Genomic DNA, 144179 nt, shown 5'->3' on the forward strand with positions numbered 1-144179 from the left:
ACGTGTGCTTGCGTGCACTCTTGTGATTGAACGGGTGAAGTGAGGTGCAGACAGGGTGAAGAATGGGCAGACTCAGGATTTTCTCTGCGGTCTTCACCCTCCTCATGCCTGACAGCTCTGGAATGAAGTCCGTCCTTGTTAGTTAGAAGCAAGGGGATATATTTTGGAAAAATGTTGGTAAATATTTTCCAACGGTTTTGAGAGTCAACAGCCATCAGGACCTTCATTTGGCCCTTGCTGCAGTTTCATCATTACGGGTTTGTTTTTCACTTTCCTCTAGCAATGCAGCTCTTGAAGTATTAGAAGTAATAACACATAATTAGAAACATTCCCACTTTGTAACAACTATGAAAACATGACTCTTGAAACTAGAGCCATCAACTGGAACATTAAAATAATGGTTTTTAGAGACATTCCGTGTTGAATTGAAGGGTATAATACACTATATGTCCCAGCTGCATAAATAAACCCCTCACCGTAAAGTGGAGGTGTGAGGTTGGTCTGTGTGTGGTCGTCCTGCAACACTCCTCTCTAAATGTCTCTCTCTCATTCTAGAGATATAATAAGACATGTGAAATGTCTTTATTCTTTTGGAAATTCTGTGAGTGTAATGTTTACTGTAAATTTGTATTGTTTATTAAATACTTCACTTGCTTTGGCAATGTTAACATATGTTTCCCATGCCAATAAAGCCCTTAAATTGAATTTTGAGAGAGAGAGAGAGAGAGAGAGAGAGAGAGAGAGAGAGAGAGAGAGAGCGAGAGATTACTGCACTGTTACAAGATTGGCCTATCAGCAAGGGATAGCCTGGAGTAATGTTGCTACCAATCAGTGGAGGCTGCTGAGGGGAGGACGTCTCATAATAATTACGCTCCAGCCAATACCATGAGCCCGTCCTCACCAATTAAGATGCCACCAATCTCCTGTGCTACCAATACCTTCATAACAGCAACAATGACATAAATATTACAAAGGTTTGCCAATGGAACATGCAACAGATTTTTCTAGGAATGTATCTCTCACAGACCCAAACTGAGGCAACAGTTAAGCCCTCACCTTTCCTGAGACAGTGTGTATGGGTCTGGGTTAGCCCTGCCTCTGATCTGGTTAGGCTGTCAAAGACATGGCGTCCTGTTGGGTCCAGCAGCTCCTTCAGGAAAGGCTTCATACCCTTCACATGAAATGTCAATAAAGTATATTAATTCAAATTCTTCTCTCCATACAGACAGACATCCATGTCCTGCCAACGCCTCTTCTCCTGGTCAAACTTCTAGCCAAGCGCAAGCCTTCGATTTCATTAAGCTCCCCTGTTCAATTCTCTGTTGCCATGGTGATTGTACCAAACAAATAGTCCCACCTCGTCTCAGCACCACCGTTGGTCAGCCTTGTGTTCCAGTGTTTGTGAATGGCTGGCTAAACGGCTCATTAATCCCCCAGTGGCTGTGACCGCTGTCAGTCGCCTGGGGCCTGCTGCTTGGCAGAGTAAACGTTAGGGGTTAAGGATTAAACCAACAAATGGTTACAAAAGCTAATGAACCAACGCTGTAATTTTTCATACTTTGGTCATCATACTTTGACCTGGTTTTCTTGAAGGTAAACATACTGTGACTTACTACACAGAAAGTTAAATCAACACTGAGAGTACTAAATTAACACAGAGTGTGAAGACTGTTGCTACCCCATGTCAAACACATGGATTCATTATTAACCTCTACAGGATCGGTGTTTTCCTACGGGAAGGTTGAGCTAACGTAGGCTAATGTGATTAGCATGAGGTTGCAAGAAACAAGAAAAAAATCCCAGGTCATAGACATATCTGATATAGGGAGAAAGCTAAAAATCTTGTTCATCTAACTGCACTGTCCAATTTACATTAGCTATTACAGTGAAAGAATACCATGCTATTGTTTGAGGAGAGTGCACAGTTATGAACTTGAAAATAAACCAATATAAACCAATTAGACACATTTGGGCAGTCTTGATACAACATTTTGAACAGAAATGCAATGGTTCATTGGATTAGTCTATAGCTTTGCACATACACTGCTGCCATCTAGTGGCCAAAGTCTAAATTATGCCTGGGCTAGAATAATACATTATGGCCTTTCTCTTGCATTTCAAAGATGGTACAAAAAAATACAAAGAAACACATGTATTTTCTTTGTATTATCTTTTACCGGATCTAATGTGTTATATTCTCCTACATAAATTTCACATTTTCACAAATTTCAAAGTGTTTTCTTTCAAATGGTACCAAGAATATGCATATCCTTGGTTCAGGTCCTGAGCTACATTATTTAAGCCATATTTAAGGCAGCCATAGGCTTTAGCTGGTTGTGGGTAATTGTCTATGTGTAGTGTTTGTGTCAGCACTATTTATATGTATAGCTTCACGGTCGTCAGTTTGTTATTTTGTTAGTTTGTGTATTGTTGTTCGTTTCTTGTTTTTTCTCTCTTCTTTAATAAAAGAAGATGTATTTTGCACACGCTGCGCCTTGGTCCAATCTCTCACAGCAAGACGATCGTGACAGAATTACCCACCAATCTAGGACCAAGCGGCGTGTCAAGCGGCAACAGGACCCACCTACACAGGATTCATGGACATGGGAGGAGATACTGGATGGAAAGGGACCTTGGGCACAACCGGGAGAATATCGCCTCCCTCGTGAAGAGCTGGAGGCAGCTAAAGCCGAGAGGAGGCGATATGAGGAGGCAGCACGGAAGCAAGGCTGGAAGCCCGTGAGTACAACCCAAAAATTTCTTGGGGGGGGCCTTAAAGGGAGTGTGGCGAAGTCAGGTAGGAGACCTGTGCCTACTCCCTGTACTTACCGTGGAGAGCGAGAGTACGGGCAGACACCGTGTTACGCAGTAGAGCGCATGGTGTCTCCTGTACGCGTGCATAGCCCGGTTCGGTACATTCCAGCTCCACGTATCGGCCGGGCTAGATTGAGCGTTGAGCCGGATGTCATGAAGCCGGCCCAACGCATCTGGTCACCAGTGCGTCTCCTCGGGCCGGCTTATATGGCACCAGCCTTACGCATGGTGTCCCCGGTTCGCCTACATAGCCCGGTGCGGGTTATTCCACCTCCCCGCACTGGTCGGGCGACGGGGAGCATACAACCAGGTAAGGTTGGGCAGGCTCAGTGCTCAAGGGAGCCATTATAATGGTTGCTTTATTCGACAGAATAGAGTATTTTGTTAACTATTGTGTGTGTGTTCTACTGAGGATGGGCCTCTATGAGATAACCCTGACAGAGGAGATTTATGATGTCTTTGGGTGATAAAACCTAAAGAGCATTCCAGAGAACATGAGCTAATGGTTCTGTTCTATGCCGTACCAGGGAGAGACGGTTCCCTTTTGGAGTAAGGGGGCCAGACACTGGTCTTTACAATGAAAACTGTTGACACAGCAGTAACTGTCTGTTATGTTTTATAGATATCTTTCATACAAATCTTAACCTTTGTGAACTGTTCCTAAGATCTGTTGTTCGTCATGTAAGTTGAGAGGGGTGTATCTTGGCTATAAAAGATCTTTGTACTTTTCTGTAGTCACTTTCCAATGGTTCATTAGAGATAGCGCATCATTGAAAGTCAAAAATTGCTATTGCTGTAACGGTTTTCATCGTCTGAAGAAGAGTAGTTGGACCAAAGCGCAGCGTGGTAAGTGTTCATGTTTTTTATTTACACTGAACACTAAACAAAATAACAAGAGAATAAATGAAACCGAAACAGTCCTGTAAGGTGCAAAACACTAAACAGAAAATAACTACCCACAAAAACCATGTGGGAAAAAGCTACCTAAGTATGGTTCTCATTCAGAGACAACGATAGACAGCTGCCTCTGATTGAGAACCACACCCGGCCAAACACAAAGAAATACAAAACATAGAAAATGAACATAGAATGCCCACCCAAATCACACCCTGACCAAACCAAAATAGAGACATAAAAAGCTCTCTACGGTCAGGGTGTGACAATTGCAAAGCTCTTATTATTAAAGATGTAGTTTAAGTATAACTCTGACTGTTGTGTAAAGTTTGTAACTCTCCTCATTTGGTAAAGCAGAAATATGCCACCACATTAGTTCAAACGCATTAAGAAGGAAAGAAATTCTACAAATTAACTTTTAACAAGGCACACCTGTTATTTTAAATACATTCCAGGTGACTAACTCATGAAGCTGGTTGAGAAAATGCCAAGAGTGTGTAAAGCTGTCATCAAGGCAAAGGGTGGCTACTTTGAAGAATCTCAAATATAAAATGTATTTTGATTTGATTAACAATTGTTTGATTACTACATGATTCCATGTGTGTTATTTCATAGTTTTGATGTCTTCACTATTATTCTACAATGTAGAAAATAGTAAAATAAAGAAAAACCCTTGAATGAGTAAGTGTGTCCACACTTTTGTCACAAGCCGGCTCATAGCCTGTGACAAAAATGAGGGGACACGAACAACAGGTATAGGCCAATTTAAAAAGGTTCTTTATTCTACAACAAACTATTAACTTAAACTAAGAAACAGGAATGAGGTGTGGAAGTATCGTAATGTAAGGTGTATGTAAAGTGCAGGGATGCGTGAATATATGTGTGTGAACATGACTGAGTGAAAACTATGCAAAACTACAAAGGAACAAACAAAACATGAGCATACCTGGAGGAGCAGAGAGAGAGAGAGAGAGGTGATTAGTCAAACAGTTTATACCCTGAGCCCAGGTGGCTCCAATCACTAACGACCCTCCACCCTCCCTGCAAGGCAGAGGAGGAGCCGTGACACTTTTGACTGGTACTGTACATGGGTGGCAGAGTATGAGTCAGTTTGCCAAACTCACACACACGACTACCCAAATACACTACTACCACCCACCATACACACTACTAACCAAACACTACTACCACACACACGACTACGAAAACACACTACTACTACACACAATACTGTACAATACTGTAGTTCCATCAGCGGGGGGTCATTTAGGGTCATATAGCTATTTCATTTTGAATTTTAAGACCCCTTAAAAATACTATATTAAAAAATATATATTTTTAATATCCCATACAAACACATTGATTAACAGATTCACTACACGGAACAACAGATAATGAAAAATACAAAGTTTGTTCTGAAGTGTCTTTCCTTTAACTGAGAGGATATAAGAAAGATCAGGAAACTATTATTGTTAAAAATATATTTTTTACATGTGTTTAATGGAAAAAGATCGGTTTCAAATTCCAGGCTAGGCTATAACATTTTAATCGCATTGCTCAAGTGATGTTGCTTTAGTTGTGATGGAGGCTTCATGTAATGCGTGGGAGTGTGTGTGTGTGTGTGTGTGTGTGTGTGTGTGTGTGTGTGTGTGTGTGTGTGTGTGTGTGTGTGTGTGTGTGTGTGTGTGGATGCGTTTGTGTATGTTTACGTGTGCTTGCGTGCACTCTTGTGATTGAACGGGTGAAGTGAGGTGCAGACAGGGTGAAGAATGGGCAGACTCAGGATTTTCTCTGCGGTCTTCACCCTCCTCATGCCTGACAGCTCTGGAATGAAGTCCGTCCTTGTTAGTTAGAAGCAAGGGGATATATTTTGGAAAAATGTTGGTAAATATTTTCCAACGGTTTTGAGAGTCAACAGCCATCAGGACCTTCATTTGGCCCTTGCTGCAGTTTCATCATTACGGGTTTGTTTTTCACTTTCCTCTAGCAATGCAGCTCTTGAAGTATTAGAAGTAATAACACATAATTAGAAACATTCCCACTTTGTAACAACTATGAAAACATGACTCTTGAAACTAGAGCCATCAACTGGAACATTAAAATAATGGTTTTTAGAGACATTCCGTGTTGAATTGAAGGGTATAATACACTATATGTCCCAGCTGCATAAATAAACCCCTCACCGTAAAGTGGAGGTGTGAGGTTGGTCTGTGTGTGGTCGTCCTGCAACACTCCTCTCTAAATGTCTCTCTCTCATTCTAGAGATATAATAAGACATGTGAAATGTCTTTATTCTTTTGGAAATTCTGTGAGTGTAATGTTTACTGTAAATTTGTATTGTTTATTAAATACTTCACTTGCTTTGGCAATGTTAACATATGTTTCCCATGCCAATAAAGCCCTTAAATTGAATTTTGAGAGAGAGAGAGAGAGAGAGAGAGAGAGAGAGAGAGAGAGAGAGAGAGAGCGAGAGATTACTGCACTGTTACAAGATTGGCCTATCAGCAAGGGATAGCCTGGAGTAATGTTGCTACCAATCAGTGGAGGCTGCTGAGGGGAGGACGTCTCATAATAATTACGCTCCAGCCAATACCATGAGCCCGTCCTCACCAATTAAGATGCCACCAATCTCCTGTGCTACCAATACCTTCATAACAGCAACAATGACATAAATATTACAAAGGTTTGCCAATGGAACATGCAACAGATTTTTCTAGGAATGTATCTCTCACAGACCCAAACTGAGGCAACAGTTAAGCCCTCACCTTTCCTGAGACAGTGTGTATGGGTCTGGGTTAGCCCTGCCTCTGATCTGGTTAGGCTGTCAAAGACATGGCGTCCTGTTGGGTCCAGCAGCTCCTTCAGGAAAGGCTTCATACCCTTCACATGAAATGTCAATAAAGTATATTAATTCAAATTCTTCTCTCCATACAGACAGACATCCATGTCCTGCCAACGCCTCTTCTCCTGGTCAAACTTCTAGCCAAGCGCAAGCCTTCGATTTCATTAAGCTCCCCTGTTCAATTCTCTGTTGCCATGGTGATTGTACCAAACAAATAGTCCCACCTCGTCTCAGCACCACCGTTGGTCAGCCTTGTGTTCCAGTGTTTGTGAATGGCTGGCTAAACGGCTCATTAATCCCCCAGTGGCTGTGACCGCTGTCAGTCGCCTGGGGCCTGCTGCTTGGCAGAGTAAACGTTAGGGGTTAAGGATTAAACCAACAAATGGTTACAAAAGCTAATGAACCAACGCTGTAATTTTTCATACTTTGGTCATCATACTTTGACCTGGTTTTCTTGAAGGTAAACATACTGTGACTTACTACACAGAAAGTTAAATCAACACTGAGAGTACTAAATTAACACAGAGTGTGAAGACTGTTGCTACCCCATGTCAAACACATGGATTCATTATTAACCTCTACAGGATCGGTGTTTTCCTACGGGAAGGTTGAGCTAACGTAGGCTAATGTGATTAGCATGAGGTTGCAAGAAACAAGAAAAAAATCCCAGGTCATAGACATATCTGATATAGGGAGAAAGCTAAAAATCTTGTTCATCTAACTGCACTGTCCAATTTACATTAGCTATTACAGTGAAAGAATACCATGCTATTGTTTGAGGAGAGTGCACAGTTATGAACTTGAAAATAAACCAATATAAACCAATTAGACACATTTGGGCAGTCTTGATACAACATTTTGAACAGAAATGCAATGGTTCATTGGATTAGTCTATAGCTTTGCACATACACTGCTGCCATCTAGTGGCCAAAGTCTAAATTATGCCTGGGCTAGAATAATACATTATGGCCTTTCTCTTGCATTTCAAAGATGGTACAAAAAAATACAAAGAAACACATGTATTTTCTTTGTATTATCTTTTACCGGATCTAATGTGTTATATTCTCCTACATAAATTTCACATTTTCACAAATTTCAAAGTGTTTTCTTTCAAATGGTACCAAGAATATGCATATCCTTGGTTCAGGTCCTGAGCTACAGGCAGTTAGATTTGGGTATGTCATTTTAGGCGAAAATTGAAAAAAAGGGGCGGTTCCTTAATAGGTTTTTAAGGGGACACGGTGACATCACCTTAATACTCATTTTAATTCACCAATGGTAACATGATATTCTCTTACCTTGTAAACATCATTGGAGAAAGCGTGTTTGCAGAGGGGCGTGGTTTATATAGCTAGATAGCTACTGGCTGAAAACCTAGCAAGTATCTTTGCCAAAGATGAATAGGGTAACCTTTTAATTATGTATATTTGCTGATACGTTACAGTCAAATTTTGGCACCAGTAGAGTATCTATTTAGCACAGGAGGTTGGTGGCACCTTCATTAGGGAGGAAGGGTTGTAGTAATGGCTGGAGCGGAATAAGTGGAATGGTATCAAATACATCAAACACATGGTTTGTTGCCATTCCATTCACTCAGTTCCAGCCATTTACTATGAGCCTTCCTCCCCTCAGCAGCCTCCACTGCTATCTTGATATATAAACCACTCCTCTGCCAACCAGCTCTCCGATGTTGTTTACAAGGCAATATTTTTTTTAATTAGATGAGAGAATATCATGTTACCATTGGTGTATTAAAATGATAGTTAAGGTGACGTCGCCTTGTCTCCTTAGTAATGAATCCAATTGTTTGACATGGGGGAGGAGACCAGGTGATCAAACTTTATCAATGTAAAAGCAACATTCATTTTTCATACTTTGGTCATCATACTTTGATCTGGTTCAAATATCCTCAAATTTCAGGAAAAACATGATTTTGACTGTTCATAACCTTTAAATAATATAATTTCAACAATAACATATTCACTTAGGATCTCACTCTGTGAAGTTAATAGGACTATAGTTAATACGCAATACTTATGTCGCTGTTTACTAACAAATTCAGTAATTGGTGGTAACTCTACAATTCAGTCGAAAGGTAAGGCATTCTGTCACACCCTGGCCTTAGTTATCTTTGTTTTCATTATTATTTTAGTTAGGTCAGGGTGTGACATGGTGAAGTATGTGTTTTTGTATTGTCTAGGGTGTTGTATGGTTTAGGGGGTTAAGTAGAGTAGATGGTTTAGTGTTCAGTGTAGGTGTCTAGGAAAGTCTATGGTTGCCTGAATTGGTTCTCAATTAGAGACAGCTGGTTATTGTTGTCTCTGATTGGGAGCCATATTTAAGGCAGCCATAGGCTTTAGCTGGTTGTGGGTAATTGTCTATGTGTAGTGTTTGTGTCAGCACTATTTATATGTATAGCTTCACGGTCGTCAGTTTGTTATTTTGTTAGTTTGTGTATTGTTGTTCGTTTCTTGTTTTTTCTCTCTTCTTTAATAAAAGAAGATGTATTTTGCACACGCTGCGCCTTGGTCCAATCTCTCACAGCAAGACGATCGTGACAGAATTACCCACCAATCTAGGACCAAGCGGCGTGTCAAGCGGCAACAGGACCCACCTACACAGGATTCATGGACATGGGAGGAGATACTGGATGGAAAGGGACCTTGGGCACAACCGGGAGAATATCGCCTCCCTCGTGAAGAGCTGGAGGCAGCTAAAGCCGAGAGGAGGCGATATGAGGAGGCAGCACGGAAGCAAGGCTGGAAGCCCGTGAGTACAACCCAAAAATTTCTTGGGGGGGGCCTTAAAGGGAGTGTGGCGAAGTCAGGTAGGAGACCTGTGCCTACTCCCTGTACTTACCGTGGAGAGCGAGAGTACGGGCAGACACCGTGTTACGCAGTAGAGCGCATGGTGTCTCCTGTACGCGTGCATAGCCCGGTTCGGTACATTCCAGCTCCACGTATCGGCCGGGCTAGATTGAGCGTTGAGCCGGATGTCATGAAGCCGGCCCAACGCATCTGGTCACCAGTGCGTCTCCTCGGGCCGGCTTATATGGCACCAGCCTTACGCATGGTGTCCCCGGTTCGCCTACATAGCCCGGTGCGGGTTATTCCACCTCCCCGCACTGGTCGGGCGACGGGGAGCATACAACCAGGTAAGGTTGGGCAGGCTCAGTGCTCAAGGGAGCCAGTACGCCTGCACGGTCCGGTATTTCCGGCGCCACCTCCCCGCCCCAACCCAGTACCACCAGTGCCTCCTCCACGCACTAGCCCTATGGTGCGTGTCTCCAGCCCTTTACCACCAGTGCCTACACCACGCACCAAGCCTCCTGTGTGTCCCCAGAGTCCTGTGCGTCCTGTTGCTGCTCCCCGCACTAGCCCTGAGATGCGTGTCCTCAGCCCGGTACCACCAGTTCCGGCACCACGCACTAGGCCTAATGTGCGTCCCTAGGGTCCAGCATGCCCTGTTCCTTCTCCCCGCACTAGCCCTGAGATGCGTGTCCTCAGCCTGGTACCTCCAGTTCCGGCACCACGCACCAGGCCTACAGTGCGTCTCAGCCGGCCAGAGTCTGCCGTCTGCCCAACGGCGCCTGAACTGCCCGTCTGCCCAACGGCGCCTGAACTGCCCGTCTGCCCAACGGCGCCTGAACTGCCCGTCTGCCCAACGGCGCCTGAACTGCCCGTCTGCCCAACGGCGCCTGAACTGCCCGTCTGCCCAACGGCGCCTGAACTGCCCGTCTGCCCAACGCCGTCTGAACTGTCCGTCTGCCAAGCGCCGCATGAACTGCCCGTCTGTACTGAGCCTGCAAAGCCGCCCGTCTGCCATGAGCCTTCAGAGCCGCCCGCCAGACAGGAGCCGCTAGAGCCTTCCGCCAGACAGGAGCCGCTAGAGCCTTCCGCCAGACAGGGGCAGCCAAAGCCTTCCGCCAGACAGGGGCAGCCAAAGCCTTCCGCCAGACCGGATCAGCCAGAGCCTTCCGCCAGACCGGATCAGCCAGAGCCTTCCGCCAGACCGGATCAGCCAGAGCCTTCCGCCAGACCGGATCAGCCAGAGCCTTCCGCCAGACCGGATCAGCCAGAGCCTTCCGCCAAACCGGATCAGCCAGAGCCTTCCGCCAGCCATGAGCAGCCAGATCCGTCAGCCAGCCATGAGCAGCCAGATCCGTCAGCCAGCCATGAGCAGCCAGATCCGTCAGCCAGCCATGAGCAGCCAGATCCGTCAGCCAGCCATGAGCAGCCAGATCCGTCAGCCAGCCATGAGCAGCCAGATCCGTCAGCCAGCCATGAGCCGTCCAGCCAGGATCCGCCAGAGCCGTCCAGCCAGGATCCGCCAGAGCCGTCCAGCCAGGATCCGCCAGAGCCGTCCAGCCAGGATCCGCCAGAGCCGTCCAGCCAGGATCCGCCAGCCAGCCAGGATCCGCCAGAGCCAGCCAGCCAGGATCCGCCATTCAGTCCGGTGCTGCCCCTTAGTCCGGTGCTGCCCCTTAGTCCGGTGCTGCCCCTTAGTCCGGTGCTGCCCCTTAGTCCGGTGCTGCCCCTTAGTCCGGTGCTGCCCCTTAGTCCGGTGCTGCCCCTTATCCCGGTGCTGCCCCTTAGTCCGGTACTGCCCCTTAGTCCGGTGCTGCCACTTAGTCCGGTGCTGCCCCTTAATCCAGTGGGGTTAAGTTGGAGGGTGGTCATTTGGAGGAGGCTACGAAAGCGGGTAGTGACTATGGTGGGGACCACGACCATCACCAGAGCCGCCACCGTGGACAGACGCCCACCCAGACCCTCCCCTAGACTTTATGCTGGTGCGCCCGGAGTTCGCACCTTAAGGGGGGGGTTATGTCACACCCTGGCCTTAGTTATCTTTGTTTTCATTATTATTTTAGTTAGGTCAGGGTGTGACATGGTGAAGTATGTGTTTTTGTATTGTCTAGGGTGTTGTATGGTTTAGGGGGTTAAGTAGAGTAGATGGTTTAGTGTTCAGTGTAGGTGTCTAGGAAAGTCTATGGTTGCCTGAATTGGTTCTCAATTAGAGACAGCTGGTTATTGTTGTCTCTGATTGGGAGCCATATTTAAGGCAGCCATAGGCTTTAGCTGGTTGTGGGTAATTGTCTATGTGTAGTGTTTGTCAGCACTATTTATATGTATAGCTTCACGGTCGTCAGTTTGTTATTTTGTTAGTTTGTGTATTGTTGTTCGTTTCTTGTTTTTTCTCTCTTCTTTAATAAAAGAAGATGTATTTTGCACACGCTGCGCCTTGGTCCTCTCTCTCACCCAAAGACGATCGTGACACATTCAGGGAAATATGCAAATAAGTAGTTTGTTAATTCAACACTGTTCAGTGTCTATACTGTATCCAGGCTGTATCACAACCGGCCGTGATTGGGAGTCCCATAGGGCGGCGCACAATTGGCCCAGCGTTGTCCGGGTTTGGCCGGGGTAGGCCATCATTGTAAATAAGAATTTACAACTGACCTGCCTAGTTAAATAAAGATTAAATAAAAAATATGTATATATAAATACTGTGTATATATACAGTTCCACACTTTCAGTGTTAATTAAACACTGGGTAATTTGCTGTGTAGGGACTGATTGGATCAGGGAAACAGTTTGTTTTACAGAATAGGCTACTTCCTCTTCCTCTGTCTTTAGAAATACATAATAATTAGATAATATACTTAAATCCCACTTACAAACCCACTTGAAATTGTTCATTACTTAAAGAGATAATCCAGCGCCAGAAAAACAATCATGTTCTGTCAGTGGGTAAAATAAAAAATTTCCCCATGATTTAACTTCTAAGTAGTTTGTCTGTGAAAATGAGGGAATCGTGAAGGAACGCGTCATAGCTACATAATTCTCGTCACTGGAGATAGGGATAACACATTATCACATTTCATAATGGTTTTAATGACCTGCTCTCCAGATTGCCAAATCAGCCAATATATTGTATGGGCATACTTGTCTAGAACACATCCATTTGTTTTATATCCTCCAAATCCTCCATATCCCTCGAAATACACATCTGCTGTCTTCAACCAAGATCTCAGCGATCACTGCCTCATTGCCTGCATCCGTAATGGTCAAACAACCACCCCTCATCACTGTCAAACGCTCCCTAAAACACTTCTGCTAGCAGGCCTTTTTAATCAACCTAGCCATGGTATCCTGGAATGACATTGACCTCATCCTGTCAATAGAGGATGCCTGGTTATTCTTTAACAGTGCCTTCCTCACCATCTTAAATAAGCATGCTCCATTCAAAAAATTTAGAACCAGGAATAGATATAGCCCTTGGTTCACTCCAGACCTGTCTGCCCTTGACCAGCACAAAAACATCCTGTGGCGTTCTCCATTGAATCGAATAGCCCCTGTGATATGCAACTTTTCAGGAAAGTTAGGTTAGCTTTTTCAAACAGAAATTTGCATCCTGTAGTACAAACTCAAAAAAGTTCTGGGACATTGTAAAGTCCATGGAGAATAAGAGCACCTCCTCCCAGCTGCCCACTGCACTGAGGCAGTGGGCACTGTCACCACTGATAGTCACCACTGATAGTCACCACTGATAAATCAACAACAATTGAGAATTTCAATAAGCATTTTTCTATGGCTGGCCATGCTTTCCACCTGGCTACCCCTACCCCGGTCAACAGCCCTGCGCTCACCACATCAACTCGCCCAAACCTCCCCCACTTCTCCTTCACCCAAATCCAGATAGCTGATGTTCTGAAAGACTTGCAAAATCTGGACCCCTACAAATCAGCCGGACTAGACAATCTGGACCCTCTCTTTCTAAAATTATCTGCTGAAATTGTTGCAACCCCTATTACTAGCCTGTTCAACCTCTTTTTTGTATCGTCTGAGATTCCCATAGATTGGAAAGCTGCCGCGGTCATCCCCCTCTTCGAAGGGGGAGACACTCTAGACCCAAACTGCTACAGACCTATATCTATTCTACCCTGCCTTTCTAAGGTCTTTGAAAGCCAAGTTAACACATAGATTACTGACCATTTCGAATCTCACCTTACCTTCTCCGCTATGCAATCTGGTTTCAGAGCTGGTCATGGGTGCACCTCAACCACGCTCAAGGTCCTAACGATATCATAACCGCCATCGATAAGAGACATTACTGTGCAGCCGTATTCATCGACCTGGCTAAGGCTTTTGAATCTGTCAATCACAACATTCTTATTGGCAGACTCAACAGCCTTGGTTTTTCAAATGACGCCTCACTTGGTTCACCAACTACTTCTCCGATAGAGTTCAGTATGTCAAATCGGAGTGCCTGTTGTCCGGACCTCTGGCAGTCTCTATGGGGGTGCCACAGGGTTCAATTCTCGGGCCGACTCTCTTCTCTGTATACATAAATGATGTTGCTCTAGCTGCTGGTGATTCTTTGATCCACCTTTACGCAGACGACACCATTCTGTATACCTCTGGCCCTTCTTTGGACACTGTGTTAACTAACCTTCATATGAGCTTCAATGCCATACAACTCTCCTTCTGTGGCCTCCAACTGCTCTTAAATGCAAGTAAAACTAAATGCATGCTCTTCAACCGATCGCTGCCCGCACCTGCCCGCCCGTCCAGCATCATTACTCTGGACGGTTCTGACTTAGAATATGTGGACAACTACAAATACCTGGGTGTCTGGTTAGACTGTAAACTCTCCTTCCAGACTCACATTAAACATCTCCAATCCAAAATTAAATCTAGAATCGGCTTCCTAATTCGCAAACAAAGCTTCCTTCACTCATGCTGCCAAACATACCCTCGTAAAACTGACCATCCTACCGATCTTCGGCGATGTCATTTACAAAATAGCCTCCAACACTCTACTCAGCAAATTGGATGCAGTCTATCACAGTGCCATCCGTTTTGTCACCAAAGCCCCATATACTACCCACCACTGCGACCTGTATGCTCTCATTGGCTGGCCCTCGCTTCATATTCGTCGCCAAACCCACTGGCTCCAGATCATCTACAAGTCTCTGCTAGGTAAAGCCCCGCCTTATCTCAGCTCACTGGTCACCATAGCAGCACCCACCGGTAGCACGCGCTCCAGCAGGTATATCTCACTGGTCACCCCCAAAGCCAATTCTTCCTTTGGCCGCCTCCTTCCAGTTCTCTGCTGCCAATGACTGGAACGAACTGCAAAAATCACTGAAGCTGGAGACTCTTACCTCCCTCACTAGCTTTAAGCACCAGCTGTCCGAGCAGCTCACAGATCACTGCACATGTACATAGCTCATCTGTAAATAGCCCATCCAATCTACCTCATCCCCATACTGTATTTATTTATTTATTTATTTATCTTGCTCCTTTGCACCCCAGTATCTCAACTTGCACATTCATCCTCTGCATATCCTACCATTCCAGTGTTTAATTGCAATATTGTAATTACTTTGCCACCATGGCCTATTTGTCTATACTGGATACAGTATAGACACCGAGCTGCCTCTCGGGCTTCCATGACCGGTTCTTGTCCCCTGCCATTCTCTCCTCCCCGGTCCAGCTCGTACTCCAGGTTGGCGCACGCTGCTTGATCCCTTGGTGGTGGGTAGTTCTGTCACGGCCGATGCTGGAAGAAGACCAAGGTGCAGCGTGGTAAGCGTTCATTTTCCCTTTATTTAAAATGACGCCAACAAAATGAGCGTGAAGCTTAAGGGCTATAGTGCCACAAACAAAGACAACTAAAGATATTACAGAAAGGAGGAGATAAGAATCCCATTGGGCAATGAATGGAGAAACGACCCACTCAACTGACTGTCGACTAATCCCATTCACATTGTCATGCTCCGTCACGTGGTTGCTCAGCTAATCGTCATGCTCCGTCATGCTAATCGCCTTCTGAAAGTCATGGTATGAGTCGGGAACCGTGCCTATTTTCCTCAAAAGTACATAATGTCACGATTCCAAAGCTATACAATATAACAGAGAACAAGTTACTTACATTATCTCACATCTTGGAAAATATTTACAATGTTGTACTTCTCGTTCACAAAATAAATGCTAATGTTCGGTTTTTGAGCTTGCGCCCAATTGACTCCCATTCTCTCCTTGTCCCAGAATCACCTAGAATGTACTACGCTGCCCATTGACGACTTATGGACGATGTACACAATGGGCGTTAACCTTTTGCCACTATAGGGGGTGCTGTTTTGCATTAGCATAATTTGCTCTACAGATTAAACTGCCTAGTACTCAATTCTTGCTCGTACAATATGCATATTATTGTTATTATTGGATAGAAAACACTCTCTAGTTTCTATAGCCGTTTGAATTATGTCTCTGAGTGGAACAGAACTCATTCTACAGCACTTTTCCTGATATGGAGTGAGATTTCAGAAATCTTGGCCTCTGGTTCCAGGTCAGTTTTAAAGTCCCTGTAAATCCTATGAGGATACAAACACTGCCCACGCCTTCCTCTAGATGTCAGTAAGAGGTGACAATTTGAATGGAGTCGATTGCGCAATCAGGGCCTGTATAAAACAGCACAAGGCGGAAGTGGATTTCTTTTCCTGCTGCGCCTGACGCACGAAGGACGTTGGACTGGCTCTCTTTCCAAGCTTTGGTTTAGCCACTTATATATCGCCGGTCATGTTTTTACTCGTTATAGGTGTTAAAGACATCATAAGGTAGTTAATTTAAACCGTTTTATAGCAATTTATATCCGTTTAGTGCGATTTTGAGGCAATTCTTAGTGATGCACTTTGAAGCGCCGGGCACGTTTCCAGTACCGGTCGAACGTTAGTGGGCATTTCGACGGACAAGAGGACATCTTTCGACCAAAAGAAGATTAGACCCAAGAAAGGATACATTGCCCAAGATTCTGATGGAAGATCACCTCATAGTAAGAAATATTTAAGATGATAAATCGTTGTTCTGTCGAAAAATTTTAAACGCATATTCCGCCATTTTCTTTGGTATAGCTTCGCTTGGCGAACCCTGTATTGCACAATAAGGATAATTTTAGAAATGTAATTCAGCGATTGCATTAAGAACTAATTTGTCTTTCGATAGCTGTCCAACTTATATTTTTTTAGTCAAGTTTATGAATAGTTAATCATGAGACAAGATCACTGTCAAATATGGCGCCTGACATTTTCAGGCTAGTTTTGCTAGTATTGTCATTGTATAACCACGTTTTTTTGTGGCTAAATATGCACATTTTCGAACAAACTCTATATGTATGTTGTAATATGATGTTACAGGAGTGTCATCGGAAGAATTCTGAGAAGGTTAGTGAAAAAATTAATATATTTTGGCGATGATTACGTTATCGCTCTCTTTGGCTTGAATCAATACTCTGGTAACGTTTGCACATGTGGTATGCTAATATAACGATTTATTGTGTTTTCGCTGTAAAACACTTAGAACATCTGAAATATTGTCTGAATTCACAAGATCTGTGTCTTTCCATTGCTGTGAGCTGTGTATTTTTAAGAAATGTTTTATGATTAGTAATTAGGTAATTCTCGTTGCTCTCTGTATTTATTCTAGTCGAGTTGTGATGGTGGGTGCAATTGTAAACTATGATTTATACCTGAAATATGCAAATTTTTCTAACAAAACCTATCCTATACAATAAATATGTTATCAGACTGTCATCTGATGAGGTTTTTTCTTGGTTAGTGGCTATCAATATCTTTATTTGGCCGAATTGGTGATAGCACCTGATGGAGTAAGAAACTGATGGAGTTAGAAAAGTGGTGTCTTTTGCTAACGTGGTTAGCTAATAGATTTACATATTTTGTCTTCCCTGTAAAACATTTTAAAAATCTGAAATGGTGGCTTTATTCACAAGATCTGTATCTTTCATTTGGTGTCTTGGACTTGTGATTTAATGATATTTAGATGCTACTATTTAATTGTGACGCTATGCTAGCGATGCTAATCAGTGTGGGGGGGGTGGGGGGTGATCCCGGATACGGGGTTGAGAGGCGGTAAAAGTTAAGAGTTTCCTCAAAAGTATCTCTGTGGGAAAGCAACGTCACTCTGCTCTTGTTCTGGCAGTAAGACTCCCAAATTGGTAGTGCAGTTTGTTTAAGCTATTTTACAGCTAGCTAGCTACTTTACATGATGATAATGACTTTGGTATTATTTTGTGTAACTATGCTTTCTAGCTAGCTATGTAGCTAGCCAGCCAACCAGCCCAGATAGAGTATTGCATAGTTTCTTTTGTAGATTTGAGCTGCAGCAGACTTCCAAAAACTATTTTCACGTTTCTACCAACCTTGTTACAATGACAAAATGAAACATTGTTCACAATTGTTTTTCACATATTAGTGTTATTTAACACCTTTTAACACTGTTAATCATAGGAATTAGTGGTTTGTTGTCAATTATCCCTTTTAAAAGTTTCATCATTGGGTTCAGAGATACTCTGAATGATCGGCTATGAAAAGCCAACTGACATTTACTCCTGAGGTGCTGACCTGTTGCACCCTCAACAACCACTGTGATTATTATTTGACCCTGCTGGTCATCTGTGAACATTTGAACATCTTGGCCATGTTCTGTTATAATCTTCACCCAGCACAGCCAGAAGAGGACTGGCCATCCCTCATAGCCTGCTTCCTCTCTAGGTTTCTTCCTAGGTTCTGGCCTTTCTAGGGAGTTTTTCCTAGCCACCGTGCTTCTACACCTGCATTGCTTGCTGTTTGGGGTTTTAGGCTGGGTTTCTGTACAGCACTTTGTGACATCAGCTGATGTAAAAAGGGCTTTATAAATACATTTGATAGATTGATTGATTCACTATGTGGTGTTGTACTCGGTACTCTTCATATTGAAGTAAAGCTGACACAACGACTTTTCCAATGCAGACATACTGAAAAAGTTAACACATATCGAATTGGTGGGGAGAAAAAGAAAACATGAAATGAAACATAGGCCTTGTCAACCACACTTGATGGCAATCCAGCCCTTAGATGGAATGACTGTTGGAGCTAACCCAAACACTATAGCCCCTCTAGAACGCTGCATCTCGTGGAAACTCTGTATGCAGGGAGATGAGGACCCGAAGCCCAGGCCGCATTCTGAATGTTGGAGGCAGGTCACATGTGCTCGATTAACCAGGAAGGCTAAGGCATCGGGGTGTGTGTGTGTTTGTGCTTGTGTGGGTGTCCGTGTGTGTATGCCCGTGTGTGTATGCCTGTCTGTCTTTTGGTATAATTTTCCAGTATTGGGAAAATGGGATGTGGACCATAGAGCAGGCTAGACTGATTGATAGAATGGGAACTAACTGCCTCTGCAGGCCTGGGGAGAGAACTAAAGGTCCCCAGTCTTTGTGGCCTGAAGCCTCAGCCAAAGCCATGGCACTTACTTAGGAAAGTTACACACTCTCTCACACACACACACACACACACACACACACACACACACACACACACACACACACACACACACACACACACACACACACACATTCACTCAGGAAATAAACACATTAGAGGAAAGGGAGGAGCAGATGATGGAGTGGCAAGGTATCTGTCCATTTCCTCCTCTTGCTCTGTGTTTTTTGTTTTACAATCTATCTCCAACCCACCTCTCCTCGCAGAAGGACAGAATGTGCAGGCCAGGTCCGGGACAGTTGTTTTCTGTAAACAATGTGTGGTCCCTACTACAACACCACCACCACCACCACCACCCTCCCCAGACTGCGATAGCTCCCAGAAACAGCCGTGTATCCTTTCCCTCCGTCCTTCCATCCTGCCATTGCTCCCTAAACAAGGAAAGAGGCTAACCCCCTCCACCCTGCTGGGGCCAAAACCTTTAGGGGGGTGGGGTGAGGAGAGGGTGCCTTGCACCCGGACTGAACCCGTCCACTGACAGCAGGAAAGCCAGGGAGGTCAAATGAAGGGAATGGTGGGTCTGCTTCTCCATGGCAACTGACAGGATTTGTAGTGTCAAGAGTGTTGTACCGGATGCTTGGCCTTGCCAGGGGCTCATTACTCGCTGCTTTCCTCAAAACAACCATGTCATATTCTGTCCACACGGTATCTCTGTTGTGTTGATTAACAACTTGGTTTCTAACAACACACCGTAAACATTTCCTGTCATTCGTACAGTAGATTACTGGCAGCACAGTAGCCAGTAGGTTACTGTAAATGTACTGTAAATTACTGTCAGCACAGAAGCCAGTAAATTACTGTAGATTTACAGGACCTTTACTGTAACACACATTTACAGCATATTACTGGAACACCTGACTACAGTAACATTCTGTATTTCTGGAATGTACAGTGCATTACTGGAAGCACAGTGGTCAGATTTACAGTGCAAGTAGCTAGTGCCAATGACAGGCAATATTTCTGTTACATGTATTTGATATAGGTATTTCAATACCTATTTTGTCATTAGTATTTCACTGGCCTTAACTACAATTCATGCAGCCTATTTTGTAATAGTTTAATTAGAATACATGTATTTTGTATTTTCTGATACGTACAAGTAACTCGCTTAACTACTACATTCTCGGTAACGGTAACTTAATCGTTTTACTTGCTATGACTGTGGTATATTCTTGTTTACCTTAGTGTATTAAACTGACTAAAGTCGCTCTGGATAAGAGCATCTGCTAAATTACCAAAATGTAAAAATGAACACTTGCAAAGCACACTGCTGGGTATTATTCTAATGGCCCCCAAACAAGACCAAATGTGTTAAAAAAAATACAAAATAGTTTAAAGTTACTGGTCCCCCACGTCAAACACTTGGATTCATTATTAAGGGAACACGGTGACGTCACCTTAACACTCATTTAAATACACCAATGGTAACTAAATAAGTACTGCCTTGTAAACAACAATGGAGAAGGCGTGTTTGCAGAGGGGGGTGGTTTATGTAGCTAGATGGTGTAACGTCTGCTTCCAGCTCACACTCTCAAACACATAGATCCCCTGAACGCAGCTCACTCTCCAGATCCCAATCACCTGAATTCTGATCACCTGTTCACACACCATTATCACACACTATTTAGTTAAGTTTTTTGCACCCCATCATTGTGAGGTATTGTTTGTTTTGTGACACACTTCTATTTGGAGTGCTGTTGTTCCCCTGTAATTTAATCCTCCCGTGTATGATAGTTTATGCCTGCCTCAGTAACGACGCATTTTGCTTATTCCCTGCCTGTACTTTAGTCTGGCAGGGAATAAGGATTTCCTGTTATCAACCTATTGCCTGATCTCCCGGACGACGTTACTAGCCTTTTCCCTGCCTGTACTGTTGCCTTTTTGGACACCATGTGTATGACCTTCTGCCTGCCCCTGGACCCAGCTACCTGCCTCCTCCTGTAGTCCTTTACAAATAAACACCTGCTGCGCCCTGCGCTTGAAACCAGCTCTCTGTCTCCCATCGTGTTCGTTACAGATAGCTACTCTACTGGTGCCAAAATCTGACAATTATAAGTTTACCCTATTAATCTAGGGCAAAGATACTTATGTTTCCCCTTTCATTTTGTCTGGTGTTAGCTAGTTACTGGCTAGCTAGGTCTTCAGCCAACATGGAACAAATGGGGGAGCAAGGGTTGTTCAAAACTCCAACGCAGTTGTCAATTCAACACGTCTGTCAGTGCTGCTGTAAACCGCATCATAAGAGGTATGCAAAATAGGAGAAGTTTATATACAGTGCATTTGGAAAGTATTCAGACTCCTTGACCTTTTCAACATTTTGTTACTTTACAGCCTTATTCTAAAATGAATGAAATAGAAAAAAGTTCCTCATCAATCTACACACAAGACCCCATAATGACAATGCGAAAACAGGTTTCTAGAAATCTTAACAAATTTATAAAGAATAAAAAACAGAAATACATGTTTTGTATAGGAGACTCGAAATTGAGCTCAGGTGCATTCTGTTTCCATTGATCATCCTTGAAATGTTTCTACAACTTGATTGGAGTCCACCTGTGGTGAACTCAATTGATTGGACATGATTTGGAAAGGCACACACCTGGGTATATAAGGTCCCACAGTTGACAGTGCATGTCAGAGCAAAAACCAAGCCATGAGGTTGAATTAATTGTCCGTAGAGCACTGAGACATGATTGTGTCGAGGCACAGATCTGGAGAAGGGTACCAAAAAATGTCTGCAACATTGAATGTCACCAAAAACACAGTGGCCTCCATCGTTCTTAAATGGAAGACGTTAAGAACCACCAAGACTCTTAGAGCTGGTCAAGAACCAGATGGTCACTCTGACAGAGCTCCAGAGTTCTTCTCTGGAGATGGGAGAACCTTCTAGAAGGACAACCATCTCTGCAGCACTCCACCAATCAGGCCTTTATGGTAGAGTGGCCAGACGGAAGCCACTCTTCAGTAAAAGACACATGACAGCCCACTTGGAGTTGTCAAATGGCACCTAAAGACTCTCAAACCATGAGAAACAAGATTATCTGTTCTGATGAAACCAAGATGGAACTCTTTGGCCTGAATGCCAATCGTCACGTCTGGAGGAAACCTGGCACCATCCCTACGGTGAAGCATGGTGGTGGCAGCATCCTGCTGTGGGGTTATTTTTCAGCGGCAAGGACTGGTAGACTAGTCAGGATCGAGGCAAAGATGAATGGAGCAAAGTACAGAGATGATGAAAACCTGCTCCAGAGCGCTCAGGACTTTAGACCGGGGCAAAGGTTTACCTTCCAACAGGACAATGACCCTAAGCACACAGCCAAGACAATGCAGGATTGGCTTCGGGACAAGTCTCTGATTGTCCTTGAGTGGCCTGGCCAGAGCCCGGACTTGAACCCGATCGAACATCTCTGGAGAGACCATGAATAGCTATGCAGCAACGCTCCCCATCCAACCTGACAGAGCTTGAGAGGTTCTGCAAAGAAGAATGGGAGCAACTCCCCAAATACAGGTGTGCCAAGCTTGTAATGTCATACTCAAGAAGACTCGATGCTGTAATCGCTGCAAAAGGTGCTTCAACAAAGTACTGAGTAGTAAAGTGTCTGAATACTAATGTAACTGTGATATTTCAGTTTTGCATTTTTAATAAATCAGCAAAAACTTATAAAAACCTGGTTTTGCTTTATTACTTTGGGGTATTGTATATAGATTGATGATTGAAACAAAGCTATTTAATCAATTTTTGAATAAAGCTGTAACTTAACAAAATATGGAGAAAAGAAATTGCCGTAGAATTTTACCCCCCTTTTTCTCCCCAGTTTTCGATGTTGTCTCATCGCTGCAACGGGCTTGGGTGGAACGTAATGTGTCCTCCGAAACATGACTCGCCTAACCGCTTTCCTTAACCTGGAAGCCAGCCGCAGCAATGTGTCTGAGGAAACACAGTTCAACTGGCGACCGGAGTCAGCCTGCAAGCACCCGGTCTGCCACAAGGAGTTGCTAGAGCGCGATGAGCCAAGTAAAGCCTCACCGGCCAAACCCTCCCCTTACCCAGATGACACTAGGCCAATTGTGCGCTGTCCTATGAGACTCCCGGCTACGGCGGTTACATTTACGTTTTGGTCATTTAGCAGACGCTCTTGTCCAGAACGACTTAGTCAGTGTCTAAGTTTGATAAAAAAAAACACGTATCAAAGTCATAGCAAGTATAACGTTTCTGTAACTGTTACTGGGAATGTTTTTGTAGTTAAGCATACATTGATCTTCAAAATATCCTTTATTTGTAACAAGATAACCTTTGAATATATCTTTGCCCAGCTCTGGTAAGTGCAACATACATTACTGAGTAAATCAAAATCAAATCAAATCACATTTTATTTGTCACATGCGCCGAATACAACAGTGAAATGGTTACTTACAAGCCCAATCAAATAATTAAAGAGCAGCAGTAATATAACAATAGAGAGGCTATATACAAGGGGTACCGGTACAGAGTCATTGTGTGGGGGCACCGGTTAGTCGAGGTAATTGAGATAATATATATATATATGGGTAGAGCTATTAAAGTGACTTATGCATAGACTATAACAGAGAGCAGCAGCAGCGTAAAAGAGAGGGGGGGGGAAATGCAAGTAGTCTGGGTAGCCCTTTGATTAGATGTTCATGAGTCTTATGGCTTGGGGCTAGAAGCTGTTTAGAAGCCTTTTGGACCTAGACTTGGCGCTCCGGTACCGCTTACCGTGTGGTAGCAGAGAGAACAGTCTATGACTAGGGTGGCTGGAGTCTTTGACAATTTGTAGGGCCTTCCTCTGACACCGCCTGATATAGAGGTCCTGGATGGCAGGAAGCTTGGCCCCAGTGATGTACTGGGCCGTACTAACTGCCCTCTGTAGTGCCTTGCGGTCGGAGGCCGAGCAGTTGCCATACCAGGCAGTGATGCAACAAGTCGGGATGCTCTCGATGGTGCAGCTGCAGAACTTTTGGGGATCTGAGGACCCATGCCTTTTCAGTCTCCTGATGGGGGAATAGGTTTTGTCGTGCCCTCTTCACGACTGTGTTGGTGTGCTTGGACCAAGTTAGTTTGTTGGTGATTTGGATACCAAGGAACTTGAAGCTCTCATCCTGCTCCCCTACAGCCCTGTCGATGAGAATGGGGGCGTGCTCGGTCCTCCTTTTCCTGTAGTCCACAATCATCTCCTTAGTCTTGATCACGTTGAGGGAGAGGTTGTTGTCCTGGCACCACACAGCCAGGTCTCTGACCTCCTCCCTATATGCTGTCTCGTCATTGTTGATGATCAGGCCTACCACTGTTGTGTCATCGGCAAACTTAATGATGGTGTTGGAGTCGTGCAGTCATGAGTGAACAGGGAGTACAGGAGGGGACTGAGCACGCACACCTGAGGGGATCAGCGTGGCGGATGTGTTGTTACCTACCCTTACCACCTGGGGGCGGCCCGTCAGGAAGTCCAGGATCCAGTTGCAGAGGGAGGGCAAAACATAAAAAGGATACAGCTTAATATTCAACCATTTAAGACTGAGATTTATGACTGTCACTCTGATTTGTCTCCTATATACATTAAATTGTTTGGAAACAACTATCACATATCACTTAAATTGGTACAGCACTCTCACTAATGGGTGCAACAAGTACATATAGACTCTTTCAAGGCACGCCTCAAAATGTGTTAATGGGTCACAATAATACCATGCACCCACAAAAGGCTTTTGCAACTCCTAAATTACAGTATGGTAGTGTATTCTGTGGTACTGAATACAGTAATTTACTGGCAGTACAGTAGCCAGTACTTTTCTGTAGGTTTCCAAAAATACAGTATTGTACTGTATTCTGTGTGGTGATACCAAATTACAGAAAATTACTGGCAGCACAGTAGTTAGTAAGTACTGCAGATTTACAGAACAATTATACTGCCATCTTGTGGCGATATGATGTAAATACATATACAAAATTATGCCCAAGTACCTTGGCGTTATAGCTAAAGTTCACTAGCTAACACTGCAGCCATGTGGTGAGATCTGAGTATGACAAGTGAATGCTTGTCTATCAGGGCCTGTATTCATAAAGCTGCTCAGAATAGTGAGCCTGACCTATGATCTGTTTTGATCCTAGATCAGCACTCATTCTCTAAGATTCTTGATGCATACTGCCTCAGAAATCCATCTCAGTCAAATTCATTTTGATCCCAAAAGGGGGCTGGAGGGTCTAAATATACAAATAAATCTCTCCCCACACCTTCACTGAGTGATCACTTTGTCTTATTGAACTATGTAAGGGGTCATTAACTGTCTGTGTGCCATGCGATCATTAGGCTTTATTTCTATCACAGCTTGTTTGCGAGAACGGAAAGAAACCCCACAGTAATTTACATGCATTGTGTGTGTGTGTGTGTGTGTGTGTAGCTGGGTTGCTTGCCGTGCTAAAGAACATTAATGTGTCCAGGGTTTTGTCTGTGTTTCTGCTCTCCATTACCATTCAATCAAATGAATGAATGATCCTCCTCTATTGTCCCATTATAAAGCTTTATGGAGGTTTTATGGCACAGCAGATTATCATTGACTAGTCAGTAATAGGAGGGCTCATGGTGACAAGACAAATGGGATGCAATTTTGGCAACATTTGGGACATTTAATATTGCCTTTTCCTTTGTTGGGAGGTTCCTTAGGGTGTTCTCTGTGTTGTTATGTTAGGATGTTTAGGACCTAAATTATGAAACCTTAGGCCTAGTGGATCAGTTGTGAAGTATTCTGTAGGATAAGCATAGAGGACAACATGAGGACAAAATAGGTAAAAGGGGGATCTGGTGAATTGAAGCAACACGGGGACCCCCAAAACAAGTATCCCCATGTCTTCCTCACTCTGGGGGGTGATTGACGCCAGTAGCAGGGGTGCAGGGGTGACCCCCAAATTTCACTCCTGTCACTGTAATCTGATCTGCTACGCCTCTCCCCTTCCACCCCCTTAACCCCTACCCCCCTCCACAATCTGGGGGTGATTTTATTGAGTGAACCTCCAACCCCAACACCCACTCACACAATTACATGCACACATCCACCCGGTCCCCAGGCCTTCCATTGCTCAAGCCCCAGGATACAGATTATTACAGATGTGTATGAGGACAGATGAGACAGAGATTAGACAGATTTATCATTTCATAATAAACTAACACTTTGTTGGGGGTTGCCCAAATCAGATACATGGCCTTCACATGAAGCATATGGTTCTGTTGAAATCAGTAGATTTATCCTCTTTCCAACACTATGCTGGTTCAATAGCCTCATTTTTTTGTTTAAAAAAATGACCTTTTCCCAGTCCCCTCGATAACGTCTAAACACTTGTTTATCTTTCTAATATCCTACTCTTGAACAGTCATTATTTCTGAACATTAACACATTGATTTGTAAAGAAAATCATTACACTGAGGCCAGTGATACTCATGTTATTGATTGAGAATATTTTTTCAACACTTGTGCTACACTGGAGTGTCCAACAACACTCCCTTTTGGACCTCAACTAGTCTAGTTGTCTCATTCATGGGTTCAAGGACAAGACTGTGAAGTAATCACTTTTTTCCATTCATTGTCCACAAACCTCCCCAAACCTCCCTAACCAACCCCCTTTCCATGCTACCCTGTCCAATATCATTATTCCCCTGCCGCCCCCTTTAGCTTAGGGTCTATGGGGAGATCATATTTTTTAATTTTTGAAACACAATGAGAGTAGATGCAAGCAGAAGGTCCACCTTAATCTATCAACACTCCTTCAGAGGATGCCTGGGTGCAGAGTGACAGGCATCTCATCGTGTGTGTGTGTGCTGTGTGTGTGTGTGTGTGTGACAGGCTCAAAATCGGTGGGCCGGTGGGCCGGGTGGGGTAGAGGACAACAGACGCAATTAATGCTCATGAAATGCAAATGGAGTTTTATATCACGTGTGGGAGGGGGGGTCATCTGGCCCTGTCACCATCTGCTACTGCTATCGCCACAGTAAGGGCTTTTCGGAACAGGGATAATTTGCAGCTTTAATCATTTTCTCTCTTAATTAAAAAATTGGGAAGGAGAGGGCTGAAGGGTAGAAGAGGTCATAGACGTGCCAACCAGGTCTCACGGTCTCACTTCAGTACTCAACATTTGTCCGGTGGGAGGGGATAAACTTACAATTTAAATGGTAGAGTTGTGGCAATATTTACGACTGGTTAAGGTAAGGGTTAAGGTTTGGGATAGATTTAAAACAAGTGCCTAACACTGGGATTGAACCTGCGACCCTTGGAGCTGGAATGCACAGTTTCAGGATTTCCTCTATCCCCATCCACAGTGCCCTACTAACATGCTGACCACACGGCCCGTTGCAAAATAAATGTACACATACATGTTATTCAATCATTGCACCCACACTACTCGCGCGTGTCAACGAGCGTCTGCTCAGCCAGGCGCTAAAATAGAACTTGGTTCTATTTGTGACGCTTGACACGCTGCAAGTCCTGCCTCTCCCATCTCCTGATAGTTTTTTTGAGCATATACCCACGTGGGTGATTGAAAGATGAACTGAGGTCCACACTCCAGTCCAGTTGGTGGTGGGAATGCACCTTAAAGTTGGTGGCCAACCGCCATATAAAGTCCAAAGAAGAAGAAGAAGCCTGAAGGAGGAGAGATTACTAGAAACAAACTCTATTTACCCTTTTATCTGTGGATTAATTGTTGGAGTAGAGGACCTTGTGCATCTCAGGTAAAATAACAACCCAATGTTTATATCCCATGACAAATTAGCTAACAACAGCAAGATACCTAGCTAAATTGGCATAATTTATTTATGCTTTTCGACCTGCCCCCAAATTATATAGTTGGTTCAGAGTTAATTAGATTTTTCAACCTGCGTGTCCTGATCGGGTCTGGTGTGGGTGGACAAAATTAACACACGCGAGCAGTGTGTCAGCATGTAAGTCACGAGCCTACTAGATGGTACGGTAATAGATGCTCATGTTGCCGCTGGTGGACAGTATTGAAGTCATTTCCTGACGTCCTGGGGATCTGAACAAAGAGTTGAATACTGTAGTTGATCTGGTGTGACCTGGCTGGGTGAGATTAAAACAATGGCTCTGTAATCAGAGATCTGACCTGGCTCGCTATACACACACACACACACACACACACACACACACACACACACACACACACACACACACACACACACACACACACACACACACACACACACATGTACATTTGAAGTCGGAAGTTTACATACACCTTAGCCAAATACATTTAAACTCAGTTTTTCACAATTCCTGACATTTAATCCTAGTAATAATTCCCTGTCTTAGGTCAGTTAGGATCACCACTTTATTTTAACAATGTGAATTGTCAGAATAATAGTAGAGAGAATGATTTATTTCACCTTTTATTTCTTTCATCACATTCCAACTGTGTCAGAAGTTTACATATACTCAATAAGTATTTGGTAGCATTGCCTTTAAATTGTTGAACTTGGGTCAAACGTTTTGGGTAGCCTTCCACAAGCTTTCCACAATAAGTTGGGTGAATTTTGGCCCATTCCTCCTGACAGAGCTGGTGTAACTGAGTCAGGTTTGTAGGCCTCCTTGCTCGCACATGCTTTTTCAGTTCTGGCCACACATTTTCTATGGGATTGAGGTCAAGGCTTTGTGATGGCCACTCCAATACCTTGACTTTGTTGTCCTTAAGCCATTTTGCCATAATTTTGGAAGTATGCTTGGCTCACTGTCCATTTGGAAGACCCATTGTCGACCAAGCTTTAATTTCCTGACTGATGTCTTGAGATGTTGCTTCAATATATCCACATCATTTTCCTGCCTCATGATGCCATCTATTTTGTGAAGTGCACCAGTCCCTCCTGCAGCAAAGCTCCCCCAAAACATAATGCTGCCACCCCTGTGCTTCACGGTTGGGATGGTGTTCTTCGGCTTGCAAGCCTCACCCCTTTTTTCTCCAAACATAACGATGGTCATTATGGCCAAACAGTTCTATTTTTGTTTCATCAGACCAGAGGACATTTCTCTAAAAAGTACGATCTTCGTCCCCATGTGCAGTTGCAAACCATAGTCTGGCTTTTTTATGGTGGTTTTAGAGCGGTGCGTCTTCCTTGCTGAGCGGCCTTTCAGGTTATGTCGATATAGGACTCGTTTTACTGTGGATATAGATACTTTTGTACCTGTTTCCTCCAGCATCTTCACAAGGTCCTTTGCTGTTGTTCTGGGATTGATTTGCACTTTTCGCACCAAAGTATATTCATCTCTAGGAGACAGAACGCGTCTCCTTCCTGAGCAGTATGACGGCTGCGTGGTCCTATGGTGTTTATACTTGCGTACTATTGTTTGTACAGATGAACGTGGTACCGTCAGCCGTTTGGATATTTCTCCGAAGGATGAACCAGACTTGTGGAGGTCGACAATTTTTTTTCTGATGTCTTGGCTGATTTCTTTTGATTTTCCCATCATGTCAAGCAAAGAGGCACTGAGCTTGAAGGTAGGCCTTGAAATACATCCACAGGTACACCTCCAATTGACTCAAATGATGTCAATTAGCCTATCAGAAGCTTCTAAAGCCATGACATAATTTTCTGGAATTTTCCAAGCTGTTTAAAGGCACAGTCAATTTAGTGTATGTAAACGTCTGACCCACTGGAATTGTGACACACAGTGAATTATAAGTGAAATAATCTGTCTGTAAACAATTGTTGGAAAAATTACTTGTCATGCACAAAGTAGATGTCGTAACCGACTTGCCAAAATTATAGTTTGTTCACAAGAAATGTGTGGAGTGGTTGAAAAATTAGTTTTAATGACTCCAACCTAAGTGTATGTAAACTTCCAACTTCAACTGTACACAGTTGTTGTGCTTTCACATCACCGCCCTCTTCAAAGGTGACCCTGGCTCAAGGTGCACCTCTTTCCTAAAGGGTCTATAAATCCCTATGGGCGGGCGTCTGAGGGCGATGGTTGTTTAAGAACATGATCCCGGTCCGCTGTGGCTCTAGTCATAACCTGTAACTGAGAAAACAGGTTACTAGCCTGGGCCCTGATCGAACTAACCCTGCCTGCTTCTCCCCTGAGCGCTGTTCTAAGAGGTCAAAGTGGACAAGCTGTGTTTTTTCCCCCTCTCCCCAGTGGCAGAGACATTCATTCATCATGAGGGGGAAAGGCCCAGTGGCCCACGCCTTATTGAACACCCCTGGACATTGAACCCCTCAGGCTCTCCAGACCGTCCCCAAGGTTCCCCAAGGTCAAGACTGAGCCCGTCATCGTCACACATATCTGAACTCTACCCTTTAGGGCGTTCATCATGTAAAGGAATAAAGGAAACTCAGGGCTGATGCAATCCTCGAACTAAACCAACTCTAACCCCTTCTCCTCCTTCATCCATCAACTTCACTTATGCAAACACACATTCACTCTGAAGTTCTAATACTTTTATTGGCAGTGAAAGAGGAAGACAAGGGACTGAATGGTTTACAACACAATTGGAAAGATAGATGGAGAGCAGCTTTTAGCCGGATTTTGATTGTGTGTAGTGGTGCAGAAATATAGGCCTCTCAATACTTAATCTAAATATACGGTCAACATGGCTTCAACATACCTCAAAACAGATGGGGAACATCAGTGTTTACATGATATCTAACAAATGGGTACTGTCCTTCTAGTGAAAAATAAAGCAGACCCTTGTAGCACTAATATTGACATGCAGCAGGGCCAAGCACATACTTACCATCGGGGTCATTATAAAGATCAATGCTTCTAAAGCTGAAACCCCTCCCTTTGACACCAGAACATCTGTAGTGCTGTCTGAGTGATCTTACGTGTTGTCGTGTAAACGATGACAAATCCTATTAGAAGAGAAACGCAGAGGCAAGCGCATGCCAGCGAACAGCCATTTTTAGATTTCAATGGAGACCGGTGTTGAGCAAGGACTGGTAGGAATCTGTCCGGGTCCATATGAAGCAAATAATGCTGGCATTTTGCCAATGTAATTATAGACAGAAACACACACATGCATGCCTGAGATACACACACACACGCAAACATGCTCACGAGCACTCATACACATGATAGATTTGACCATTTGGAGAGTTGCATTCTTGAGATGAACAAGTCTGGGGAAAATATGAATTCATTAATAGCAGACATTTATATTATCAGACTAGGGTTGTGTCTCAAATGGCACCCTATTCCCTATATAGTGCACTACTTTTGATCAGGATCCATAGGGCTCTGATCAAAGGTACTATATAGGGAATCGGGTGCCATTTGAGACACATCCCTAGTCCTCTCTGGGCCCAGTAAAAGCCTGATACACACCCCCCCCCCCCCCCCCCCCCCCCCGCCGGACGGACAGACAGACGCTCGGCAGTAAAACCCACTGAAAGCCAATGAAGCCTCATAAACTCCCTGGGCAGTAATACATACAGCCTTCGATAGGAAATAGATACTAAGCAGCTTTTATGATATAGGCATATACCATCCCCTCACTCTGAAGATACACACAGGCGAGACACGCAAGCATGGAAGCACGCACATGCACGCACGCACACACTGTAAATAAATCAAATTGATACTCATCTGAGTGTGTCTGTCTTTTACTCCCCATTGATTTTGAACATTGGGCTCTTTGTTTTGGAGCTAAGCGAGTGTTTGAAATCACAACAACAACAACAACAACAACAACAACATAGATGTGTTGTGGTTTCACCAACTGGCCAGATAGTGGCAGTATAACCCACATGATTGCAATGCTGTCTTTAATGTGTCGTGTTCACAATTTCCCTCTTTATTCTCCCCTGGGCTTTAGCTCAAAGGATCAAGAGTCTGATGTGGCATGCTGACAACCTAGGTTAAAACCCAGACGGTCACACTTGCTTTGATTGGATTTTAAAGAGGCAAGCTCGTGAGGCACTACAAGTTATATTCTTCAAGAATCAATCAATATATCGTTAACCTAAAAGTAAAAAAATGGATGTGCCAAACCCAGATTGCCCCTTTAAGTTAGCTTACATGTGACATTTACACAAGTTTTGCACATGTGAAATCATGTGAAACCATGTGTTTTTGGAATACTTCACGTGATGATATTTAACATGAAGTTTCACAGGTGATGCCTGCAAAGAAAAAAGCCATGAGGTGACTCACAATTGTCCGGGTTAGGGGAGTTTTTGGCCAGCAGGGATTTTCTTGTTTCATTGTGCTCTAGCGACTCCTTGTGGTGGGCCGGGTGCCTGCAAGCTGACTCGGTCGTCAGTTGGACGGTGTTTCCTCTGACACATTGGTGCGGCTGGCTTCTGGGTTAAGGGAGCTGGGTTGTGTTTCGGAGAACGCAAGGCTCTCTCCCGAGTCTGTAGGGGAATTGCAGCGATGAGACAAGACTGTAACTACCAATTGTGGAGAAAAGGGGTAAAAAAGTTGCCAAGAATCAAATCAATAATTGAGCGATTAGCTGATTAGCTGACAACACCAAAAGTAGTAGTGCTCAGGGACACTTGACATAAAGGCCTAGATTCACGCGATAGCCGACACCCTCATAGGTGGTGTTATGGCGGTGGGGCGATACTGATGATTTGTCGCTACATATGGTTTGTTTACAAAGCTGGTTAGGATAACTATTGTGGCACGTTAGGATGATTATTGTGGCATGCTAGGATAACTAACGTGGGGCACTAGGATAATTAACGTGGCACGTTAGGATAACTAATGTGGCATGTTGGGATAATTAACCTGACACGTTAGGATAATTAGGTAGCTAGGAACCAAGTAGCTAAGAGGTTGTGAGTTCAAATCCCAAGTGGGGTTAAGTCCAAAGTAATCAACATACTGTCCATTAACACCTTAATTTAGCTGTAAAAATACAGTAACTAGTTGTAGTTTTACTGTATTTTCACCACAACTAGACAAAAACCTCCAGGAGACCATGACACAATGTTCAATAGAACTTCCTAAAAACTTCCTTGGGGACATCCCTGCACAGCACAGATTAATTTACACTGAGAGTGTTAAATCAACAGTGAAAGAGTTGAGTCTCTAGACCCATAAAGATATCGTAATAGCGTTAAATTAACACACTGTCTTATTGTAAAGCCTTATTCAAATATTTCCCAGAGTGCTTTTCAAATAAATTGTAGAGTTACCGCCCATGACTGGATTTATTAGTGACACAGACATGTTTGTTGCATTCAATTATTTTCGGTCCTACGGACTTCACCAAGTGAGATCAAACGTTTGGGCACACATATTCATTCAAGGGTTTTTCTTAATTTTTTTATTTTCTACATTCTACATCTGGCTACCCGGACTATTTGCATTGTGTGTCTACCTATCTTTACCTACCTATTGTTTACCTAATACCTTTTTTGCACTATTGGTTAGAGCCTGTTAGTAAGCATGTCACTGTAAGGTCTACAACCTGTTGTATTCGGCGCACATGACAAATAAACTTGGATTTGATTTACATTGTAGAACAACAGTGAAGACATCAGAACTATGAAAAAACACATATGGAAACATAAAGTAACCAAAAAAGTGTCAAAATCTAAATGTATTAAATATTTTACATTCCTCAAATAGCAAATCTTTGCTTGATGACAGCTTTGCACACTCTTAGCATTCTCTCAACAAGCTTCATGAGGTAGTCACCTGGAATGCGTTTCTATTAACAGGTATGCATTGTTAAAAGTTAATTTGGGGAATTTCTTTCCTTTTGAATGCGTTTGAGCCAATCAGTTGTGTTGTGACAAGGCAGGGTTGGTATACAGAAGATTGCCCTATTTCGTAAAATACCAAGTCCATATTATGGCAAGAACAGCTCAAATAAGCAAAGATAAATGACAGTCCATCATTACTTTAAAACTTCTTATGGCTAGGGGTTCCAACATCCCGCTGAAAAGGCAGAGCGCGAAATTCAAAAATATTTTTTAGAAATATGTAACTTTCATACATTCACAAGTGCAATACACCAAATTAAAGCTTAACTTCTTGTTAATCTACCCATCGTGTCCAATTTCCAAAAGGCTTTACAGCGAAAGCACACCATATGATTATGTTAGGTCGGAGCCTAGTCACAAAAACAAAATTCAGCCATTTTCCAGCCAAAGAGAGGAGTGACAAAAAGCAGAAATAGAGATAAAATTAATCACTAACCTTTGATGATCTTCATCAGATGGCACTCATAGGACTTCATGGTACACAATACATTTATGTTTGGTTCGATAAAGTTCATATTTATATCCAAAAATCGCAGTTTACATTGGCACGTTATGGTCAGTAATGTTGTGCCTCGAAACCATCCGGCGAATTTTCAGAGAGTCACATCAATTTACAGAAATACTCATCATAAACTTTGATAAAAGATACAACTGTTTTGCACAGAATTAAAGATATACTTCTCCTTAATGCAACCGCTGTGTTAGATTTCAAAAAAACTTTACGGAAAAAGCACACCATGCAATAATCTGAGTACGGCGCTCAGACACAAAAACAAGCTATACAGGTACCCGCCATGTTGTGGAGTCAACAGAAGTCAGAAATAGCATTATAAATATTCACTTACCTTTGATGATCCTCATCAGAATGCACTCCCAGGAATCCCAGTTCCACAATAAATGTTTGTTTTGTTCGATAAAGTCCATCATTTATGTCCAAATACCTCCTTTTTGCGCGTTCAGTTCACAATCCAAACTCACGAGGCGCGGGCAAGTACAGGCGAAAGTTCAGACGAAAAGTCAAAAAAGTTCCGTTACAGTTCGTAGAAACATGTCAAACGATGTATAGAATCAATCTTTAGGATGTTTTTAACATAAATCTTCAATAATGTGTCAACCGGATAATTTCTTTGTCTTTAGAAATGCAATGGAATGCAGGTCGCTCCCACGGCTATGCGCGTGACCAGCTCATGGCATTCTGCCAGACACCTGGTTGAAACAGCTCTCATTCCCCCCTCCTTCACAGTAGAAGCCATAAACAAGGTTCTAAAGACTGTTGACATCTAGTAGAAGCCTTAGGAAGTGCAGTATGACCCCATAGACACTGTATATTAGAAAGGCAATGAGTCGAAAAACTACAAACCTCAGATTTCCCACTTCCTGGTTGGATTTTTCTCAGGTTTTCGCCTGCCATATGAGTTATGTTATACTCACAGACATCATTCAAACTGTTTTAGAAACTTCAGAGTGTTTTCTATACAGATATACTAATAATATGCATATATTAGCTTCTGGGCCTGAGTAGCAGGAAGTTTACTCTGGGCACGTTTTTCATCCAAACATGAAAATGCTGCCCCCTATCCCAAACAGGAGACATGAAAGTCAGTCAATCTGGAATATTTCAATAACTTTTCTTCAAGTGCAGTCGCAAAAACCATCAAGCGCTATGATGAAACTGTCTCTCTCTATTTGCACCAGTAGCATGAGGAGGGATCCTACTGTACCTGGAAGTATAGATGGAATCTTCTACTACATATATCCCAATGCAACACGGCTAGCTGATCCACAGGTATTATCTGTAGTGTAAGTCTATAGGCCAGTTTCCCGGACAGAGATACAGTCTAGGCCTGGACTAAAAAGGATTTTAAATTGAGAATTTCCATTGAACATCCTTTCTAAGTCCAGGGGTATGCTTGATCGGTGTCAAGGAAACTGTCCCTCTGAGTCCTCCAGTCTCACCACATCTTACCTCATCATATGCTTGGGATACCTGAATGTTCAGTTTATGACTCTTATTTGTCTTCATTGTCTTCAATGGATTGTTTTCGTACACCATATGCTTGGATACCTGATTTCTCTCAGAAGCTACAACAAATACAACAACAACTGTTATAAGTGAGTCTTCAGTATTAGGGTGTGGGTTTGATTTAGAATTCTCAGTATTGATTTGGCACAGTGAAGATCTTGCATAGTTGGCTCATTCAGCTATGCCAGGAAGATTTATGACATGGAATGTTGTATTACCTCAATTGCCCTGAACGTTAAGCAACTGTATTTAAATCTTATTAGACCCTTGCCAATGACAACAATAATGTGTGTGAAAGAGGATGGTGACCTAATATGTTGAAAACTTGTTCTGCGATTTTGTGCCTTTCTGTCTGTGCTTGTTGAACAGTGGTACCAACTTTGTGTCTGGTTTTACCATCTTCTCAATACTGGGTTATATGGCTGGAGAACAGGGTATGGACATCTTCGTAGTTGCTGAGTCAGGTGACACTCTAAAGCAGTGGTATCCAAACCTCTCTTTGGGGACACCCAGACATTTCACTATTTTGTTGTAGCCCTGAACTAGCTCATTGATTTACCTAAACTGAGAGAGCGGAAAGCTGAGAGAGAAAAATACACTGCTCAAAAAAATAAAGGGAACAATTAAACAACACAATGTAACTCCAAGTCAATCACACTTCTGTGAAATCAAACTGTCCACTTAGGAAGCAACACTGATTGACAATAAATTTCACATGCTGTTGTGCAAATGGAATAGACAACAGGTAGAAATTATAGGCAATTAGCAAGACACCCCCAATAAATGAGTGGTTCTGCAGGTGATGACCACAGACCACTTTGCAGTTCCTATGCTTCCTGGCTGATGTTTTGGTCACTTTTGAATGCTGGCGGTGCTTTCACTCTAGTGGTAGCATGAGACGGAGTCTACAACCCACACAAGTGGCTCAGGTAGTGCAGCTCATCCAGGATGGCACATCAATGCGAGCTGTGGCAAGAAGGTTTGCTGTGTCTGTCAGCGTAGTGTCCAGAGCATGGAGGCGCTACCAGGAGACAGGCCAGTACATCAGGAGACGTGGAGGAGGCCGTAGGAGGGCAACAACCCAGCAGCAGGACCGCTACCTCCGCCTTTGTGCAAGGAGGAGCACTGCCAGAGCCCTGCAAACTGACCTCCAGCAGGCCACAAATGTGCATGTGTCTGCTCAAACGGTCAGAAACAGACTCCATGAGAGTGGTATGAGGGCCCGACATCCACAGGTGGGGGTTGTGCTTACAGCCCAACACCGTGCAGGACGTTTGGCATTTGCCAGAGAACACCAAGATTGGCAAATTCGCCACTGGCGCCCTGTGCTCTTCACAGATGAAAGCAGGTTCACACTGAGCACATGAGCACATGTGACAGACGTGACAGAGTCTGGAGACGCCGTGGAGAACGTTCTGCTGCCTGCAACATCCTCCAGCATGACCGGTTTGGCGGTGGGTCAGTCATGGTGTGGGGTGGCATTTCTTTGGGGGGCCGCACAGCCCTCCATGTGCTCGCCAGAGATAGCCTGACTGCCATTAGGTACCGAGATGAGATCCTCAGACCCCTTGTGAGACCATATGCTGGTGCGGTTGGCCCTGGGTTCCTCCTAATGCAAGACAATGCTAGACCTCATGTGGCTGGAGTGTGTCAGCAGTTCCTGCAAGAGGAAGGCATTGATGCTATGGACTGGCCCGTCCGTTCCCCAGACTTGAATCCAATTGAGCACATCTGGGACATCATGTCTCGCTCCATACACCAACGCCACGTTGCACCACAGACTGTCCGGGAGTTGGCGGATGCTTTAGTCCAGGTCTGGGAGGAGATCCCTCAGGAGACCATCCGCCACCACATCAGGAGCATGCCCAGGCGTTGTAGGGAGGTCATACAGGCACGTGGAGGCCACACACACTACCTAGCCTCATTTTGACTTGTTTTAAGGACATTACATCAAAGTTGGATCAGCCTGTAGTGTGGTTTTCCACTTTAATTTTGATAAATTCGATTTCCATTGATCATGTTTGTGTGATTTTGTTGTCAGCACATTCAACTATGTAAAGAAAAAAGTATTTAATAAGAATATTTCATTCATTCAGATCTAGGATGTGTTATTTTAGTGTTCCCTTTATTTTTTTGAGCAGTGTAATATTTAAGACGAACAGTATCTGGTTTTCTATGTTATCCTCAGCCTCCACTTTAACCATCAGCAATTGCCCATCTGCTTTAGCTGGGTAAAGTAGTCACAGCTCACACTTCCCTCAACTGAAATTTTTTTCAATACACCTTCACCTTGTTTGCCTCATGGAATCATCAACTTTGCTGACATACACGTAACAGAATATACACGTAACATAATATTTCATTTAATTAGTTCAATTGAATTACATTTGGTACAGAGGTACAGATATACTGTAACGATTTGTCTTGTTGTTGCCCTACTGCAGGTCCTGGCCTGGTGTTCATAGTGTACTCCCAGGCAGTGTCCCTGCTCCCCTGCCGTCAGTTCTGGGCTGTGTGTTTCTTCTCCATGATCATCCTGTTAGGATTGGACAGCCAGGTAAGATTTCAACACCCACCACACCCTCCATCTAGGTGTCCTGTCCCTGCTGTGTCCCTCCCTCTCCCTTCCCATGTACATTACCCTCTTTCTCAAGTTCTCCAGTTTGTCGGCCTTGAGAGCCTTATGGCCTCGGTAACGGACATCTACCTCAACGTTCTCAGAAAGGGCTACCGGAGGGAGCTGCTGCTGCTGCTGCTGCCTGGTCAGACTCATCATGGTCACAGAGGTGAGAGGTCACAGACACAGGTCACCGCTGCAAAAAAAGCTCTCAAACCATTGTTGTTGTGTGATGACAGGTAAAAGTGGTTCTCTGATAGAAGAACAAATGAGATGGCGACCTATTTCTAGCTCCTTGCCAACTTTACAATAATTCGTTTTTTTGTGTGTTATTTTTTACCTTATTCGTGTTTCTAGTTTTTTATTTCTATTTGTGTACTTGATTTTACATTTTTACTGCACTGTTCTGAGCTAGTAACACTAGCATTTTGCTGCACCTGCTACAACATCTGCTAAACTGTGCACGTGACCAATAAACTTTGATTTGAGGTAAGTAGAGGTAAAATAACTTTAAAACAATCAGCGATGAAAGGGTGGGGATGAAAGGGTGTCTAAGCAAGGCTTTTTGTCAAACTAAATATCTCAAATTAGTTGTAATGAATGTCTATTTCGCTGCAGTGTGGCCTCTACATCATCCAGCTGTTTGATCATTATGTGTGCAGTGGTGCAACTCTGCTAGTCCTCTCCATATGCCGTCACTCAGTGTTGGATGGATATATGGTAATACACCAATATGGAAAACTAGCTTCATCACCATATTTATTCTCATTCTCAAGTATTTTGTTATAGTTCATAGTTATAGTTCCTTTAACTATCCCTTTAAAAACAAGGAAACTGTTCATGAGTACACCTGTCTGTCTCTGTCCAAGGTGCTAAACGTTTCTGTGTCAACATTGAGGATATGATTGGCTACAGGCCCAAGTCTCTGGTGAAGTACTGTTGGCTATACCTCACCCCTACTATGTGCACAGTGACTTCAGGTCAAGTCCATTTCTATCATTATTTTGCTTACATTTATGGATATAATTTCACAATTGCAGTTGCTTACAATACCATATTCTATTAATATAAAATAAGACGAGATAAGAACGAAACAACATATTTTGGACATCTATTTCCTCTTCCAGGGAACCTTTGTGTTGTCGCTGCTGAAGTACAACCCTCTGAAGTTCAACAACACCTATGTGTACCCGTGGTGGGCCTACGGGCTGGGCTGGTTCCTGGCTATGTCCTCCCTCTCTCTCATCCCCATTACTATGGTCTACAAACTGTACCGAGGCAATGGGACATTTCTGGCAATGGCATTTTAGTTTTTCTCTTGAATATTTAGCACTTGAAAGAGAATTCTTATTGCTGCTAGATAAAATAAAATAAATTATGACAATCCGATCAATAAGGCTGGGACATTTCATCTGGGCCTGTCTCATATTTTTTTAACTATTCTGAGATACATTTTGAAGAATGCTTTCACTGCAAATTGATTATACTTATATTGATACCGCTTTACTTCTCCAGCGCCTCGAGGTGATCTGTCGGCCAGCAGATGATCTTCCCATGATGAAGAAGGATATGGCAGGTCTTTATGCTCTGAACCGTGTTACTGACGATGAGAAAACATTCAGCAATAATCTACGGACTGACTGACTGTTGCACTAATCATTTTAGGGTGGTTTCCCGAATATTAAGCCTAGTCCTGGACTAAAAATATTTTTCAGTGGAGATTCTCCATTGAGCTTGTTTTAAGTACAGGAAACCGGCCATTCATATTCTATTTTTATAACTTTAAAAAACGTTTTGTTTTATGATGTTGTTTTTATTTAGCGTAAAATAGCTTCGAATAGACCACCTAAACATTTTGTGTATACAGTTGAAGTCGGAAGTTTACATACACCTTAGCCAAATACATTTAAACTCAGTTTTTCACAATTCCTGACATTTAATCCTTGTAAGAATTCCCTGTCTTAAGTCAGTTAGGATCACCACTTTATTTTAACAATGTGAAATGTCAGAATAATAGTAGAAAGAATGATTTATTTCAGCTTTTATTTCTTTCATCACATTCCCAGTGGGTCAGAAGTTTACATACACTCAATTAGTATTTGGTAGCATTGCCTTTAAATTGTTGAATTTGTGTCAAACGTTTTGGGTAGCCTTCCACAAGCTTCCCACAATAAGTTGGGTGAATTTTGGCCCATTCCTCCTGACAGAGCTGGTGTAACTGAGTCAGGTTTGTAGGCCTCCTTGCTCGCACATGCTTTTCAAGTTCTGCACACATATTTTCTATAGGATTGAGGTCAGGGCTTTGTGATGGCCACTCCAATACCTTGACTTTGTTGTCCTTAAGCCATTTTGCCACAACTTTGGAAGTATGCTTGGGGTCATTGTCCATTTGGAAGACCCATTTGCGACCAAGTTTTCTTTAACTTCCTGACTGATGTCTTGAGATGTTGCTTCAATATATCCACATAATTTTCCTGCCTCATGATGCCATCTATTTTGTGAAGTGCACCAGTCCCTCCTGCAGCAAAGCACCCCCACAACATGATGGTGCCACCCCTGTGCTTCACGGTTGGGATGGTGTTCTTTGGCTTGCAAGCCTCACCCCTTTTCCCTCCAAACATAACGATGGTCATTATGGCCAAACTTTTGTTTCATCAGACCAGAGGACATTTCTCCAAAAAGTACGATCTTTGTCCCCTTGTGCAGTTGCAAACCGTATGCAAATTAATTACTTAAAAATCATACAATGTGATTTTCTGGATTTTTGTTTTAGATTCCGTCTCTCACAGTTGAAGTGTACCTATGATAAAAATTACAGACCTCTACATGCTTTGTAAGTGGGAAACCTGCAAAATCGGCAGTGTATCAAATACTTGTTCTCCCCACTTAATATTTCACCTTTTTTTAACCAGGTAGGCCAGTTGAGAACAAATTGTCATTTACAACTGCGACCTGGCCAAGATAAAGCAAAGCAGTGCGACACAAACAACAACAACACAGAGTTTCACATGGAATAAACAAACATACAGTCAATAACACATTAGGGGAAAAAATTATATATACAGTGTGTGCAAATGAGGTAAGATAAGGGAGGTAAGGCAATAAATAGGCCATAGAAGTGAAATAATTACAATTTAGCATTAATCCCGGAGTGATAGACGTGCAGATGATGATGTGCAAGTAGAGATACTGGGGTGCAAAAGAGCAAGAGGGTAAGTAATAATATGGTGATGAAGTAGTTGGGTGTGCTATTTACAGATGGGCTGTGTACAGGTGCAGTGATCGGTAAACTGCTCTGACAGCTGATGCTTAAAGTTAGAGAGGAAGATATAAGACTCCAGCGTCAGAGATTTTTGCAATTCGTTCCAGTCATTGGCAGCAGAGAACTGTAAGGAAAGGCGCTCAAAGGGACCAGTGCAATATACCTGCTGGAGCGCGTGCTATGGGTGGATGTTGCTATGGTGACCAGTGAGCTGAGATACGGCGAGGCTTTACCTAGCAAAGACTTAAAGATGACCTGGAGCCAGTGGGTTTAGCGAAATTATATGTAGTGAGGGCCAGCCAATGAGAGCATACAGTTCGCAGTGGTGGATAGTATATGGGTCTTTGGTGACAAAAAAGAGGGCACTTTTTTAAATTTACCTAGGCAAGTCAGTTAAGAACAAATTCTAATTTTCAATGAGGGTCCATGAACATTGGGTTAACTGCCTTTTTCAGGGGCAGAAGGACAGATTTTTACCTTGTCAGCTCAGGGATTTGATCTTGCAACCTTCCGGGTACTAGACCAACTCTCTAACCACTAGGCTATCCGCCACCCCACTGTAATAGATTACTTCCAGTTTGCTGAATAGAGTGTTGGGGGCTATTTTGTAAATGACATCGCCGAAGTCATGGATCAGTAGGATAGTCAGTTTTACAAGGGTATGTTTGGCAGCATGAGTGAAGGAGGCTTTGTTGCGAAATAGGAAGCCGATTCTAGATTTAATTTTGGATTGGAGATGCTTAATAGTGTAGTCTGGAAGGAGAGTTTACAGTCTAACCAGACACCTAGGTATTTGTAGTTGTCCACATATTCTAGGTCAGAACCGCCCAGAGTAGTGATGCTAGTCAGGCGGGAGGATGCGGGCAGCAATCGGTTGAAGAGCATGCACTTAGTTTTACTAGCATTTAAAAGCATTTGGAGGCCACGGAAGGAGTGTTGTATGGCGTTGAAGCTCGTTTGGAGGTTTGTTAGCACAGTGTCCAAACAAGGGCCAGATATATACAGAATGGTGTCGTCTGATTAGGGATGGATCAGAGAATCACCAGCAGCAAGAGCAACATCATTGATATTTACAGAGAAAAGAGTCGGCCCAAGAATTGAACCCTGTGGCACCCCCATAGAGACTGCCAGAGGTCCGGACAACAGGCCCTCCGATTTGACACACTGAACTCTATCTGAGAAGTAGTTGGTGAACCAGGTGAGGCAGTCATTTGAGAAGCCAAGGCTATTAAGTCTGTCTATAAGAATGCTGTGATTGACAGAGTCGAAAGCCTTGGCCAGGTTGATGAAGACGGCTGTCTTTTATCGATGGCGGTTATGATATAGTTTAGGACCTTGAGTATGGCTGAGGTGCACCCATGACCAGCTCGGAAACCAGATTGCATAGTGGAGACAGTAAGGTGGGATTCTAAATGGTCGGTGATCTGTTTATTAACTTGGATTTGCTGCAGGGGGTGCTGAGTTGTTGGCCGGGGTAGGGGTAGCCAGGTGGAAAGCATGGCTAGCCGTAGATAAATGCTTCTTGAAATTATTGCTTCTTCTAATTATTTTCGATTTAGATTTATCGTTGGTGACAGTGTTTCCTATCCTGAGTGCAGTGGGCAGCTGGGAAGAGCTGCTCTTATTCTCCATGGACATTATAGTGTCCCAAAACTTTTTGGAATCAGTGCTACAGGAAGCAAATTTCTGTTTGAAAAAGATAGCCTTAGCTTTCCTAACGGACTTAGTATATTTGTGCTGGTCAAGGGCAGTCAAGTCTGGGGTGAACCAAGGTCTATATCTGTTCTTAGTTCTACATTTTTTGAATGGGGCATGCTTATTTAAGACAGAGAGGAAAGCACTTTTGAAGAGAAACCAGGCATCCTCTACTGACGGGATGAGGTCAATATCCTTCCAGGATACCCGGGCCAGGTCGATTAGAAAGGCCTGCTCGCTGAAGTGCTTTAGGGAGCGTTTGACAGTGATGAGGGGTGGTCGTTTGACGGTGGACCCATTACAGACGCAGGCAATGAGGCAGTGATCGCTGAGATCCTGGTTGAAGACAGCAGAGGTGTATTTAGAGGGCAGGTTGGTCAGGATGATATCTAAGAGGGTGCCCATGGTTACGGGTTTAGGGTTGTACCTGGTATGTTCCTTGAGAATTTGTGTGAGATTGAGAGCATCTAGCTTAGATTGTAGGACGGCCAGGGTGTTAAGCATGCCCCCGTTTAGGTCACCTAACAGTATGAACTCTGAAGATAGATGGGGGGGCGATCAATTCACATATGGTGTCCAGGACACAGCTGGGGGCTGAAGGGGGTTTATAACAAGCGGCAATGGTGAGAGACTTGTTTCTGGAAAGGTGGATTTTTTAAAGTAGAAACTTGAATTGTTTGGGAACAGACCTGGATAGTATGACAGAACTCTCTGCAGTAGATTGTGACTCTGGCCCCTTTGGCAGTTCTATCTTGTCAGAAAATGTTATAGTTAGGCTAGGACATCCAGGTTGGTGGAGTGTGCTAAAGCAGTGAATAAAACAAACTTAGGGAGGAGGCTTCTAATGTTAACATGCATGAAACCAATGCTTTTACGGTTACAGAAGTCAACAAATGAGAGCGCCTGGGAAATGGGAGTGGTGCTGAGGGCTGCAAGGCCTGGGTTAACCTCTACATCACCAGAGGAACAGAGGAGGAGTAGGATAAGAGTACGGCAAAAGGCTAAAAGAACTGATTGTCTAGTGTGTTCGGGAACAGAGAGTAAAAGCAGCAGATTTCTGGGCACGGAAGAATAGATTCAAGGCATAATGTACAGACAAGGGATGTGAGTACAGTGGAGGTAAGCCTAGGCATTGAGTGACGATGAGATAGGTTTTGTCTCTAGAGGCACCATTTAAGCCAGGTGATGTCACCGCATGTATGGGGGGGTGGAACAAAAGGGCTAGCTAAGTCATATTGAGCAGGGCTGGAGGCTTTACAGAGAAATAAGACAAACATCACTAACCAAAACAGCAATAGACAAGGCATATTGACATTAGGGAGATGCATGTGTAGCCGAGTGATCATAGGGTCCAGTGTGTAGCTAGGCGAGCTGGAGGCACAGCGATTCAGACAGCTAGCAGGCCAGGGCTAGCAGGCTAACAGATGGGCCTCAGGGGGACGTCGCAACGGGAGAGCCTGTTGAAACCACCTTGGACGGTTACGTCGGCAGACCAGTTGTGATGGATCGGCGGGGCTCCGTGTCGGCAGCAAAGGGTCCAGGCCAATTGACAAAATAGGTAATTGAAGCCCAGGAATTGTCTGAGAAAAGCAGTCCGATATGCTCTGGGTTGATATCGCGCCGTGCAGACTGGCAGGAATTGACCGGGCTGAGGCTGGCAGATGTCCGAGTTAACGGTGATGACCGCTAGCGTGGCTAACTGACTACTAGCCAGTAGCTAGTTAGCTGGCTAGCTTCTGAGGGGGGGTTCCGTTTCTAAAGTATAAACAATAGCAGATCCGTACCACATTGGGTGTTGCGGGTTGCAGGAGAGTATGTTCAGTCCATAGATGGAAATTGAGATTAAAAATGTAAAAAATATATACGAAGAAAAAGGATATTTACACGGGACGGGACAAGACGAACAAAACAGACATCCGACTGCTACACTATCTTGGATTTTTAGATAGCAACAATGACAATAAGCTGCCATGTGGGGAAAGCCTAGAAGAGAATAAAGGGGGAAATTTGTCAGCGTGCCACAAGAGTGTCAGTCCGCTGAGCTAAAGCCTAGAGGAGAATAAAGGGTGAAATTTGTCAGCGTGCTACAAGACTGTTAGACCGCTGCGCTAAAGCCAAGTGGAGAATACCGGGGAAATTGTATACAGTACACAGTAAAGACAGCATTGCAAGTACCCCAAATTATCATATGGGTTATACTGACACTATCTGGCCAGTTGGTGACACCACAACTAATGTGTAACATCTACTGTATGTTCTAGTTATAGTTTTTTTGGGGCGGCTGGCGAAGGCATTCTACCGTCATTTCCGGTCACAACATGTAGACTTTTTTTTTTTTTTTTTTTGTCATTTAGCAGACGCTCTTATCCAGAGCGACTTACAGTAGAGTGCATACATTTTATTACATTTTTACATTTCATTACATTTTACATACTGAGACAAGGATATCCCTACCGGCCAAACCCTCCCTAACCCGGACGACGCTATGCCAATTGTGCGTCGCCCCACGGACCTCCCGGTTGCGGCCGGCTGCTACAGAGCCTGGGCGCGAACCCAGCCCAGCCTGGGCACGAACCCAGAGACTCTGGTGGCGCAGCTAGCACTGCGATGCAGTGCCCTAGACCACTGCGCCACCCGGGAGGTCCCTGTGACTTGTTGTGTGCTGCTCTGAGGTTTGTTGCTAACGTTTCTTTGCTACCTGGCAACTTTACCGTTATATATATTATATTTTTATTTTTCCCTCGCTCAACTTGTTTCATTCAACTTTTTCACCCCGGACGGTTTATCTGGACATGGTTCTACAGGACCTCCACCAGCCGAAGCTAAGTAGTAACATTAACATTATGCCTTCTAATTGCAGTCGCTGTACTCATAATATACAGGAGAACGATCGCCTTATGGCGAGGATAGCCGTGCTGCAAGCCCAGCTTCAGACGCAATCGTCAGGCAAGGGTAATTTAAGTGTAGGAAAGGATGAAACAGCGTATGTGTCACCAATAAGTACAGATAGTAGTATAAATCCCCAAGCACAGTCCCCGCAGCCGGACAATTTTCTCATGGCTTCTGGAAGGAAATGTTGTAGGAATGCTCAACCGGTGTCGCTCATTCAGTTGACAGAAACTTTAAACAGGTTCTCCCCATTAAGCCACGAGTCGGAGTCAGAGGCCGAGTCTTCTCTGGTCTCTCCTCCACCCGTTACGGGGTCTGAGACGCCGAAGCCTCCCACCATTAGCTCTGACAAATTGAACACGCTAGTCATTGGCGACTCCATTACCCGTAGTATTAGACTTAAAAGAATCATCCAGCGATCATACACTGTTTACCAGGGGGAAGGACTTCAAACGTTAAGGCTAATCTGAAGATGGTGCTGGCTAAGGGTGAAACTGGCGAGTGTAGAGAGTATAGGGATATTGTTATCCACATCGGCATCACCAAGCGCAACATAGCTTCAGCGTGTAAATCAGCTAGAAAGATGTGTCGGCATTGAATAATTGTCTCTGGCCCCCTCCCAATTAGGGGGAGTGATGAGCTCTACAGCAGAGTCTCACAACTCAAGCGCTGGTTGAAAAGTGTTTTCTGCCCCTTCCAAAAGATAGAATTTGTAGATAATTGTCCCTCTTTCTGGGACTCACCCACAAACGGGACCAAGCCTGGCCTGCTGAGGAGTGACGGACTCCATCCTAGCTGGAGGGGTGCTCTCATCTTATCTATGAACGAGATAGGGTGCAGGCCAGGCAGCAGACTGTTAGCCAGCCTGCCAGCTTAGTGGAGTCTGCCACTAGCATAGTCAGTGTAGTCAGCTCAGCTATCCCTATTGAGACCGTGTCTGTGCCTCGATCTAGGTTGGGCAAAACTAAACATGGCGGTGTTCGCCTTAGCAATCTCACTGGAATAAAGACCTCCTCCATTTCTGTTATTATTGCAAGAGATTGTGATATCTCACATCTCAAAATAGGGCTACTTAATGTTAGATCCCTCACTTCCAAGGCTGTTATAGTCAATGAACTAATCACTGATCATAATCTTGATGTGATTGGCCTGACTGAAACATGGCTTAAGCCTGATGAATTTACTGTGTTAAATGAGGCCTCTCCTCCTGGTTACACCAGTGACCATATCCCCTGCGCATCCCGCAAAGGCAGAAGTGTTGCTAACATTTACGATAACATATTTCAAATAACAAAAAAATACTGTTTTTGTCTTCTGAGCTTCTTGTCATAAAATCTATGCAGCCTACTCAATCACTTTTTATAGCTATTGTTTACAGGCCTCCTGGGCCGTATACAGCGTTCTACACTGAGTTCCCTGAATTCCTATCGGACCTTGTAGTCATGGCAGAAAATTTAATTTTTGGTGACTTTAATATTCACATGGAAAAGTCCACAGACCCACTCCAAAAGGCTTTCGGAGCCATCATCGACTCAGTGGGTTTTGTCCAACGTGTCTCCGGACCTACTCTCTGCCACGGTCATACTCTGGACCTAGTTTTGTCCCCTGGAATAAATATTGTGGATCTTAATGTTTTTCCTCATAATCCTGGACTATCGGACCACCATTTTATTACGTTTGCAATCGCAACAAATAATCTGCTCAGACCCCAACTAAGGATCATCAAAAGCGGTGCTGTAAATTCTCAGACTACCCAAAGATTCCTAGATGCCCTTCCAGACTCCCTCCACCTACCCAAGGACGTCTGAGTACAAAAATCAGTTAACCACCTAACTGAGGAACTAAATGTAAACTTGTGTAATACCCTAGATGCAGTCTCACCCCTAAAAACAAAAAACATTTGTCATAAAAAACTAGCTCCCTGGTATACAGAAAATACCCGAGCCATGAAGCAAGCTTTCAGAAAATTGGAACGGAAATGGCGCAACACCAAACTGGAAGTCTACCGACTAGCTTGGAAAGACAGTGCCGTGCAGTATCGAAGAGCCCTCACTGCTGCTCGATCATCCTATTTTTCCAACTTAATTGAGAAGAATAAGAACGATCCAAAATGTATTTTTGATACTGTCGCAAAGCTAACTAAAAAGCAGCATTCCCCAAGAGAGGATGGCTTTCACTTCAGCAGTGATACATTCATGACATTCTTTGACGAAAAGATCATGATCATTAGAAAGCAAATTACGGACTCCTCTTTAAGTCTGTGTATTTCTCCAAAGCTCAGTTGTCCTGAGTCTGGACAACACTGCCATGACCTAGGATCAAGGAAGAGACTCAAGTTTTTTAATACTATATCTCTTTATTTTTATTAATTTTTTATTTAACTTTTATTTAACTAGGCAAGTCAGTTAAGAACCAATTTTTATTTACAATGATGGCCTACCAAAAGGCAAAAGGCCTCCTGCGGGAACGGAGGCCTGGGATTAAAATAAATAAATACAATATAAATATAAAACACACATCACGACAAGAGAAACAACACAACACTACATAAAGAGAGACCTAAGTCAACAACATAGCAAGGCACAGCATGGTAGCAACACAACATAACAACATGGTAGCAACACTACATGGTAGCAGCACAAAACATGGTACAAACAGTATTGGGCACAGTCAACAGCACAAAGGTCAAGAAGGTAGAGACAACAATACATCACACAAAGCAGCCACAACTGTCAGTAAGTGTGTCCATGATTGAGTCTTTGAATGAAGAGATTGAGATAAAACTGTCCAGTTTGAGTGTTTGTTGCAGCTCGTTCCAGTCGCTAGCTGCAGCGAACTGAAAAGAGGAGCGACCCAGGGATGTGTGTACTTTGGGGACCTTTAACAGAATGTGACTGGCAGAACGGGTGTTGTATGTGGAGAATGAGGGCTGCAGTAGATATCTCAGATAGGGGGGAGTGAAGCCTAAGAGGGTTTTATATAACAAATTGATGAAAATAGTCTTGGCCTCTAAACCTTCAAGCTGCATACTGGACTCTTTTCCAACTAAACTACTGAAAGAGCTGCTTCCTGTGCTTGGCCCTCCTATGCTGAAAATAATACACGACTCCCTATCCACCGGATGTCTACCAAACTCACTAAAAGTGGCAGTAATAAAGCCTCTCTTGAAAAAGCCCAACCTTAACCCAGAAAATATTTTAAAAACTATTGGCCTAAATCAAATCTCCCATTCCTCTCAAAAACTCCCAAAAAAGCTATTGCGCAGCAACTCACTGCCTTCCTGAAGACAATCAATGTATATGAAACGCTTCAGTCTGGTTTTAGACCCCATCATAGCACTGAGACTGTACCCGTGAAGGTGGTAAATTACCATTTAATGGCATCAGACCAATGCTTTGCATCTGTCCTCGTGCTCCTAGACCTTAGTGCTGTTTTTGATACCATCGATCACCAAATTCTTTTGGAGAATTTGGAAACCCAAGTTCTGGCCTGGTTTAGATCTTATCTGTCGGAAAGATATCAGTTTGTCTCTGTGGATGGGTTGTCCTCTGACAAATCAACTGTACATTTCGGTGTTCCTCAAGGTTCTGTTTTAGGACCACTATTGTTTTCACTATATATTTTACCTCTTGGTGATGTCATTCGGAAACATAATGTTAACTTTCACTGCTATGCGGACGATACATAGCTGTACATTTCGATGAAACATGGTGAAGCCACAAAATTGCCCACCCTGGATGCCTGTGTTTCAGACAAAAGGAAGTGGATGGCTGCAAATGTTTAACTTTTAAACCCAGACAAAACAGAGATGCTAGTTCTAGGTCCCAAGAAACACAGATCTTCTGTTGGATCTGACAATTAATCTTGACGGTTGTACAGTCGTCTCAAATAAAACTGTTAAGGACCTTGGCTTTACTCTGGGTTTATATGTATGCTCCCCCTAATTCTCTTTCTTTCTCTTTCTTCTTTTCTCTCTCTTTCTCTCTCTCTTTCTCTCGGAGGACCTAAGCCCTAGGACCATGCCTCAGAACTACCTGGCCTGATGACTCCTTGCTGTCCCCAGTCCACCTTGTCGTGCTGCTGCTCCAGTTTCAATTGTTCTGCCTGTGGCTATGGAACCCTGGCCTGTTCACCGGACGTGCTACCTTGTCCCGGACCTGCTGTTTTGGACTCTCTCTCTACCCTACCTGCTCTCTCTATGAAAAGCCAACTGACATTTACTCCTGAGGTGTTGACCTGTTGCGCCCTCTACAACCACTGTGATTATTATTATCTGAGCCTGCTGGTCATCTATGAACGTTTGAACATCTTGGCCATGTACTGTTATAATCTCCACCCGGCACAGCCAGAAGAGGACTGGTCACCCCTCAGATTCTGGTTTCTTTCTAGGTTTCTTCCTAGGTTCCGGCCTTTCTAGGGAGATTTTCCTAGCCACCGTGCTTCTACATCTGCATTGCTTGCTGTTTGGGGTTTTAGGCTGGGTTTCTGTACAGCACTTTGTGACATCGGCTGATGTAAAAAGGGCTTTATAAATACATTTGATTGATTGATTGAAAACAAAGAGCCCAATGTCCTAGACCTCTGGAGAAGGTACTGTAGGACATACACACTCAGATGAGTATCCCTGTGATGTATTTACAGTGCTAAAATTCCCATACAGAACTCATAATTACCAGATCATTCTCCTTTGAACAACAAAGCTACAGTAAATCAGCTTGATAAGAGAAATGACAAACAGGCGCCATTACAGCCATACACAAAGTCAGATACAGAAAGAAGCTGGACCTAGGCGTGTCCCAGATTGCTCCCTATGTATTGAACTACTTTTGACCAAGGCCCATAGGGCTCTGAACTATATAGGGAATAGGGTGCTATTTGGATGCAACCCTAAAGGCTAATGAAACACTGATTAGTAAACCTAATTATATCCAGTATCTTCATTCAAAAGCCTTTTGCATTGGATGGTGGATGCCTCTGACTGAAAAAAAAATAGAAAAGCCAATCACCATTAATATACATGGCGTAGAGAGTGATTAGTGGAACAAAGACAAATGCTGTAATATCCTCTCAATGATTTTCTCTTATTCTCTCTCATGGCCATCAGGAGTTGGTAGGCAGGCTGGGACTACATCTCAAATGGCACCCTATTCCCTACATAGTGCACTACTTTTGACGAGAGCCCTATGGGTCTTGGTCAAAAGTAGTCCACTAGGGAAGAGGGTGCTATTTAGGACACCACCTGGGCTGATGGTAGGATAGCTTTGGCTCTAATGATTAGTATGACAAGGGTAATCAGCCTTCCCACTAGTACACTACCCTTCAGAGCCCACATAGCTGGCATGCTGTGGAATCCCTCCCTGGACCAAGAGCCCAGAATGGCAGAGGGGTTAGAGAGGGAGATGGCACACATGCATGCAGACATACTAAACATATCTGACACAAAGCACATGAGACACACACACACATACATTTTAAGTAAATTGTTTAAATCCATCAATTACATTTACATTAAAAAAGGATCCAAACATTTCAAGTCCCTGTATGTATGGACACACACACACACATGTTTATTTTACTATCCTTGTGGGGACCAAACAATTGATTCCCGTTCAAAATGCTATTTTCCCTAAAGTTTACTACAAGGTCTACGTAGACACAAGATTTCAAATGTTGCAATGTCGTTTTTCAAAAGGGGCAGCTCCTTGTAATGCGCTCCAGCATTCAAATTACTTTTTTTACTACCTGAAAATTGAGACATACTGTATCATTCCTTCTGCAGTCATGGGGGCAGTGTTGTCACTTGCTTCCTTGATCTGATCTATAGGCTATATAGGCTATTCATCAAAGTTGCCTATTTTGCATTGATAACCAAATATAATTTCAGCGACTGTTCAAACAGTAAACCAATTGCAAGAATCCACCCAAAAATGTATTTTGTTTAGGAGTACAGACTATTGTGAAATTGTAGAACCTGCTGTAGCAAACTAGCTAGCCATGTGCTTTTTTCTTTATGAACAAAACATGATGAAATTATATATTTAGCTGATTTGGCAATGAACACACAAGCAGCCTAACAAACTGGGATAATGTTTTAGGTTACACCGGCAAGTATAATAGTATTTGCCACGGCATGTTTTATAATTATACATCTGATTATTTCACATGGAGATGTGGAAATCTAAAAAGGCTAGCTAACTTGCTATGATTTTAGAAAGGCTAAAGCCAGCTAGCCAGGCTGCCAGCTAGCTACTACCAGATTTATTTTTCAAGTGCTATTACTAGCAAGGGAAGGCGATTTGTCCTTGTTATCACAAAAAGAAAAGACCAAAATAAAAATGTCTGCTATCGCTCCCTTGTCAATGGTAGTGGGACTGGCTATGATATCATGTTACCAAAAGGTGTCCGCTACTCACACTCCACCTAAGTACACACACATACAGAAGATCAACAGAGTGAAGCTTGTAGTAACCTTAACCCCTAACCCTTAACCTAACCCTAACTTTAACCCCAAATCCCTAACCCAAAAGCAGCCAACAAGTGCTCAGCATATGTGGGAACTCCTTCAAGATTGTTGGAAAAGCATTCCAGGTGAAGCTGGTTGAGAGAATGCCAAGAGTGTGCAAAGCTGTCATCAAGGCAAAGGGTGGCTACTTTGAAGAATCTCAAATCTCAAATATATTTTGATTTATTTAACACTTTTTCCATTACTACATGATTCCATGTGTGTTATTTCATAGTTTTGATGTCTTCACTATTATTCTACAATGTGGAAACTAGTAAAAATAAAGGAAAACCCTTGTGTGTGTCCACATTTTTGACTGGTACTGTATATTGCTAATAATGTGATAGTAGGGTGACTCCCCAAGCTTGTCTCAAACCCAAGACACCAGTACCAATGATGAATGCCCTAACCACTGTCCCAATAAGGGATATCTCTAGGGGAGTGGTCACCAACGAAGATCACTTTCTGAGTCAAAATGTAAGCCGAGATCTACCACTCAGATTTTTTTTTTAACATGACTTAAAAAACGTAAATCAGTGTTGTAAAGTACTACTTAAGTAGTTGTTTGGGGTATCTGTACTTTAGTATTCATATTTTTGACAACTTTTACTTTTACTCCACGATATTCCTAAAGAAAATAATGTACATTTTACTCCATACATTTTCCTTTACACCCAAAAGTACTTGTTCCATTGGCACTTTATTCTCAAAATATTGCCTCTTTATCTTCACTTGGCCCTAATACTCTTCAGTATGTTACTCCTATGACCAGAGAAAGTGAAATATTCATTGATATTGTAGCATGAGTGGAAGTAGGGAGAACGTTCATTTTATGACTTATAAACGTGTTGAACAAAGTGTTGACAGTGCTTAATGACAGCTTAAACATGAACTTACTCATAAAAACAGCAACTCTGCTATATTTGTTGAGTCTCTCTCTATTCATGGTTTTAAACGTTTTTAATTCTCACAGTATCACATTTTCTGTGCACTCAACGTTTCTTTTCAGTCTATGGCTCGAGTTATAAAATTCTTTGCTCTTATTTTCCCAGGCAAGTTGACTGAGAAAACATTCTCATTCACAGCAACGACCTGGAGAATAGTTACATGGGAGAGGAGGGGGGATGAATGAGCCAATTTGAATCTGGGATGATTAGGTGGCCTTGATTATTACAAGGAAACATGAACCTCCTGAACAGGTAATCAAATGGCTACCCGGACTATTTGCATTGTGTTCCCCACCCCCCCAACCCCTCTTTTACACTGCTGCTACTCTCTGTTTATCATATATGCATAGTCACTATAACTATACATTCCTGTACATACTACCTCAATTAGCCCGGCCAACTGGTGCACCCGACATTGGCTACCCGGGCTATCTGCATTGTGTCCCGCCACCCGCCACCCGCCAACCGCCAGCCGCCAACCCCTCTTTTATGCTACTGCTACTCTCTGTTTATCATATATGCATAGTCACTTTAACCATATCTACATGTACATACTACCTCAATCAGCACGACTAACTGGTGCCTGTATGTAGTCTCGCTACTGTTATAGCCTCACTTCTGTGTATAGCCTCGCTACTGTTATTTTTCACTGTCTTTTTACTGTTGTTTTTCTTTCTTTACTTACCTATTGTTCACCTAATACCTTTTTATTTATTTATTTTTAACTTAGAAATTGCACTGTTGGTTAGAGCCTGTAAGTAAGCATTTCACTGTAAGGTCTACACCTGTTGTGTTCAGTGCAAGTGACAAATAAACTTTGATTTGATTTGCAGACATGGTGATCTGAGCCATTTGATTGGCCAGCGGTGGCCTATAGGTGCACTTGATTTGATCTCTGGGCCTGCCGGGTAGGCAGAGTTTTACCTTCAGACACATGAAATGATTCAAAATGGGAACACTTTGCCTTCTCGGCACTAGGGATGCTGAATCAAGTGCACCTACTGCCAACAAAATAGGAACACAAGGCTTTAATCGTTGGGTTTTTTACAAAAATGTTTGGTGATCGACTAGGAATGCTTTGAGCATGTGCTTATTGGGCCAGTGTAGTTAGGCCCTGTCCAGATAAATCATAAACCCCCCTCCCTAGGCACTTGTGCAGATCTGAAACAACTTGATAGGTGTAAGCAATATAGTGAATGCACTTGGAAGTAAATCTCTGCTCTGTTAAAAGTACACTCAAAAAAATTATTTATTTGTCATAGTGATTCAGAAGTATCATTAAAACAGGTTAATATACCCCAACAACATTACACAACAAAAGAAAGCCCTTAAATTGCTGAAATAAGTAAATAAAATCAATGATAAGAGAATAGTCAGATTAACTGATAGCTGATACGAACATTGAAGATTGACATACCCTGAAACAAGCCCAAACCCCAGCTGAGGACATGTTGAATAATAATTATTGTATAATTGAACATGCACAATGTATTCATGTGTGTGTCAAATATGTAATTTAAAAACACTATGTTAAAAGCACTGTGTGTGTGTGTGTGTGTGTGTGTGTGTGATTATCCTTAACCTTGCCAACAGACAAAGAGCTATGCATGGATCAGTGGTTCACCAATCAGGGCCTCAATTGGCATGGCAACAGTAACATAACGTGACATGTAAAGATGTATTTTTTGGGACACAAATGTTCATGCAACTCTCCCATGAAACATGTCTAGAGCATTAATATCTTATATTCTGATAACATGGCAACCATGTTCTGTGTATATTTGGTGGGACGTTGATGGAATATTCTCCTAATATTCCCCTAATCTCCTTATCCCAGTTACTAATAATCATGAACCCATTAAAACTTTTTAGGGATAGGGGGCAGCATGTTCACTTTTGGATGAATTGGTGCCCATAGTGAACTCCCTCCTACTCTGTCCCAGATGATAATATATGCATAATATTATTACTATTGGATAGAAAACACTCTGAAGTTTCTAAAACTGTTTGAATTATGTCTGTGAGTATAACAGAACTCACATGGCAGGCAAACTTCCAAACAGGAAGTGAGAATTCTGAGAAGGGTCGATGTGAAAGTCATCGCCTATTCAATTCCCTGTAATATATGGATCTGTTTGCACTTCCTACGCCTTCCACTAGATATCAACAGTCAGTAGAACGTGGAATGAAGCCTCTAGTGTGATGTGGGGCCGGATGGGAGCTATTTGAGTCAGTGGTCTGGCAGAATGCTAGTTCCTGGTCATGCGCACTAGTCATGGAATGGCCATGTGTGCCATTACTTATACAGACATGAAGAAATGCTCCGGTTGGAACGTTATTGGATATATATGATAACAACATCCTGAAGATTGATTCTCTACTAAGTTTGACCAGTTTATTCGACTTGTAATATAACTTTTTGAAGTTTTCGTCCGACGTTTGCCTTCATCTGCGCCAGTATTTGGACACGTGTACTACACATGCTAGCTAAAGTTGCTTATTGACATAAGTAATGGACATTATCGAACAAAAAAACGATTTATTGTGGAAATAGGATTCCTGGCATTGCATTCTGATGAAGATAATCAAAGGTAAAGGAATATTTATGATGTAATTTCGTATTTCTGTTGACTCCAACATGGCGGAGAAATTTTGTTAAATCTGAGCGCCGTCTCAGATTATTGCATGGTGTGCTTTTTACTAAAGTTTTTTAAAAATCTGACACAGCGGTTGCATTATGTAACGGCATTCGTCGGTGGAAGGAGAGGACCAAAGCACAGCGTGGTTAGTGTTCATCTTAATTTAATAATTCCAAAACTGAACACTACAAATACAAAAACAACAAAGTGAAAACCGAAACAGTTCTATCTGGTGCAGACACACAAAGACTGAAAACAACCACCCACAAAACCCAACAGAAAACAGGCTACCTAAATATGGTTCCCAATCAGGGACAACGATTGACAGCTGCCTCTGATTGAGAACCATATCAGGCCAAACACAGAAAACCAACACAGAAATAGAAAACAGATTAACCACCCAACTCACGCCCTGACCAACTAAAACAAAAGACAAAACAAAGGAACTAAGGTCAGAACGTGACACATTAAGAACCAGTGTATCTTTAATTATATGTAAAACATGTATCTTTCATCAAAGTTTATGATGAGTATTTCTGTTATTTGACGTGGCTCTCTGTAATTACTTAGGATATTTTGGAGGCATTTCTGAACATGGCGCCAATGGAAACCGAGATTTGTGGATATAAATATGCACATTATCGAACAAAACATAAATGTATTGTGTAACATGATGTCCTATGAGTGTCATCTGATGAAGATTATCAAAGGTTAGTGATTCATTTTATCTCTATTTCTGCTTTTGTGTGACTATCTTTGGCTGGGAAAAATGGCTGTGTGTTTTTTGAATTTGGTGGTGATCTAACATAAATATATGTTGTGTTTTCGCTGTAAAACATTAAATAAATCGGACACGATGGGTAGATTAACAAGATGTTTATCTTTCATTTGCTGTATTGGACTTGTTAATGTGTGAAAGTTACATATTTCTAGAAAATATTTTTGAATTTCGCGCGCTGCCTTTTCAGCGGAACGTGTGTCCAAGAAAGGTTAAGAAAATGAATGTAAAAACTGTTAAAACCCTGTGGATTGATGACGCATTAAAAAATGGTATGGTTGAGAGGGATGAGGCAAAAGGATTGGAAAACAAGACTGTCTGCCAACGGATTGGCAAACATTTGGCAAATTGAGAAATCATGTGACTAACTTGATCAAAAAGTAGAAGAAACTACAATATGAAACAAAGATAAAGGACAAAAAATTATAGCAAAAATATTTGGAGCACCTTATATGAAATTATGGGCAAAAAGGCAAACTCAGCTCCATCATTCATTGAATCAGATGGCTCATTCATCACAGAACTCGCTGATATTGCCAACTACTTTAATTATTTTTTTATTGGCAAGATTAGTAAACTTAGGCATGACATGCCAGCAACAAATGCTGACACTACACACCCAAGTATAACTGATCAAATTATGAAAGACAAGCACTGTAATTTTGAAATCTGTAAAGTGAGTGTGGATGAAGTGAACAAATTATTGTTGTCTATCAACAATGACAAGCCACCGGGGTCTGACAACTTGGATGGAAAATTACTGAAGATAATAGCGGACGATATTGCCACTCCTATTTGCCAAAACTTCAACCTAAGCCTACTAGAAAGTGTGTGCCCTCAGGCTTGGAGGGAAGCAAAAGTAATTTTAAGAATTCCCCCTTTACTGGCTCAAATAACCAACCAATCAGCTTGTCACCAACCCTGAGTAAATTGTGTTTGACCAGATGCAATGCTATTTTACTGTAAACAAATTGACTACAGACGTTCAGCAAGCTTACAGGGAAGGACATTCAACACGCACAGCACTTACACAAATGACTGTTGACACAAATGACAAAAGAAATTGATGATAAAAAGATTGTGGGGGCTGTTTTGTTAGACTTCAGTGCGGATTTTGACATTATCGATCATAGTCTGCTGCTGGAAAAATGTATGTGTTAGGGCTTTACACCCCCTGCTATGTTGTGTATAAAGTGTTACCCGTCTAACATAACTAAGAGGGGGTTCTCTAATGGAAGGCTCTCCAACATAATCCAGGTAGAATCAGGAATTCCCCAGGGCAGCTGTTTATGCCCCTTCCTTTTTTCAATCTTTACTAACGACATGCCACTGGCCAAGCCAGTGTGTCTATGAATGCGGATCACTCAACAGTATACACGTCTGCTACTACAGTGACTGAAATGACTGCAACACTTAACCTCTCTGGGGCAGGTGGGACGCAATCGTCCCACCGGCCAATAGCCAGGGAAAATACAGCGCGCCATATTCAAATAAAATGATATAAAAATCAAACTTTCATTAAATCACACATGTAAGATACCAAGTTAAAGCTACACTCGTTGTGAATCCAGCCAACATGTCAGATTTCAAAAAGGCTTTTCGGCGAAAGCATAAGATGCTATTATCTGATGATAGCACAACAGTAAACAAACAGAGTAGCATATTTCAACACTGCAAGCATGACACAAAACGCAGAAATAAAATATAAATCATGCCTTACCTTTTTACGAAATTATTTTGTTGGCACTCCAATATGTCCCATAAACATCACAAATGGTCCTTTTGTTCGATTAATTCCGTCGATATATATCCAAAATGTCAATTTATTTGGACCGTTTCATCCAGAAAAACACAGCTTCCAACTTTCGCCACTTCACTACAAAATATATCAAAAGTTACATGTAAACTTTACCAAAACATTTCAAACTACTTTTGTAATACAACGTTAGGTATTTTTAAACATTAATAATCGATCAATTTGAAGACGGGATGATCTGTGTTCAATACAAAAAGAAAACAAACTGACACAACTTTTTTCGTAACGTGCCTCTCTCAAAAAATTTACTTCATGTGACCCTCATTTACGATAGCCCTACTTCTTCATTACACAAAGGAATAACCTCAACCGATTTCCAAGGACTGGTGACATCCAGTGGAAGCGGTAGGAACTGCCGCAAGTCCATTAGAAATCTGGTGTCTCTAAGAAAACTCATTGAAAAGACAGTGACATCAAAAAATAAAAATTCTGAATGGTTTGTCCTCAGGGTTTTGCCTGTTTTCTATCCAAATCTACTAATACTATGCATATCTTATATTCTGGGGATGAGTAGCAGGCAGTTGAAATTTGGCATACTATTTATCCGAAAGTGAAAATGCTGCCCCCTGCCCACAAGAAGTTAACAAAGAGCTGCAGTTAGTTTCAGAGTGGGTGGCAAAGAGTAAGTTAGTCCTAAATATTTCAAAAACTAAAAGCATTGTATTTGGGATAAATCATTCACTAAACTCTAAACCTCAATTAAATCTTGTAATGAATAATATGGAAGTTGAGCAAGTTGAAGTGACTAAACTGCTTGGAGAAACCCTGGATTGTAAACTGTCATGGTCGAAACATGTTTATACAACAGTAGCTAAGATGGGGGGAAAGTCTGTCCATAATAACGCACGTCTCTGTCTTGTTGACAACACTGTCAACAAGGCAGGTCCTACAGGCCCTAGTTTTGTCAAACTTAGATTACTGTTCAGTCGTGTGGTCAGGTGCCACAAATATTGATTTGGGAAAATTGCAATTGCCTCAGAACAGGGCAACGCAGCTGGCCCTTAAATGTACACGGAGAGCTAATACTAATGATATGCATGTCTATCTCTCATGGCTCAAATTGGAGGAGAGAGTGACTTCATCACTGCTTGTTTTTGTAAGAGATGTTGACAAGCTGAATTCAGCGAGTTGTCTGTTTAAACTACTAGCACTCAGCTCGGACACCCATGCATACCCCACAAGATATGCCACCAGAGGTCTCTTCACAATCCAGAACAAACTATGGGAGGCTCACAGTACTACATAGAGTCATGACTACATGGAACTCTATTCCACATAAAGTAACTGATGCAAGTAATAGAATCAGATTTAAAAAACAGATACAAATACACTTTATGGAACAGCAGGACTGTGAAGAGACACACACACGGGCGCTAGCACACGCACTCTACACACACGTACATTGTAATATTGTTGGTATCATACATTTTGTGTTGTGGATATGTGGTGGTGTGACAGTGTTATATGATGTACTGTTCCATATTTTGTTTTATGTGTATATAAGTGTCTTAATGTGTTTGGACCCCCTTGGCAGCAGTTAATGGGGTTCTTTAATAAATACAAATACAAACTGGACACATTCATGTTTTTGCAAAGTTCCCATAAAACCTGTCTAGAACATTAACATCTTATGTTCTGAGAACATGGCAGCCCTATTCTGTATATTTTTGGTGGGACATTGATGGAATATTCTCCTAACCCACAGAGAACTGGACACATGAATGTTCTTGCAATGTTCCCATGAAACGTGTCTTGAACATCTTATTTTCTGAGAACCTGGTAGAGTAACCATGTTCTCGGTAAGTTCTATTTGACATCAAGGGAATGGTCTCTTGGAAACATCCCTTGCACATCACCGGAACATTCCTATGAATGACCTAATGAGACTCTTAAGGGAACGTTCTCTAAAGTTGTTGTTAGCTGGGATGTCCCCACTTGTCAGAATGTTCCTTGTTTTTTGCTTGTGGTCCTCACAAGTATAGTAAAACCAAAAGAACACACACACACTTCTTACATGTACTTACAAACATGGGTATATGCGAACACACACCCACATACATAGCCTCATGTACTCAATGGTTAAATGTAGACCATATCTCAAAATCACAGATGTTGATAGGCAGCTGTTAGATGTGTGTCCCCCTTATGATTAGTCTGATTGGTTTAAACAATGGTGTTGTACAGAGCATAGAAATAGAATCACTAGAACTGGAATTCGGATTCAATAATACCATAATGGGTGGATTGTTTTTCTATGGTACTGAGCTATTGGTTTGTTTAACCCCCCGTTGGCTGAGCCCTCAGAGTCTACATAAAGAGATCTCTTCACAGGAACTGTTGCAGCTGCAGTTCACACACACACACACACACACACACACACACACACACACACACACACACACACACACACACACACACACACACACACAGACACACACACACACACTCCGTCCGTCCATCTGGATAATGTTCACACCGCTGCCATTTACAGGATCCCGGCATGGCCCCGGCAACAGGGGAATTCGGCCGCCCCAACCCCCCTACCTCCAGACCCCTTAATACCTTCTCTCTCCGTCTCTCCTTCTATTTCTCTGCTTAACAATCAAAGGCCATATGGCAAACATATTCCTATGGTTCATTGGCTTTTATAGCTGTTGCTTAGAAAATGGGCGCTGGCGGTGAAGGGGTGTTCCGGCAGGGGTCTGAAGAGGTAAATAGTATAGCCTGTCACTGTTGGCCATTAAACACACTTTATTCCTATTAGCCCTGTCATCCTCCGCTCGGGGACCATTGAAACCACGGTGGTTAATTACAAAAGAAAAACAGAACCACGTTACATGTCTTTAAACGAGCAGTCTGACTCGACTCGACGCTGCACCTTATACATTTATACAGCAGCACTTGTTCACTTGACAGATGGTATGGTCGCTTCTGCTACGTAGGCCAATTCATGGAGTAGAGTGTGTCCATTGGGAGAGTCAGCAGTATATTTGTATGGATTCACAATAACTGGATGGAGTCTGCTTTTGTTATGTTATGCAGGATAAAGGTGACACTGAGGTCCTTTTTGATGTCTGCATAAAGCCAATCCAATCTCCACTAGTCAATGGTTTGTAATCTGTTGTTTTTCCCAAGAGATGTGCTAGAACATGGCAATTGTTATTCACACTCATACCATACTAAAGTGCAGTGTTTTCTTGTTCTCTTTGGAACCTTTAGGAAACTCTAACCTGCCCCTCACTTCTTAACCATACATTGAGTAAGAACACCTTGTGACGTGGCTTGTCTCAGACTAACGTGTTGAGTTTACCATTGGTGACAACATAAAAAACAGACCAAGCATAACCTACGAAGCAAAGGCTGAACTTCGGAACTCTGGAATTCAATCTTTCGGCGATTTCATGCGGCTCATTCTGCTAGGTGGGGTCTAGAGTTCGGCTCTCTCCTTTCTTTCCGTTGAGAGTTTTTACGATGGGCCATAAGTCAGTTGGACAGAGGCCCACACCCCACCACTGACCTGCATCTGGACAGCATCTGGGGTCACAGGGTCACGCTGACAAGTGTTAAACCATCTGGAGACTTCCTGCTATCCCTGGATTGGACAGAGAGGAGAGAAGGATGGAGGGATAGAGGGGATTTATGATGGGTGTAGAAAATAACAGGGAAATACATAAATGTGAAAAGCGACAATAACAAATATAGGGTATTCATTCTGTCATCAATTCACCATATACACGTTTGTTTTGCTTGACAACATAATATACTGTACTCAACGCAGCCTTTCACATATGGGTTGGCTCCCTTGCTCTACCTCAGACTGCAACATGCAGCTGCTAACAGGGAAATGATTAGATCTAACTATTAGGCACCCACTGTCACTTGAAAAACATTCTCTCTCTCTCTCTCTCTCTAAGAACTGTGTGTGTGTGTGTGTGTGTTTGTGCATGTGTATTCCAGCAGAATCCAGCTTCAAAACATCTACAAAGCAAAGACTTTCACCCTCATGTTCGAGCTAAATATTTACATATTCAATATTTCTATTCATATTCATCTACGCACTGGACTTTGACAAATGACCAAAGCCCATTCTCAGATGCTGCCTGTCGTTGTCTTTGTCTCCCAGTCCCGACAATTGGATTATAATGACTTGTCTAATGGCCAGGCTGTCTGGAGATGGAACCCTGGCTTCTGTCCCGAAATGGCATCCTATTTCTTTACATACAGTTGTGCACTACTTTTGACCAGAACTTTATGTGCCCTGTTCAAAAGTAGTGTACTATATAGGGCATAGGGTACCATTTGGGATGCAGACTTGGAGTAACAAAGATCCCCAGTTAGGGCCTATGCTACCCATTGTGCAATTAGCTCAGGATTTCAACATCCTGGTGAGTAGCTCAGCTTGCACCTGAGACTAACGACTATGTAATCTGTTATCAATTATCTGTCCTTCAGCTTTCACATCCTCTCCACCCCTCCTTCTCCCTCCCCACTTCCTCCCCCTCCTCCCCCTCGTTCTTCCTCCACATTGCTCCGCCGAACTTCTTCATCATTTGATTAACGCCCCTCATCTCCCACAACCCTCCTCTTTTATCCATCCATCCATCCCATCCATCCTCCACTGACTTAAACACTTCCTTCTGTTTCCATGGCCTTGTTTACTTCCTGGACCAATGGCCCTCATCCTGAGTGGGGATTGGTTACCCCAGGGCTCCACCAGACAAAGCCTTTCAAGTGTCTGAAGCACTTTGGGGCACCGTGCTCTCTCTGCCCCTCGGAGAGCTTTCTCTCTCCTCTCCATTCTCTCTCTTCTCTTGTGTCCCTGGGATGTTTTCCCACTGTTTTCTTTTGCCGGACACCCGTTCACCCAAAGGCCTGTCATCTCAAAGGCACTTATTTTCTGTTTAGTCTAAAAAAGGAGGACTGTTACAGTATAATGTACTAAAAGTAAGTAAGTAGCCTTGGCTTGTTCAAGTCGGAATGGCTCATAGGAGCAGGAGCTTATCTCCTGTTGCTGTAGCGTGCAAGTACACCCCCTGGACAGGATGCTAGTATACCGCTGATTGGCGCTGGCCCAGGCCTTACCACCAATCAATTTCCTTAATGCTGAGTGCCAAGTGGAGAGGCATCAGGTCCCATTTTTACATTCTTTGGTATGACTCGGACAGGGATTGAACTCATAACCTTCCAATCTCAACCTTTATTTTAATGGCCCATAACAAACCATTTATAAAGCATATACAAACCGTTTGCTCACCATTTATTCGTCATTAATCCCACATTCGTAATGTTATTAAATTAAGCTATATATACAGTATTCCCTTAAACATCCCGTGCTGTGTGCTTGTTCTTTTACCAGGTACAGCGGGAATGTCTACCAATGGCATGCCCATCTTTTTGTGAGAAATTAAAATAGTCACTCAAAACATTTACAAAGTATTTATAAAGTATAAATATCACACACTTTAGATTAGGGACTGCAAAAACACTTGCTAATGATTAGTAAATGATTCATTAATGTGACAGTAATGATTTATAAATGGCAAACACCATTTCTAAATGCCTTATAAATGGTTTGTTACCAACCCTTAAAATAAAGTGTTACACATCCTAGCTGTTAAATAAACACAAATAGGGTGCTTTGGAGTTAAATGCCCCCCTCCTGTAATTGTCACAGAAAACGCTTTGTCACCAACATTTTTTTCCATGCTAAACTAAAAATGTAATCTGTCTAAACTCAAAGTTTTGAGTCACGCCAACAAAACTATTTTGAGGCCCATTAATCTAATATTTTGTCATTTAGAAAAAGTGATATATATATTCTAATGAAGTAATAATCTAATGAAGCTCTGAACATTTTTATATATACCAGTAGGGTGAATTTTGGCCCATTCCTCCTGACAGAGCTGGTGTAACTGAGTCAGGTTTGTAGGTCTCCTTGCTCACACACGCTTTTTCAGTTCTACCCACAAATGTTCTATAGGATTGAGATCAGGGCTTAGTGATGGCCACTCCAATACCTTGACTTTGTTGTCCTTAAGCCATTTTGACACAACTTTGGAAGTATGCTTGAGGTCATTGTCCATTTGGAAGACCCATTTGCGATCAAGCTTTAACTTCCTGACTGATGTCTTGAGACGTTGCTTCAATATATCCACATAATTTTCCATCCTCATGATGCCATCTATTTTGTGAAGTGCACCAGTCCCTCCTGCAGCAAAGCACCCCCACAACATGATGCTGCCACCCCCGTGCTTCACGGTTGAGATGGTGTTCTTTGGCTTGCAAGCATCCCCCTTTTTCCTCCAAGCATAATGATGGTCATTATGGCCAAACAGTTATATTTTTGTTTCATCAGACCAGAGGACATTTCTCCAAAAAGTACGATCTTTGTCCCCATGTGCAGTTGCAAACCGTAGTCCGGCTTTTTTATGGTGGTTTTGGAGCAGTGGCTTCTTCCTTAATGAGAGTCCTTCAGGTTATGTCGATATAGGACTCGTTTTACTGTGGATATAGATACTTTTGTACCTGTTTCCTCCAGCATCTTCACAAGGTCCTTTGCTGTTGTTCTGGGATTGATTTGCACTTTTCGCACCAAAGTACGCTCATCTCTAGGAGACAGAACGTGTCTCCTTCCTGAGCGGTATGACGGCTGCGGGGTCCTATGGTGTTTACTATTGTTTGTACAGATGAATTTGCTCCCAAGGATGAACCAGACTTGTGGAGGTCTACAATTGTTTTTCTGAGGTCTTGGCTGATTTCTTTTGATTTTCCCATGATGTCAAGCAAAGTGGCACTGAGTTTGAAGGTAGGCCTTGAAATACATCCACAGGTACACCTCCAATTGACTCAAATGATGTCAATTAGCCTATCAGAAGCTTCTAAAGCCATGACATCATTTTCTGCAATTTTCCAAGCTGTTTAAAGGCACAGTAAGCTTATTGTATGTTAACTTCTGACCCATTGGAATTGTGACATAGAGAATTATACGTGAAATAATCTGTCTGTAAACAATTGTTGGAAAATGTACGTGTGTCATGCACTATGTAGATGTCCTAACTGACTTGCCAAAACTATAGTTTGTTAACAAGAATTTTGTGGAGTGGTTGAAAAACGAGTTTTAATGACTCCAACCTCAGTGTATGTAAACTTCCGACTTCAACTGTATATTAGCCTTTTCCAAATCATGTCCAAATCATCTATGAGTAACTTTGAGTTATACAATACATTTTGAGATACTTAGAATGATTTGGACAGGAAAGATAAAAAGAGGATCTGTACATCAAATCCTTATCATAGTGATGATATTAATTGTAATGGTGGACAAAGTACTCAGAAGTCATACTTGAGTAAAAGTAAAGATACCTTAATAGAAAATGATTCAAGTAAAATAAAAGTCACCCAGTAAAATAGTTATTGAGTATAAGTCCAAAAGTATTTGCACTTAAGTATCACAAATAAATAAATTTCAAATTCTTTATATTATGCAAACCAGACAGCACATTTTGTTTAACTTTTTTAAATTTACGTATATAGCCAGGGGCACACTACAACACTCTGACATTAATTTACAAACAAAGCATTTGTGTTTTGTGTGTCCGCCAGATCAGAGCCAGTAGGGATGAACAGGGATGTTCTCTTGATAAGTGCGTGAATTGGACCATTTTCCTGTCCTGCTAAGCATTCAAAATGTAACAAGTACTTTTGGGTGTCAGGGAAAATGTATGGAGTAAAAAGTACATTATTTTCTTTAGGAATGTAGTGATGTAAAAGCAGAACTTGTCAAAAATATAAATAGTAAAGTAAAGTGTTTTACCTAAGTACTTTTACCACTGATTAATAGCGAGATGTGCAATGTCATTGTGTTCCGATATATGATTTAATTAAAATAAGATACCTAGACTTTAGCTTTTAATTACGAGTCAATTACAAAAAAAATATAAAAATAAAACATATAAAATGGATTTCAGCATCTTCAGGGGACATTTAGCCCCATAGAGGGGGGCGTTCCACTTCAATAAAGCGGCAAAACACCCCTGTCACGCCCTGACCTTAGAGATCCTTTTTATGTCTCTATTTCGGATGGTCAGGGGGTGAGTTGGGGTGGGCATTCTATGTCTGGTGTTCTATGTTGTCTATGTTTTGTATTTCTGTGTTTGGCCTGGTATGGTTCCCAATCAAAGGCAGCTGTCAATCATTGTCTCTGATTGAGAACCATACTTAGGTAGCCTGTTCCCACCTGTGTTTGTGGGTAGTTGTTTTCTGTTTTGTGTGTCGTCACCTTACAGAACTGTTTGTTTGTCGTTTTTGTTGTTTTGGAAGTGTTTCGTATTTTATTATAAAATATGAACACTTACCACGCTGCACCTTGGTCCTCTTCTCCTTCTCCCGACGACGTTCGTTACAACCCCCTTTCTAAAGTTTCTGTTTTTATTGACTAACAAAGAAACAAACACATTTCTGCAGGTTTATTTCCCTTCAAAATGTTTTTGCCTGAGGACAGCCACTATGCACATATCTAAATATATTTCCCCAAGTTACGCTATATTAGAAAAATTTGAAAATCACTGAATATATGCCATATAGATTAAGGTTTAGGTTTATATAATACCTTATAACAGCCTAACTACATATTTCTAATTAGTGAATTTCAAGTGCCCATTTTAGATACGTGTTTAAATATTAGGCCACATATATTTCAATTGAAGAAAACAGAGAGAGAGAAGGAGTGAGAGAGAGGCTGCAAGTTAGTTAATGTTTTGGCTGTAGCCAATGGCTACATTAATTAAGGAGCTGGCAGTCTCTCTCTCTCTCTCCTTCTCTCTGAATTCAATATACAACCTTCTGTGTTTGTCAAAGAATGATGTCGGGACTAGTTTATGTGGATGCGGATAGATTTCCAGCATTGTGCTTTATTTGACAGTGTATCTTTCTGCCAAGAACTGACAGGCCTTTCAGCAAATTGAATAAGTGGGAGATAGGCGGTACTTTCCAGCCTTCAGTGTGGTGACTATGTATTATAATCCGACACCAGAGTCACTTGTTACTACACCTCATAAACTCTCTCGCTGGGCTGAAGAGACTGAAATTCAGAAGCAAATAAACATGAATAAAACAATTAATATACACAGACAGTCCCTAATTGACCTTTATGGTAATACATGATGACTTGTGTTTAGTATTAATAACTGTATATATGTCTACTAGATGGCTATTGCCTTACCTAACCCAATGGGCGTACAACGTAATAAAGACCGGATGAAATCTGGTCGGGACGTCTTATAACTAGATCACAACCAGATTAAGAAGTCTTTTCCATTATGTCTTTTTGACGTCATGAAAAATATGTCTTATTTTGGTTGATGTCTGTTTTTTGGTTAAAATCTATTTGAACTACCTACCAGTTATCTTAATGCTACTCAATTAATAGACACCTATCTATATAAACATGTGCATAGTGTCTGTGGGGCATGCACTTATTACATATAAGACACAAGAACCATTACAATTCATAAAATTGGACTAATGCCTTCTGGCTCGGACAAGGCTATAATTGATCATGTTAGACCTCATCAGATTAAATCAATATTGACAGGATTGTTCTGATGTTCTTTACGCTGAAAACCAGCGTTTTTTGGGGGAGAAGAACGTCAAGGAAAGATTTTCTAACGTTAGCTAACTTAGCTGGCTAATTTTAGCTAGCTAACATTAGCACTCTGGCTAATTCTCTATGGGCATGGTAAGTTTACATTTTTATCTGTTGTAGCTAGTTAGCTAATGTTTTGACATGTTGATATCTGTTTAGTTAATGACAGTAAATGTGTGTGTGTTCTCTCTATATGTGTGTGTGTTTGTGTGTGTGAGAGAGAGAGAGACAGACAGAGAAGATGTCATGTTAGCTGTGTGTATGTTCTGTGTGAGAGAGAGGGGGGAGAGAGATGATGATGATCATGTTTATGTGTGTGTGTGTGTGTGTGTGTGTGTGTGTGTGTGTGTGTGTGTGTGTGTGTGTGTGTGTGTGTGTGTGTGTGTGTGTGTGTGTGTGTGTGTGTGTGTGTGTGTGTGTGTGTGTGAGAGAGAGTGAGATATGGTCAATGAATACACATAGGAAACATTGTGTGTGTGTGTGTGTGTGTGTGAGAGAGAGAGAGAGCGAGATATGGTCAATGAATACACATAGGAAACAGTGTGTGTGTGTGTGTGTGTGTGTGTGTGTGTGTGTGTGTGTGTGTGTGTGTGTGTGTGTGTGTGTGTGTGTGTGTGTGTGTGTGTGTGTGTGTGTGTGTGTGTGTGTGTGTGTGTGTGAGAGAGAGTAAGCTAGCCTAAAACCTGTACCTTCCAAAATGGAATTGAAGTTTTTCTTGTTTCATCAGGGATTTTATATTTGAAAACACGATACATTTTTCCTATCCCTGCTTTGGGATGGGTAATCATGATTCATCTCTCTCTTTACAGTTCCTGAAAAATGCAAATGACCTGATGCATGGCTTCTACAACAGTGCTTGGCCACCCACTCAGTTACCAGTGATCTATTCTGCCACATCCCAGGGAAAGGAGAGAGCAGAACCCCTCCTCCTTAAATCCATAGTCAATGACTGTAAGTAGTATGTGCAAAATGTCATTTTTTTCTGTTTGATACTCTGAGCTTCAATGTGAATTGATTCCTACTAAGCAGCTTTGTAAGAGCTAGGTTTGTACTAGCTTTGCTGATGATCAGTAACATTTTTTCTCTGCATCAGGTCTCACAGAGACTGGATTTCCCAAGAGACATGCTATTCAGCTTCCCATGATTGCATGATATTACACTCTTAGAAATAAAGGTGTTATCTAGAACCTGTAAGGGTTAATTGGCTTTCCCTATAGGAGAACCCTTTGAAGAACCGTTTCTGGTTCCATGCAGAACCCGTTTGGTTCCAAGTAGAACTTGGAACCCAAAACGTGGACGCTCATACTGACGGCTTTTCAACCAGATTTTGCCCAATGGGTAGGTGCTATAAAAGCCAATCTAACGACTTGTGAGGCTATATTGCAAGTAGCCTAGTGTTTAAATGTTCCCCCAAATCCCCTTTCTCTAATTAGCCTACTATAGTAGGTATGACATCTTTTCATTCAATATACAGCCAAAATATTAGGCCTAACTGGCAGCAGTAGGCTACATGATCTATGTCAGTGTGCGTGATCCTCTTTCTCAGTGTTATTCCTACCTCGACTGCACCTCATTTCTCACAGACACATTTCTCACAGACACAGCGCTCGGACCAGCAGAACCAGAACTTTGAGCAAAAAAGTCGGTTAATTTCACACATTTAGCAGCATCGACCTAAAGAGGCCTTTTTTGGTCTCACTAACTTTTTCGGCACTACCATTCCATTTTTCTGTTTTTACTGAGTGGCTGACAGAGTCAGAACGGGTCTTATTCTTTCTGATGATGCACGTTTGACTTTGAATGTGACATTTGCGCCACCTCAGCTCAGCCAATCAGAAAATGAGGCCGGGCCCATCTTGGTGGGTGGGGGGGGGGGGGGGGGGGGGGCTGTTGCCCATTGGTCAGCCAAATGATCAATATAGACGATCATGACAACAGGGAAATAGTGCAAAAGTCACACAAAAAAACTGGCTCATGGGCATCTGGCTGTGTCCATTCTATTTTTACATATAATTGTTGTCCATTTCAACCAGCCTACCCTAATAAAAGATGGTCCAATACTTCTGGCATTTGCCAGAATTGCCAGGCGGTGAATCCACCACACATGTCCGAACCCTCTGGATCAATAATAATTGGCCATCAGATTCACATAGAGCAAATGTATTGAGCTGGCTTTAAACATACTGGGACCTTGGGATGTACATCTCATTAACACAAGCAGCCTTTTAACGATGTCTGTTCTCATTGAAACTCATTATAAGAATTGATCTAGTGGATGTACAGGGGAATGTATTGATTGAATGTTGTTTAACCTCAGGTTGCTCGGTTACAGTGGTTAAACTGTAAGCGTGCCTTACATGTGGCTAATGACCTTAGATACATTTTCAGGATATTAGCTACCATACAAGGATGGTGGTGACGATGATGGTGATGATGATGATGATGATGATGAGGATGAGGATGATGAAGAGCATGATGAAGCTAGGGTTAGGATAAAGCAGACATGATTAACTCTATTATGTATCTTTCTATGCTAAAAGAAAAACTCCCTAGTTCTTGCCGATGACAAGTATACCCATAACATGATGCAGCAACCACCATGCTTGAAAATATGGTGGTCCTTAGTGATGTGTTGTGTTGGATTTGCCCTAAAAATAAAGCTTTGTATTCCGGACATAAATTTAATTTCTTTACCATTTTTTTTCAGTTTTACTTTAGTGCCTTATTACAAACAGGATGCATGTTGTAGAATATTTGTATTTTGTACAGGCTTCCTTCTTTTTACTCTGCCATTTAGGTTATTATTGTGAAGTACTGTAACTACACAACCTTTGACAGCTTTAAAGTCTGGAACTGTTATAAATTAACAATCGGCCTCATAGTGAATTCCATGAGAGATTTCTTTCCTCTCCGGCAACTGAGTTAGGAAGGACGCTTGTATCTTTGTAGTGACTGGGTGTGTTGATACACCATCCAAAGTTTAATGAATAAATTCACCATGCTCAAAGGCATATTAAATGTCTGCTTTTTTCCTTTTTATCCATCTACCAATAGGTGCCCTTCTTTGCGAGGCATTGGAAAACCTCTCTGGTCTTTGTGGTTGAATATGTGTTTGAAATTCACTGCTCGACTGAGGGACCTTATAGATAATTGTATGTGTGTGGCACAGAGATGAGGTAGTCATTCATAAATCATGTAAAAAAATATTATTGCACACAGTGAGTTCATGCAACTTATTATGTGATTTGATAAGCAACATTTTACTCCTGAACTTTAGGCTTGCCATGACAAAGGGGTTGAATTCTTATTGACTCAAGACATTTACATGTTTTATTTTATATTTAAAACATCTAAAAACAGATTTCCTTCTTGACATTATGGGGTATCGCATGTCGGGCAGTGACACAAAATGTACATTTACAGTGCATTCGGAAAGTATTCAGACCTCTTCCCTTTTTCCGCATTTTGTTACGTTACAGTCATATTCTGAAATGGATTAAATAAAAAAAATCCTCACTGATTTAAACAAAACACCACATCATGGCAAAGTGAAAACAGGTATAGAAATGTTGGCAAATGTATAAAAAAAATAGAAATACCTCATTTACATAAGTATTCAGACCATTTGCGATGAGACTCAAAATTGAGCTAAGGTGCATCCTGTTTTTATTTATTTTATATATTTTTTATTTAACTTTTATTTAACTAGGCAAGTCAGATAATAACAAATTCAAATTTTCAATGACTGCCTACTTGTAAAGCCCCCCCGGACAATCCCTCCCCTAACCCGGACGATGCTGGGCCAATTGTGCGCCGCCCTATAGGCATTTCCATTGATCATCCTTGAGATGTTTCTACAACTTGCTTGGAGTCGACCTGTGATAAATTCAATTGATTGGACATGACATGGACATAAATAAGGTCCCAAAGTTGGCAGTGCATGTCAGAGCAAAAACCAAGCAATGAGGTTGAAGGAATTGTCCGTAGAGCTCCAAGACTGGATTGTGTCGAGGCACAGATATGGGGAATGTTAGCAAAACCTTTCTGCATTGCAGGTCCCCAAGAACACAATGGCCTCCATCGTTCTTAAATGGAAGTTTGGAACCACCAAGAATCTTCCTAGAGCTGGCCACCCAGCCAAACGAGTAATCGGGGGATGGTCACTCTGACAGAGCTCCAGAGTTCCTCTGAGGAGATGGGAGAAGCTTCCAGAAGGACAACCATCTCTGCAGCACTCCACCAATCATGCCTTTATGGTAGAGTGGCCAGACGGAAGCCACTCCTCAGTAAAAGGCAGATGAAAGACCACAAGGAAGTTTTTCAAAAGGTGAAAAAAGGACTCTCAGACCATGAGAAACAAGATTCTCTGGTCTGAAACCACAATTGAACACTTTGGGCTGAATGTTCATGGGTGAACAGGGAGTAAAGGAGGGGCCTAAGCACGCATCCCTGAGGGGCCCCTGTATTGAGGGTCAGCGTGGTCGATGTGTTGTTGCCTACCCTCACCACCTGGGAGTGATCCGTCAGGAGGTCCAGGATCCAGTTGCAGAGGGAGGTGTTCAGTCACAGGTTCCTGAGGTTAGTCAGGAAAAAGAGGACCGAGCACGCCCCCATTCTCATCGACGGGGCTGTATTGGAACAGGTTGAGAGCTTCATGTTCCTTGGTGTCCACATCACCAACAAACTATCATGGTCCAAACACACTAAGACAGTCGTGAAGAGGGCACGACAAAGCCTATTCCCCTCAGTAGACAGAAAAGATTTGGCATGGGGTCCTCAGATCCTCAAAAGGTTCTACAGCTGCACCATCAAGAGCACCTTGACTGGTTGCATCACTGCCTGGTATGGCAACTGCTCGGCCTCCGACCGCAAGGCACTACAGAGGGTAGTGCATACTGCCCAGTACATTACTGTGGCCAAGCTTCCTGCCATCCAGGACCTCTATACCAGGTGGTGTCAGAGGAAGGCTCTAAAAATTGTGAAAGACTCCATGCAGCCACCCTAGTCATAGACTGTTCTCTCTGCTACCGCACGGCAAGCGTTACCGGAGCGCCAAGTCTAGGTCCAAAAGGCTTATTAACAGCTTCTACCCCCAAGCCATAAGACTCCTGAACAGATAATTAAAGGGCTACCTAGAACCCTCTTTTACGCTGCTGCTACTCTCTGTGTATAATCTATGCATATTCACTTTAACTCTACCTACATATACATATTACCTCAATTACCTCGACTCACCGGTGACCCTGCACATTGACTCTATACTGGTACCCCCTGTATATAGACTTGCTTGTTATTTTACTGCTGCTGTTTAATTATTTATTACTTTTATTTTCAATTTTTTTACTTATCTATTTTTTACTTAACACTTAACACAAACGTTGTTGGTTAAGGGCTTGTAAGTAAGCATTTCACTGTAAGGTCGACACCTGTTTTATTCTGCGCATGTGACAAATAACATTTGATCTGATTTTGATTTGATAGTCGTGAACTTGAACGCTTAGCTATACTGTAGTCAATAAAAAGCATTCTCAAATAGGTTTTCCTCTTCTCCAGGTGGGAGAGGGCAGTGTGGCGTGCAATAGAAATTCCACCGGTGGATCTGTTGGGGAGGTATGTGAATTGGAGTGGGTCCAGGGTGTCTGTGATGATAGTGTTGATATGCGCCACGACAATCAAACAGGCAAAACGTCAGTACACATACAACGTGGTGTCGCAATTCAACAGCTCTAACACGAGACATATGTCGCAGGGTCTCCAGACAATCACAGATTACAAAGGGAAAACCAGCCACGTCGCGGACACTGACGTCTTGCTCCCAGACAAGCTAAACACCTGTACCCAAGAAAGCAAAGGTAACTGAACTAAACGACTATCGCCCCGTAGCACTCATTTCTGTCATCATGAAGTGGTTTGAGAAGCTAGATCATATCACCTCTACCTTACCTGACACCCTAGACCCACTTCAATTTGCTTACCGCCCCAATAGATCTGCCTTATCCCACCTGGACAAGAGGAATACCTATGTAAGAATGCTGTTCATTGACTATAGCTCAGCCTTCAACACCATAGTACCCTCCAAGCTCATTATCAAGCTTGGGCCCTAAGTCTGAACCACGCCCTGTGCAACTGGGTCCTGGACTTCCTGTCGGGCTGCCTCCAGGTGGTGAAGGGGAAGCAGCACCTCCACTTCACTGAAGGAGCAAATCGTGTATTTCAGGAAAAAGCATAGGGAGCACGCCCCTATCCACATTGACGGGACTGCAGTGGAGAATGTGGAAAGTTTCAAGTTCCTCGGCGTACACGTCACTGACGATCTGAAATGGTCCCCCAACACAGATAGTGTGGTGACGAAGGCGCAACAGCTAAATATGTGTATGTGACCAATAACATTTGATTTGACATGACAACCCTTTCAATGTGAGATGTGAGTGCTTTGGGGCGATAGTCATTTAGACAGGTTACAGGGACTATGGTGGTCTGCTTGAAACCTGAGGTATTACAGACTGCGTCAGGGAGAGTTTGAAAATGTCAGTGAAGACACTCTCAAGCTCTCCAGCGCATGCTCTGAGTACGAGTTCTGGTAATCTGTCTGGCCCTGCGGCCTTGTGAATGTTAATCTGTTTAAAGATCTTACTCACATCAGCTACAAAGAGCGAGATCACACAGTCGTCCAGAACAGCTGGTGGTCTCATGCATGGTTCAGTGTTGCTTGCCTTGAAGCGAGCATAGAAGTAGTTTAGCTCATCTGGTAGGCTCGCGTCACTGGGCAGCTCACGGATGGGTTTTCCTTTGCAATACATGATAGTTAACAAGCCCTGCCACATCTGACGAGCATAAGAGCCTGCGTGGTAGGATTCGATCTTAGTCCTGTATTGACGTTTTGAATGTTTGATGGCTCGTCTGAGGTCGTAGTGGGATTTCTAATAAGCGTCTGGATAAGTGTCCCACTCCTTGAAAAGGATGTATGTAATCCATGTTTTCTGGTTGGAATATGTATGCACGGTCACTGTGGGGACGACGTCGTCGATGCATTTTCTAATGAAGCCCTTTACTGATGTGGTCAACTCCTCAATGTTATCGGATGAATCAAGGAACATATTCCAGTCTGTGCTAGCGAAGCAGTACTGTAGCTTAGCATCTGCTAAGCGCGTCACTGGTACTTCCTGTTTTAGTTTTTTCTTGTAAGCAGGAATCAGGAGAATAGAGTTATGGTCAGATTTGTCAAATGGAGGACTAGGGAGAGTTTTGTATGTTTGTGTGTGTGGAGTAAAGGTAATCTAGAGTTGTATCCCTTCTAGTTGCCCTGGTGACATGCTAGTAGAAATGAGGTAAGACGTATTTCAGTTTCCCTGCATTAAAATCACCGGCCACTAGGAGCTCCGCCTCTGGATGTACATTTTCTTTTTTGCTAATGGCCTTATACACCTCGTTGAGTGCGGTCTTAGTACGAAAAATATATAAAACTATCTTGGTAAATAGTTAGGTCTGCAGCTTATCATGAGGTATTCTAACTCAGGCAAGCAAAACCTTGAGACTTCCTAAACATCAGAGATTGCGCACCAGAAATACCAACTAGATGTATATTATCCATGTCTTTGTTCAGCCACGACTCTGAGTGATATAGGATTTTGCAGTTCTTCATGTCCCGTTGATAGGATAGTCTCGAACGGAGCGCATCCAGTTTGTTCTCCAGTGATTGTACTTTCACCAATAGAAAGGACGATAGAGGCGGTTTCTTAACTCGACAACGTAGTCTCGTCAAGGAGCCCACTCATTTGCCTCTCTTAAGCCGTCTCTTTCTCTTTCAAATCCCGAGGATTAGGACCTGGTTCAGAATGAGCAGTACGTCCATAGCTGCCGACTTTTTGAAGTAGAAATCTTCACCCAAATCAAGGTTAATGATAAATGTTATACTGTCCAGAAGCTGTTTTCTGTCATAGGAAATGGCGGCGGAAACATTGTAAAAAAATGTAAATGTAAATGTAAAAAAAAAGATCAGCGTAAAAGAAAACATAAAATAGCATAATTGGTCAGCAGCCCGTAAGACATATCCACTTATCCACTGCAGCACCATCTTCTATCTTCCAAGCAAGGGTTATTCTTATGGTTAGGTTTAGGGTTTTGGTTAGGCTCACTGTTGAACAGGGATGTGGACATGAATCTAGGGTTATTGCTATGGCTGGGGTTAGGGTTGACCTGAGATGCACCATATCTGGCCTAGGGCAGTGTCTCCCAGCTGTGGCCCCTGTCATTGCCTCACTACTCACCCTCCTTCCAATAGCCTGCAGGTAGACTGATAAACGACTGTGAGGACAGAGTCTGGTGTGGGCACCTTGTGGCTGCCTGTGTGTGTTCAGGGACCTTGGTGGGCCCTCAGCGATCATTACAAAAGGCCTAAGGGAACTTTAGGATGTCCCCAAATGATCTCCCTTCTCCCCTCTGTGCCCTCCGCTCATCTCTTTATATGCTAATGACTGTGTTTATGAAGCTGTCTAATGTGTAATTTGTAACAGCTTGGCCAATCAATAGTAGGTTATTTGGTTGCCATGGTGTTTCTCAGCAGGAAGTCTCTGGTATTAGGGTGGTTCTAGAGGAGATGGGTTCTAGAGGTGGCAGGTGGATGGAGAGATGGCAGAGGCAGGGTCATTTGGGTTTGTGTCTGTCATGTGTTCTTCTCTTTCCTTCCTCCTATACCATGTGGAGCTACCGGCTGTGCCTCACCAAGCAAAAGTTGTAACCGCCTCAGAGAGGTCACTGCACGCACGTTCACCTTACTCATTTGGAGACAGCCTTCATTTCTAGCAAAGAAAAGTGAGTAAGTAAATAAGTCAATTGTTTTGCCCCACGGTTAGCCAAGATGGTTTCCCATACAAACAAAAATTACATTTCAGTATATTTACCGTTACGTAAATACATTTGCATCATTGCTAAAATGCATGTAATGCCTTAAATGTATTTCAGACATGCATGTAGGTGCCTAGTTAAATAGAGGTTAAATAAGAAAATGAAAAACATTATGTACAGTGACTTTTTCCACATTTTGTTACATTACAGCCCTATTCTAAAATGGATTAAATGAACAATAAAAAAACGCAGCAATCTACACACAATACCCCGCACAAGTGAAAACAGATTTTTGGAAATGTTAGCAGATTTATTACAAAACCCCCCCAGAAATAACTTATTTACATAAGCATTCAGACCCTTTGCTATGAGACTCGAAATTGAGCTCAGGTACATCCTGTTTCCATTGATCGTCCTTGAGATGTTTCTACAACTTGATTGGAGTCCATCCTCTGGTAAACTCAATTGAATAGACATGATTTGGAAAGGCACACAACTGTCTATTAAAGGTCCCACAGTTGACAGTGCATGTCACAGCAAAAACCAAGCCATGAGGTCGAAGGAATTGTGCGTGAGTTCCGAGACAGGATTGTGTCGAGGCACAGATCTGGGGAAGGGTACCCCAAAGACATTTCAGCATTGAAGATCCCGAAGAACACAGTGGCCTCCATCAATCTTAAATGGAAGAAGTGTGGAACCTCCAAGACTCTTCCTAGACCTGGCCAAACTGAGCAAATTGGGGAAATAGCCTTGGTCAGGGAGATGACCAAGAACCCGATGGTCACTCTGACAGAGCTCTAGAGTTCCCCTGTGGAGATGGGAGAACCTTCCAGAAGGACAACCATCTCTGTGGGTCTGAATACTTCCCGAAGGCACTGTACATTTGCATCTTTGATCAAATGCATGTAATGCCTGACAATATATGAAATGCATGGCTATGATATCTAGTCTACAGGGTGGCCAAAGTGGTTCCGAATTCAACTTCTTAAATTACTCTTTACGTATTGATCAATGGAGATAAAACATGTTGGGCCACCAACCAAATCTTTGGTTGGTGATATAATTTAAATTGTGATAGTGAGTAAAAAAAAAGTATAATAATAATGTTATAATGTATGCTATTCATCTGTAGCTATATACAGCAACCCAATTGCTGTGTAACATGTTACAACATGACAACAGTTTACGAATACAGAATACTGTATAAATCTGTACTGTAGTTGTGTGCCTTCGTTTCAAAATTCTCCAGTACACATTCATTTCGGTATAAAGTGTTGAATGTAAAAAAAGAAGAAAAACAACAATCCATGCAAATGCAAATAACACATCCTTCCATAAGACAACTGAGTTAAATAACTAAGACACATTTGAATGAGAATGTGAGAAAAGCAGAATAAAAGAGGGGAATCCTCTTTCCGCCTTTGCTCATGAGAGGCCACAAGTACCCTAATCCCTACCGACCTCTTGAGAGCTAAACCAACTGAACTCACTACTCTTTTTCCACCAAGGCCCGACAATGACGTTACACCTCTTTTCACAGGCCCATCAAATCAGTCATTAACCCTGTAATTACTTGTTGTAAAAACACATTGTCTTTAAGAAAGGGATAAAGGGAAGTGGGAGCAGCAGGGTTGGGGGAAGAGAGAACGGTGGGAGTGGGGAAGGGTGGGTGGGAGCATTCATCTCAATAGAAAGTTTCAGGGTGTAGTGAATTACCTTCATTTGGCCAGAAAGGATATAGGAATTCTCCTTCCGTCTTTCCCCAGGCCTACACTTCCACCGCAAACCTGGGCCTCAATTACATGTATAACGGAGAGAGAGGAGGGGGTGGGGGGAAATTGGGCTGAGAGGGGGGAACAATTGGTCCGGTCCCTATTAACAGATGAAAGGGCTATTCTCTATTTCATCCTCTGGTCCTTGTGGTGTTTTTGAAGCCCTATAGGCCCTGGTCAAAAGTAATGCACTACATAGGGAATAGGGTGCCATTTGGGATACAGAGGGGTGGAAAATGAGGGTGGAAGAGAGACAGTGGGTCTAAGTCCTAGAGGGCCCTTTGGTCTGATAAATTACAAGTAAAGGGGAGGTAATGGGAGATTGATTTTGGTCTAACAGACTTATTCTATAGCTAATATTATTCACCTGCCATTTTTTCTCTTTCGGATTTTCCCTGCGTACTCGATAGGAGGACAAGTATTTTCACATGCTATAATTCAAACATTGTGGAGAACATTGGCTATTTGAGAGTCTCTCTGTCTCTCACAAGGATACAGGGTTCACAATATACTTTTGTTCCAGAGAAACTACTGAAATGTTGGAACCCCCGTTACAACAAAACAATACATTGATGGTCAAATCCAAAATCTCCTTAACCCTAGGGACAAGGCACAGATGTTCCTAAAAATAAGCGAGGTGCTCTGTATACTGTAATGCGTTTGATAGATTTTGTATTCAGAATGTTTGTCGTCTTTACCCCAAACCACAGAATGTAACAGCCGTCTAGGGACCCCACTTAGAATGCTGTGGTGTTCCAGTGGTTCTACAGCCTCATCAATCAATCCTCCTTGCCATGGCTTGCTGTGACGAGTCAGTCCAAACACTGGAAAGTTGGCACCATCATAAAACTATCATAAAAAGCCGCAAACAATTTGCACTTATGAGAAATGAAAGGGAGCAGTAGTTAAATGTTAAACGTCATGGGAATGAAGTGCTCTGTGGGTGATAGATGTAGGAATGAAAGAAAATGAAATGAGCATCATTAAACGAAAATAAAAGCTACACAGGCAGGTACATGCCATACAAAGGAGGCACTTCTTTCTGGCTCGTTCCATAGTGTGTGTGAGTTATTACTCCAGACTGAGTCAAATAAGGTCCTAAACATGTAGGCTTGTTTGAGAGGACCATGACGCATAGACCGAGGGGTCCTCAATTACTCAGTCTCACCTCACCTCGGCCTAAACCTCCCCCCTACCTGGCGCAAACCCAACCACCCCATGCCACTCATGATTTGTAGATGTCAAATTAAGAGCCAATTAGACGCAATGGGCCTTGCAGTGTAACATTTATTACCATCAGGATTTGATTAAGCACCAACAAAATTTTTACTCTGATTGTTCTGTCAGAGGGTATAGCCTAGCTCTGATGGTTGTTCACAGTTTCTACACACAACAGAAACCTTTAGTAATCAGCCAGTGTGACCAACATAAAAAATACTATATTATACTATGGTCTAAATACTGTAGTATTAATATATTTATATACTGTATTATTCACTGTAGTTTCTTTGCAGACTGTAGCATACTGTAGTATTTACAGTTAATTAACTATAGTATAAATACTGTAGTAAGGAAATGTGTAGTACATACTGTAGTAATTAATGTTGTGTTTTTGTGGATTGTAGTATACTGTTGTATAAACTGTAGTGTTTCTGCAGACTGTAATATACAGTACTGTAGTTTTTGCCGTATTGTTTTTGCTGGTGTTACTGTAGCATTTACTATAGTGTTTTTGTTTCACTATCTTTGACATAGAAGGAGGCTTTCTCCTTGAGGAAACCTACTGGAGAAATACTAAAAGAGTACATTTTCCATAACCTGTAGATAGATGTAATTATATAGTATTTACTATAGTTAAAAAAGTGCAGTATTTACTATAGTATTCTATAGTTAGTAATACACATGATGGAGGGATACTACAGTGTGAAGTATAGTATTCTATAGTAAACTGTAGTATTTTTACAGGTGGAGAAGTTTATTTTACAGACACTCTCATCCAGAGCAAGGGTACGTTGACAGATTTTTCACCTAGTCGGCTCAGGGATTCAAACCAGCAACCTTTTGGTTACTGGCCCAATGCTCTTAACCGCTAGGCTACCTGCCACCTACTTTATTGCCTTTTTTAGTTTTGCACAAACTGTTGTGTAGAAATTGTGTAATACGTACTAAAAGTGTGGAAAATGGAGATAAATTATTTGGAGCTTGTGCGTTCCAGCTCGCACAAGCCAAGGCTTGTGCAAGGCTGCCTACTTAAAAGGTGAGTAGTGGCTGATCCTCTGTCAATGTTCAGCTATGTATGGTGTCGCTCATACACATGCACACACACACATGCACACACACATGCACACACACACACGCACACAAATGCTATTTTCCTTAAAATCCGCCCAGATGAGTATTGTTGTAACCATTACAGCTGTTCTTTAAGTGTACTGTGCCCCTGTCTGGCCGGAAATGACAAAAACAAGAAAATTATCTTAATATAAGGCGTTTTACTTTTACTCCAGTATGATAATTGAGTACTTTTAAACTAGATGCTTTGTCTTTTAATCAAGTAGTATTTTACTGGGTATTTTCACTTTTACTTGAGTCATTTTCTATCAAAGTATCTTTACTATTACTAAAGTATGAAAATTAAGTAATTTTTTCACAATTGATTAAATACCAACATTTCTAAACAGTAGTGTGCTGTGCAGTGTGCTTCACGCCTGTACATAATGTTTGCATTATAGTACAGCACATAAGAGCAAATCCAATGGGTTCTAGTTCTACACCTCAGCTGAATCTGGAAAATGAATGGTGTGGCTGTTGAACAAGTTGAGGAGACTAAATTACTTGGCGTTACCTTAGATTGTAAACTGTCATGGTCAAAACATATAGATTAAATGGTTGTAAAGATGGGGAGAGGTCTGGCCGTAATAAAGAGATGCTCTGCTTTTGTGACACCACACTCCAAGTTCTGCAGGCTCTAGTTTTGTCTAATCTTGATTATTGTCCAGTCGTGTGGTCCAGCGCTGCAAGGAAAGACCTAGTTAAGCTGCTGCTGGCCCAGAACAGAGCGGCACGTTTTGCTCTTCATTGTAATCAGAGGGCTGATAAACAACGCCTCTCCCCTATTTGACCTAGATAGTTTGTGTGTATGCATTGATATGTAGGCTACATGTGCCTTTTCAAAAAATTTATGTAGTTCTGTCCTTGAGCTGTTCTTGTCTATTGATGTTCTGTATTATGTCATTCTGTATTATGTTTCATGTTTTGTGTGGACCCCAGGAAGAGTAGCTGCTGCTTTTGCAACAGCTAATGGGCATGCTAATAAAATACCAAATACCAATTTGTAAAGATTAGTGTTAACTGCAGGCTTAACCTTAGTGGAAGGAAGTTTCTAACAAACTTCACCAACGGAGTGGAGCCGAGAGCAGGCTTTGTGGAATCTAGCTCAGACTACATCGATTTGCCCATAGTCAATACTTAAAAAAGAATAATAATTATGAAATGCCCACCTTGTACCTATGTTTGTCCTCCGTCGTTGCGTGGCTTTCTTTGTTTGCTGAAGTCCATCTTTTTTTAATAAACGTTAATCAAATATCACAGCTGACTGTTTTCTTGTTGAGATTCAATTGTACCTGCGCATTTGCACTGAGTTGCCATCTTAGAGCAACAGCAATGAGCAAACAGCCATTGTTTGTGTTTGATTAAGGTTTATAGAAAAGTATGGATTTCAGCAAACAAAGAAAGACACACAACTACGGAGGACAAACACACAGTAAGTACAAGGTGGGTGTTTCACAGCTTTACACTCTGCCTTGACCCACCTGGACAAAACCAACACCTATGTGAGAATGCTGTTCATAGACTTTAGCTCAGCATTCAACGTTCCCTCGAGGCTGGCCACCAAACTTCATGACCTAGGGATAAGCCCCTCTCTCTGTAACTGGACTTTGGACTTTCTAACCAACAGACCCCAGTCTGTCAGGTTACACAACTTCACCTCCTCAACCCTGAACACCGGTGTGCCACAGGGCTGCGTGCTGAGCCCCCTCCTGTACTCCCTCTTCACCTACGACTGCGTTCCTGTACACGGTTCCAACACCATCGTCAAGTTCGCAGACGACACCATGGTGGTAGGGCTGATCAGTGACAATGACAAGTCAGCCTACAGGGAGGAGGTCAAGCACCTGGCTGCAAGGTGCGCTGACAACAACCTGGCCCTCAATGCAAAGAAAACCAAGGAGGTCATTGTGGATTACAGGAAGTCTAAAAGCTGCAGCCATGCCCCTGTCTCAATGATGGCACTGAGGTGGAGCATATGCCCAGTTTCAAATTCCTGGGTGCCTACATCTCCGATGAACTCTCCTGGACCATCAACAACTCAACCCTGGTCAAAAAGGTGCAGTAGCGCCTGTACTTTTTGAGGAGGCTGAAGAAGGCCCACCTGTCTCCCAAGATCCTGGTGAACTTTTACCGCTGCACGGTCGAGAGCATTCTGACTAACTGTGCCACAGTGTGGTTTGGCAGATGCTCCGTGGCCGACCGGAAGGCCCTGCAACAGGTGGTGAAAATCGCCCAGCACATCACTGGTGCCCAGATCCCTGCCATCGTAGACCTCCAGCGCAAGCGGTGTCTGCGTAGGGCACGCAGCATCATCAAGGACCCTTCACATCCATGCCACAAACTGTTTGCCCTCCTTCCATCAGGCAGGCGGTACAGGTCTCTACGTTCCCGCACTAGCAGGCTCAAGAACAGTTTCTTTCCAGCTACTGAAACCCTGCTGAACTCTGTGTCACAGCACTAGCCATATCCACCCGCCCACCGCTTAGAACTGCCTCTCAGGGACCTTGTTGCACTACTCTCTTTGCGCTATACACGGTACTACTGGACTCTAACATTGCTTTGCAAAGTCTGATTAACCTGTTGAGGACAGAGGGCGCTGTTTTCACTTTGGGGGAAAATCGTGCCCAATTTAAACGGCCTCGTACTCAATTCTTGCTCGTACAATATGCATATTATTATTACTATTGGATAGAAAACACTCTCTAGTTTCTAAAACCGTTTGAATTATATCTGTGAGTAAAACAGAACTCCTTTTGCAGCAAACTTCCTGACAGGAAGTGGAAAATCTGAAATCGATGCACTGTTCTAGGGCCTGCCTATTAATGTCCTTGATATTTATTAGAATACATGCACTTCATACGTCTTCCACTAGATGTCGACAAGCAGTGAGAGAAGAAATGGAGTGTGTAACTTGATCTGGGGTCGAATAATAGCTCTCGGCATGACGTGTCACCAGTTTCCTGTTTTCTGGAGAGCGCGTGAAGGGACCTGGATTTGCCTTCTGATAAGCTGTCGTTATGGACGACTAATATCTCCGGCTTTGATTTTATTTGATACATGTGACAATATCATCGTAAAGTATGTTTTTTCAATATAGTTTTATTAGATTATTGAAATTTATTCGGGACGTTAGGAGTGTTGCGTTGTGTGCCTTTGTTCAGGAAGGAGAGCTTAGCGCCACTTTGCTAGCTTTCCGTGCTAATTGACTGGAGAAGAGGACATTCTAAATCCAAACAACGATTGTTCCCGACAAAGGACCCCTTGTACAACATTCTGATGAAAGATCATCAAAAGTAGGACCCATTTTATGATGCTATTTCATATATCTGTCGAACATGTGAAATAGTCGTTTGCGCCCAGAGTTTGGGCACTCTCTCGCTATACCTAAGCTGGATGTCGTAATGAAGTTATTTTTAGAATTCTAACACGGCGATTGCATTAAGAACTAGTGTATCTATCATTTCCTATACAACATGTATTTTCTAGTAACGTTTATGAATAGTTATTTGGTCAGAATAGTTGGAGTGTCATAAAAATATCCGCACATTCTGGGAAAAAGATGCTACGTTAGCACAATGTATAACCACTGATTTCAGCTCTAAATATGCACATTTTCGAACAAAACATAAGTGTATGTATAACCTGATGTTATAGGACTGTCATCTGATGAAGGTTTATGAAGGTTAGTGAAAATTAATATATTTTGCTGGTTTATTCCCTATCGCTAACGTGCCTATTGCTATCGCTAACGTGCCTTGATGAATGAATGCGGTAGTGTGGTAGGCTATTGTAGTAAGCTAATATAATGCTATATTGTGTTTTCGCTGTAAAACACTTAAAAAATCTGAAATATTGGCTGGATTCACAAGATGTTTGTCTTTCATTTGCTGTACACCATCGATTTTTCAGAAATGTTTTATGATGAGTATTTAGATATTTGACGTTGGTGTCTGTAATTACTCTGGCTGCTTCGGTTCTATTTCTGACGGTAGCTGTGATGGTAGCTGCAATGTAAAACTGATTTATACCTCAAATATGCACATTTTTCGAACAAAACATAGATTTATTGTATAACATGTTATAAGACTGTCATCTGATGAAGTTGTTTCTTGGTTAGTTTGGTTGGTTCTTGGTTAGTTAGGTTGGCTTTGTGCATGCTACCTGTGCTGTGAAAAATGTCTGTCCTTTTTTGTATTTGGTGGTGAGCTAACATAAATATATGTGGTGTTTTCGCTGTAAAACATTTTAAAAATCGGACATGTTGACTGGATTCACAAGATGTGTATCTTTCATTTGCTGTATTGGACTTGTTAATGTGTGAAAGTTAAATATTTCTAAAAAATATCTTTTGAATTTTGCGCTCTGCCTTTTCAGTGGAATGTGGGAGGAGTTCCGCTAGCGGAACGCCAGAGCCAGACAGGTTAACCTCTCTTCGGTAGGGGGCAGTATTTTGAATTTTGATGAATGAGGTCCCCAATGTAAACGGCCTGTTACTCAGGCACAGAAGCTAGGATATACATATGCATGGTAGTATTGGATAGAAATCACTCTAAAGTTTCCAAAACTGTTCAAATAATGTCTGTGAGTATAACAGACGTGATATCGCAGGCGAAAACCTGAGGAAAATCCATCAAAGAAAGTGGGATATTTTTGTTGTGGGTACTTTTCAATTGAATGCCTATACAGTATGTAATGGGATAGGACCCAGATTGCAGTTCCTATGGCTTCCACTAGATGTCAACAGTCTTTAGACATTGTTTCAAGCTTGTTTTCTGAAAAATTATGAAGAATGAGACCTTTCTTTCAGTGGACTGTAGAAAGAAGCAGAGCTGGTTTGCGCTCATGACCGATTGTGCGCCCTTCGTTATTTTTCCTTTCTATTGAAAACGCTATTGTCCGGTTGAAATATTATCGATTATTTAGACAATAGACAACCTGAGAATTAATTATAAACATTGTTTGACATGTTTCGACGAACTTTACCGGTACTATTAGGATGTATTCGTCTGCATGTCGTGACTGCCTTTGAGCCAGTGGATTACTGAACAAAACGCGCCAACAAAACTGAGTTTTTGGGACATAGAGGGACTTTATCGAACAAAACAAACATTTATTGTGTAGCTGGGACTCTTGTGAATGCAACCATATGAAGATCATCAAAGGTAAGTGATTAATTTTATCGCTATTTCTGACTTTTGTAATTCCTTTACTTAGTTGTAAAATGTTTGTATGCTTTTGTAAGCGGGGCGCTGTCCTCAGATAATCGCATGGTATGCTTTCGCCATAAAGCCTTTTTGAAATCTGACACAGCGGCTGGATTAACAAGAAGGTCATCTTTAAGCCGATGTATAACACTTGTATTTTTATGAATGTTTAATTTGACTATTTCTGTATTTTGAATTTGGTGCTCTGCAATTTCACCGGATGTTGGCCAGGTGGGATGCTAGCGGGACACCTGTCGACAACTTCCGGTGAAATTGGAGGGCGCAAAATTCAAATAAATAATCATAAAAATTATGGATATTAAACATCTAGGTACATACAATTATCTTATATCGGTTAAGAGCTTAAATTCTTGTTAATTGAACTGCATTGTCCGATTTACAATAGGCTTTAAAGCGAAAGCATACCATGCGATTGTTTGAGGACGGCGCCCCACATCAACATATTTTTCAACCAGCACAGGCTTCATAAAATCACAAATAGCGATTAAATAATCACTTACTTTTTGAAAATCTTCCTCTGTTTGCAATCCAGTTGCTTTTTCTTTTGATTTTCTCCTACCATATCAATTGTGTTATAGTCTCATGCATTCTTTTAACATTTCAACAAACTTCAATGTGTTTTCTATCCAATGCTACCAATTATATGCATATCCTGGCTTCTGTGCCTGAGTAACAGGCAGTTTACTTTGGACACGTCAGTCAGACAGGAAGTAGAAAAAATAGGGGCCTAGACATTATTCAGTGGTACATGTACATGTCTACCTCGGTAACCTCATTACTGCTATCCCTGCATTTCAGTTGCATGCCTCCTTGCACTTTCAATTTGCATTCATCTCACATTAAGACTTGCCATTTGTACTTGCCATTTGCCTTCATTGCACATTTATACATCCCACTTAATAACATACATTGTACTTAAAACCTGTTGAGGATAGAGGGCGCTATTTTCACTTTGGGGAAAAATCGTGCCCAATTTAAACGGCCTCGTACTCTATTCTTGCTCGTACAATATGCATATTATTATTACTATTGGATAGAAAACACTCTCAAGTTTCTAAAACCGTTTGAATTATATCTGTGAGTAAAACAGAACTCATTTTGCAGCAAACTTCCTGTCAGAAAGTGAAAAATCTGAAATCGAGGCTCTGTTCCAGGGCCTCCCTATCAATTTGCTTGAAATTTATGACTATACATGCACTTCATACGCCTTCCACTAGATGTCAATAGGCAGTGAGAGAAGAAATGGAGTGTATAGCTATATCTATGGTCAAAAGAGAGGTCTTGGAATGACAGGACCCCAATTTCCTTTGTTCAGGAAGACGCGGGAAGGACATCAGCTTTGGCTTCTGAAAAGCTTTCCTTATAGACGGCTAATATCTCCGGCTTTGATTTTATTTGATAAATGTGATAATATCATCGTAAAGTATGTTTTTTCAATATAGTTTTATCAGATTATTGAATTTTTTTCGGGAGTTTTGGCGTGTTCCGTTCTCTGCGTTTGGTGACGATGGACAGCTTCGCGCCACTTGGCAAGTTTTGGTTGCTAATTCGAGAGGGAAAAAGGACATTCTAAAACCAAACAACGATTGTTCTGGACAAAGGACCCCTTGTGCAAGATTCTGATGGAAGCTCAACAAAAGTAGGACCCATTTATGATGTTATTTCATATTTCTGTCGAAAATGTTTACTATTAGTTTCCGCCCAGATTTTGGGCGCTCTCTCGCTATAACGTAAGCTGCATGTCGTACTAAAGTTATTTTTAGAATTCTAACACGGCGGTTGCATTAAGAACTAGTGTATCTATCATTTGCTGTACAACAAGTATTTTTTAGTAACGTTTATGATTAGTTATTTGGTCAGAATAGGTGAGTGTCAGAAATATATCCGGAGATTCTGGAAAATAGTTGCTACATTTTCACAATGTATAACCACGGATTTCAGCTCTAAATATGCACATTTTCGAACAAACCATATATGTATTGTGTAATATGATGTTATAGGACTGTCATCTGATGAAGTAATATAATGCTATATTGTGTTTTCGCTGTAAAACACTTAAAAAATCTGAAATATTGGCTGGATTCACAAGATGTTTGTCTTTCATTTGCTGTACACCATGTATTTTTCATAAATGTTTTATGATGAGTATTTAGGTATTTCACGTTGGTCTCTATAATTACTCTGGCTGCTTCGGTGCTATTTCTGATGGTTGCTGTGATGGTAGCTGCAATGTAAAACTATGATTTATACCTCAAATATGCACATTTTTCGAACAAAACATAGATTTATTGTATAACATGTTATAAGACTGTCATCTGATGAAGTTGTTTCTTGGTTAGTTTGGTTGGTTCTTGGTTAGTTTGGTTGGTTTTGTGCAAGCTACCTGTGCTGTGAAAGAAATGTCTGTGCTTTTTTGTATTTGGTGGTGAGCTAACATAAATATACGTGGTGTTTTCGCTGTAAAACATTTTAAAAATCGGACATGTTGACTGGATTCACAAGATGTTTATCTTTCATTTGCTGTATTGGACTTGTTAATGTGTGAAAGTTAAATATTTCTCAAAAATATTTTTTGAATTTCGCGCTCTGCCTTTTCAGTGGAATGTGGGAGGAGTTCCGCTAGCGGAACCCCGGGGCTAGACAGGTTAATTGTTTTACTTATACATTTTTGCACTCTTTTATTTGCACTTCTGGTCAGATGCTAACTGCATTTTGTTGTGCTGTACTTGTTCAATGACAATAAAGTTGAATCTAATCTAATCTATAAATTATTATTGACCTTGGACAAATCGATGTAGTCAGAGCTAGATTCCACAAAGCCTGGTCTCGACTCCACGCCGTTGGTGAAGTTTATCAAACACACCCTTCACCATGGAGTGGAATTTAGCCCGCTAGCTTAACCCCTACCTGGTCATTAGACATGGACAAACCAGTTGGAGATCACATGGGCTGCAAATAAAAAAAATGATATCCTGTGTACCATGTGTCTGTTGAAATGGTTTTCATTGTGTCCTAAAAAGTTTCAGAATTTGTTTTTAAAAGAGAGAGGAGTGGAGAGGAAGGGAAGATAAAGAGAGAGGAATGGAGAGGAAGGGAAATAGAGAGAGGTGGAGAGGAAGGGAAGATAAAGAGAGAGGAGTGGAAAGGAAGGTAAATCGAGAGTTGTGGAGTGGAAGGGAAGATACAGAGAGGAGTGGAGAGGAAGGGGAATAAAGAGAGGAATGGAAATGAAGGGAAGTAGAGAGGGGTGGAGAGGAAAGGAAGTAGAGAGGTGTGGAGAGTAAGGGGAGAGAAAGAGAGAGGAATGGAGAGGAAGGGAAGGATGAGAAACAGAGAGGAGAGGAAATGAGAAATAAAAAGAGATGTAGAATGATTCAGTGCATCTCCATATCAGAGCACTAGACTTGTTTGCGTCATCAGAGAGCCATCATACATTTAAAACCAGATACTTTTAGACTTTTACTCAATAAGTATTGTATTGGGTGACTTTCACTTTTACTTGAGTCATTTTCTATCAAGGTATCTTTACTTTTATTCAAGTATGACGTTTAAGTACTTTTTCCACCGCTGGTTGAATATCACAATAACAATAAGCAGTGCTGTGGTACAAGCCTGTACATGATGTTTGCATTATAGTACAGCACATAAGAGCAAATGCAATGGGTACAGATTAGTGTTAACTGCAACCCCTACCTGGTCTACATTAGACATGGAGAACCCAGCCTGAACATAGACCATTTATACACTGTGTACCATGTGTCTGTTGAAATGGTTTTTATTGTGTCCTTCAAAGTTGCATAAAAAACTAAGAAAGAGAGAGGGGGAGAGGGAGTGAAGACAAAAATAGACGGGTGGAGAGGACGGGAAGGGAAAGAGAGAGGAGTGGAGAGGAAGAGAGGTTAAAGAGAGAGGGGTGGAGAGGAAGAGATGATAAAGAGAGAGGGGTGGAGAGGAAGAGAGGATAAAGAGAGAGGGGTGGAGAGGAAGAGAGGATAAAGAGAGAGGGGTGGAGAGGAAGAGAGGATAAAGAGAGAGGGGTGGAGAGGAAGAGGTTAAAGAGAGAGGGGTGGAAAGGAAGAGAGGATAAAGAGAGAGGGGTGGAGAGGAAGAGAGGTTAAAGAGAGAGGGGTGGAGAGGAAGAGAGGATAAAGAGAGAGGGGTGGAGAGGAAGAGAGGTTAAAGAGAGAGGGGTGGAGAGGAAGAGAGGATAAAGAGAGAGGGGTGGAGAGGAAGAGAGGTTAAAGAGAGAGGGGTGGAAAGGAAGAGAGGATAAAGAGAGAGGGGTGGAGAGGAAGAGAGGATAACGAGAGAGGGGTGGAGAGGAAGAGATGATAAAGAGAGAGGGGTGGAGAGGAAAAGATGATAAAGAGAGAGGGGTGGAGAGGAAGAGATGATAAAGAGAGAGGGGTGGAGAGGAAGAGATGATAAAGAGAGAGGGGTGGAGAGGAAGAGATGATAAAGAGAGAGGACTGGAGAGGAAGAGAGGATAAAGAGAGACAGTTGGAGAGGAAGGAAAGGGAAAGAGAGGAGGCTTAACCTTTACCTGGTCTACATTAGACATGGAGAAACCAGCTGGAGATAACATGGCCTGAAAATAGACCAATTATACATTATGTACCATGTGACTGTTGAAATGGTTTTCATTGTGTCCTAAAAAAAACTAAGAAAGAGAGAGGAGTGGAGAGAAAGGGAAGGGAAAGAGAGAAGGTTGGTGAGGAAGGGTAGAGAAAGAGAGAGGAATGGAGATGAAGGGAAGATTAAAAGAGAGGGGTGGAGAGGAAAGGAAAGGGAAAGAGGGGATTGGAGAGGAAGGGAAGGGAAGAGAAAGAGGGGGGTGGTGAGGAAGTGAAGTTAAAGAGAGAAGAGTGGAAAGGAAGGAAAGATCAAAAGAGAGGGGTGGAGAAGAAAGGAACGGGAAAGAGAGAGAAGTGGAGTGGAGTGGAAGGGAAGAGAAAGAGAGGGGTGGAGAGGAAAGGAAGTTAAAGAGAGAGGAGTGGAGTGGAAGGGAAGATAAAAAGAGAGGGATGGTGTGGAAGGGAAGATAAAAAGAGAAGAATGGTGTGGAAGGGAAGATAAAAAGAGAGGAATGGTGTGGAAGGGAAGATAAAAAGAGAGGAATGGAGTGGAAGGGAAGATAAAAAGAGAGGAATGGTGTGGAAGGGAAGATAAAAAGAAAGGAATGGTGTGGAAGGGAAGATAAAAAGAGAGGAATGGAGTGGAAGGGAAAATAAAAAGAGAGGAATGGTGTGGAAGGGAAAATAAAAAGAGAGGAATGGTGTGGAAGGGAAAATAAAAAGAGAGGAATGGAGTGGAAGGGAAAATAAAAAGAGAGGAATGGTGTGGAAGGGAAAATAAAAAGAGAGGAATGGTGTGGAAGGGAAAATAAAAAGAGAGGAATGGTGTGGAAGGGAAGATAAAAAGAGAGGAATGGTGTGGAAGGGAAGATAAAAAGAGCGGAATGGAGTAGAAGGGAAGATAAAAAGAGAGGAATGGAGTGGAAGGGAAAATAAAAAGAGAGGAATGGTGTGGAAGGGAAGATACAAAGAGAGGAATAGAGTGGAAGGGAAGATAAAAAGAGAGGAATGGTGTGGAAGGGAAGATAAAAAGAGAGGAATGGTGTGGAAGGGAAGATACAAAGAGAGGAATGGAGTGGAAGGGAAGATAAAAAGAGAGGAATGGTGTGGAAGGGAAGATAAAAAGAGAGGAATAGAGTAGAAGGGAAGTTAAAAGGAGAGGAATGGAAGATAAAAAGAGAGGAATGGAGTGGAAGGGAAGATAAAAAGAGAGGAATAGAGTAGAAGGGAAGTTAAAAGGAGAGGAATGGAGTAGAAGGGAAGATAAAAGGAGAGGAATGGTGTGGAAGGGAAAATAAAAGGAGAGGAGTGGAGGGGAGGGGAAGATAAAAGGAGAGGAGTGGAAGGGAAGATAAAAGGAGAGGAGTGGAAGGGAAAATAAAAGGAGAGGAGTGGAGGGGAAGATAAAAGGAGAGGAGTGGAAGGGAAGATAAAAGGAGAGGAGTGGAAGGGAAAATAAAAGGAGAGGAGTGGAAGGGAAGATAAAAGGAATGGAGTACAAGGGAAGATAAAAGGAGAGGAGTGGAAGGGAAGATAAAAAGAGAGGAATGGAGTAGAAGGGAAGATAAAAGGAGAGGAGTGGAAGGGAAGATAAAAGGAGAGGAGTGGAAGGGAAGATAAAAGGAGAGGAGTGGAAGGGACCCCACTAACAAATCAAGATCAGCCCTTCCCTCACCGATCCACAATCTCATTCTAGGGCTGCTCCCCATTAACCCATTGTATGTAGTATAAACTACATGGAATTGTTTTAAGAAGGTCATACAAGGATCATTAAGACCCCTTGGCCTCACTGCTATTAGCCCATCCAAACGCACTGATTAACAGATTCACTACATGGAACAACACATTTTCCCCAAAATAAAATCTAAAGGAAGCTTGTTCCTTACTTAATGCAAATGTACATTACATAGGCTGGTCATCTAGGTTTGTACCTGTACACTTTCTATCACCACGATGAAAAACAATGCACAATAAAGTAATTATGTACATTGAGACATGAAGTGGTTTATGTTGCTGCATTGATGATGTGGCTCAGCTGGTAGCGCATGGCGCTTGTAAAGCTGGGCTATGGGTTCGATTCCCACTGGGGACCAGTATGAAAAAGTATAAAAATGGATGCACTCACTACTGTAAGTAGTAAAAGGAAAATGAATGAATAGACCATTTCAGTTTTCACAAAGAAATAAATTGCATTTGCTAAGTATTTCAAGAAACTGGAAAACGTATATCAAGCAAGTATTTTTATATCCCACAAGTATTATCAGATTAACTGTTTTGTGCAGATAATTATTAGGCTCAAGTTACAAGTGCTGGTAAACACTCAAATACATGTATTTTTTTTATCACAAAAGTAGTGCACTGGGCCTTTACTGGTCCTGTATTAGCGGACCCCTGGCAAAACAATTGCAGCACTCCCACCCCCAAACTACTTCCTGCGGCTATATGTTTTTCCATGGTAGAAGTGGTCAGAAAGTGCTCAAAGATTACCAATTTTGCATACCCCATCCTACCATGAAACATCCATGCATACCCACGTGTGTGTATGTCTGTGGTGTGTGTACACACGTGTGTGTATGTCTGTGGTGTGTGTACAGACGTGTGTGTATGTCTGTGGTGTGTGTACAGACGTGGGTGTATGTCTGTGGTGTGTGTACACACGTGTGTGTATGTCTGTGGTGTGTGTACACACGTGTGTGTATGTCTGTGGTGTGTGTACAGACGTGTCTGTATGTCTGTGGTGTGTGTACACACGTGTGTGTATGTCTGTGGTGTGTGTACACACGTGTGTGTATGTATGTGGTGTGTGTACACACGTGTGTGTATGTCTGTGGTGTGTGTACACACGTGTGCTTGTGAAATAGGGAGAGAAAGAGGGATTCTACTGTTATTTTTGCACGACACCATCTCCATCATCAAGTTTGCTGACGACATTATGGTTGTAGCCCTGATAACCAAAAACGATGAGTCAGTCTATAGGGAGCAGGTAACTGAACTGGCATTGTGGTGCCAAGACAACAACCTCTCCTTCAACGTCAGCAAAACAAAGCAGTTGATTGTTGACTTCAGGAAGCAAAGGAGGGAAAATGCTCCGATCCACATCAACGGAACTGCAGTAGAGAGTCAGCAGTTTTAAGTTCCTCGGCGTCCACATCCCCGTGGACTTGGCATGGACCAACAACACCAACACTCTTGTCAAGAGGGCGCAACAGCGTCTCTACATCCTAAGGCAGCTGAAGAAATTCGGCATGCCACCCCGGTTCCTCTCCAAAACTACCACTGAACCATCCGTCGACAACTGCAAGGACCTCCAGGGTGGTGGTGAAGACGGCCTAGTAGATCACTGGGACCGTGCTCCCACCAATCCAGGACATCTACTCGAAACGGTACCTGAGGAAGGTCCAGAGTATCATCAAGGACCCCACACACCCCAGCCATGAGCTGTTTAATACTTTACCATGGGGCAGACAGTATTGGAACACGAGGTCTGATACCAACAGGTTCAGACACAGTTTCTATCTACAAGCCATCAGACTGCTGAAAACTTGAACTGGACTGACCACCTGCTCTGATTCTCTGCACCTTAGCAAACATGCACTCACTCATGCACACCCCCACACAGACATATACACACATGCTACATACACATCACAACTGCTGCTACCAGATTGCTAAACACTCCCCAAAACACGTGTAAATATTGGACTATAAATTGTGCCTTCCTGTATTATACTTATGCTAAAAGGTTTATTCTATTCTACTGAGTCATTTATCTGTTGTTCGTATTTTTATATTTTATTATTTCTTATTGTTGTTGCATTGTCCAGAAGGAACCTTCAAGCAAGCATTTCATTGGACGGTGTATACCATGTGTATCAGTGGCGTGCCGTGGGCCTGGGGCCTGGGCCTTCAGTGAGGTATTACACAGTCCCACCCGAATTAATCCACCTCATTATGATGCCATGGCTCTAGAAACTATACATTTAGACAGAAACGCAGTATAACCAGGCGTTGCGTCACCTTGAAATTGACAAATTGACATTTTTGGGTAAACAGTGTTTACCCAAAAACATGACACAATCAATGAGTCTTTTCAATATTTCCCTTCACCTTTTCATTGTGCAGCTCCGTTGCCCTGCGCGCGTGTTCTTTGAGCTGTAGATCCACTCCGGTGTCCCCAAAAGTTTTCAAAAGCACCATTGCTTGTTAGTGCCCAGCCGTACTTTGGTGTCTCGTTGCTGCCTTGGTTAGACAACTCAAGTTTGCAAAGCCAGTGTGGCTCCAAACACCAAATCGATCACTTGCAAATAATAGGCATTCCCAGCAGTACAGTTTGCAGTGCTTCTCGGAGCCAAGGAGCCATTGACAGCGCTCGTAGTTGAAACTTTGAAAGTGGCGAGCGAACGAAGCCCTTTCCCGCCTGTGACAGGCTTTGTGGCGTCGGGCGACCTCTCCTTACAATGTCTAACTTTTCTTGAAAAGTTCATCTTGAGAATGGCGTTATAATTATATCCTCGACCAAATCGATATCTTCTCCTCCTTCCGCCATTGTGGGTTGAAAAAACAGCTTAGTAGTACGCGAATTAATTCGTTTATCAAATTCAGTTTCCTAGATCTCCATAGGACCTGCCTCTCAATATTGGTAATCCAATCAAAAGACGTGCACGCACTACGCCTGCTAGCTGGCTCCTGTGTAACACTGGAGCCAGCCAGCAGGCGTACAATAGCCAACTCTAAAGCTGATTGGTTGACACTATATTTTCATTTCCATTCACTATAAGCGACAAGCGCCCGCACTGTTGATTCTGAAGGCCTGAGGGCAGATTTTAGACCCCTGGCAACACATGATGGCTGAATATGATTGGATAAAAGATCTAACAAAGACCAGCCCTCCAAATCTCAACCTGGGGCTGGAAGCAGTGCAACCAAGAGGAAAGCTATGAAATGAAGAGTATAACTCTTACTCTGGGGAATAATTTAATACATATTTGTGGGAAAATATATTTAAATTTTTTTTATATTCTGATGATGTTTAGGCCAGCAGAGAAGGCCTTGCAGGCCCTGACGGCCCACCACTGATGTGTATCCTGTATATACGACTAATAAAACTTAAAACATGAACATTTTAAAGTGAACTCTCCATTGACTTAAAATCAAAATCAAACCAAATGTTATTAGTCGCATGCTTCGTAAACAACAGGTGTAGACTAACAGTGAAATGCTTACTTACGGGCCCTTCCCAACAATGCAGAGAGAAAAATAAATAAATAATAATTACATGAGGAATAAATACACAATGAGTAACAATAACTTGGCTGTATACACGGGGTACCAGTACCGAGTCGATGTACTGGGGTACGAGGTCATTGAGCTAGATATGTACAAACAGTGCATTCGGAAAGTATTCAGCAGAGGTGGACCAAGTCATTGTTTTACAAGTCACAAGTAAGTCTCAAATCTTAGCACTCAAGTCCCAAGTCAAGTCTCAAGTCAAGACAGGCAAGTCCGAGTCAAGTCTCAAGTCAAGACCAACAAGTCGCAAGTCAAGTCTCAAGTCCTAAACTTTGAGTTTCGAGTCCTTAACAAGTCATGATGTGCTCTTCATCAAATGTAATACCAGTACATATTTTTAACAAGAGTAATAGTTAGCATATTAAATGTATGCAAATCATGAATGCTATGTATTTATTACTTTCCAAATAAACATTATATTTCCATGGAAATACATGGGTAGCTATGAGAAAGACATCAATATGACAACAAAAACAAAATATTGTAGTGCTCTCTCTCTCTCTCTCTAGATATACTCTAGACACCTAAAACAATCCTGCCATAAAGTTACAATCATTTATTAAAAGGTACGTCAAAACAACTGCTAATGAACTTCAAGTAGGCCTACAATTTGAACACTGGCCTGAATGTCTGAGAAAAAAATATAGATCCCAAAACCTGAACATGGAGACTGTGTGTGTGTGTGTGTGTGTGTGTGTGTGTGTGTGTGTGTGTGTGTGTGTGTGTGTGTGTGTGTGTGTGTGTGTGTGTGTGTGTGTGTGTGTGTGTGTGTGTGTGTGTGTGTGTGTGTGTGTGTGTGTGTGTGTGTGTGTAATGCATTAACAGTTTTATTTTGTCTCTTATCTCAGGCCCCTATGATGCATTGCATTTGCAAAAGACCAAATTCGATAAAAGTCTGTCAGTCATTTGTGCACGATGAGGCCGCAGTATGATGCCACCATGGCTGAAGACACGCTCCACTGGAGTACTGGAGGCAGGCACTGCCAAGACCCTGATGGCCACTCGGGACAGTGAAGGAAGAGCCTTCCTGTTCATTGCCCAGAACAAGAGGGCATTCTGCCTCTTACAGTATTCTGCAAACAGCCCTTCTTCTTGTCCAAGACTATGGTCCTCTCGCTCTTCCTCATCAACAAGAGGCACAGCTTGCTCAGTCCCTGCAGCATCTTGCAGAATCAGTTCTGGCAAAACATGTAAAAGCATAGCAGAACCAAAAAGGCTGGTATTAGAGTATTGGTGATGCACTGGGTTAAACTGAAAAAGTATTATTGTTGCAGTCAATTGGATTAAATTAGATAAAGTTACATTAAACTCAATAATATTTACCTTCCACTCTTTGTGCCACCTCCTCCTTGACCAGCACATGGTGCTCCACCCACATCAGAGGAAAAGACGGATCCAAGGCAGCTGCTTTGAGGTAGACTGGATCTGAAAAGGGGGCAGTGATTCCATATTGTGTCCTGGCCGTTTTCACATTGATGAAGATTCCAAGAAATCTTTTGTTCAGGGATGCCTGGAGACTTCTGACCAGGCCGCTCAGGAAATGGACTTGAGGCTTCCGCTGCTCCAGGTGGTGATTCAGGGACAGGACAGAGGGAACAACAGAACTGATTGTGACCATCTTCTCACCCTGCGCCTAATCTGTTGCTTCTCCAAATTGCTTCAGGATGTCCACCAACTCCTTCAACTTATTCCACTCCTGTACTGTGAACAACAACTCCTTGTGCCCAGCCTTTTCTAGAACATGACTGAGCTTTAGATGGTCACATTGGATAACCGCCTTCACTTGTCTCAGTGTTGAGTTCCATCTTGTGTTGACAGCAGCAGGGATGCCTCTTTCCCCAAATTCAGCCTCAAACACCTCTTTGAATGTTGTGCTTGTATGTAGCACTGAGCTGATTTTTGATAACTTTGAAAGAGAAGGAGTCATCACTTTGTTTCTTTCAAGCCGTCTCCCACCACCAGCTGGAGAGTGTGGGCAAAACACTGCAAGCTCTGTTTGTTGGTCTTCCAGGGTTAGGTCATTCCAGAGCTCTGGGTCATCAAGGTGATCTTCGTCATGTATTTCATCTTCTTGTTCAATGGGGAAGCACACCGTGAATGCTTTTCTCATGTTGGCAGCATTGTCACTAATGATATAGTCCAATTTATCTTTAATGATGTACTCATCACATTTGGCCTCAAATTCTCACAGATTCTTTCGGCTGTGTGTGGGCCTTTGAAGCGGTCACAGGCCAAGAAATTGGACATGAGCTGTATCCTCTCTCCATCTTTCTCCATACAGTGCACAGTGACACCAAGGAACCCCCTCATCTTTCGGTCAGACCAAATGTCCACTGTGACTGAAACATGGTCTGTGTTGCTCAACTGAGTTTCAGTTTTGAACGTCTCTCGTAGCGAGGTTCTCTACTTTTGATGTCAATGTTCTGTGACACACTGGGCTGTACTTCCTGTCAACCACTGACAGAAAGTGACCAAATCTCTTGTTTTCCACAATAGACAGAGGCAAGTTGCAATCGATAACCAGGTCGGACAGTAATGCATTGTTGATAGCTTTCTGCTGTGGATGATTCATGCTGTACTGCCCTACACGGGTCTCCATGAACTGTGAGATTGGAGACTGTTGTGGTTCACTTGTGACACTTTTGTTCATCTGGTATTGTTCAAATCTGTAAGAGGTAAGCATATTAAACAGAAAAAAAGGGGGGGGGGGAATAATTGAGTAGCGGCGTAGCACAGCACCGCGATGGGGCGCAATCGGGCGATGTAGGCTTGTACACAATTGCCCAACCTTAACGCACACACATACACACACCCTCTCTGTGTGTTGTTACAGTAGGCTAACATATGTCAATGGTTTTAGGAAGTAACAGTAACAGTAACATCAGGCAGGATTTAGGCTACCAACTGACTAGCCAGTTGTAGCTAAATTCTTGGTGCAATGATCATGTTCCCGCACTGACTGACTGTGTGGAGGCTCAAAGATTTAACGTTATGTTAGCCTACATGCTACACTAGCAAAGTTATATATAGCTGTCGGCTATATTAGCCACGACTTACCATTCTTTGTGCAGCTTCAAATGTCGAAAGTTGTTGCGCCTCCGTCTGTAATTTTCTTCTCGCATTTTTTGAAGTTGCAATCTGTTTATTGTTGACTACAGCTTAGTCTTTATATCCGAAAATAATAATTTTGGTATCATCTTTCCAAGGGCTCCGTCTGAATTCACCCGCCGACGTTCCTCTGCACTGCCACGCACAACTTTTTCTCCGCTGGTTCAATTTGATTGGCTGCTGTCCGATTCAAACTGGAATCCTTAAATGAAGAGTTGATGTGCTGCACACTTTTTTTAATAGCATCATTTTTTATATTTGGGCTTACGTCAAGTCAGTTCGAGATAAAAGGCTCAAGTCTAACTCGAATCCAAGTCATGTGAGTCGAGTCCACACCTCTGGTATCCCTTCATCAATCTACACACAATACCCCATAATGACAAAGCAAAACATTTTTTTTTTTTATGTTTGCAAATTTATACAAAATAAAAAATGGAAAAAAATCCCATTATATAATAATTCAGACCCTTTACTCAGTACTTTGTTGTAGCACCTTTTGCAGCGATTACAGCCTCAAGTATTCTTGGGTATGTTGCTACAAGCTTGTCACACCTGTATTTGGGGAGTTTCTCCCTTTCCTCTCTGCAGATCATTTCAAGCTCTGTCAGGTTGGATGGGGAGTGTTGCTGCACAGCTAATTTCAGGTATCTCCACAGATGTTCGATCGGGTTCAAATCCGGGCCCTGGCTGGGACACTCAAGGACATTCAGAGACTTGTCCCGAAGCCACTCCTGCAATGTCTTGGCTGTGTGCTTAGGGTCGTAGATTTCCTCCAGACGTGACGCTTGGCATTCAGGAAAAAGATTTCAATCTTGGTTTCATCAGACCAGAACATATTGTTTCTCATGGTCTGAGAGTCTTTAGGTGCCTTTTGGCAAACTACAAGCGAGCTGTCATGTGCCTTTTACTGAGGAGAGGCTTCTGTCTGGCCACTCTACCATAAAGGCCTGATTGGTGGAGTGCTGCAGAGATGTTTGTCCTTCTGGAAGGTTCTCCCATCTCCACAGAGGAACTCTGGAGTGACCATCGGGTTCTTGGTCACCTCCCTGACCAAGGCCCTTCTCCCCTGATTGCTCAGTTTGGCTGGGCGGCTAGCTCTGGAATTGTCTTGGTTGTTCCAAACTTCTTCCATTTAAGAATGATGGAGGCCACTGTTCTTGGGGACCTTCAGTGCTGCAGAAATGTTTAGTTACCCTTCCCCAGATCTGTGCCTCAACACAATCCTGCCTCGGAGCGCTATGGACAATTCCTTCAACCACATGGCATGTTTATTGGCTGTGATAAGCACTGTCAACTGTGGGACCTTATATAGACAGGTGTGTGCCTTTCCAAATCATGTCCAGCCAATTGAAATTACCACAGGTGGACTCCAATCAAGTTGTAGAAACATCTCAAGTATGATCAATGGAAACAGGATGCACCTGAGCTCCATTTCGAGTCTCATAGCTGTCATGACTGTCCTGTGAGCATCACCATGGGTCAGAGCAGCTTGGCAATGATTGACAATAACCAGACCTTCTCTCACCCACAGAAAAGGGGAGGAGGGAACTGGGCCAGTTTGACAGTTCACACCCTGTTGTAAATTACAAGAGAAGGGGGGCTTTTTCTCTCCCTTTAGTATCAACCCCAAAAATGTCTTTGTTTCACAGACAGTTTTCCCCCCGAAACTCTAAGACATTCAAAAGTGGATACTGGAACAATATTTCTAGGATAACAATGTGTGGAATATTCAGTGGGAAGCTATAAAAAAACTGATGTCATATGGGTTTTCATTTTGGGATGTCATTAAAAATTGTATGGACGAAATACTGTAACTTGGAAACTATATCTGTCAAGTTTCCATCCAATGTGTTGTGAATATGATATGAAAATGATGAAAGGATTTTGCTATAAACTGTTCATAGTAAGTAGCAACGCCCCGAATTAGGTCAGAGAGTGTGTCAGACTGACGGAACAATCCCCTTTTGACAAGAGTGCATAAAAAGCATTGCCAACAAAATTAACATCAGACCAGGAAACGTGAGTCAGTAGCTACATGTTTGAAATGGATAGAACTTTGAACCTCAACACGAGGTGAAGAAATAAACTCACCTTCCTTTAGACCAGAGAGACGGCGAGCTGATTCAGGCCCACGATGCAGTCCATCGTGGGCCTGAATCCTGAATAGTCAACACAATGTGTAGGCGAGAAGCTCACCTCCCAGACAATCACTGAGACAGCTCATTAGCTGCCTTGAGTCAGATATCGAGGAAAGTGACTCTAACAGGGACCATCCTACTATGCTTCAAACCATCACATCCTACTACGAGTCTCAAATCCCCGTATTCTCCCACTATCATCTCCAATGGGAATTGTTGATACAGCTGGCTGTCTTCCAGAGTGAACAACAGTGTAAGAGACGGGAAAGGGGAGACCCCTTTCAGACAATCAGCGCCATACAGCTTGCCACTGAAAGGCCAACAAAATTCCTAAAGAGGGCTGGTTCCGACCGGACAAAGGCACCCACACGTAAATACATTAATGATTTCTTATTCCAAACGGGCAGCGGTTCGTGTGCAAACTATATGATTAATGTGAGAATAGTTCTGAAATGTATTGGTGATAAATGGCTTTTTCGCTCTCTCTCTCTCCCTCTCCATGTCATGGTGGGGAAAGCCACCATATTGTAAAAGGCTGCTAGGGACCTTTGACTCATGTATTAAGTGTGTATGTTATCCTGTTTTCTCATTTTAGTTAGCTAGTAAATAAATAATTAAACCAATTAGTGTTGCACTGAATCATGAGTAAGGCTGGGGTTTTTGCAGATGCATGAGGTTACGACTTTTCAGAATGATGGTATGACAAGAGGTAATGATTAATAAGATGACTGTTTATTGATGAAATAGATATAAACCTTGTAGAGTTTAATTTGGGAGATGGTAACTCTTTAATCAACCTCTTCTGTGGTGCCCCAAATCCTAATGATTTAATTGTTACACAAGTAATTTAATCAGGTAACAATTAAACATAGTTAGTGGATTAAATAAATAACAGTCATCAGATTAATGAAAGTAAAGACACGACATAACAAAGGGTCTGAATACTTATGTAAATAAGGTATTTCTGTTTTTTATTTTTAATACATTTGCAATTCTGGGGTATTGTGTGTAGATTGCTGATGAAGAAAAGGCTGTAACGTAACAAAATGTTGAAAAAGTCTAGTTGTCTGAATACTTTCCAAAGGCACTGTATAGGTAGGGGTAAAGCGACTAGGCAACAGGATATGTAATAATCAGTAGCAGCAGCATAAGTGTTGAATCAAAAGAGTTAGTGCAAAGAGGGTCAATGCATATTCCGGGTAGCAATTTGGTTAGCTACTTAGTAGTCATATGGCTTGGGGGTAGAAACTGTTCAGGGTTCTGTTGGGTCCAGACTTGGTGCATCGGTACAGCTTGCTGTGCGGTAGCAGAGAGAAAAGTCTGTGACTTGGGTGACTGGAGTCTTTGACAATTTTTAGGGCATTCCTATGACACAACCTGGTATAGAGGTCCTGGATGGCAGAGAGCTTGGCCCCAGTAATGTACTGGGCCGTATGCACACTACTATCTGTAGCACATTGCGGTCGGATGCCAAGCAGTTTCTATACCAAGCCGGTGATGCAGCCAGTCAAGATGCTCTTGATGGTGCAGCTGTATAACTTTTTGAGGATCTGAGGGCCCATCTCCTGAGGTGAAGAGGCGTTGTCGTGCCTTCTTCACGACTGTGTTGGTGTGTGTGGACCATGTTAATTCCTTAGTGATTTGGACACTGAGAAACTTTAAGCTCTCGACCCACTCCACTAGAGCTCCTGTAAATGTGGATGTGGGCGTGTTTGGTTCTTCGTTTTCTGTAGTACACGATCAGCTTCTTTGTCTTGCTGATGCTGAGGGAGAGGTTATTGTCACTGACCTCCTCTCTATAAGCGGTCTCATCATCGTCGGTGATCAGGCCTACCACAGTCGTGTCGTCAGAAAACGTAATGATGGTGTTATAGTCGTGGGCAGCCACGCAGTTATGGGTGAACAGTGAGTATAGGAGGGGACTAAGAATGCACCCCTAAGGGGCCCCTTGTTGAGGGTCAGCATGGCGGATGTGTTGTTGCCTACCTCACGACCTGGGTGCGGCCCATCAGCAAGTCCAGGATCCAGTTTCAGAGGGAGGTGTCCTGCGCTTAGTGATCAAGTGTTTTAGTACTAGTCTGTAATCTCAGGACTTAACCTATGCCTTTTTTTTTTTTTTTTTTTTTTAGCTTGGAGGGCACTATGGTGTAGTATATGAACAACATTCTCACATAGGTGTTCCTCTTATCCAGGTGGGAGATGGCAGTGTGGAGTGCAATGGAGATTGCGTGATCTGTGGATCTGTTGGGGCAATATGTAAATTAGAGTGGGTCCAGTGATGTCTGGGATGATGGTGTTGATGTGAGCCATGACCGGACTTATAAAGCATTTCATGGCTACAGATGTGAGTGCTACAGGGCGATAGTCATTTAGTCAGTTTACCTTGGCGTTCTTGGGCACAGGGACTGTGGTGGTCTCCTTGAAACATGTAGGTATTACAGACTGGGTCAGGGACAGGTTGAAAATGTCAGGGAAGACACCCGCCAGCTGTTCAGCGCATACTCTGAGTACGTGTCCTGGTAATCTATCTGGCCCCCGGCTTTGTAAATGTTTAAAGGTCCTACTCACATCGACTATGAAGAGGGAGATCACACAGTCATCCGGAACTACTGGTGCTCTCATGCATGGTTCAGTGTTGCTTGCCTCGAAGCGAGCATAGAAGAGCTTGAGCATAGAAGGCATTTAGCTCGTCTGGTAGGCTTGTATCACTGGGAAGCTCGCGGATGGGTTTGCCTTTTGCCCTGCCACATCCAACGAGCGTCAGAGCTGGTGTAGTAAGATTCGATCTTAGTCCTCCACTGACGCTTTGCCTGTTTGATTGCTTGTCGGAGGTCGTAGCGGGATGAGTGTACCGGTCCTTGAAAGCGGCAGCTCTAGCCTTTAGGACTGAGTTTGGGAAACCCTGGGTTAACTAACTGTGGCCTTCTAACTACTCTCCTTCTCCCCTCTCCTCCCTCTGCTTTCATTTATTACAGTCCCAGATCAGGATGAACCACCAGAGAGAAGACGAATCAGGACTCAGGACTTCATTCTTTATTATTCTGATTATATCAGTGGTCAGTCTTGTCCTCTTCCTTTCAGGACGTACCCTTGTTTTCAGGCCAGGCCTGGTCTTTTTAAGAAGTTGCCTTCTTATTCTTTCATTCCCTGTGTTGACAGGTTGGAGAGCTGAGTTGCCAATCAAACACCCAACCCTGGACCCTTAATTTTTCCCTCTTGTCCTCTGTTTGTTACCAGAATCCGTCACTCTGAGGACAATGGAACAAAAGGGTGCTGGTCTGTTGAAGGGGTGGCGTTGGGTAGAGGGGTGTGGAGGGATGGATGTACTATAGGGAGCTAATGGTGTAACCCCTCCATTCTCTGCCCTCTCAAAGCCCAGCTGAGGGGTTAATGGTTGGCTGAATACCTGGTCCGGCCCTTTTTCTGAGGCTGCAGTAAAGGTGGAGATGGGGCTCTCTTTGTGGCCATTGTGTCAAAGGGCAGAGACATACAAAGGGAGATTAAAGAAAGCTCTGGGCTTACCTCTATAAGGAGAGACAGGGAATGGTCAGATTTTTCATGTGCACCGGGGTGTGTGTCCTCTAGTAGATCCCACTATCGTAAATATTAATTCTGTAAATGACAATATGTGAACTCAGCATTTACCTAATAGTTTTACGAACAATTAATCATTCCATGTTTAGTTACATGTGGTTAAGAATACTCAATTCCATTCATTTGCATTCCCAATTTAACTCGACATTAACCCATAAGACACTAAGCCCTGTCTAAGGCGGGAGCGGGGGGGGGGGTTCTACAAAGCTATATGGAATTGTTTTAAGAAGGTCATACCAAGGATCATTTAGTTATTTCATTTAGAATTTTAAGACCCCTTGAAGTATAAAAAATATATATTTTAAATAATTATTGGATGAAAAAAATGCTTTGGCCTTACTGCTATTAGCCCATCCAAACGCACTGAATAAGATTCACTACATGGAACAAGATGGTCCCCCCCAAGTTTTTTTTTTAAGTGTCTGTCCTACAGTTGAAGACGGAAGTTTACATACACCTCAGCCAAATACATTTAAACTCAGTTTTTCACAATTCCTGTGTCACGTCCTGACCATAGTTCTTATGTGTTTTGCTTGTTTTAGTGTTGGTCAGGACGTGAGCTGGGTGGGCATTCTATGTTGTGTGTCTAGTTTGTCTGTTTCTGTGTTCGGCCTAATATGGTTCTCAATCAGAGGCAGCTGTCAATCGTTGTCCCTGATTGAGAATCATATATAGGTGGCTTGTTTTGTGTTGGGATTTTGTGGGTGGTTGTTTCCTGTGTCAGTGTTTGTGCCACACGGGACTGTGACGGTTAGTTTGTTTGTTATTTTGTATAGTGTCTTGTCTTCGTGTATATTAAATCATGGAAACTTACCACGCTGCACATTGGTCCTCCGATCCTTTTCGCCTCTCCTCGTCCGAGGAGGAGGAAGAGCTAGATTGCCGTTACAGAACCACCCACCAAACTCGGACCAAGCAGCGTGAGTACGGGCAGCAGCAGCAGCAGCAGCAGCGGCCCACTACACAGGACTCCTGGACATGGGGGGAAATTCTGGAGGGAAAAGGACACTGGGCTCACATTGGAGAATATCGCCGCTCTCGTGAAGAGAGGGAGGCAGCTAAAGCCCAGGAGCGGTGGTATGAGGAGGCAGCACGGAAGCGTGGCTGGAAGCCCGAGAAGAAATCCCAAAAATTTCTTGGGGGGGGGGGGGGGGGGGGGGGCTAAAGGGTAGTGTGGTGAAGGCAGGTAGGAGACCTGCGCCAACTTCCCATGCTTACCGTGGAGAGCGGGAGTACGGGCAGACACCGTGTTGTGCGAAAGAGCGCACGGTGTCTCCTGTACGTGTGCTTAGCCCGGTGCGGTACATTCCAGCTCCACGTATCGGCCGGGCTAGAGTGAGCATTGAGCCAGGTGCCATGAAGCCGGCTCAACGCGTCTGGTCTCCAGTGCGGCTCCTCGGGCCGGCATACATGGCACCAGCCTTACGCATGGTGTCCCCGGTTCGCCAACACAGCCCAGTGCGGGTTATTCCACCACCCCGCACTGGTCGGGCTACGGGGAGCATTCAACCAGGTAAGGTTGGGCAGGCTCGGTGCTCAAGGGAGCCAGTACGCCTGCATGGTCCGGTATATCCGGCGCCACCTTCCCGCCCCAGCCCAGTACCACCAGTGCCTACACCACGCACCAGGCATCCAGTGCGTCTCCAGAGCCCTGTTCCTCCTCCACGCACTCTCCCTGTGGTGCGTGTCTCCAGCCCAGTACCTCCAGTTCCGGCACCACGCACCAGGCCTACTGTGTGCCTCAGCAGGTCAGAGTCGGCCGTCTGCCCAGCGCCGTCTGAGCTGCCAGCCAGTCAGGAGCCGTCTGAGCTGCCTGCCTGCCCAGCGCCGTCTGAGCTGCCTGCCTGCCCAGCGCCGTCTGAGCCATCCGTCTGCCCAGCGCCGTCTGAGCCATCCGTCTGCCCAGCGCCATCTGAGCCATCCGTCTGCCCAGCGCCATCTGAGCCACCCGTCTGTCCCGAGCCGTCAGAGCCGCCCGTCTGTCCCGAGCCGTTAGAGCTGTCCGTCAGTCAGGAGCCGCTAGAGCCGTCCGTCAGTCAGGAGCCGCCAGAGCCGCCAGCCAGTCAGGAGCCGCCAGAGCCGCCAGCCAGTCAGGAGCCGCCAGAGCCGCCAGCCAGTCAGGAGCCGCCAGAGCCGCCAGCCAGTCAGGAGCCGCCAGAGCCGCCAGCCAGTCAGGAGCTGCCAGAGCCGCCAGCCAGTCATGAGCTTCCCTCCAGTCATGAGCTGCCCTCCAGTCATGAGCTGCCCTCCAGTCATGAGCGGCCCTTCAGCCCGGAGCTGCCCCTCAGTCCGGAGCTGCCATTAGTCCGGAGCTGCCCTTCAGTCCAGAGCTGCCTCTCTGTCCGGAGCTGCCCTTCAGTCCGGAGCTGCCCCTCTGTCCTGAGCTACCTCTCTGTCCTGAGCTACCTCTCTGTCTTGAGCTACCTCTCTGTCTTGAGCTACCTCTCTGCCCTGAGCTACCTCTCTGTCCTGAGCTACCTCTCTGTCCTGAGCTGTCTCCTCAATGTAGTGGGGACCTTGGTGAGGATTCCTAGGCCAAGGTCGGGGGCGAGGGTCGCCACTCAAACGACGCTAAGAAGGGGGACAAAGACAATGGTGGAGTGGTGGCCTCGTCCTGCGCCGGAGCCGCCACCGCAGACAGATGCCCACCCAGACCCTCCCCTTGAGTTTTAGGGGTGCGTTCGGAGTCCGCACCTCAGGGGGGGGGGGGGGGGGGGGGTACTGTCACGTCCTGACCATAGTTCTATGTGTTTTGCTTGTTTTAGTGTTGGTCAGGACGTGAGCTGGGTGGGCATTCTATGTTGTGTGTCTAGTTTGTCTGTTTCTGTGTTCGGCCTAATATGGTTCTCAATCAGAGGCAGCTGTCAATCGTTGTCCCTGATTGAGAATCATATATAGGTGGCTTGTTTTGTGTTGGGATTTTGTGGGTGGTTGTTTCCTGTGTCAGTGTTTGTGCCACACGGGACTGTGACGGTTAGTTCAATTGTTATTTTGTATAGTGTCTTGTCTTCGTGTATATTAAATCATGGAAACTTACCACGCTGCACATTGGTCCTCCGATCCTCCGATCCTGTAGACTGCCGTTACATCCTGACATTTATCATAATAACAATTCCCTGTCTTATGTCAGTTAGGATCACCAGTTAATTTTAAGAATGTGAAATGTCAGAATAATATTAGAGAGAATGATTTATTTCAGCTTCAATTTCTTTCATCACATTCCCAGAGAGTCAGAAGTTTACATACGCTCAATTAGTATTTGGTAGCATTGCCTTAAAATGGTTTAACTTGGGTCAAATGTTTCGGGTAGCCTTCCACAAGCTTCCCACAGTTATTTGGGTGAATTTTGGCCCATTCCTCCTGACAGAGCTGGTGTAACTGAGTCAGGTTTGTAGGCCTCCTTGCTCGAACACGCTTTTTCAATTCTGCCCACAAATTTTCTATAGGATTGAGATCAGGGCTTAGTGATGGCCACTCCAATACCATGACTTTGTTTTCCTTAAGCCATTTTGCCACAACTTTGGAAGTATGCTTGTGGTCAATGTCCATTTGGAAGACCCATTTGCGACCAAGCTTTAACTTCCTGACTGATGGCTTGAGATGTTGCTTCAATATATCCACATAATTTTCCATCCTCATGATGCCATCTATTTTGTGAAGTGCACCAGTCCTTCCTGCAGCAGAGCACCCCCACAACATGATGCTGCCACCCCCGTGCTTCACGGTTGGTATGGTGTTCTTCGGCTTGCAAGCATCCCCCTTTTTCCTCCAAACACAACGATGGTCATTATGGCCAAACAGTTCTATTTTTGTTTCATCAGACCAGAGGACATTTCTCCAAAAAGTACGATCGTTGTCCCCATGTGCAGTTGCAAACTGTAGTCTGGCTTTCCTATGGCGGTTTTGGAGCAGTGGCTTCTTCCTTGCTGAGTGGCCTTTCAGGTTATGTCGATATAGGACTCGTTTTACTGTGGATATAGATACTTTTGTACCTGTTTCCTCCAGCATCTTCACAAGGTCCTTTGCTGCTGTTCTGGTTTTGATTTGCACTTTTCTCACCAAAGTACGTTAATCTCTAGGAGACAGAACGCGTCTCCTTCCTGAGCAGTTTGACGGCTGCGTGGTCCCATGGTGTTTATACTTGCGTACTATTGTTTGTACAGATGAACGTGGTACCTTCAGTTGTTTGGAAATTGCTCCCAAGGATTGCTCCCAAGGATGAACCAGACTTATGGAGGTCTACTTATGGAGGTCTTGGCTGATTTATTTAGATTTTCCCATGATGTCAAGCAAAGAGGCACTGAATTTGAAGGTAGGCCTTGAAATACATCCACAGGTACACCTCCGATTGCCTCAAATGATGTCAATTAGCCTATCAGAAGCTTCTATAGCCATGACATCATTTTCTGGAATTTTCCAAGCTGTTTATAGGCACGATCAACTTAGTGTATGTAAACTTCTGACCCACTGGAATTGTGATACAGTGAATTATAAGTTAAATAATCTGTCTGTAAACAATTGTTGGAAATGTACTTGTGTCATGCACAAAGTAGATGTCCTAACCGACTTACCAAAACTATAGTTTGTTAACAAGATATTTGTGGAGTGGTTGAAAAACTAGTTTTAATGACTCCAACCTAAGTGTATGTAAACTTCCGACTTCAACTGTATATCTGAGAGCCCAGCTGAGGGGTTAATGGTGGGTTGATTACCTGGTCTGACCCTTTTTCTGATGCTGCAGTAAAGGTGGAGATGGGGCTCTCTTTGTTGCCATTGTGTCAAAGTGCAGAGACATCGAAGGGAGATAATGAGGAGAGACAGGGAATGTTCATGTTTTTCATGTGCACTGGGGTGTGTGTGTGTCTGTGGGGTGGGTAAGAATATGATTTGACACACTACAATGCTAGGACACGAGGAGAGATGTTGGACATTAACAGTAAATCAAGGTTCTTCATCATTCTCCATAAGTCCTCTAATGGATCCCACCACCGTAGAAATGAATTCTTTAAATTATAATATGTGAACTAAGCATAGTGTAAAGATCTTCATCTGGAGAAAGAGAGGAGGACCAAAGCACAGCGTGGTAAGTGTTCATGATGAAACTTTAATAGAACAAACTGAACACTGAAATACAAAACAATAAATTGAACGAACGAAAACCAAAACAGTTCCGTGTGGAACACACAGACACGGAAGACCACCCACAAAACACAACAGAAAACAGGCTCCCTAAATATGGTTCCCAATCAGAGACAACGACTAACACCTGCCTCTGATTGAGAACCATATCAGGCCAAACGAAAAACCCAACATAGAAACACAAACATAGATAACCCACCCAACTCACGCCCTGACTATACTAAAACAAAGAAATAACAAAAGAACATAGGTCAGAACGTGACACATAGGCAGAATAGTTTTACTAATAATTAATAATTCCATGTTAAATTACATGTGATTAAGAATCCATAATTCCATTCATTTGCATTCCCAATTTAACTCGACATTAATATCACCCTTGGATTACATCGTTTTAATGAAGTAAACACTGGTAGGAATAATTAAAGGGTAATTTTCATGAATCAACTGATAATCATTATTCCCTGTTCTCTCCTACTTTAATTACATTGGTGTAACAAGGCCTCTTGCTGCATTCGTTAATGTAACCGATTATCTTTCCTCAGAGTAATATGGTGATTTTCTCATTTACTGTAAGAACATGAGGTTGAGTGTAGAGTGAGTAGAGCGTGTGTCGTCCCAAATGGTACCCTATTCCCTACGTAGTGCACTACTTTTGTCCAGAGTCCTATGGGCCCTAGTCAAAAGTAGTGCACTGTATAGGAAATAGGATGTAATTTGGGATGCATATTGGCAGTCAGGCAGGAAGGCGCTGGCGCTGCAATCTGCTCCTAATAAGGTGATTACTTTCTTGACTATGTGTTAATAACCCCTGGAATCAATAAAGCGTGGAGGGAAGCTCGTTTCTCTCCCTCCACTCGCTCTAGGGAGAGGGTGGATATGGGAATGGAGAGGGTGGTTATGGGAAGGTGTGAAGCACCACTACACTATGGGAAGATAGTTCTTAGTGGAAATATATTATGCTTAATGGTCTTATAGGATGGTCTAATAATTTTGAGTGTAACAATTACAGCTGTTCTTATGGGCAGGAGTGAGGCACTATTACACTATAGGGAAGAGATAGCACAGTCAGAGTACATTATGCTTAGCACTAATAGTCATATGGGACATTAATTACACTTTATTTGTGGCTCAGTTGGTAGAACATGGCACTTGCAATGCAAGGATTGTGGGTTCAATTACTGGGGCCACCCCTATGTAAAATGTATGAACACCTGACTCTAAGTTGATTTGGATAAAAGCGTCTGTTAAATGGCATAATTTATTTTATCAAATCAGGTTCTCACCATACTGATAGCATGTTGTCACAAAGTGACTTTCATATAAAAGAAGCTTGAGTGTGAATTGCAACTTGTTAAACCAAGTGGGTCTATTGCATTAAATCCTGCTCTTTTTTCCTACGACTCAATTATAATTATCCCCTGTGCTGCTTAGCCAAACTACCTCAACTTTAATACCACACGTGTACAGTACAATGGACAGACATGTCATTCAGTCTAGGGATTCAAAACGCTTTGTTCATTTATCTACCCAGCCTGTCTAGAAACTAAAGTAGCTAAAGCACAAATCAAATTGGCTCTGCAGAGCTGAAGATCATCTCTAGCTAAATCACGTTGAACTTTGAAGTTGTGGAGAGGAGAAATGAGGAGAAGACTGATTAGCTAAAGCTCCCTCAGCATGAGGGAAATTAAAACCCTCTGAGATCTCAGCCAGGGCCATGTGACAGGATATGTGTCCCAAATGGCACCCTATTCGCTATATAGCACACTACTTTTGACCAGAGCCCTATGGGATAAATAGGGAAATGGTGACATTTGGGACACAGGCAGAGTTTAGGGTCAGCATTTAAATAATCTCTCATTTACCTACCTGGAAATTGGACTGCTTTGTGCTCAATTGACGTGAGACAGGCCATTTCATGTCAGTGAGAGTAGAAGGAAGGGATGGATGGACGGTGGGAGGGAGAAATGGAGGTGTACGTTGATTGTAGAAGTTCCTTTCATCTTCAATCCTTATTTCTCTTCTTTCTCTCTTCTCTTCTTTCTTCTGACTCAAGGATGTTGGTGGTGTTTGGCTTCCTTTGGGTCTGTTAGATTTGCATTACAACCTGTTTCTCCTTCTGAAAACAAAGTGGGCAGCCTCGTAGCAAAGAATTCTAAACCAACAACAGAACAGATCAAGAGCGTTTTCAGAGATGCTATTCTTCTTTTCATCTGGGAGTTAAATCATTTTTCTCTTTTGGCTTTTGTTGCTCGTATGGAGCCCCTCTACTTCTCTCTGCCACATCAAACACTCCCCGGTTTGTGGAGAAAGATAACATTTCAGATGTCAAGCAATGACAAAACAACAGGGTTTGTCTGTCTACTGTCTACTTTTCCTTCAAAAACTCACAGTGCTCTCTCTCAACATATCATTTCACAAGGGGAGTACCCCACTGTTTTTGGCTAGCTAACTGGGGCCTACAGGGGAGGTGACTGCGGTCAGCTAACGTAGATGCAGCGAGAAAGGAGAGGTTTACTGAGACTGAAAGAAGCGCACACAGACAGAGACATTAAAAAGGCAGAGAGAAAGGAGAGGTTAAGTGAGATGAAAGAAGCGCACACAGACAGAGACATTAAAAAGGCAGAGAGAAAGGAGAGGTTAAGTGAGACTGAAAGAAGCGCACACAGACAGAGACATTAAAAAGGCAGAGAGAAAGGAGAGGTTTACTGAGACTGAAAGAAGCGCACACAGACAGAGACAATTTAAAGGCAGCGAGAAAGGAGAGGTTTACTGAGACTGAAAGAAGCGCACACAGACAGAGACATTAAAAAGGCAGAGAGAAAGGAGAGGTTAAGTGAGATGAAAGAAGCGCACACAGACAGAGACATTAAAAAGGCAGAGAGAAAGGAGAGGTTAAGTGAGACTGAAAGAAGCGCACACAGACAGAGACATTAAAAAGGCAGAGAGAAAGGAGAGGTTTACTGAGACTGAAAGAAGCGCACACAGACAGAGACAATTTAAAGGCAGAGAGAAAGGAGAGGTTTACTGAGACTGAAAGAAGTGCACACAGACAGAGACATTAAAAAGGCAGAGAGAAAGAGAAAGAAATAGAAATGGACATGGGTGGAATATCGAAATATCTCCACACCTCCTTCCCTTCTCCCTTCCTCCCCTTCTCCTCTCTACCAAAGCTGTGGTGGTTATCTATCTGTTGAATGTTTGTTCCTCGTGTGTTTGAGGGGATTTGAGGGGACAGATTAACTAATCCCAATTTTGAACATGAATCAGAGTCCAGAGGCTTCCTGGATCCAGAAAGTCTTTCTTATGATAATGGTCCAATCGGAGCGGAGAAGCGGTCTGCTGATGAAAATGCCACTGAGCTTATCACAGTGGGACAGCTTGGTGCTGCGGTGGGGTGTGTGTGCATGTGTGTGTGTGAGAGGGAGACACAGAGACACAGAGAGACAGAGAGAGAGATAGATAGAGAGAGAGAGACACAGAGAGAGTCTCTTGGGTGTTAGATTGAACAGGTGCTCGTGGGTGGGAGGTACAAGGGGTCTGCACTCCATGAGTTGCATGTGACCAATACCTACTCTGGGCAGAGCTGTGTGTGCGTCACTCTTTGTCCATGCTGATTATAATAAGGATTTGATACCGAATGAATGGGTCAACAGCATGGTGGACAAGGTGGAAAGTAGTTCGCTATATACAGAATAGGGTGCCATTGAGAACACATCCTCTTTCAGTACTGTGAAGGCATTAGGCCAGATTAGGGGGGAGGCAGGGGGCACTATCTGTCAGCCTGCAAGTTTGTCTGTCTGTCTGCTAATGTGCCAGTACCAGTGGAGAGACAGTGGCTGCAGGCCCACTGGACACACAGCTGTTACTGCTGCTGCTCTCTATGTAGGCTCACAGGCTCCATCCAACTGTAGATGGCATGTTTATAAAATGTGTGTGTGTGTGTCTTTGTGTGCATCTATATTTACTCTTGTCTGTGAGTGTGTGATGGGGTGTGTCATCTTCTCTTACTTTCCACCCTCCGCTCCTGAGCAACAGGGGATATTCCTTCCGAATGTGGCCATCCGAGCTGCTATCCCTCCTGTAGTTGCTAACCTTTCCCAGCCCTGCCTGGCTGCCTCCATGTGCCCAGGGCTCAGTCCTAATATGAGGACATTATGAGGAGTGAGGTCTGAGCAGGGACTGAATGGAGATAAGAGCAGACTGCAGAGCTGCCAAAACACTCGTCAGACCCCAGGAATAACCACATTAAACTAGTGCTAGTCCCCAGTCTCTATATCTGTCTCCCCTCCCTCTCTCTCTCTACCTCCAGTGCTTCTCCCTTTTCTTTCACTCTCTCAATCTCCATCGCTCTCCTCCCTTCACTCTCTGCCTCTTCCCCATTATCTCTCTCCCGCCTTCTCTCTCCCTCTCTCATCTTTCCAGGGATGTCAGGCAGGCAGTGTCCAGGCCTCGTGGCACTGGCAGAGGGTAAAGAAAGTGGGACAGCCAAGGCCCTCGAGTCTGATTATGTGCCCCCCAGATATCAATCCCCCCCTCATCGCATTGGAATGGCATGTGGACTGTACCAGTACAGCAGAGCAGGAATCCATGCATGCGCTCACTTCTATATGTGTGTGTGGAAGTGTGTGTGTGTGTGTGTGTTTGTGTGTGTCAATGCAACATGGCCTCCATACTTAAAGATGAGAGCATGCATTATATTTACGACCCTGGGGTTGGTTTACATGGTGTGTGATATATTATTGTGTCATAATAACACACCGCGTTATTAACAGTTGGACTTGCCCTTTGCAAGGAGAACATTAAAGACAAAAGGTTGCTAGGGTAAATGGTTGTTGGTATTAGAATGTCAACTATTGCACTTCTGTAGCTAAAGGTCAAGACATGCGATTTAAGCCCTCCTAACTCTAACGGAGAATATGATGATTCATTTGTGTAGGAATGGACATGGACAAAGCTGGTTCTCTTTATCTAAAGGAAAAGTTCTGTTACCAAGTATTTCTGCGGTGAATGGACACTTTAGAGTAGAGCTCTGAGCTCATTTCAACTACATATAGCACTCTTTTTATTCTCCCCCTCTTGAATTCTCTGCCTCTCAATGTTCTCCTCAGAGCGTTTCAGAACTTTAAATCCCCTTCTTCCTTTAACAAACAGAAAAGAGAGAGAGAACGAGAGAGAGTGGAAAAGAGAGCGAGAGAGTGAAAGCGAGAATGCACTTTTGATGACTTTCATTTGTCCTGTCAGAGTTCGTTTGCATAGGCTAGGTTTTACACCACTAATAATAGCTATCACAGTGGGGATAATTCTTCTGGAGAAACTATAAAGTGGATTGAGGGAGAGCCACACATGGTGCTGAACTTCTTTGAACAGTCTCCCCCGTCTTACTGCTGTTATCAGCAGAACTCACAAAGCTGGGGCTCAACACTTTTGAGTAAAGGAGTCTTTACCCACACATGCACATAGTAGTATGCACACTTTGTGTGTGTGTCTGTCTGTATGTGTGTGTATGTCTGTCTCTCTCTCTCTGTGTGTGTGTGTGTGTGTGTGTGTGTGTGTGTGTGTGTGTGTCCACATGACTCAGACAGTTGGCTATGATTAGGATCAAGCCCAGATGAAAAGGGAAGTGCTGTTTCAATGCTTCATGATTAGTCTGATAGATACATGGATGCCAGCCAGTGCTGTTGTTGGCACAGAAGACAGGTGTTTCACTGTCAGGACCGGTTTAATGGAACAGTGTGTGTGTGTGTGTGTGTGTGTGTGTGTGTGTGTGTGTGTGTGTGTGTGTGTGTGTGTGTGTGTGTGTGTGTGTGTGTGTGTGTGTGTGTGTGTGTGTGTGTGTGTGTACATGCGTGCGTCGTGTTGAGAGAAAGGATGCAGGTCTACAGTGTTTATTCGTCACACCCTGCCATGGCTGTCCCCTGAAGTTGGAGCACTCATTAATCACACTGCCTCAGTTTCCACACACACACACAAACTAACTAACAAACAAGTGTATGTTTGTACCTGTGGCAGCATGCCAGAAGGACTGCCCATACGTGACAGAAGACCAGCCACTCAGGCCAGCCGCAGTCCCTGTCCCCTCCTACAACACATGTGACACCTGCCACAACGGGTCTGTCGATCAGTCAGAGTTACTGAAACCAATCCTCTTACACACCAGGCTCCAGTCACCCAAAACCCACCACTCCTCTGCCCTTACAGTCCCCTCAGTCATCCAAAACCTTCCACTCATAACCACCCTTACACCCACTGCCAGTCACCCAAAACCCCCACACTTCCCACTTTCAACCCCCCTCAGTCACCCAGACCAGGAACTACAGTCAATCCGACAGGACACCTGGAGCTCTGAGCTCACTGAGTCCTTAGAGAAAACCACCATTAAAACCTTGAACACCATAGCTGCTCTCCATCTCCGCCCCTCAGGCTCCCCTCGCACACTGGAAGGGCCTTCTGATCACACACACACACAAACACACACACACACACCACCCTCCGCCCCACCTCACCCTGACAACTCAGGGCGTCAACGCCTTGGGATAATCCTCATCAATCATCAATTACCTCACATCTTGATTTGTCAAGTCAAACATAAACATTTGTACACTTTTGCTTCGTTGCACTCGCCCCCTCAAGCCCCCTTTTCTTTTCCGCTTTCATTACGGACCTATCTCTGCGGTGCTGCCCCATTTTATCACAGTACAGATGAACGGATCAGAGAGAGAGAGAGATAGAGAAAGTAAGAGTGAGAGCGAGAAAGAAACTTCTCAGCAGTGTGCAGTGTGGTCAAGGCCGCAAGCAGGTGTGAAAACAAGCAGGGTTTGGAGGGAGTGAGGGAGGAAGAGACGGGAAAGGATGGAGGGAGGGGTAGCGTGTCCCTGTGTTCCTGTTCAGGCTATGGGGCCCAGGATGTGACTCCTCCATGCTGGAGGAGCCCATTAATCATTCCCATCCACAGACAGTCCCCCCCCCCCACACACACACAAACATGAGCATACACACACACGCCCGCACGTGCATAAAAGCATGCATGCACACACACGTATGTCCACACACACACACGTTGCCCTGAATCAATCCCAACACGCTTCACAATCACACCCATCTACCCACTCACCCATCATCTATCCATCCACATCCTGTGATAAGGCTTGCCAGTTTCTGACAAGCAGCAATCAAAGTAGCTTCTTCTGTTATTTTTTCTGCTGGCTGTCTAGCCAGATCGGGAGTGGCCAAAACAACAAATTACACAGGCAAAACAAACAGTAGAAAATGCTAAATAAACTGTGAAATCTAATGGCGAGACAGAATGGAGGAATCTCAGAAGAAACAAACCTGATTTGTGTGCAAACACATTGTTCCATGATGGAGAACCCTATTCACCTCAATGGTGAATAGAGAGAGAGGGGAGAGAGAGAGGAGAGCGGAAACTCAGTGATAACCTGACAGTGGTGTGTATGAGCTGAGGAGGCTTTTGCTTTTGGATCTGAGGTTTCTGTAGGATGATCCAGGCTGGTCCTTAGGTAGCAAAATGCGCAGCGCATAGAATTGAAAAGGTATTGTCGGATATACGGTGCCTTCGGAAAGCATTCAGACCCCTTGACTTTTTCTACATTTTGTTACGTTACAGCCTTATTCCAAAATTGTTTCAATTGTTTTTTATTCTCATAAATCTACACACAATACCTCATAATGACAAAGCAAAAACAGGGTTTTAGAAATATTTCCTAATTTATAAAACAAATAATAATGGAATATCAAATTTACATAAGTATTCAGACCCTTTACTCAGTACTTTGTTGAAGCACCTTTGACAGCGATTACAGCATCGTGTTTTCTTGGGTATGACGCTACAAGTTTGACACACCTGAATGCAGGGGGTTTCTCCATTCTTCTCTGCAGATCCTCTAAGCTCTGTAAAGTTGTATGGGGACCGTTGCTGCACAGCTATTTTCAGGCCTCTCCAGAGATGTTCGATTGGGTTCAAGTCCAGGCTCTGGCTGGGCCACTCAAGGACATTCAAAAACCCGAAGCCAAGCCTGAATTGTCTTGGATGCGTACTTAGGGTCGTTGTCCTGTCGGAAGGTGAACCTTCGCCCCAGACTGAGGTCCTGAGCGCTCTGGAGCAGGTTTTCATCAAGGATCTCTCTGTACTTTGCTCCGTACATCTTTCCCTCGATCCTGACTAGTCTCCGAGTCCCTGCTGCTGAAAAACATCCCCACAGCATGATGCTGCCACCACCATGCTTCACCGTAGGGATGGTATTGGCCAGGTGATGAGCGGTGCCTGGTTTCCTCCAGATGTGACACTTGGCATTCAGGCCAAAGAGTTCAATCTCGGTTTCATCAGACCAGAGCTTGTATCTGGCCACACTACCATAAAGGCCTGATTGGTGGAGTGCTGCAGAGATTTGTCCTTATGGAAGGTTGTGGAAGGTGAAGTTGATTGAGAGAATGCCAAGAGTGTGCAAAGCTGTCATCAAGGCAAAGGGTGGCTACATTCAAGAATCTCAAATGTAATATATATTTTGATTTGTTTAATTAGCGCTAGGGGTCAGATTATTATAAAAAAATAATAATAACGTGCCCAACGTAAACTGACATTTTCTCTGGCCCAGATTGTAGAATATGCATATAATTTACAGATTAGGATAGAAAACACTCCAAAGTTTCCAAAACTGTCAAAATATTGTCTGTGAGTATAACAATACTTATTCTGCAAGCGAAAACCTGAGAAAATGTAACCCGGAAGTGATATTTAAAAAAAAGAATCTGTGTTCCCTGGCCCGTCTAACCTCCATTTAAAGGGGTATCAACCAGATTCCTTTTCCAATGGCTTCCTCGGGCTGTGACCAGGCTTTAGACATAGTTTCAGGCTATTATTTTGAAAAATGAGCGACATTTTTCAAAAGTAGTCAGGTGTCCTCTGAATATTTCCTGCGCGCGACAGAGGGGCTCCCCATTTTCCGTTTCTCTCTTAAAGAATAGGTTATGGTCCGTTTGAAATATTATCGATTATGTTTGTTAAAAACAACCTGAGGATTGATTATAAAAAACATTTGACATGTTTCTACGACCATTACGGATACCTTTTGGAATTTGTCGAACGGAACACGGCTTTGGTTTTCTCAACATAATGCGCAACCCAAATGGCGTTTTTTTGTGATAAAAGTAATATTGATCGAACAAAAAGAACATTTGTTGTGTAACTGGGAGTCTCGTGAGTGGAAACATCCGAAGATTATCAAAGGTAAGCGATTAATTTTATTGCTTTTCTGACTTTCGTGACCAAGCTAACCAAGCTAATATAAGGCTAGCTGTTGTAGCATTGAAAGCTACACTCACAAAAGCTCGGATTTCTTTCACTGTAAAATATGTTTTCAAAATCTGACACGATAGGTGGATTAACAACAAGCTAAGCTGTGTTTTGGTATATTTCACTTGTGATTGCATGATTATAAATATTTTTTGTAATATTTATGCATTTGGCGCCCTGCAATTCTAGCGGTTGTTTAGGAAAGTGATCCCGTAAAAGGGATCCGTAGCGTTAACACAATTTTTTGGTTACTACATGACTCCATATGTGTTATTTCGTAGTTTTGATGTCTACACTATTATTCTACAATGTAGAAAATAGTAAAAATAAAGAAAAACCCTTAAATGAGAACGTGTGTCCAAACTTTTCACTGGTACCGTATATATATATATATATATACACTACCATTCAAAAGTTTTTTGAGAGAAAATATATATTTTTGTTTATTAAAATAACATAAAATTGATCAGAAATACAGTGTAGACATTGTTAATGTTGTAAATGACTATTGTAGCTAGAAATGGCAGATTTTTTTGATGGAATATCGATGTAGGGGTACAGAGGCCCATTATCAGCAATCATCACTTCTGTGTTCCAATGGCACGTTGTGTTAGCTAATCCAAGTTTATACTTTTAAAAGGCTAATTGATCATTACAGACCAGCGCAAACTGTCTCTAACCAGAATAGAAAGAGGAGTAGGAGGCCCCGGTGCACAACTGAGCAAGCGGATAAGTACATTAGAGTGTCAAGTTTGAGAAACAGACGCCTCACAAGTCCTCAACTGGCAGCTTCATTAAATAGTACCCATAAAACACAAGCCTCAACGTCAAGAGTGAAGAGGTGACTCCGGGATGCTGGCCTTCCTGGCAGAGTTGCAAAGACAATGCCATATATCAGACTGGTCAAAAAAAATAAAAGATTAAGATGGGCAAAAGAACACAGACACTGGACAGAGGAACTCTGCCTAGAAGGCCAGCATCCCGGAGTCGCCTCTTCACTGTTGATTTTGAGACTGGTGTTTTGCAGGTACTATTTAATGAAGCTGCCAGTTGAGGACTTGTTAGGCGTCTGTTTCTCAAACTAGACACTCTAATGTACTTGTCCTCTTTCTCAGTTGTGCACTGGGGCCTGCCACTCCTCTTTCTATTCTGGTTAGAGACAGTTAGCGCTGTTCTGCGAAGGGAGTAGTACACAGCGTTGTACGAGATCTTCAGTTTCTTGTCAATTTCTCGCATGGAATAGTCTTCATTTCTCAGAACAAGAATAGACTGACGAGTTTCAGAAGAAAGTGCTTGTTTCTGGCCATTTTCAGCCTGTAATCGAACCCACAAATGCTGATGCTCCAGATACTCAACTAGTCTAAAGAAGGCCAGTTTAATTGATTCTTTAATCAGTACAACAGTTTTCAGCTGTGCTAACATAATTTCAAAAGGGTTATCTTATGATCAATTAGCCTTTTTAAATGATAAACTTGGATTAGCTAACACAATGTGCCATTAAAACACAGGAGTGATGGTTGTTGATATTGGACCTCTGTACGCCCATGTAGATATTCCATTAAAAAAATCTGCCACTTCCAGCTACAATAGTCATTTACAACAATAACAATGTCTACTCTGTATTTTTGAAAAATTTTATGTTATTTTAATGGATATTACAGATATTACAAATATTACATTTCTAAGCGACCCCAAACTTTTGAATGGTAATGGTAAGTCCAAATAAATAAAATGCATCAAAATATTGCTATGATATATACACTGCTCAAAAAAATAAAGGGAACACTAAAATAAAACATCCTAGATCTGAATGAATGAAATATTCTTATTAAATACTTTTTTCTTTACATAGTTGAATGTGCTGACAACAAAATCACACAAAAATGATCAATGGAAATCAAATTTATCAACTCATGGAGGTCTGGATTTGGAGTCACACTCAAAATTAAAGTGGAAACCCACACTACAGGCTGATCCAACTTTGATGTAATGTCCTTAAAACAAGTCAAAATGAGGCTCAGTAGTGTGTGTGGCCTCCACGTGCCTGTATGACCTCCCTACAACGCCTGGGCATGCTCCTGGTGAGGTGGCGGATGGTCTCCTGAGGGATCTCCTCCCAGACCTGGACTAAAGCATCCGCCAACTCCTGGACAGTCTGTGGTGCAACGTGGCGTTGGTGGATGGAGCGAGACATGATGTCCCAGATGTGCTCAATTGGATTCAGGTCTGGGGAACGGGCGGGCCAGTCCATAGCATCAATGCCTTCCTCTTGCAAGAACTGCTGACACACTCCAGCCACATGAGGTTTAGCATTGTCTTGCATTAGGAGGAACCCAGGGCCAACCGCACCAGCATATGGTCTCACAAGGGGTCTGAGGATCTCATCTCGGTACCTAATGGCAGTCAGGCTACCTCTGGCGAGCACATGGAGGGCTGTGCGGCCCCCCAAAGAAATGCCACCCCACACCATGACTGACCCACCGCCAAACCGGTCATGCTGGAGGATGTTGCAGGCAGCAGAACGTTCTCCACGGCGTCTCCAGACTCTGTCACGTCTGTCACATGTGCTCATGTGCTCAGTGTGAACCTGCTTTCATCTGTGAAGAGCACAGGGCGCCAGTGGCGAATTTGCCAATCTTGGTGTTCTCTGGCAAATGCCAAACGTCTTGCACGGTGTTGGGCTGTAAGCACTACTCCCACCTATGGACGTCGGGCCCTAATATCACCCTCTTGGAGTCTGTTTCTGACCATTTGAGCAGACACATGCACATTTGTGGCCTGCTGGAGGTCATTTTGCAGGGTTCTGGCAGTGCTCCACCTGCTCCTCCTTGCACAAAGGCGGAGGTAGCGGTCCTGCTGCTGGGTTGTTGCCCTCCTACGGCCTCCTCCACGTCTCCTGATGTACTGGCCTGTCTCCTGGTAGCGCCTCCATGCTCTGGACACTACGCTGACAGACACAGCAAACCTTCTTGCCACAGCTCGCATTGATGTGCCATCCTGGATGAGCTGCACTACCTGAGCCACTTGTGTGGGTTGTAGACTCCGTCTCATGCTACCACTAGAGTGAAAGCACCGCCAGCATTCAAGTGTGACCAAAACATCAGCCAGGAAGCATAGGAACTGAGAAGTGGTCTGTGGTCACCACCTGCAGAACCACTCCTTTATTGGGGGTGTCTTGCTAATTGCCTATAATTTCCACCTTTTGTCTATTCCATTTGCACAACAGCATGTGAAATTTATTGTCAATCAGTGTTGCTTCCTAAGTGGACAGTTTGATTTCACAGAAGTGTGATTGACTTGGAGTTACATTGTGTTGTTTAAGTGTTCCCTTTATTTTTTTGAGCAGTGTATATATATATATACAGTATATACATAAATAATAGTAATAATATACAGTTGAAGTCGGAAGTTTACATACACCTTAGCCAAATACATTTAAACTAAGTTTTTCACAATTTCTGACATTTAATCCTAGTAAAAATTCCCTGTCTTAGGTCAGTTAGGATCACCACTTTATTTTAACAATGTGAAATGTCAGAATAATAGTGGAGAGAACAATTTCGTTCAGGTTTTCTTTTTTTAATCACATTCCCAGTGGGCCAGAAGTTTACATACACTCAATTAGTATTTGATAGCATTGCCTTAAAATTGTTTAACTTAGGTCAAACATTTCGGGTAGCCTTCCACAAGCTTCCCACAATAATAAGAATTTTGGCCCATTCCTCCTGACAGAGCTGGTGTATCTGAGTCAGGTTTGTAGGCCTCCTTGCTCGCACACGCTTTTTCAGTTCTGCCCACAAATGTTCTATGGGATTGAGGTCATGGCTTTGTGATGGCCACTCCAGTACCTTGACTTTGTTGTCCTTAACTTCTTATGGCTGCAGCCCGACACCGGTACACTTATGACAACATCCAGCTCAAGTGCAGGGCGCGAAATTCAAAAGATATTTTTTTTAAATATTTAACTTTCACACATTAACAAGTCCAAGACACCAGATGAAAGGTACACATCTTGTGAATCAAGCCAACATGTCCGATTTTTAAAATGTTTTACAGGGAAGACACAATATGTAAATCTATTAGCTAACCACGTTAGCAAAAGACACCACTATTCTTACTCCATCAGTTTTTACTCCATCAGTAGCTCTCACAAATTCGACCAAATAAAGATATAAATAGCCACTAACCAAGAAACAACTTCATCAGATGACAGTCTGATAACATATTTATTGTATAGCATATGTTTTGTTCGAAAAATTTGCATATTTCAGGTATAAATCATAGTTTACATTTCAGCTACAATCAGAAATTGCACCGAAAGCAGCCATAATATTTACAGACACCAACGTCAAATACCTAATTACTCATCATAAAACATTTCTGAAAAATACATAGTGTACAGCAATTGAAAGACAGGCATCTTGTGATTCCAGACAATATTTCCGATTTATTAAATGTTTTACAGCAAAAACAAAATGTAGCGCTCCATTAGCGTAGCCACAATAGCCAGAAACACTTGGGCGCCCACGACCAGTTCACATGCACGACAGATATTAGAAATAGCATCATAAAATGTTTCTTACTTTTGGTGATCTTCCGTCAGAATGTTGGACAAGGTGTCCTTTGTCCAGAATAGTCGTTGTTTTGATCTGGAACGGCAAATATCCCTCTTCATTTAGCATGGGCACTTGCCAAGTGGCACGGATCACTCCAATGTCAACAAAGTCAGAGAACGGAACACGGCAAAACTCCCGAAAAAATTTCAATAATCTGATTAAACTATATTGAAAAAACATACGTTACGATGATATGGTCACATGTATCAAATAAAATCTAAGACGGAGATGTTAGTCGTCCATAACGGGAGCAAAACAGAACGCATATCCATGTCCTCTTTCGCGCGCTCCAGAAACAGGAAGTGGACGGTCACGTCAAAGAAATAGCTTTTATTCCACCTCAGACCAAGATAAACACAAAATTTCTTCTCTCACAGCCTCTTGACACCCAGAGGAAGGCGTATGAAGTGTACGTAGACTCTTACGTATCATGACCATGTATAGGCAGGAAGTTGAACAGAGCATATATTTCTGACATTCCACTTCCTGGTCAGGAAAAGTGCTGCAGAATGAGTTCTGTTTCACTCAGAGAAATAATTCAAACGGTTTTAGAAACTAGAGAGTGTTTTCTATCCAATAGTAATAATAATATGCATATTGTACGAGCAAGAATTGAGTACGAGGCCGTTTGAAATGGGCACTATTTAACTGGCTACTCAATACTGCCCCTTGCAGCCATAACAGGTTAAGCCATTTTGCCACAACTTTGGAAGTATGCTTGGGGTCATTGTCCATTTGGAAGGCCCATTTGCGACCAAGCTTTAACTTCCTGACTGATGTCTTGAGATGTTGCTTCAATATATCCACATTATTTTCCATTCTCATGATGCCATCTATTTTGTGAAGTGCACCAGTCCCTCCTGCAGAAAAGCACCCCCACAACATGATGCTGCCACCCCCGTGCTTCACGGTTGGTATGGTGTTCTTCGGCTTGCAAGCCTCACCCCTTTTTCCTCCATACATAAGGATGGTCATTATGGCTAAACAGTTCTATTTTTTTTTCATCAGACCAGAGGACATTTCTCCTAAAAGTACGATCTTTGTCCCCACGTGCAGTTGCAAACTGTAGTCTGGCTTTTTTATGGCGGTTTTGGAGCAGTGGCTTCTTCCTTGCTGAGCGGCCTTTCAGGTTATGTCGAAATAGGACTTGTTTTACTGTGAATAGAGATACTTTTGTACCTGTTTCCTCCAGCATCTTCACAAGGTCCTTTGCTGTTGTTCTGGGATTGATTTGCACTTTTCTCACCAATGTACGTTCATCTCTAGGAGACAGAACGTGTCTCCTTCCTGAGAGGTATGACGGCTGCGTGGTCCCATGGTGTTTATACTTGCATACTAATGTTTGTACAGATGAACATGGAACCTTCAGGCATTTGGAAATTGCTCCCAAGGATGAACCAGATCTGTGGATGTCTACAATTTTTTTTCTGAGGTCTTGGCTGATTTCTTTTGATTTTCTCATGATGTCAAGCACTGAGTTTGAAGGTAGGCCTTGAAATACTCCTCTAATTGACTCAAATTATGTCAATTAGCCTATCAGAAGCTTCTAAAGCCATGACATCATTGTCTGGAAATTTCCAAGCTGTTTAAAGGCACAGTCAACTTAGTGTATGTTAACTTCTGACCCATTGGAATTGTAATCCAGTGAAACATAAGTGAAATAATCTGTCTGTGAACAATTGTTGGAAAAATTACTTGTGTCATGCACAAAGTAGATGTCCTAACCAACTTGCCAAAACTATAGTTTGTTAATTAACAAGAAATGTGTGGAGTGGTTGAAAAACGAGTTTTAATGACTCCAACCTAAGTGTATGTAAACTTCTGACTTTAACTTTATCTGCAATATTAAAGCTGATCTACCCCGCCCCCCAAAAGACGGACTGCTCTGCGTTATGAGAGGTTAGGTGAGGACAGCAGGCATGCCACTCACTCACAGACGATAGGCTGTGTCTGTAAGTAAAGATAGGCTGTCCTCCTCACTTCTCTTTATAAAACACTACTTGAGGAGATGATAGATATCAGCATTGACAGGGACTCACTCTCTCTCTCTCCCCCCTCCATCCCTCTCTTATCTCTCTCTCTCTCTGATCCTGTACATCTCTATCCCAGCACATTTGTAGTGATCAGACCCGCAGGCCCAGTTAGGTCCCTGGACGTCCGAGGTTGCCATGGTGCTGTGAGGTCACCTAAACAGAGAGCTCTGTAAATATTTTGATAGCTAATTAAGTTTTGATTGTGTGTATATATATATATATATATATATATATATATATATATATATATATATATATACACACACATATATGTATATAGATCCATGGCAATGCAAGATTGGTAAATCAACTATTTTGCCAACTGAACTGAGAAGCTAGCTATTTAACAGTTTTTATTTGAAAAAAAAGAGATGCCTGAGGCTTAGAGACTGTTGAAGAGGGCAGAGGATCACTAACGTTTTTCCACAATGGTTTATTTCAAGCTGGACTATCCCTGTTGACTGTAGTGAGATTCATGCACCCTAAGCTTGGTAGAAGCATAGATGTGGTAAAGAGGTCAATGGAACTCGACCCAAACAATGGAAATGCCATGGAAATGCGTGGGGGAAAGATCCCAAATCTCCTAGTGCATTTCACACTATGTTGAGGTAAAAATTGGAGTATATTCATGTCATCATCAACAATCAACTGAATTCAAGTTTAAAAAAAGACTGACCACTGATTTCACTACTATTTTCACCACTGATTTCTCTATGCTAGCTATGCTACCAGCTTATACGAATGGGAGTTAACATTTAGTTGTTACTTATTCTAAACCTGAAAAGGGGCTACTTCTAAATGTTATGCAGCAAAAATGGCCAAATATATCCAATCGGATTTTAGTAACCACATTGTGGGCCTGTTATAATATATAAATCATGATTGATTTGATGAATATCCACATCCAGATTTGTTAAATGTGTGCCAATCCGCTTCTTTCTTCTATCCCCCACAGTCTGTGTTCCATTGACCTCCATTGGCTTAATCCAGGTGGCTGCTACATGTTTTTCGGAGTTTACCAATGAGTCTACAACTGGCAAGAGATGACCTGACTTCTGACTTGTTTCCCCTCTGCACAACCCTTCATCTGGGCCTCAGTCAGAAGAGACGTGGACAGCGCAGGTGAGGAAGGTGCGCATGACAATGGATCGGACACAGGATGTGACCTGTTGGACTTGCAGCTGCCTCTGTGGATGACCGTGGAATATCTTCCACCCAGAACTGTCAATTTCAGGGTAACTGAAATGTTATTTTTTGTTGTTTTAAAGTGTATTTTAGATTCTACATATTACATATATTATTATTATTAGATAATAGAGCCCAGATAACACGTACTGTGGAGGCTCTGGATTCTATGGAGCCGACCAAGGCTACTGAAGCAACATGGGTTCCTAGATGGGCACAGGGCTAGGTCAGTCCACCCTAACCCAGCTCAGCCCTATAGCTCCCTCACAGCCCTGCAGAGACACAGGGATGATCATAGATGGCTACAGTATGTGCTGAACATCTACTCATTCCAGCCTGATTCCAGACTATGATCTTGCTCTGCCTCACTAAATCCCCTCTCTTGTACTCAGTCTCAACACTGTCACCACTATAAAATACACTGTATTCGTGAACAGCTCAAAGACCTATTTCCATGGAAATTAAAAGGTGCAATTTTTCAGAGAGGTGAGATACCCAGAGGACAAATTAAAAGAAAACAATGGGGCTGTATGAGCTGTATAATCCTGGAGGGTACTGCTGTTTCCAAAGCTACCACTAGGAGGTCTCTACTCCACAGGTTCCTTCTCTTGCACCAATAAGACCTCTTCGTTCACAATATGAACAGTCAGGGCATTCTAACCAGAGCCCAAATAGAAAGGATTAAATCATGAACCGTATTAGAATGAGTGTGTTATTCCTATGGTATTCTAATGATAGATCACTCAGGTCTTGACAGGGTGACAAAAGAAAGGAAGAGAGAGATAGAAAGAGAGAACGAGAGAGAGAGAGAGAGAGAGAGAGAGAGAGAGAGAGAGAGAGAGAGAGGAAACATCTTAAAGTCAAGGCAGAGCAACCACAGTTCCCCACATTAATCAGACATGTGCCATTGGGCTGGTTCTCATTATGTGTGAGAAGAGGGCTTGTCTTATTTTTTTCTACTCTCAAAGTGAAGAAGATGATTACTGTACAAAATTGTCTTCCGAAAAGACAAGACACAATTAACAAAATGTAGGCTACCATACATGTAGCTGTTTTATGCAACTGAACTGACTAAAAACAACGGTGATAGCCTACTGTAGAGATTGCGTAGGTAAGATGCATTTTACAGCTTCTCTTCTAGTATGATTCTAGAAGTTTCTTTGCATTGTGTTGCTTTTGAGATATGCGTCAGTTGTAGAGATCTATGTAAACAAACATTGATGAGGCTGTCATGAACATTTTAAGTTACAGGGTTGTTCTTTGCAGATTCTTTGCAGACTTTTTTTTGTTGCACTATCAAGAGTTTATCATCACACAGAGGCATGGCACTGTGCCTTTCTGAAGATGAGGCCACATCCTCCATGATCTCTAGACCAATGTCACACATTGTCTTTGTGAGCAAGGGAGGGAGGGAGCTCAGAATAAGAAAGGGGGGTAAGGGGAGAGATACATGTGAAGAGGGGAAAGAGAGAGAGGGAAAGAGAGGGGGAGAGAACAATGAGATAAAGAGGAAGTCAGAAGGAGAGAAGGAGAGCGATCTCAGAACAAGAGAGAGTGAGAACAGGAGAGAAATACTATCCACATGAAAGATGCAGAGCTGTGTCTGTGTGAAGCAAGCAGAAGTAAACAAACAAATAAGAAAGGCAGAGGGAATCTATTCCATTTGATTTGCTCGTCTGATGTCTGAGAGAGAGAGAGAGAGAGAGAGAGACAGAGAGAACGAGAGAGAGAGAGAGAGAGAGAGAGATAGAGAGAGAGAGAGAGAGAGTGAGAGAGAGAGACAGAGAGAGAGAGAGAGAGAGAGAGAGAGAGAGAGAGAGACAGAGAGAGAGAGAACGAGAGAGAGAGAGAGAGCGTGAGAGAGCGTGAGAGACAGAGAGAGAGAGAACGAGAGAGAGAGAGAGAGAGAGAGAGAGACAGAGAGAGAGAGAGAACGAGAGAGAGAACGAGAGAGAGAGAGAGAGAGAGAGAGAGAGAGAGAGAGAGAGAGAGAGAGAGAGAGAGAGAGAGAGAGAGAGAGAGAGAGAGAGAGACAGAGAGAGAGAGAGAACGAGAGAGAGAACGAGAGAGAGAGAGAGAGAGAGAGAGAGAGAGAGAGAGAGAGAGAGAGAGAGAGAGAACGAGAGAGAGAACGAGAGAGAGAACGAGAGAGAGAGAGAGAGAGAGAGAGAGAGAGAGAGAGAGAGAGAGAGACAGAGAGAGAGAGAGAGAGAGAGAACGAGAGAGAGAACGAGAGAGAGAGAGAGAGAGAGAGAGAGAGAGAGAGAGAGAACGAGAGAGAGAACGAGAGAGAGAGAGAGAGAGAGAGAGAGAGAGAGAGAGAGAGGATATCTCCTCCTTTCAGGAAACAGTACATCTGCAATACAGTACTTTGAGCACAGAGACCTTCAACATCGCCACACTCCCCTCCTTTATTCCCCTGGTTTGTTGTCAAATTCCTGGGATACTGAGCTGCCACGGGCAGCAGAAACACAGTGAACAAACGCTTTGGGTTTTTAATAATTGGTTTGCCCAGCAAAGCAGTCTCCTGTCAGTGTGAGCCCCGAGGGTCATTTACTGCAGTTGCCGGTTGGGTTTAAAGAGGAGAGAAAAATAGACAGAGATGGTCTTGTTCATTGTGATTTGGAGTGAGATGAAGGTAAAGTAAGGTTAAAAGAGGGAACTGTCTCCAGAGCTCTGATGGCTGCCCTCCACTTAGAGACAACATCTGCAATTAGTATCATGCCCCTAAGTGGAGCGCATGGCTAGAGCAGGGAGGTACGCGTTACGCAGGGAGGGGGTAGGCCTTTGGGGTGCACTGTATGGGGGGGGGGTCACATATTGGGCTGGAGGAATGGCTTTTTGGGGGCAATGCATGGGAGGGGGGTCACCCTGCATCAGTTAGGGAGACAGACTTCGATCTAGAGGGCACCGTATGGAGTAGGGGGGCAGGCTTTCCGGGGGGCATCGTACAGGGGTTCCACCATGTCCGGGAGGGACATTCACTGTCACTAATTGTTTCCCACTTAAGTGAATCAAAGCGGCCATCCTGGCAGCGGCGAGGGCCCTCAGTTGGAATATTATTTGGCTGTCAGATGCAATCTCATAATTGTCACTCCTGGAATGCTTACTAGATGACTGAGCCCTCAGCAAGAGAGCCTGTCGCTGGGTAAAAATTAGATTTCCTTTCTGTTGGGTTAGCATAGCACTGAGCTACAGTTCAGGCCTTTTCAGATGTGTTGATGCAAAAAGGGGAAGCTAATCCATTAACCCATGGTTTAGATCAGAGAGATGGATCGATAACTGTTTATCTTGCTCTCTCCCCCCCTCCCTCCTCTCTCTCTCTCTCAAACAGTCTGCCGCGAAAAACACAATTGATTAACAATGTAAGAAGTATTATACGGCAGTTTGGATAGAACACAAGCAGATCCATGATTGGAAATGATGATTCAGTTCATTATCATCAACTAAAATCGGAGCTGATATGAATTCATCAACAGCACCAACAACATCCTCTCTGTGAACTGTGGCCCTGTGTGGCACAGTTGGTAGAGCATGGTGCATGGACCATTATGAAATGTATGCACTCACTATTGTAAGTCGCTCTGGATAAGCACGTCTGCTAAATTACTCAAATGTAAACTGAAGAGAGACAGATTAGAAACCATGCAAACAGAACCAAAATAGACAATGATGAATCTGTTATTAATGCGTCAACATACAGTATGTAATGAGAGGGGGAAAAACACCCCACCAGCTTAAACTGAATGATCTTTTTTCATTGTTATTACTTTCACAACAGTCACCATCAAACCGGATTATGGGAATAGGACTGAACTCATTGCCTTTGATCTGCCAGATTACAGTAAATCTACCACGGCACTCCGCAAAATGAAAAGTTGAAGGAAACTCAGAAGGGGCCCGCTATCCAAGCCATTCCAGGACTAAGCCGAATTCTTCCCCTTTCGCCTCGCGCTTCTAAGAAATTTGGTATGGCTGAGATGTCTTAGAGCAGCAAGAAGACACAATCAGAATGCTCTCTCGATATTATGGCAGGCAATGGATAGGAGAGAGGAAAATATATTTATCTATATAGGCGTACAGAGGCCCATTATTGGCAACCATCACTCCTGTGTTCCAATGTCACGTTGTGTTAGCTAATCCAAGTTTATAATTTTAAAAGGCTAATTGAGTGATGGTTGCTGATAATGGGCCTCTGTATGCCTATGTAGATATTCCATTAAAAATCTGCCGTTTCCAGCTACAATAGTCATTTACAACATGAACAATGTCTACACTGTATTTCTGATCAATTTGATGTTATTTTAATGGACAAAAAATAAGCTTTTCTTTCAAAAACAAGGACATTTCTTAGTGACCCCAAACTTTTGAACGTGTATATAGTGTATATATATATAGATAGATAGATAGAGAGAGAGAGAGAGAGAGAGAGAGAGAGAGAGAGAGAGAGAGAGAGAGAGAGAGAGAGAGAGAGAGAAAGAGAGAGAGAGAGAGAGAGAGAGAGAGAGAGAGAGAGAGAGAGAGAGAGAGAGAGAGAGAGAGAGAGAGAGAAAAAGAGAGCAATTGCTAAAACAATTCCATGTCCATATGGCTGAAAAAGTCCAACAGCCACTGAGATTGATGTTAAACAAGGTCAATTGTGGTAAACTTATTTCTCTACAATTCAAGATCCCCAGAGTAGCACATAAGGTACTGTACATGTTGGATCCAGCCAGAGGAAGAACAAGATTAAAGCCTGTCTGCTCATCTAAGGCCTCCACTTCTCTAGATAATAATTGCTAATTAAGTAGAGAACAGTGGAGGAGCTGAGAGCACTCACTGTGCTAATCACAGAACAAATGTCTCTCTCACTTTCTCTCTTTGACAGCATGTTCACTTAGCCCGACTGCTACTGCTCTCTTAGCAGAACAAAACTATTTCCTGTCTTCTCTCTCTCCCCAGCCACTATAATGAGGCCTAAGCATGACTATCTCACCCTTTAAGAGCCTTGGAAATCCTTCAGCAATCTTCAAAATGAACCTCTCTCTAGAGTAGGCCATGGATTAATCTTAGAGGAAAGAGAAAGAGAGAGAAAGGAAAGAAAGAGAAAAAAGAGAGAGAGAGAGAGAGAGAGAGAGAGAGAGAAGGTTGTCTCCTGTGCCAAATAAGTGAGTGAGGTCTATAGCTGGAGAGTTCATTAATACCAAGTCACTAACACGTCAACACACCTACACGTATTAACCTTTATTTAACCAGGGGAACTGATTGAAACCAGGGTCCATTTCCAATGGTGCCCTGAGAACAACAGTTCAAGCAATGTGAATAACTATTCATGCATGATCATTACAAATTACAGTTACAACATTTCAAATAAATCAATTAAATTACATTTAAAAGTGCAGTAGAAACAAATACATACAATCAATCAAAACAAGTGTAGTTTTCATTGGTAAGTGTTATTATTGGTATTATTGGTATTATTATTGTGTTATTGACTGTACGTTTGTTTATCCCATGTGTAACTCTGTGTTGTTGTTTTTGTCGCACTGCTGTGCTTTATCTTGGCCAGGTGTCACGGCCGTTAAAAGCAGAGGACCAAGGTGCAGCGTGGTGAGCGTACATTTTCCTTTTATTAATAAAAATGACACCGAACAAAAACAATAAACAGTACAAAAACAAACCGTGAAGCTAAAGGCTATGTGCCCTAAACAAAGTCAACTTCCCACAAAGACAGGTGGAAAAAAGGGCTACCTAAGTATGGTTCTCAATCAGAGACAACGATAGACAGCTGCCTCTGATTGAGAACCACACCCGGCCAAACACAAAGAAATAGAAAACATAGAAATAAAGAAACTAGAATGCCCACCCTAATCACACCCTGGCCTAACCAAAATAGAGAACAAAAGCCTTTCTATGGCCAGGGCGTGACAGCAGGTCGCAGTTGTAAATGAGAACTTATTCTCAACTGGCCTACCTTAAATAAAGTGAAATAAAAAATGATCAGAGCCCTAAATTCACCTTTTGGGAACAAAGAATCACGTTTTAGAGTGACCTGTAGGTCATTCCAGGTCTGAGGGGCATAGTAACTGAAAGCAGTCTTCCCCAACTCACAGGAGACCTGTGAAACCTCTAATACCAACCAGCCTTGAGAGGGCGTATTATAGTTACTAGATTTCCAAATTAGAAGTGAGGTGAGCTAGTATGGAAGTTTCTGGAGAAGTGCAACAAGCAACAATTTAAAATATTTTATTGAGTTACAGTTCATATAAATTCATTAGGCCCTAATCTATGGATTTCACATGACTGGGAATACAGATATGCATCTGTTGGTCAAAGACACCTATTAAAAAAAGGTATGGGCGTGGATCAGAAAACCAGTTAGCATCTGGTGTGACCATCGTTTGCTTCATGCAGAGCGACACATCTCCTTCGCATAGAGTTGATCAGGCTGTTGATTGTGGCCTGTGGAATGTTGTCCCACTCCTCTTCAATGACTGTGCGAATTTGCTGGATATTGACTGGTACTGGAACACACTGTAGTACACTTTGATCCAGAGCATCCCAAACAGCTCAGTGGGTGACATGTCTGGTGAGTATGCAGACCATGGAAGAACTAGGACATTTTCACCTTCCAGGAATTGTGTACAGATCCTTGCGACATGAGGCCTGCATTATCATGCTGAAACATGAGGTGATGGCGGCAGATGAATGGTATGACAACGTGCCTCAGGATCTCGTCACAGTATCTCTGCATTCAAATTGCAATCGATTAAATGGAAATTGTGTTCGGTGTCCGTAGATTATGCCTGCCCATATATCATAACCTCACCGCCACCATGGGGCACTCTGTTCACAATGTTGACATCAGCAAACTGCTCGCCCACACAACGCCATACACGCTGTCTGGCATCTGCCCAGTACATTTTAAACCAGGATTCATCCATGACGAGCACACTTCTCCAGTGTGCCAGTAGCCATCGAAGGTGAGCAGGCAAATATTTGCAAGTTTTGTATTATTACTGCTGAAAAATGGGCCCCAACCCGGTCTGTAATTCGAACATGCTTACTATAAGTTTAGATAGCTGGCAGCTAAACTAACTTACCAATCTAAAAACAAATAGCTGACGGGCTAATTGAGTGACTGCTGATGCACAAACACATTTCAAAATTGCACCTTGTGTATGCTATTGTTCTCACTCTCAATAGTAAGTTGCGAACCCGACTGTGTGGCTGCTTCTTTTTTGGGATTTAATAGCCTTTCATAACTTAGCTGGAGCGCCAAGAGGGTCAGAAATGGAATTAATGAAATTCAATTTAGCCCTTTTTCTGGAAGCAGTAAATGTGTTTCTAAGTTGTCTGAAAGTGAGCCAGTTAACAGAACTACCAGAGTGTCTGGCTTCAGACCAAGCTTTGTTCCTTAGCTGAATTAACTCAGCAAGTTCAGGCCTGAACCATGGGTTGGCTCTATCTTTAATTCTTCATCTCTTCATAGGAGCATGTTTATCAGATACAGAGATGAATGTACTAAAGAACTGTTCAAGGGCAAGTTTCGCTTCCGGAGTGTCATTAACACTAAGTAAGCCTTAATGGTAAATGTCATGTAAGAACCCTTGCTTGTGGTAGTGTTTAATGTTTCTCTCAGTGATATGGCGTGGTATAGTTTTAGGCAACTTTGTGTTTCTGGAGGTGGAAGAAACGCACACCTGCATAGGCCTGGTGCTGGCTAGCGGAGTAGAGCACTTGAAAAAGAAAAGGAGAGCCACACTACAATTTAATAACAACGTTTTAATTACTAAATGAATGCTTTTTTATATGTTATATTTATATCTATAAATCGACCAATGAAATCAAGCCACAGCCGGCCATGATTACAGACACAACACACACAGTCATGATTACAGAATCTGTGTGTCCTTTCAAACTCTATATAAACTGGGTGGTTCGAGCTCTGAATTCTGATTGGCTGAAAGCCGTGGTATATCAGACCGTATACCACGGGTATGACAAAACATGTGTTTTTACTGCTCTAATTACGTTGGTAACCAGTTTATAATAGCAATAAGGCACCTCTTGGTTTGTGATATATGGACAATATACCACGGCTAACTGTCACGTTCGTTATAATGAGTGGACCAAGATACAGCGTGGTATGGTTCCATCCTCTTTATTAGGAAGTGAAACTCAAAGAAAACAATAAAGCGCAAAACGAAACGTGAAGCTCATGTAGTGCTCGCAGGTGTCATGGCCGTCGTCGGAAGGAGACCAAGGTGCAGCGTTGTGAGCGTACATTTTCTTTATTTTTAGTAAATGTCGCCAACAAAACAAGAAAACAAAGAAACGACCGTGAAGCTTAACAGGGCATTAGTGCCACTAACAAAGATAACTACCCACAAACACCAAAGGAAAAAAGGCTGCCTAAGTATGATTCCCAATCAGAGACAACGATAGACAGCTGTCCCTGATTGAGAACCATACCCACCCAAAACATAGAAATACAAAACATAGAAATAAAGAACATAGAATGCCCACCCAAATCACACCCTGACCAAACCAAATAGAGACATAAAAAGGCTCTCTAAGGTCAGGGCGTGACAGCAGGCAACTATACCTAGACAAGATCCCACAAAGCACAATTGGGAAATGGCTGCCTAAATATGATCCCGAATTAGAGACAACGATAAACAGCCGCCTCTGATTGGGAACCATACCAGGCCAACATAGATATATATATTCACCTAGATAACCCACCCTAGTCACACCCCGACCTAACCAACATAGAGAATAAAAAGCTCTCTATGGTCAGGGCGTGACACTAAGGGCTGTGTCCTAGCACTCTGCGTTGCGTTGTGCGTAAGAACAGCCCTTAGCCGGGGTATATTGGCAATATACGACACCCCTTAGGGACTTTTTGCTTATGTGAACCACAGTTTTGTCATTATACCCTAATGAAGACAGCGTGGCTGTTGATGTTAAATTATTGCATCTGAGCTCCTAGAGTGTGAGGCTCTCCTTTTCTTTTTCAACTTTGCGTTTCTGACAGACTATGGGACAGTGATCACTGAGGTCCATAGCAAAGGGAGATGGAGGGGGTGAGGGAGAGAGGGAGGGGAGGGTTATTTGAGGTTTATTTGTCAGTATGAGACCAATCAGAGTTGATTTAGCAGGATTCTTTACATTCAAACGAGTGGGCTCAGAAATCAGTTGGACTAAATTACAGTTGTGTAAAGTATTACATAAGTAGTTTTTTGGTGTATCTGTACTTTACTTTACTATTTATATTTCTGTCAGCTTTTACTTTTACTTCACTACATTCCTAAAGAAAATTATGTACTTTTTACTCCATACATTTTCTCTGACACCCAAGATTACTCGTTACATTTTGAATGCTTAGCAGGACTGGAAAATGGTCTAATTCACACACTTATCAAGAGAACATCCCTGGTCATCCCTACTGCCTCTGATCTGGCGGACTCACTAATCGCATGCTTCGTTTGTAAATGATGTCTGGGTGTTGAAGCGTGCCCCTAGCTATGCATTAAAAAAATGGTGCCGTCTAGTTTGCTTAATATAAGGAATTTGAAATGATTTATACTTTTACTTTTAGCTTTGATAGTTAAGTATATTTTAGCAATAACATTTGCTTTTGATACATAAGTATATTTGAAAGCACATATCTTTGGACTTTTATTCAAGTAGGATTTTATTTGATGACTCACTTTTACTTGAGTCATTTTCTATTAAGGTATCTGTACTTTTACTCAAGTACGACAATTGGGTACTTTTTCCACCACTAAATTAAAATCAATACATACTGATTTAAGACAATCAGACTGTCAGGGTTTGTGTGCAGAGATGTAGCGGAGTCAAGCGCAGGACACAGGTGTTGAGCAAAACAACGGCGTTTACTCAAAATACAAGCAAAAATTCCTCATAGGGAATATAACAAACACACATGCACCAACAACAACCACTAACGAAACAAACAATCACGGACAGAACAGAAATGTATGCCAGAGGGTTAAATAGGGAACATGATAGGGGAATTGAAACCAGGTGTGTGTAATACAGACAAAACAAGGAGAGGAGAGACACATGGAACGAGGGGTTAATACGATAATCAGGGGGGAGTTGTAACCTATAACAAACCTCGTTCAGTCTCCTCAGGACTTTAAATGGCCCCACAAACTGCGGACCCAGCTTCCGGCAGGGCAGGTGAAGGGGCAGGTTTCGGGTCGAGAGCCAGACCCGATCCTCACTGCGGTGGCGGTCGGCACTCGCCTTTTGCCTCCTGATGGCCCGTTGTAGCGGCACATGGGCAGCGTTCCATGTCTCCTCTGAGTGCCGAAACCATTCATCCAACGCAGGAGCCTCAATCTGGCTCTGATGCCATGGTGCCAGGACCGGCTGATAACCAGTGCACACACTGAAAAGGTGGTAGGTTGGTAGAGGAGTGGCGGAGGGAGTTTTGGGCCATCTCCGCCCAGGGGATGTAAACCGCCCACTCCCCCGGCCGGTCCTGGCAATAGGACCTCAGAAACCTACCCACATCCTGGTTGACTCTTTCCACCTGCCCGTTACTCTCGGGGTGGAAACCTGAGGTAAGGCTGACCGAGATCCCCAGGCGTTCCATAAACGCCCTCCAGACTCTAGACGTAAATTGGGGACCCCGATCAGAAACTATATCCTCAGGCACCCCGTAGTGCCGGAATACGTGGGTGAACAGGGCCTCCGCAGTTTGTAGAGCCGTAGGGAGACCGGGCAAAGGAAGGAGACGGCAGGACTTAGAAAACCGATCCACAACGACCAGGATCGTGGTGTTACCCCGCGACGGGGGAAGATCCGTCACGAAATCCACAGATAGGTGTGACCACGGTCGCAGTGGAACGGGAAGGGGTTGTAATTTCCCTCTGGGCAGATGTCTAGGTGCCTTGCACTGTGCGCATACCGAACAGGAGGAAACATAAACCCTCACGTCCTTAGCTAAAGTGGGCCACCAGTACTTCCCAGCAAGGCAGCGCACCGTCCGACCGATGCCAGGATGACCAGAGGAGGGTGACGTGTGAGCCCAACAGATCAAACGATCGCGGACATCAAACGGAACGTACAGACGCCCAGCTGGACAGTCAGGTGGAGTGGGCTCTGCACGTGACGCCCATTCGATGTCCGCGTCCACCTCCCACACCACCGGTGTCACCAGGCGAGAGGCTGGAATTATGGGAGTGGGATCTGTGGACCGCTCCTCTGTATCATACAGCCGGGACAGTGCGTCTGCCTTAACGTTCTGGGAACCTGGTTTGTAGGAAAGGGTGAAAACAAAACGGGTGAAAAACATGGCCCACCTTGCCTGGCGAGGGTTCATTCTCCTCGCCGCCCGGATGTACTCCAGATTGCGGTGGTCAGTCCAAATGAGAAAAGGGTGTCTAGCCCCCTCAAGCCAATGTCTCCACGCTTTCAGAGCCATGACAACAGCCAGCAACTCCCGGTCCCCCACATCATAGTTTCACTCCGCCGGGCTGAGCTTCTTCGAAAAGAATGCACAGGGGCGGAGCTTTAGTGGCGTACCCGAGCGCTAAGACAGCACAGCCCCTATCCCTGCCTCGGACGCGTCCACCTCAACTATGACTGCTAAGGAAGGATCAGGATGAGCCAGCACGGGAGGTAAACAGAGCCTTCAGGTGACCAAAAGCCCTGTCCGCCCCAGCTGTCCACTGCAGTCGCATCGGTCCCCCCTTCAGCAGTGAGGTAATGGGAGCCGCTACCTGACCAAAACCCCGGATAAATCTCCGGTAGTAGTTGGCAAACCCTAAAAACCGCAGCACCTCCTTTACCGTGGTTGGAGTCGGCCAATTACGCACAGCTGAAATGCGGTCATTCTCCATCTCTACCCCTGACGCTGAAAGCGGTACCCTAGGAAGGAGATGGACTGTTGGAAGAACAGACATTTCTCAGCCTTGACGTACAGGTCATGCTCCAACAGTCGACCAAGCACCCTGCGCACTAGGGACACATGCTCGGCGCGTGTAGCGGAGTATATTAGAATGTCATCTATATACACCACTACACCCTGCCCGTGCAGGTCCCTGAAAATCTCATCTACAAAGGATTGGAAGACTGATGGAGCATTCATTAACCCGTACGACATGACGAGGTACTCATAATGCCCAGAAGTGGTGCTAAATGCTGTCTTCCACTCATCTCCCGCCTTGATACGCACCAGGTTGTAAGCGCTCCTGAGGTCCAATTTTGTGAAGAAGCGCGCCCCGTGTAATGACTCGGTCATACTGGCTATGAGTGGTAGCGGGTAACTGTATTTTACCGTGATCTTATTTAAACCTCGATAATCAATACACGGGCACAAACCTCCATCCTTCTTCTTCACAAAAAAAAAACTTGAGGAGACAGGTGAGATGGAAGGCTGAATGTATCCCTGTCCCAGAGATTCAGTGACATATGTCTCCATAGCCACCGTCTCCTCCTGTGACAGAGGGTACACGTGACTCCTGGGAAGTGCAGCATCTACCAAGAGATCTATCGCACAATCCCCCGGTCGATGGGGTGGTAATTGAGTCGCCTTCTTTTTACAGAAGGCGAGTGCCAAATCGGTATATTCTGGGGGAATGTGCATGGTGGAAACCTGGTTTGGACTTTCCACCGTAGTGGCACCTAAGGAAACACCTACACACCTCCCTGAACACTGACAGGACCATCCCTTGAGAGCCTTCTGTTGCCACGAAATAATCGGATCATGAGAGGCCAACCAGGGAAGACCCAACACAACAGGAAACGCAGGAGAGTCGATCAGAAAGAGACTAATTCTCTCCTCGTGATCCCCCTGCGTTCTCATAGCGATGGGCGCTGTGACCTCCCCAATCAGCCCCAACCCCAAAGGACGACTATCTAAGGCATGTACAGGGAAGGGAACATCAACAGGAACAATAGGGATCCCTAATCTATGTGCCAAAGAGCGGTCAATAAAGTTCCCAGCTGCGCCTGAATCTACTAGCGCCTTATGCTGCGGATGCGGGGAAAACTCAGGAAATTCTATGGGTAACCACATGTGTGCAACAGGGGGCTCTGGGTGAGTTGTGTGCCTACTCACCTGGGATGACCCACCAGTGCTCCGCCTGCTACCTCGACTTCCAGGAGAAACACCCCAGCACCGACCAGCAGTGTGCCCTCTGCGGCCACAGTTGGTGCAGGGAATGGTCCCCCCTCCGGTCCCCCTCATAGCAGCCCCTCCTAACTCCATAGGTGTTGGATCCAAGGTGCTGGGTAATGGAACGGGTGGACCCCGATCTAGACGTCCGCGGGAGGCCAACAGGTTATCCAGCCGGATAGATAAGTCCACCAGCTGGTCCAGGTTGAGAGTGGTGTCCCTGAAGGCTAGCTCCCTACGAACGTCCTCTCGTAAACTACACCTGTAGTGATCGATCAGGGCCCGCTCATTCCATCCCGCATCAGCTGCCAGAGTTCTGAAGTCCAGTGCGAACTCTTGAGCGCTCCTCATCCCCTGTCTAAGATGGAACAATCGCTCTCCCGCCGCTCTCCCTTCAGGTGGATGATCAAAGACTGCCCGGAAGCGGCGAGAGAAGTCCTTATAGTCATCCAGAGTTAGGCCTTCCCTTCCCCAGATGGCGTTGGCCCACTCCAGGGCTTTACCAGTCAGGCAGGAGATGAGGGCGCCCACCCTCTCGCGTCCCGAAGGGGACGGATGAACAGCCGCCAGGTAGAGCTCCAGCTGTAGTAGGAACCCCTGGCACCCGGCTGCTGTTCCGTCATACGCTCCTGGGAGCGAGAGCCGAATCCCACTGGGTCCTGACGATGGAGGGGTGGACATCGGTGTAGGTTGAGGTGCAGGCGGAGGTGATGGGGTATGATTGACCGGAAGACCTCCTCTCTCCCATCTGTCCATTGTTTGCAGCACGCGATCCATGGCTGTCCCTAGACTGTGTAACATGGTCGCGTGCTGTTGGACTTGCTCCTCTACTGGGAGAGAAGGGCTGGCTGCACCTGCTGACTCCATTTGAAAAGGTCCGTGATTCTGTCAGGGTTTGTGTGCAGAGATGTAGCGGAGTCAGGCGCAGGACACAGGTGTTGAGCAAAACAACGGCGTTTACTCAAAATACAAGCAAAAATTCCTCATAGGGAATATAACAAACACACATGCACCAACAACAACCACTAACGAAACAAACAATCACGGACAGAACAGAAATGTATGCCAGAGGGTTAAATAGGGAACATGATAGGGGAATTGAAACCAGGTGTGTGTAATACAGACAAAACAAAACGAAACTGAAAAATGGATCGGTGGTGACTAGAAAGCCGGTGACGTCGACCACCGAACACCACACGAACAAGGAGAAGGGCCGACTTCGGCGGAAGTCGTGACACAGACGAGGGAGTAAGCAAATTGAGATGGCGAAGCAAACTGTACTAATGGGGGAATGTAGCTCAACAGGATTTAGATTGAAGCAATAAGCCCAAGGGGGTGTGGTATATGGAAATGTACCAGGGCTAAGGGCTGATCCTTGGCACGACGCAATGCAGAGTGCCTGGATGCAGCCCTTAGCCATATACCACAAATCCCAGAGGTGCCTTATTGCTATTATAAACTGGTTACCAACGTAATTCGAGAAGTAAAAATAAATGTTTTGTCATACCTATGGTATACGGTCTGATATACCACGCCTGTCAGCCAATCAGCATTCAGGGCTCGCACCACCCAGTTTATAATACTGATTTTAGCACTCCTGGAACTGAGATCATTTCTAGCAGATGAATGACAGGGTAAAACAAGGCGTAGTGGCCTGGTCAGGGTGAATGACGAAGGAGCTGGAAACCATTCAGACAATCATTTTGTCTCCAGACGGTGACATCACAGGAACGTTGGATAAACACACAGGTCTTTCCAAGAACCCGACATCACCCTGGCCCCGCCGTTGTTACTGCTGCAGGATAAACAGGTCATCTGTCTCAGGGTTCACTAATTGGCACCCCCCTTGCTCAGACACACACACAAACTCCTCGCCCGGCAGGGTCTAGATGGTGATGGTCAGAGGGGAGCAGCAAACGGCAGGATTGTGTAATGACCAAATCAATGACCTCATGTTGCCGACAGTAGGAAAATGGCTGCCAGAGCCAGAAGCCAGGTGGAACTGTGGCAGTGCCAGCTGACGTGTGTGTGTAGGCTCACATTTACTGTACTGTACACAGCTACACCCACTTATGTGCAAACACAAACACATATGCACACACGCACACACTCACGCACACACTCACGTAAGTAAAGGCTGTGTGGTGAACAAAGGCTGCTTTGCCTCCCCCCCCTCGCCCACCCGGCGAGCCGTCGTGATTATTTCATAGCAGTTTACGAGATGTAAGCTCTAGGGAGCAGACATTACCTCGGCTGCACCTCAGAATCCCCAGCGGACCTTAGGGTCCCGTCGGCGAGCTGAGCTGCGACTCAAAGCAGAGCTAGAGTTCCTCATTTTCCATGCACACTCACAGACACAGACACACACACACACACACACACATCGCTCTTCCTCCCTCGCTCTCTCTCTATTCACAGAACATGGAAAAAAGCCCAGGTGAAGGTAGTGTTTTGGCTCTCCTTCCTTTTAACTTTCTCTAACTGCACAATCCATAAATTCTCCTTCCCCTCTCTGATCATGACGTCTGTATTACCTGTATTACCTATGTATTACCTATGTATTACCTGTATTACCTATGTATTACCTATGTATTACCTGTATTACCTATGTATTACCTATGTATTACCTATGGCATCAATCTCCCCACATCAAGTCATGCAGCACCAGCAGGCTGGCTTCTTATAAACCATACATCATTACCTTTGGACAAAAACACAATCCTATTTGGAGCGTGACATCTCTTTATTTTCAGACGTTCACTGCGGTGTGTGAGTGCGTGGTGGAGGGAGTTTCAGCTGTAGACATAGATGCCCCTACAAAGCTTCTATAGACTGAATGTACAGTATACAGTAGCACATATGCATAAGCATATAAAATGGTACAGACTGTCACAACCCCCCACAGTATGAACACCCCAACTAAACGCAAATGCCCTCAGGAAACCTACATTTGTGGAGCGATACACATTTACAGTAAATGTCAAACTGTATGAGGACAATTTTTATTTATCTAGGCAAGTCAGTTAAGAACAAATTCTTATTTTCAATGACAGCCTAGTGGGTGTTCAGGGGCAGAACGACAGATTTGTACCTTGTCAGCTCATGGATTTGAACTTGCAACCTTTCAGTTACTAGTCCAACACTCTTACCACTAGGCTACCCTGCCGCCCCACAATACCCGGTATACGTTTCCTTTCAACATCAAGCTCTGTCCATGTCAGATTAGATAGCATGGCGATTTACTTTGCCGACTGCACAATAATATTGGCCATAGAAAAAGGGTTTTGCTTTGAAAGGGGACAATACTTCTGGTATTTAAAACACAAATATGGTTTGTTAGTGCTGAACACCTGTATGACACGTAAATGCATGTGAATGAGTTCATGTGTGCATGTGTGTGTCTGTGTCTTAGTGTGTGTGTGTGTGTGTGTGTGTGTGTGTGTCTCTATTCGT

The 144179-nt window shown here is 43.2% G+C and overlaps 1 non-coding gene and 1 pseudogene across 1 annotated transcript; one reads left to right on the forward strand and one right to left on the reverse strand.

Annotated features, from left to right (window-relative positions):
• Positions 1-35318: 35318 nt before the first annotated feature.
• LOC120029409 lies at positions 35319-83838 on the forward strand (annotated as a pseudogene).
• Positions 80804-80856, reverse strand: LOC120030118. Its single transcript, XR_005473627.1, has one exon. It is a non-coding gene; the product is annotated as a U7 small nuclear RNA (small nuclear RNA).
• Positions 83839-144179: the final 60341 nt, after the last annotated feature.

This window comes from Salvelinus namaycush, chromosome 35 (genome assembly GCF_016432855.1).
Source record: "Salvelinus namaycush isolate Seneca chromosome 35, SaNama_1.0, whole genome shotgun sequence".
In the NCBI taxonomy this organism is placed as follows: domain Eukaryota; kingdom Metazoa; phylum Chordata; class Actinopteri; order Salmoniformes; family Salmonidae; genus Salvelinus; species Salvelinus namaycush.